Source organism: Plectropomus leopardus, chromosome 15 (assembly GCF_008729295.1).
Source record: "Plectropomus leopardus isolate mb chromosome 15, YSFRI_Pleo_2.0, whole genome shotgun sequence".
In the NCBI taxonomy this organism is placed as follows: domain Eukaryota; kingdom Metazoa; phylum Chordata; class Actinopteri; order Perciformes; family Serranidae; genus Plectropomus; species Plectropomus leopardus.
In genome coordinates, this window is record NC_056477.1 from 16,763,363 (window position 1) to 16,905,842 (window position 142,480).

General features: G+C 38.6%; 12 protein-coding genes across 14 annotated transcripts in view; 7 read left to right on the forward strand and 5 right to left on the reverse strand.

Moving 5' to 3' along the window:
• Positions 1-1,962: 1,962 nt before the first annotated feature.
• paox (polyamine oxidase) lies at positions 1,963-20,234 on the forward strand. The gene is made up of 20 exons (XM_042502604.1): positions 1,963-2,248; positions 4,132-4,308; positions 4,477-4,607; positions 4,701-4,888; positions 5,532-5,713; positions 6,603-6,772; positions 7,592-7,671; positions 7,790-7,902; positions 11,079-11,233; positions 11,317-11,456; positions 12,657-12,823; positions 13,511-13,687; positions 14,156-14,286; positions 14,447-14,634; positions 16,375-16,556; positions 17,488-17,657; positions 18,050-18,135; positions 18,245-18,357; positions 19,315-19,469; positions 19,560-20,234. Exons 1-20 carry the CDS (start codon positions 2,095-2,097, stop codon positions 19,710-19,712), a joined length of 3,012 nt encoding a protein of 1,003 aa, XP_042358538.1. The 5' UTR covers positions 1,963-2,094; the 3' UTR covers positions 19,713-20,234.
• Positions 20,235-21,448: 1,214 nt separating this feature from the next.
• mtg1 (mitochondrial ribosome-associated GTPase 1) lies at positions 21,449-26,131 on the forward strand. Its single transcript, XM_042502464.1, has 11 exons — positions 21,449-21,674; positions 21,819-21,883; positions 22,647-22,751; positions 22,837-22,923; positions 23,049-23,105; positions 23,408-23,498; positions 23,589-23,650; positions 23,784-23,880; positions 24,290-24,371; positions 24,463-24,575; positions 25,841-26,131. The coding sequence occupies exons 1-11, from the start codon at positions 21,572-21,574 to the stop codon at positions 25,936-25,938; spliced, it is 960 nt and encodes a 319-aa protein (XP_042358398.1). The 5' UTR covers positions 21,449-21,571; the 3' UTR covers positions 25,939-26,131.
• A 55-nt stretch (positions 26,132-26,186) lies between these two features.
• sprn (shadow of prion protein) lies at positions 26,187-28,586 on the reverse strand. Its single transcript, XM_042502466.1, has 2 exons — positions 28,512-28,586; positions 26,187-27,762 (listed from the first exon to the last, which is right to left on the reverse strand). Exon 2 carries the CDS (start codon positions 27,760-27,762, stop codon positions 27,295-27,297), a length of 468 nt encoding a protein of 155 aa, XP_042358400.1. The 5' UTR covers positions 28,512-28,586; the 3' UTR covers positions 26,187-27,294.
• Positions 28,587-28,637: 51 nt separating this feature from the next.
• Positions 28,638-36,092, forward strand: echs1 (enoyl CoA hydratase, short chain, 1, mitochondrial). Its single transcript, XM_042502465.1, is given in 11 exon segments — positions 28,638-28,653; positions 29,766-29,833; positions 29,938-30,056; positions 32,847-33,044; positions 33,150-33,277; positions 33,847-33,946; positions 34,062-34,099; positions 34,101-34,167; positions 35,641-35,760; positions 35,868-35,935; positions 36,027-36,092. Coding segments are annotated over 9 exon segments (876 nt in total). The 5' UTR covers positions 28,638-28,653; positions 29,766-29,833; positions 29,938-29,965.
• Positions 36,093-50,258: 14,166 nt separating this feature from the next.
• Positions 50,259-52,619, forward strand: fuom (fucose mutarotase). The gene is made up of 6 exons (XM_042502450.1): positions 50,259-50,367; positions 50,595-50,663; positions 51,194-51,264; positions 51,390-51,488; positions 51,574-51,647; positions 52,318-52,619. The coding sequence occupies exons 1-6, from the start codon at positions 50,283-50,285 to the stop codon at positions 52,382-52,384; spliced, it is 465 nt and encodes a 154-aa protein (XP_042358384.1). The 5' UTR covers positions 50,259-50,282; the 3' UTR covers positions 52,385-52,619.
• Positions 52,620-52,710: 91 nt separating this feature from the next.
• On the reverse strand, positions 52,711-54,482 carry si:ch211-217g15.3 (uncharacterized protein LOC368914 homolog). Its single transcript, XM_042502449.1, has 4 exons — positions 54,357-54,482; positions 54,161-54,224; positions 54,019-54,056; positions 52,711-53,535 (listed from the first exon to the last, which is right to left on the reverse strand). Exons 1-4 carry the CDS (start codon positions 54,362-54,364, stop codon positions 52,803-52,805), a joined length of 843 nt encoding a protein of 280 aa, XP_042358383.1. The 5' UTR covers positions 54,365-54,482; the 3' UTR covers positions 52,711-52,802.
• A 29,687-nt stretch (positions 54,483-84,169) lies between these two features.
• Positions 84,170-85,614, forward strand: msx3 (muscle segment homeobox 3). The gene is made up of 2 exons (XM_042502197.1): positions 84,170-84,622; positions 85,026-85,614. Exons 1-2 carry the CDS (start codon positions 84,262-84,264, stop codon positions 85,430-85,432), a joined length of 768 nt encoding a protein of 255 aa, XP_042358131.1. The 5' UTR covers positions 84,170-84,261; the 3' UTR covers positions 85,433-85,614.
• A 1,218-nt stretch (positions 85,615-86,832) lies between these two features.
• On the reverse strand, positions 86,833-90,338 carry znf511 (zinc finger protein 511). The gene is made up of 6 exons (XM_042502196.1): positions 90,106-90,338; positions 89,924-89,997; positions 88,257-88,458; positions 87,971-88,095; positions 87,335-87,577; positions 86,833-87,033 (listed from the first exon to the last, which is right to left on the reverse strand). The coding sequence occupies exons 1-6, from the start codon at positions 90,274-90,276 to the stop codon at positions 86,961-86,963; spliced, it is 888 nt and encodes a 295-aa protein (XP_042358130.1). The 5' UTR covers positions 90,277-90,338; the 3' UTR covers positions 86,833-86,960.
• A 9,284-nt stretch (positions 90,339-99,622) lies between these two features.
• adam8a (ADAM metallopeptidase domain 8a) lies at positions 99,623-112,284 on the forward strand. The gene is made up of 25 exons (XM_042502776.1): positions 99,623-99,687; positions 99,840-99,949; positions 100,049-100,122; positions 100,283-100,361; positions 101,857-101,933; positions 102,349-102,577; positions 103,792-103,869; positions 104,017-104,085; positions 104,772-104,941; positions 105,044-105,125; positions 105,233-105,375; positions 105,690-105,867; positions 105,959-106,048; positions 106,220-106,415; positions 106,510-106,591; positions 106,685-106,865; positions 106,951-107,037; positions 108,280-108,364; positions 108,673-108,784; positions 108,890-109,088; positions 109,965-110,012; positions 110,123-110,173; positions 110,273-110,323; positions 110,427-110,501; positions 110,763-112,284. The coding sequence occupies exons 1-25, from the start codon at positions 99,642-99,644 to the stop codon at positions 110,805-110,807; spliced, it is 2,637 nt and encodes an 878-aa protein (XP_042358710.1). The 5' UTR covers positions 99,623-99,641; the 3' UTR covers positions 110,808-112,284.
• Positions 112,285-112,424: 140 nt separating this feature from the next.
• Positions 112,425-117,110, forward strand: spef1 (sperm flagellar 1). The gene is made up of 7 exons (XM_042501554.1): positions 112,425-112,573; positions 112,762-112,873; positions 114,343-114,490; positions 114,658-114,703; positions 116,176-116,260; positions 116,355-116,460; positions 116,922-117,110. Exons 1-7 carry the CDS (start codon positions 112,465-112,467, stop codon positions 117,033-117,035), a joined length of 720 nt encoding a protein of 239 aa, XP_042357488.1. The 5' UTR covers positions 112,425-112,464; the 3' UTR covers positions 117,036-117,110.
• Positions 117,111-123,409: 6,299 nt separating this feature from the next.
• Positions 123,410-133,804, reverse strand: erlin1 (ER lipid raft associated 1). 2 transcript variants are annotated; one of them, XM_042502116.1, is made up of 12 exons: positions 133,722-133,804; positions 131,854-131,982; positions 131,114-131,195; positions 130,039-130,085; positions 129,887-129,948; positions 129,631-129,756; positions 129,409-129,482; positions 128,558-128,616; positions 128,332-128,423; positions 128,084-128,173; positions 127,891-127,970; positions 123,410-126,766 (listed from the first exon to the last, which is right to left on the reverse strand). In XM_042502116.1, exons 2-12 carry the CDS (start codon positions 131,964-131,966, stop codon positions 126,575-126,577), a joined length of 1,017 nt encoding a protein of 338 aa, XP_042358050.1. In that variant the 5' UTR covers positions 131,967-131,982; positions 133,722-133,804; the 3' UTR covers positions 123,410-126,574. The 2 variants fall into 2 exon arrangements, with proteins under 2 accessions (XP_042358050.1, XP_042358049.1); XM_042502115.1 differs by having other exon boundaries at positions 133,646-133,798.
• A 2,418-nt stretch (positions 133,805-136,222) lies between these two features.
• Positions 136,223-142,480, reverse strand: part of LOC121954423 (inhibitor of nuclear factor kappa-B kinase subunit alpha-like) — a 10,533-nt gene continuing 4,275 nt past the window's right edge. For both annotated transcript variants that reach the window (XM_042501915.1, XM_042501916.1), the window contains 11 exons: positions 141,389-141,491; positions 140,098-140,221; positions 139,873-140,024; positions 139,714-139,775; positions 139,516-139,625; positions 138,950-138,999; positions 138,548-138,656; positions 138,266-138,413; positions 138,106-138,155; positions 136,873-136,972; positions 136,223-136,591 (listed from right to left, as the gene is read on the reverse strand). In XM_042501915.1, coding sequence (XP_042357849.1) covers positions 136,532-136,591; positions 136,873-136,972; positions 138,106-138,155; positions 138,266-138,413; positions 138,548-138,656; positions 138,950-138,999; positions 139,516-139,625; positions 139,714-139,775; positions 139,873-140,024; positions 140,098-140,221; positions 141,389-141,491 — 1,068 coding nt within the window. In that variant the 3' untranslated portion in view covers positions 136,223-136,531. The remainder of the gene's footprint in view (positions 136,592-136,872; positions 136,973-138,105; positions 138,156-138,265; positions 138,414-138,547; positions 138,657-138,949; positions 139,000-139,515; positions 139,626-139,713; positions 139,776-139,872; positions 140,025-140,097; positions 140,222-141,388; positions 141,492-142,480) is intronic.

Sequence of the window (142,480 nt, forward strand, 5' to 3'; positions counted from 1 at the left end):
ATTTCATTAATTGCTGACACACACAGACACACCTCTTGTGCACACGCTCATGCAACACAAATAACAAAGCAAATGTCACATACAATAAGGTCACATTTTTTGTTGAGTGTGTCAACCAACAACATTTGTGACTGCACCAGGAACTCGAGCATAGAGTTCTCAATCTCAAACCAGGTCCCGACCGGTCCTGATGGATTCAGGCCGAAAATATGCACTAATTGGCCAGGACGTGTAGGGTTGGGGCTGTGAAAAAAAAAATTATAATTTTTTTAAAAAAATAAATAAAGGGAGTGAGAGGGAGCAACCAGGCTCCATGGGCTCTCTGTACTTGCCCCCAGCTGGGGCAGAGGGCTTTTCTGATGGAGCAATTTGGAGGAGTCAGGCTGGGCCCAAGATTTTATGTGATGATGCTGGACGGGCCGGTTTAATTCTGGTTGTAATATTTTTGACCTGCTGAGAGCTCTACTCAGGCAGCAAATAAGTCTCACTTTTAAAGTTAAAAGGCCAAATGCAGCCTAATGTGCTGGTGCGTTGGTCGCAGAGTCTGCAAAATTACATATATTGTCGTTGTATAAATTGTAAATATTATTGTGAGCACAGGGGCTCCAGGATTGCAGTTTCAGGCCACTGTGTGAGTGTTTATTTACATTACTGTGTAGCAAAATATCAGAATAACCAGGTAATCAAATTTGCAGATGACACCATCATGGATTGACACAAATGATAGAACAGTCCTGCAGGGGAGACGTGAGAGCTCTGATAACTGGTCTAAGAAGACTGACTGCATTGTAAAAGATACAGCAAAGGCTGTTTTCTTTCAGGTGGCATAAAGGCAAATTTTGCTAGTTTTCAGCTTTAACGTGTGTGCCACTCAGGGCACGGGGGCAAGTAGCTATCAATTCACCTTTTTCTGTTCTCGGCCTACTTATTAATGGGGGGGGGGGGGGGGGGTGTACTCATTTATACTGTTTTACCATGTGTTAAATGACGGTATCTTATGTACACACTGTATTGGAGAGCAGCTAGGGTGTAAGTTTTTCATTGTATGGAAATGACTGATGGCATGTTAATGCATATACTAATAAATTTCTTGAAACATTGAATTTGTTGTGGCAAGGGACAAGAATGAAAAATCTGCAAAATAACCAATATTGGTCACATGATCACCTGATAGTCACTCACAGAAATACAGCAGCTGTAAAAGTGACTGAGTTGAAACCACAAATATGAGAGGAAAAAAAAACAAAAAGAACTCTGGACATTACCAGCTTCTCCAAACTGATTCTTTATGCAGACTGTATTGTCATGTGTTTCAGTATTTGTTGAGTAGTGGTTCCATTAACAAACTTAATTTATTTGTGTTGAGTTTAATAATAATTGACAAAGCCAATTATGTTTCTTTGAGTGAAGACTTAGTGTCTTTCAATCGATTTCTGGTCAAAAGATTTGAGTTAGACAACTCACCTTTGCAAGTTCTAAAGTTGTCTGAAAATAAAAGCTAGAAATTTGAAACTGAATTGACCTGAAATTAACTAAACGTACATAAAGTTAATGATCACATTGTAGATCCATTGGGGGGGGGGGATCACAGCAGTTGAAAAACTGATTGCTGTTCGTGCTATAAATTTGATATCTTCCTGAAAGAATTAAACACGCAGGTCAGGACTAAATCTGATGAGGAAATAGTTAAATAGAGAAACAGCTGTCCATGAAAACAGCAGTTTGCCACGTCCAGCGCACATACCCCCCCGAGCAGCCCCGTCAGCTGACAGGTATTACACTGCACTCTGTGCTGTCATGGAGAACCATTTGCCAACCGAGGCGAAAGTGGAGAGGAGTGCATGCACGTTTAATTACCAAAATATCTTATTATGAGGGCATGTCTGAGATTCAGCACATGTGAGACTGAACTTTACCTACTTTATAGACAGACTGTGGTAATGCTGCAGCGCAGCCCGCCTCCTTCAAAGAAGTTTGACACAAAAAATATAATTACCCACAGAAGGGTAGGCGGAATTCACGGTACGAATAGACACGTAACGCAGTTGACACCCCACTTTGTGTTGATAGGGCTATTTTTGATTCAAGGATAATATGGCTATGAGTGCAGACCCAAAAGTAGTTATAATAGGATGCGGAATTTCAGGCATAGCAGCGGCACAGCGGCTCGTGAACGCTGGATTTCATCACGTGCGGATACTTGAAGCGACTGCAAGAAGCGGAGGAAGAATAAAAACCAGCAGACTAGGTGAGCGACTTGTGCAACATAAGAGCTGCAGTTAACGTTTAGTCTTTTGTAAAATAGAAAACACAAAAATACATATCATTTTTGATAGTAACCCTCGCTGGTTTTTATTTAGCCACACAGGTAATAGGCCCTCCTGACTCTGCAAACAGAAATACCTTGTTTCAACTATACCATATATTATTTGCCAATATTTTCTGCACTCAATTCTGAATTTAATTTTCTTATTAGGCTCAACTGCCAGAAAAAACAGCTAAACTGGATATAAACCAAAATGAAAGCCCTTTGTATTAAAAAAACAAACTATACAATCTGTAAACTAATTTTACAGATTACAACAAAACTAAAAAGCTTGAAAACAACAATAAATCCACAGACCTCTCTGTTAACAGCTTTTATTGAAAGTTGACTTTGGGGAAAACAAACTGCTTCTCCCTAAAAAAGTATTTACCAGTTAGCTAAAACATTAAAACCACTGACAGATGAAGTGAATGGCATCATCCATCTCATTATAATGCAATACTCTGCTGAGAAACCCTTGATACTTGCATTCAGTTTGGTGCATGCTCCACCCACCCAATTACTGCTGCAGATCAAGAACACCCCATGGCAACGAAATTCCCTGATGGCAGTGGCTCCCTGAGCAGCACAGTGTGCTGTTCCACACTTCAAAACCTGTTTAAGTGTGACCTGAGGAATGTGACAATGAGCTCAAAGTGTAAACCTGGCCTCCAGATTTCTAATTAAGTGTCTGTGGGACGTGCTAGTACTCAACCTCAGGACCAACAGAAGGACTCAAAGGATCTGCTGCCATCGCCCTTGTGCCAGACACCACAGGACTCCCCAGAAGTCCTGTGTCCATGGCTTGACAGGTCAGCGCCAAGCAAGATCCAAGGTGGCCCCACTGTAGGTCCAGGGTACCTCTGGATTTAAGGCATGTCCCATGAATGCTGGATCAGATAGGGTATCTGGAAGCCAGGTCGATGTCCTGAGCCCATTGTCATGTCCTCCGGGCGTTTACTGAGCATTTTTAATGGTGAGACTTGGTGCATTGTCCTGCTGGGTGGGTAATGGGGCTACCAACAGGAAGTGCCATTGCCATGAGAAGCAACAATGTTTGGGGGTTGTGCATGACAAGTGGCATTCACATGAATGAATACCACTTGGTAAATGCCAAAGTGCAGAACATTGCATCATCACAAGGTGATCAATGTCATTCACTTCACCTGTCAGTGGTTTTAATGATTTAGCCGATCGACGTAAGAAGGTATGGCAAAGTGATGGGATGAGATAACTGATAACTGAAAACTATTACAAATCATTTCTGTGTTGTACATTAAAAAAAAATCATTGTTGATTTATTCTGCTCTCCTATCATAAGGGTGCACCTCGATCCACAGTGTGAAATAAATATTTTGAATATTAGAGGTGAATTTAAAGCATGAAGATTCTGCAGGCCTGAAAACAAAAACAATAACAAAGAAATGCTGGCCTAGCGGCTGTGTTTATAGTTTGTCTGCCGCAGTTCTACAATGGGAAAAAAGTGTCACACTTATGATTATGACAGTTGTTTAATTGTGTAGCAGAATTATCATAGTTTTGTATTTGTCACTAGTTTTTATTTACATTTTTAATTTTGTTTTCAGCTCTTGTCAGTTAGTTTTTCAGAGTGAGTCTACTAGTTTCAATTTCAATAAAGTATTAATTTCAGTTTTTATTATAATATCAGGGGTATTTGGCAGGAGCAAGAATTTTAGAATAGATGTAACAATACAAACACATCACTTTGTAAAGGCACTTGATGCACAGTCTTATAAAGGAGTAAAACATGTTATCAAGCATATTTATTTTCTCTGTAACCGTACAGTCCTGGTTTCCTCCTGCAGGTGATAATATTACAGAAATAGGAGCAAGTTATATCCACGGTCCATCTGAGCAGAACCCGCTGTTTTGTTTGGCTCGTGACTATGGCCTCCTGGATCCAGCGGCCCTCACCCCAGAGAACCAGGCCACGGCCGTCGACGAACATCCTCCTTGGGCTATTAACTGGTTCAGCAGTTCAGGTCACCAGATAATGAAATGCAACATGTCACCAGCCTGTTTTAAAACATTCAAGTTATGTGGCTTTGTGTGCGTCATAATGCGTCCAGTAGTGTGGCTATTGATTGCTTTGTGCAAAAAAAAAAATAGATTGTTACTGTTACTGATATTTCTCTGTGGTTCATATGCAGGTCAGAAGCTCAGTGCTGAGCACATAAAACCTGCTCTGGATCTGTTAAATGAGCTAATGGACGATACATTCAAATTTGAGAGTCAAACAGAAATACCCTGGGCTAGTGTAGGACATTTCATACGATCAGAGGTACGTTGTCTTTTGGTGACCAAAAGTATTTTCCTGCTGCTAAGATCTGAGATGTTCTTGATGATAAACTGAAGCTTGTTTGTTTGTGTGCAGGCAAGACAGCGAGCAGCAGAGAGGTGGGCTGATAAGGATAAGAGCACCAGGGACCTGCTGCTGTGTGCGATCAGTGCCATGTTGAAGTTTGAGTGCTGCTCCAGTGCAACTGCCACCATGGATGAGGTAGACATGGCAGGATATAATACCTACAAGGCTCTAGCTGGACTGGACTGCACATTGCCAAGGTTTGTTCTGACTCATAAACATAATCATACACACCTAATCGAGAGTAAAAATAGTTGTTAACATGTATTTAAGTAATACTTTATCTGCAAAATGACCATTTGCATATCAATAACTCATTGTGTCTCATGTATTTCTGAAATAGCTTTTGAATTTGTTTTTCTCCTATGCCTCCATGTTGAAAAAATTATCGTAAAAACGTGTTTGTCAACATTATTTACAAAATTTTGCACTTCTCTCACAGTGCAGTTAGCCTCTTTTACACTACTTGGTAAAGGCAGGTATATTGCGCTGTTATGCTACCCTTGAGGAGGTAGCATAGTAGTGTGTTGTAGTGTAGTGGTGTTGTTTGGTTCTGTGTAAAAATGCAAAGGCGGCATAAAGAAGGGACTCAGTACCAGCCTTACTGTGTGATCTCTGTGTAAAAAGGGCTATGTATTTAGTCATACGTTCAGTGCTTCCCAGACAAACTGAAATGGTGGACAGTAAATGTGTAATGTTTAAACGCACTGTAGTTAAGAGGATGTCATGTGTCATTCAAAACCCCTGTTTGAGAGCGGCTGTCAGCTCTATTTTTTACTGACTCACTTCTTTTGCCTTCTTGTATGTATCTAGATAACTTTTACTTATTCCTCTTTTTTGCAGTGGCTTCGAGGGTGTAATCAATAACTTGATGTTGGAGATCCCCGCTGATTTAGTGACCTACAATCGGCCTGTTCGCTGTGTCCACTGGAACAACACGCAGAGCGGAGCAAACACTGTCACTGCTGAGTGTTATGATGGGGAGAAGATTGCTGCTGATCATGTTATTGTCACAGTGTCCCTAGGTAGACTTCAGCACACATACTGTACTATTGTTCAGTGAATGGCACTTAATGAGACATAAGGATTTCTACCAAAGTTGAGAAGTTTATTTGTTGTGGTACTATATTTTTTGGTAACATTTTTTGGCTATACAGTAGTATTAGTCAGTGTGGATAAAAGCCTTTATTACGGCATATGCAATTTTACAGTAAAAAAAAAGTAAACAATAAACATTGTGATAGATAGTATTTATCAATCAGTCGAGAAATTTCAAATGGATGAAATAATTGGTCTGATTTCTTTCATTTGATTTCTCAAATGGGGAAGAAGGCAACAAGATTATGGCTAAAAAATAATAATAGAAAATAATAATAATAATAAATATAATATAATTTGTTTGTTTTTATTTTATTTTTTTTCTGTAAACTTAAAATTTTTAGAATTATAAATGTAGTTTTCTGGACATTTTTTCAGTTTGGGATAATTTTGTCATCATCCTGCCCTCTATTAACTAAAAAAAGGTATTTAGGTAATTTTCTTGTCACCTTTTACTAATTTCTTGCAATGTTTAGGGACATTAATTTCCACGTTGGCCATTGTCTTTTTTCCCCATTTAAAAAAAAAAATCAAACCCATTTGCCCAGACGTCAAAGGTTTACATTCTTGTGATGGCGTCTGAACACAGAAAACTGATACCTATTTAGGTTTCAAAGGGTTAAAATCAAGTTAAGTTATCACACTGATGCAAAAATTATATAGAAATCCAACAGTTTCTCTTGTTGATTTGCAGCATTGCCCGCAGGCTCAGTAAAAAAGTAAAAAGGAGGCATAACCTCAGTTTAAGTGGTATGGAAATGTGTCTTATCCCACCCACCACCCAACCTAACCATAAACTTTTTATTTTCTCGTCAGGACACCTTAAGAAGCACCATTCAGAACTGTTCTCTCCTCCTTTACCGGCACACAAGCTGAGCTCCATCCAGAAAGTAGGATTTGGAACATGCAACAAAATATTCATAGAGTTCGAGTCACCATGGTGGGATGCTGACTGTGAGATCATCTACCTGGTGTGGGAAGATGAGGTCTGTAGTGCTGCCATGAAACACAAAATACATTTACAAACATGCACAGAATCAGTGTTTCAGTGTTATTTACGGGTGACAGACAACGCAGTCTCATTCCAACTCGTCAAATGACCTGTCAGCATCAGAAACCAATGCACAGAGCAGCTGTATTTTCATAGGAAATTCAACATTTCCTGTAAAAACTGAAGTTTATTTTAAAAAGTTATGATGCTTGTCCGGAGTGTAAATTGTCACACCATCTCTGAACTTCCAAAACTGAGCCGAGAGAGATACTTCCGTGACAAGCCACTGACCAGTTATCAGTTTCATCATTTGACAAGTTTAGAGTTAAAACTTGTTGCACAGAATATGTCTAACTTTTTTCAATGATGGTTTGCAACTTGGCACCCTTAAATATGAGGCCTTGTGTCAGATTTAATAGATTTCTTCAGCAGAAGAATGAGATGTTTTGATGCAAAATTTGACCTACATCTATGATTATATGATCTTAATAAACAGACCTACTGCACTTACTTGCTGAAAAGGTCCATCATGTACAATCGATGGATATGAACACTGACATGTATCTCTGAGATACTTAATCAATCCATTTTTTTTTCCTATCAAAGTAGAGGCTACTGCATAAACAACTTCCTCTGAAAACATTTAATTCTTTAAAGACACCAGTAAACAATTTTTTTTTATACATTTTTCACATCCGCACATAACTGAATAATCCATCTTTGATAAGTAGTATATCACTGATGGATAAACATAACCTGATTATAAATGGACACCTAAATGTAGTTGTTTGGTTTATGTCCTTTGTCTCTTCAGGAAGAAATTTTGGACCAGGTGTCAAACAAGGCCTGGATAAGGAAGATGTCAGCGTTCACTGTGGTGCAATCCTCTGAAAGGTCAGCAACATTTTTTTATTAGGCACCTTAAAAGTACAGGTGCTCAGTCTTATCTATTTAAAGTTTTTAGGGTAATTCATATGTGACTCCTCCTGCTCATTTTGGTTAAAACTCTCAGGTGTAGGCATGTTCTCTGTGGCTGGATTTCAGGGCACGAGGCAGAGTATATGGAGACTCTGTCTGAGCAGGAGATCAGGCTTTCAGTCACAGAGCTCATCCGTACATTCACAGGTGAGTCTCAACGTGTGGCTGCCTCCTAATTACTAGTGTGGATGACAGTGGATAGCAGTATTTTATTGTTGTTTGACTTTCTTCATAAATGCAGAGGTACAAACTGCTTAACAAAGTGGATCACACACACACACAAAAAACAGGCAATGCAGCACATCATATCATATTATATTAAAGATGTGAAGGAGATTAAAAAAAAGCCTGATGACAAATTTAAAGATGCTCCTGAGAAATGCACATATACAATAATAATAATAATAATAATAATAATAATGATAATGATAATGAATGATGAAATAAACAGGCATAACCCACAAATATAAGGGTATTAGGTAAATTGTTAAATGGGTAAACAGGAGAGGAAAGTAATAAAGAAAACATCACATTGTCACAAAATTAGAAAGAAGTGTTGTTAATATTCATATCATCAGTACTACAAATACTTGACTGTGTAATTCAACCCTCTAAAAACCTGGGCAAATTGGCTTAATTTCTTTCAAAAACATGGGAAGAAGGCAATGAGCAACTTAACAAGAACGGCCCAAAATTAGCAAGAAGTTTAGTAAAAAGATACAAGACTATTACCAGAAAATAAATAAAAAGCAAAAAGTAAAAGAAAACAAAAACAGACATGAAAATGACCTTAAGAAAATGCCAAAAAATGAAATAATTTTTTTTTTTTGTCTTTAACATAACCTTAAGTGTATATTTAGAAAATAATTATAAATACAGTTTTCAGGACCTTTTCCCCCCTTTGGATAATATCTAATGATCACTCCAAAGCTTATCTGAAAGTCTATTTCTTGTCACCCTTGCATTTTTTTCTGGCCATTTCTTGCCAAGTTTAAATACTTGTGGAAGGCATCTCAATGCAGCACAATAAAACGGATGGCTCCAGGCTCCAAAGGGTTAAATATTGAGTGCATCAGCATTTGGCCACATATTTAAAAATAGTGGGTGTTTGATACATCTACATGAAATTGGTCTATAATCATCTGAATGTTTCCAACTCCGTCAGATTTTCATAACAATACAAGATCCCCAGTTGTAAGTACTGTACTTCTAGGATGTTAGCACAAGTGGTACTCACACTGTTAAAGTTGGTTATTATCGCACTGTAACTTACTTGTAACATGATCATCAGCTAAATAATTACAGCTTAGAGTGACTACAGACACAGAGTTCAGCCTGGTAATAAAGACTCAGATTTCCTGAACCAGCCACTGTACAATGAAGCCTGACAGCAAAAACAGAAAATATTTCACACAATTATTCTTGTAAAACTGGCATGACAAGAAACCCCCTTTGATTGAAGGAACAATGTGTTTCACTTGTTGTTCAATGCCTGCCCCTGTTGACTTCTCTTCTTCAGCATTTGCCCTCGGGGGAGTCACCGTAATTATAAGTGTCGCTCCATTTGTCTAAAAAACTAAAGTGAACTTGGTGAGATCAATCCAAGGAGGTGTATATCACCCACAATGCTTTAAAGGTATCCATTTGGTGCAAGAAAATACATCAGTAGTTTGGAGGCAGTAATGTACGCAAAACTGTGGTTGCTCACCTCTGAAGAGATAGTGAGGAGCTCCTCTAGAATTGGGGGTACATTTCAGTAATGTGTGCTCTGAATAAAAAAAAAAAACCAACAGTGGTTTAAGAGATAAGAGATAAGATATTCTTTTAGTGTGATGTTTACACTAGTTGCAAAGCTTAACATTAACAGCTTCTTTAAAATTCTAAGTGAAAAGATATTTCACCAGTTTCCCAATAGGGTCATGTCAACTGTCGTACTGGGTAACTTAGTTGACAATTTGGCTGTTTTAACTCATCATTTTAATGGCAGACATAGCATGGGTGACGATGTCATCTTTGTCAGGCTAACCTTGTCACAGCTAACCTTTCAACATTTATTTGAATTAGAATAATAAAAGAATTATAATTCTATGAATAAGCCATAACAATGTACCCAACATATTCTACAGTCAATTAATATACCCCTTGACAACGCACTGTTAAAGGTAAAAAAATGAATTAAATAGATAAATATATGTAAGTGTTAGGACAGGACACACATCAGATTGTATTCAGAATGGCCAGCACTGAGAAAAATGAATGATGCTGGTTGCATGGTTTTGGGACAATCCATATTTTAATTTCTGGGGGGGTGATCTGTCAGTTGACAGAACTTAATTGAATAAATTAAGACATTTACTTAATTAAAATATGAAAGTTATGTAGAACTTTTAAATAAATAAATAGATAATGCGAATTTAATTTAATTTTATTTATTATTTTAAGGCCAAGAATTAAAAATAGGGCCAAAAACCCTATTTAAAAATGGAAATTTCAAAAAATGTCAGCTGAGGAACATCATGACAATTTAAAGTTAAATTAAGCATGGTGAGAATAAAATGTGTCCAATTTTACAATATGCTCCCCCTTATTCTGTAAAGTATGACATTTTTTGAGAACTCATTTTAAGAAATATTATCATGATCACTGGACATAAAATGTATCCCACTTTTAGTACGACTCAGAAGATGAACTTAAAGCAATAGTAGTTTAGAATCGTGATACATTTGGGCTGAAAGTACAGTAACATAATGACAAGGGTCACCACCAACCTGCCCGGGGACTACAGGCGGAAAATACATAGCAGCTCTGTTAGAACCTGGTACAATGCATCTCTCCTTGTTTTATATAAGGTTAATGTTTTATTGTGCACTGCCCCTGTCTAAATAAATTACATTACATTACAATACATTTTTACTGAAATGCAGCCGAAGTGGCCCTTCCTGTACTGCCACCTTCTGGCCAAACTGCAAGTTTTTGACTCATTCATTGTAAGAAGAGCAGAGAAGTGTTTTTAGCAGTGAGTTTTACAACCTTGAGGGGCACTTAAAAATTGTGAGTTACTGTTTGAAATTGCTTTAATCTTTGTGTTTCAAGCTTTTGCACATAAGGAGATGAAAGCCTTTATTGTCATCACATGGACGACAGCTTGCACTGTGTAATGAAATTCTTAGCACGAAAAGCTGGCTTTCTTGGCTCACTATATTGGCTTGATCAATTCAATTACAGTGTGAGCACTTTGCTTCTTATGATTTTTATATTTTCTTAAAAAGTTTCTGTGCCTACTGAGGATGGTTCTTGTCAGCATATTATCTGTGTCCATTTAGGAAACCCTACCATCACCCCTAAGGGATTTCTACGCTCTCAGTGGTTTCATGACCCCTGGACATGCGGATCATACAGTCACCCAGCAGTAGGCTGCTCAGTGCAGGACCTGGAGAACATGATGGTGCCTCTGCCCATAGAGGGATCACAGTCACAGGTACACAAATAAACCTTTATTTACTCACACATACACACATGTACACGTTACATAACTGGTTTTTAATTAGTGTTCTGTTTCAGCCCCTGCAGGTGTTATTTGCTGGAGAGGCGACTCATCCCTACTACTACTCCACCGTCCATGGAGCTCTTCTCTCTGGGTGGAGAGAAGCTGATAGACTCATCTCTCACTACTCCTCCGTCAGTCCAGATCAAAAACTTTAAAAGAAGAGCAAACAAAACCATCTTTCGTACTGAAAATGTAACAACATAGTGATTTTGCACATTAAAGCCTGTTTACAGAAGTTGGGGAGTACTACTGCATACTGTATGTGACAAAAGCCATGTAAAAGACAGTTATAATATTTATTGAGTTTTATTATATTTTTGATTAAGTTAAGTGAAAATTTTGTCACATTTTTAGGCAATTCAGGAAATTATTTCTTCAAGTGAGGTTATTTGGGGCAGTGTCAGTTGAGGCTGAAACAGGCTACAAGCTTGAGATTGCAATGCCAAATCAGAGTACTCTTTTAAAGTGAAATGGTAAAATAATTAAAACGCCAACAAAAACTGTAATGGGATACACATTCTTTCAGACTACATTTTCAGTCTGCCACAGAACGTATCACTCTCTGCAATGCACAGATGATGCCCAATATCAAGCATTAAATACTTAAGATTGGTGAGTATGGAGAAGTTTCTTCTTTTCGAGGGAAAGTTGTGCAACATTAGCTACTAGGAGAAGTTTGCCTAAAAAGGGATTTCTTGTTTAAGGTTAGGCGGGAAAGAATCGTGGTCTGGGTGTCCAAGAAAAGGCTGTCTGGCAGAGTCCCCCAAAAAAGTTTTAACCACTAAGATCATAGCATCTCAAGCAACAAGAATCCTAAATAAAGAATCTGCCTATCCCCACACCTGGCCCTCAGCCCTCAATTGACACACATTAATCATTATTACACTGTTTTAAAAGCACAAATTAGAGGAACTGACAGATTGCATTTCATGTGACAAATAAACTGATTGTTGATTGATTGAATTTATTAAAATGATAATGTAAACTTGAAAACTAAAATATAATCTCTAAATAGCATCATTATTTTTATTTTCATAGAAGGACTTTTTCTTTTAGTGTGGAATTAACAATTGAATAATAACTCCGTCACTGTATCTTTGTGACTCCAATGAGATGGCTCACAATCTGGAGCTACTGGTGTTATTTAAAAGAAGGTTTATAATTTATAAGTGAATTTTTAAACTCATTTTCTACCTTAATATTCCACCCTTGTAACGTTCAACGTTGCAGTCTTCGACTATAAAACTTTTATTTTGAAACTCTTAACCGGAAACCGTTCTTTTTTTTTTTTTTTTAAATCGCCCTCTATCTAGTGGCTTTCGAAAGTATATGCACAGTGAACCTATATCATCAGTGGAGAATCAGCCATGGCAAAGCGTGTGAACGCTAAAATAGTTATAATAGGATGCGGTATATCAGGTATAGCAGCAGCACAGCGGCTCGTGAACGCCGGATTTCATCACGTGCGGATACTTGAAGCAACTGCAAGAAGCGGAGGAAGAATAAAAACGGGCAGACTGGGTGAGCACCAGTGTGAAGCAGCTATTTACAACTTCAGTTGCAGCTGATCTTTTAGTCTGGTTCAAGTAAATCATAAAAACACATTTTCTTGCGTAGTCTCAAAGGTCACTTTGTAATTTATTTAATGGCTTTGCCATTGTGTCGCAGGAAGTTTAGCGTTATCTCCATACGCTGTGATCCACGGAGCACTGACCATATTGTTTATAAACCTTAAATTGTATTGCAACTACTATTGTAATCTCTTCTTTTGTGAATATTGGGATTCCATACTAAACAGATCTTACAGATCAAAGTGCTTTCTCACCTAATTTTAAAACTGTTTTGATCTGTCTTTTCTAAGACCATATGTCTACTTTCGAATGTGACTGACAAGTACAAGAGATTATTACGCAAGTGTTTCATATATAGGCCTAAACCTATCACAGACAAACTGTAATTAACCTTTGAACACCTGGATCAACATCAGTTTTCTCGTGCTGCATTTAGATGCCTTTAACTAGCATTTAAACCTCTGAAACCTGAGAAAACTGGTCTGGTTTCTTTCCAAAACACTGGATAAAAACAAACCAAAACAAGTTGCAAAAACAAATATAAAAGGTGACAAGGAAATGATCTGAAGTTGGAGGGAAACTATGTTACAGAAAAATGAATATATATATATAAACATACAGTATTTTCCATCTTCAGGTGATAATATTGTTGAGATAGGGGCAAACTGGATCCATGGACCGTCCGAGGAGAACCCCGTGTTTTGTCTGGCCCGAAAGTACAAGCTGCTGGATCCAGAGGCCCTCACCCCAGAGAACCAGGCCATGGATGTCGAAGGACATCCCCCTTGGGTTCCCAATGTCTTCAGCAGTTCAGGTTGCCAGATGTTTTACAAATCATAGTATATTTTAAGACTAATCACATTAAGAAAGCTTCTAATAATAATATCAGGATAATAGAAAAATGTCCTACAGAGCTGAACTAACCTTTCTCCCACTGAGTGAAAGATGAATATTCACAGTCATGTCATTGTGTACCTTAAAGAAAGAGTTCTTGCTTGATGTCAGACTGATGTTTGTACAGCAGCCTGCTAACACAAGTCACAAACTAGTCCCGCAGATCAGGTATTTTAGGGTGTGTGCTTTGTATAAATCTTGCTATGCATGTGTTTTTTAAACTGAAACTGGAAATATAAGGTATAATATGAAACCAGTATTTGAGCAGAATAGACCCAACTGAAAGTTTGATATTAAATGACATATATCGCTGATGTCATGATTATTTACTGTAGCAGGAGTGTAACCCAATGATATTTTCCTAATTAGTACTCTGGGTCGTGTTTAGGTCGAAAGCTGAGTGCAGAGGAAATCTATCCTGCTCAGGTGATGTTTATGGAGTTACTGAATGATTGTTCAGACTTTGAGAGTAAAGGAGGAGAACCCTGGACCTGTGTGGGAGATTTCATACGTGCAGAGGTATGTTTCTCTCGCTGATTAAAGTGAACAAATAAATAAATACTGGCAGTGTGTTTGTAAGCTGCAAATATCTGAGATGTTCCAGCTCAGATGTCGTTGGTAATAAATTGCATTTTGCAGGAATAAAGAGTTTGTTTTTGTTGCTTGTTGTCTTGCACAGGCTCAACAAAGAGTTGCAGAGAAGTGGAAAGATGTTGATGCAACCACCAGATCTCTGCGACTGTGCGTGATCAGCAACATGTTGAAGGTGGAGTGCTCTGTTAATGGAGCTCACAGTATGGATGAGGTGGGTCTGGGGGCCTTTGGCCTATACAAGACTCTTCCTGGACTGGACTGCACATTTCCAGGGTTCGTACTAACAATCATTTCTTCAATCAGTTTCATTAAGTCATTATTTCCTACATTAACATATGAATAATTTCACAAGTAAAAGTTGTGGCTTGGAACTGCTTGTCCGACCAGCAACCAAAGGATTCTGCAAGTATTTATTTTTGAGTGAGATGTAATAAGGGCCCCTTAATCTTCCACTTTTATGGGGCTGTGTCTTGGGGGCCGCAAGCTGAGCAAGGTAGTCCAGATGTCCCTCTCCCCAGTAACATTTCCAAGCTCCTCCTGGGGGGTTCTGAGGCATTTCCAGGCCAGATGAATTATAAAGTCCCTCCAGCTTGTTGTGGGTCTATCCTGGGGCCTCCTTCCAGTTGGATGTGCTTGGGAAACCTCCACAGGGAGGCATCCTGATCAGATGCCCAAGCCACCTCTGCAGGCTCCTGCTGATGCAAGAGCAGAGGCTCTACTCTGAACTCCCTCCTTCTGATACCAAGGACACTTATGAATCACCTCAAAAAAGGTAATGTCCAATAACAGAACACCAATCAAACACTGGAATGCTATTTTCAATAGCACGGCATTACGGAACCAACAACAACAGCTGTTAAAGCAACAGCGTCAGCCTTTTATGGTCTATATAACAAACACCTCCGCAGCTCTTTATAAACAATACAAAATGCATAACATGGCAATAACATTCATTTACCGTCTCTGTTATATAGCAGCTAATGTCATCCTCTGCTCGGAGGGTAAAGAGTTTACAGCCTGCAGCTTTACAGCCGCTGTTCATCTGCTCTTAGTTAGCCAATGACTGCCTCCACCTGCTTTTTAAATCTCCTGCCGTGGGTTCCACACGTAACAAGTCAAAATGTCTCATCCGTCCTGCCCATGGTCCCACCCTGCCAGCTGTTCTGTTTATGCAGACATTGTTTCAGCACTGTATCTACCTCCTGTGGGGGCTTAAAGGCGGCACCAGTCTTTCCCTACATTTAATTCTGCGATTGTACTTTATATGTAGAATGGCGAAGCGGCAAAATGACATAATATTCACGTCTTAAACAGGCAGTGTAAAAAGGGCTATAGAGTCCTGAGACGGTATCCTTCCAGGACGCCATCCAGAGACTCCATGAAGACAGGGTACTCCCAACTACTGTTCAGTGCATAAGCACAAACAACAGTCAGAGACATCCTCTCGGCAACTTTCTGTCATATAAAGAGTTCCCACTCACTCTTCAGGGAGAACTCAAACACAAAGACTCTTAGCCAGAGGCTCATGAGGTTTCTCAAACCCACCTGGTGCCTCTCAATCTGGGCGACTTCAGAAAAGTCCAGCCCCTCCAGGAGTTTGGTTCCAGACCCAGTGCTACGCTTAGAGGTCATCCCGACTATAACTAGTTGGTAGCACTCCACCTCCTGTACCAGCTCTGAATCTGTCCCCACCAGAGAGATGAGCTTCCATGTTCTCAGAACCAGTCTATGATGTCAGGGGTCAGCACGCCATTGTCACCGTCTTTGCCTTCCTGCTGACTTGAAATGCCCAAAAACCCCAATGCCTTTCTCTGTAGGTGGTGGACCCACCAGCTGACGGCTCCATCAGTTTTTGGGAGGGTTTTTTGTATTGCTTTTTTACTGTACCCAGATGAGTCACCAGATACTTGCAGGAGGCTCTCGTAGTTTTAATTTAGTCTGTTATTTAACTGATTGTTTCAGCACACATTTGCATGTGTGATTGACCTAAACATAGTTTTCTTTCTCATGCAGAGGCTATGAAGGTCTTATCAAAAACTTGATGTCGGAGCTCCCGAAAGGTTCAGTGACCTACAATTACCCTGTTCGCTGTGTGCACTGGAACAACACAGAGAAGACAGAAAACCCTGTGATGATCGAGTGTGAAGATGGGGAGAGGATTGCCGCTGATCATGTTATTGTCACAGTATCTCTAGGTATAATCAGACATTCAGATACTCGAACATTTCACTTTCTACTTCAAATATAAAGACTTTACTCACTAAATCCTGTCATTAATTTAAGAGTAAAGCATTAAATCTCCCTAAAAGCATTAAATCTCCCTAGATCTGCCCGTAAATCACAGTTATTTTTTGTGGCTTACGATGTAGTAAATAATAAAATATTAATTTTTGGTGTCGTTTTAATCAGATTAGATTCAAGCTAATCTCTGAGTTTCGGCATAATGATCCCTTACAGCAAGTGTGGCTGAAAGTGAAATTGCAACAGTTTAGATGTGTAATTTCTGATCAATAGTATTTTGTTGTAATATTTATATTGTATACAATTTCTGAATCTCACTATGAGTTACTGTTGCTCACAAACTAAAGAGCTGAGAGATAACTTCTGATCAGCTTTTACTGAATATTTGAAGGAAAACAACATTTATGCTGACATATGAAACTATAACACTTATTGTGTTGCAACTGCATGTTTTTGTGATTAATAATCAAATATTCTCAGTATTTTTGTCATATCCTCAAGAATATAGTTATCACAAAAATACCCCGAAATATCATGTTATGACTTTAAGTCCATATCGCACAGCCCTATTCAGTAATGAGCTAGAGCTTCAACCATTAATAGATTACTATGAAAATAATCATCAACTAATGTGATAAATCACTTCAAGTCATTTTTTAAGAAAAAAAGTAAGAACCCTTTGATTCCAGCTTTGAAATATGATTGTTATCGCTGTCTTTTTTTTTTTTTTTACTTTATCACAGTAAACTGAATATCTTTGGGTTGTGGGCAAAACAAGACATTTAATGATGTTTTTTGTTTTTCTTTTTTTTGTAGCAAACTAAATGCCCTATAGTGCATAACACATTATAACCTTACTTGTTGTGGTTTGCTCTGTTTGTTCAGGATACCTAAAGAAGCACCACTCAGCCCTGTTCTGTCCTCCTCTCCCTCTACACAAGCTGCACTCCGTCCAGAGACTGGGTTTTGGAACGAACAATAAAATATATGTGGAGTTTGATTCACCGTGGTGGGATGTTGACTGTGAGGTCATCCACCTGGTGTGGGAAGATGAGGTGAGAAGTGTGGTCAATGATTAAAAGTCTACATTTACTGAAAAGTGTATGCGTACACTCTGGACTCAGTTACACTTAAATAAAAATACTTGCTGATACTAAATAGTTTAAATTTTGATGTAAATAAGGCCTTTGTAAAGAATATTTCAGTGATTAAAGCATTAAAAGTAAGATTAATCACTGTGGCTTGTTGAAACAAATTAACCTTTAACACAAACAGAGACAAATGATTAACATTGAAAACGGTCTTAGCTTTTCCAGGTGTGGGCTTTGAGGCTGGTTTAGCTAAAGTTAGAGTCTTTGGTTGGGTCCACAAGCATATTATTTTGTCTTACTCTCCACCAACATGTATCCCAAACAGGTGAACTGGTGTGTTTGATCTCTTGATTCAGGATGTCATGGTGGATCAGGTGCCAGACATACAGAGGTCCTGGATTAAGAAGATGTTTGGCTTCACTGTGCTCAAACCCACTGAGAGGTCAACGACCACAAATGCTTTGGCCTGCCTGGCTTGATTATGTTGTATTTTATGGAAAATAACTTGTAAGTACATAGAAAGAGAGTAATGCTTTTGGTTTAACTTTCAGGTATGGCCACGTTCTGTGTGGCTGGATTGCTGGGCATGAGTCTGAGTACATGGAGACACTGTCCGAACAGGAGGTCACACACAACGTCACACAACTCATCCGCAGATTTACAGGTGAGCATAACAGTCCCCTTCCACAGGGGGATCTTTATGTTCTCAACCAGCTTTGTATCAAAACAACGTGGGTGGTATGTGTAAATGAACTGTTGCAAACGTCCCTCCCTCTAACCAGTGCCTCGATAGAGAAACACATCAAGACAAGACACACACACCTCTCTCTGTCTGTCACAAACTCGGGCCAAAATCTGAATAGGTAAAACTAGTACAGCCATGATGTGTATTTATCCTCTGTTGATTATTATTTGTTTAGGCCGTACACATTCTTTTAGTTTATTTTACTTCCTGAACTTGTAATTAACACATGGGGCGTGTGGTTTCACTTTTTTTACCTATTCTTTCACTGGTGTGGGGACACTTAAGACAAAAAGGGTGAGTTTGGCTCTGATATTTTCTGTTGAAAGTTAAAATCTTGTTTCATTTTGTTTTGCATCAGTTTTTCAAGTTTTCAGTTTTTAAATCACTATAAAATGCATTTCTGCACTTCCATATGGTTTTCTTTAAAGGAGTCAAAGTTACGAGCCTACTTAGCCTCTTAGACGCTTTTTCATTGATAGTCTTCACTGTAACTAGGTAGACCAAATCAAATACGGATTGAGATTCTGTTACTGAATTGCCTATATCTCTCCTAAAATGTTTTAGAAACGTGTTTTAGCTTCATGTTTAAGTGTAACACAGGATTGTTTGTTCCTGTGTCTCAAATGGACACATTTCGTCACCCACCAGCAGGAGTGTTTATTTGTCTTGTATGGCCGGTGCATTCTGGTAGTTGTAGGTTTTCTACCTCCTGAGCAAAAGTGAATGCCACAGCCCTTTTTTCCCTGTTTTCCCTGGTCATGTAGCACCCATTTTAAAAGTATTTGTGTCTTTCTACTGCATAGACAGTCTAGTTTTATGTTTGGAGCTTCCTTATATCCATGAAAAGCTTTTTTAAGATGAAGTATGTGTATTTAGGAAACCCTGCCATCACCCCGAGAAGAGTCCTGCGCTCTCAGTGGTTTCATGACCCCTGGACATGTGGATCATACAGTCACCCAGCAGTAGGCTGCTCAGTGCAGGACTTGGAGAACATGATGGAGCCCCTGCCTACGAAGAGATCACAGTCACGGGTACCTGCATCTTCAAACACATCTGTGTGCACTAACCGTACCCGTACATTATTTACCAGGTTGTAAGACTCTTTGTTTGTTCTGTTTCAGCCCCTGCAGGTGTTGTTTGCTGGAGAGGCGACTCATCCGTTCTACTACTCCACCGTCCATGGAGCTCTTCTCACTGGCTGGAGAGAAGCTGACAGACTCATCTCTCACTACTCCTCCGTCAGTCTACCTCCACTGCCAAAATCACAGCTGTAAAAGAACAATGCTGCTCTGACAGAATGAGATTTATCAGATTTTAAGCTTAAATGTTCATCTTTCTTGAACTATGATCTCAAGTTGATTTGGAATATTGTATGAGAGCTGCTGTTTATTTAAAGCAGCCACTTAAACGTTTAGAAAGTGCTCCAGCCAGTGACCGCTGTTCAGTGCATTGAAATACAAATGGACTTGGACAACACAAGTGATCCATGCAATACTGATACTTCAATTCAATGCTTTAAAAATACATCTTTAAATAAGTGATGAAAAGCCTCTGTATATTTTTAGGGAAGAAGAATGAAGGAATTAAACTTGAAGTTACTGTTGCATTAATCCTTTTAACACTGTCCACTGGATTGTGTTTACGCTGAATGAATTCTATGCATTTTTCAACTTTGTGATTTGCTAATTGTATTATTGTTTGTGCATTGGTTGTAATTATCAAGCAATATCAGATTCTATTGATAATCTATACATTTTTCAATAAATTATTCTCGCAGTTCTGTCTGAAATCTAAAATGAATTTCCACATTTATGTGCTGAACTTTCTATAAAGTTAAATGTCATTATTTAAAAATTTAATGTCCTAATTACTGTAACACTGATACCATTGCCCCACCTTTTGCACTTGCACAATCCTGGTTCTGACATTATTGGTAATTTTGAGGGATATTTTGACACATAATTAGCCATAGAAACAGCACTGGACCACAGACCACAAAGGATTTTTTGTTTGAATTAATATATGATCACAGGTCAAAGCTGAACACCTTCATGTTGGATTTTAAAAAAGTAAAGACATGACAAAGTAATGACATAATCATTATGTTTTTGGGTTGTCTGTCCCTACCAGTTTTGGTAGGCAATGTCTTCAAAAGGCCTTGAGGAAATTTCTTCAAACTTGGCACAAACATCCACTTGGACTTGAGGATGAACTGATTACTAATTGGTTGTCAAACATCAAGGTTACTGTGAGTCAAAGGTCAACTTCACTGAGACATCATAATGTTGCAAAAACACTTTTCTGGTCATCATTCAACATCCTAACTCAGTAACAGAAGGGAGGACACAGTGGCTCAGTGCATGTTATTATGATGGGCGCTTTTGTGTGCTAGTGGCAATATATGCTCCTACACTAACCACCAAATAATCTTATCATAACATCAATATACATAGTACAAAAAATCATCACCCCATATATTTATATGATAAAACTACCAAAGATTAAGCATATACATTGTTAATATTTCAATTTCATCTTTACAATTTAAGATTTCAGTTTGAGCATTTCCTTTTAAGCCTTTGCATTTTAAATTTCACTTTTTTATTGTAACTTTACATTTTCAAGTTAGAATTTTTAAATTTGCTTTACTTCTTCTATTTAAGTTAAATTGTGGCCTGAGTATTTCCAGTAGTGTGGTAAATTAAAAATCTTTTTGATTTTATCTCTTTTAATTTTCTTTTTGGACTTTAATTTTGCTTCTGCGGGGCAGATGTGTGTGAAGCATCATTGTTTTCAAAGACACAAGGTAAACTACCAATTCACAAAGGCTTACCTGCTTTACGCAGTCTATGAGACATACAACCCCAAGACGGTAATTCTAGTTTTGTCCTGCAGAGGACACTGACTCTCTCATTGGCGTATAGACTGTAAAAAAATAAAACATAGAAGGAGAAGAAGTCCTACCTCGGAACCAAGTGGTTTGACTGCAGATTCTACACGGCATGTAAACAGTGAAGCACATCATGAGCCAAACGTCCGGTCCAGTGTAGCAAGATGTATTTTTTAGCTTAGTTGATCTAAATAAGCCTTTTAAAAAACACAAACCAACGTTATATTTCGATAAACAGCAGGCATGAAACTGTACGAGGCGCTCCGTAATGTCAGCAAGTTCAGGACCGTTTTCGACTTTGGCGGACGGGACGTGGCTCACTGGTTCCCCGGACACATGGCTAAAGGTGAAAGTTGTCTCCAGAGTAAATCAAATGAATGCATTTAGAATAAAAATATTTGTCCCTTGTGGAAAGCAAGCAGCATTGTATGCAAAATTATTTCCTGGTCACATAACTGCTGGAATCAAAGTGCCACCTGGTCGTTTGCAGGACTGAAGCAGATGAGAGCCAGCCTCAAGAGTGTGGACTGCATCATAGAGATCCATGATGCCAGAATATCCTTTATTATTTACTGTATGATCGGTAGAATATAGTAGCTCAAAGTGCCATCATATTTGTAATTACATAGGTCAATGAACTCTGGTTATTTCCTCATATTCTTTGTAAAGGCACTTCTTTTTAGTGTGGATGCTTCCACAGCATCCACACTATTGTTATCCTTTTCTTTGTTATTAGTGTGGATGCGTTATTCGTTATTCTACATGTCTCATTTAACATTTTGCCAAAAATAAACCTTTTATACTAAATAACCAGCATGAGTGACAAGAGTGGGAAACAGAGGTGTTTTTTAACTCCAGGATTTCCTCTTTGACTTTTAACTTTCAAACATCGAAGGGTCAGTTTAAAAATCAAATTATTTATTTATGGAAACGGGAGGTCATACATCTTCTGTGAGTCAGAGAGGCTCAAGGAAAAATATTTGTAACTTTTGGGATAAAAAACAAACAAAGTCATACCACAGCCACCCTCCTCCTCTGGTAAATAATGAACAGTGCCGTCATCCTCACAGAAACATCTCTCTGTGAGGATGAGTATAGGAGTCCTGACAGCACAGAAGCATTCAGCTCGGTGAATAAATCTGACCTCGGTACAACCAAAAGGAAATCACTTTTAGTTTAAAAACCACAGCCATCATAAGGACTGTTCAATTACAGCTGTCTTTTCTTTACTTATGTTAAAAACCTGCATATTTTCCTAAAACTCAGGTAAAATGAGAACTGTTTGAGAACTGTCTGGTTTTTCTTTAACATGAGGAACATCCCCTACTCTGGAAGAAACCCTGCTTTTCAGGAAACTCTGGATGTCAGACCACACCTGCTGATTCTCAACAAGATGGACCTTGCTGATTTGACCAATGAGCAGGTCAGAAGTCTTGCAGCTATTTTTGCAGAGTCATATGTCATCACCATTTTTAAATATAAAATAATTTATTTATGTTGCCCTGCAGAGAATCATGAAGACGCTAGAAAAAAACGGGGTGAGAAATGTTCTCTTCACAGACTGTTTAAAGCAGAGAGATGAAAACATCAAAAAGGTAAAAGTCAACTTCACTGGACTTGAAACATGTGACAGTTTTCAGAAGTGTGTCCTCGGCTGATATGAAACGAGAAATTATGAGCATGAATGTACAAATTATTCCTGCTTTTCATTTTACTGCAGTTGGTGCCAATGGTGGTGGAAATTATTGAGAGCAGTCCACGCTTTAACAGAAATGAGGTATGCTCAATTTAGACTTTTTAATAATATATTTGATTACATTTAATCACTGACAGAAATAAGGTAACAATTGTAGCCCTGGTCATTGAAATTCTGCATTTTAATTTATCTCTTTTATTTATGTGCATTTTTAAGCACATTGTGAAAAATAAAAATCTAGCTTTGTAACTTACAAAAAAAATCTATTCTCATAGTACTATAACCAACTGGCAGTGCCTCTGCAGCCCACTAGAAGGCCCTCTGAGGTCCACCGCCTGCTGGTTGAGACTCGCTGCTTTAACTTTGTCATGTAAATCTTTCAGAATACTGATTATTGCCTGATGGTGATCGGAGTCCCCAACGTGGGGAAGTCATCTCTTATTAACTCTTTAAGAAGAACAAACTTAAAAAAAGGTATGTTTGATAAAGTACTTTTGGGACGTTGATTCAGTCTGATCACCTCCTCAGTCATAAATATTTGTTGCAATTATTCACCAATTTCAGGTCGTGCATCTAGAGTCGGTGGAGAGCCAGGTATAACAAGAGCAGTCCTGACTAAAATACAGGTGGGTGTGGAGGATGTTTGTCTTTGTGTATGTGTGTGTGTGTGTGTGTGTGTGTGTGTGTGTGTGTGTGTGTGTTCACGCTTTCATCGTGAGTGCCCATCTGCACAGTATTTGTAGCTGTCTTTGTCCTCAGGTATGTGAGCGACCCATGATGCACCTGTTGGACACGCCAGGAGTCTTGCCTCCTAAGATTGAGAGCGTTGAAACAGGCATGAAGCTGGCATTATGTGGTGAGCAGTACAGGATTTTTTCCCAACATAAATCATTTATTCAGGAAACACCATGTGGAAACAAAAGGTTGCACTTAGACTTTGTTTTTTTGACAAAAAGGCTTGTAAAAAATCCATTATTATCTATCATTACATGTCATTTTATCATGCATGTGAATTTAGAGACAAGACTAGATAATAAGTGATTATTATGTCCGTGCTGCCAACTGAACAGAAGTGTAAATGAAGTTGTAGTAGCTCACTCTGTGTTCTAATCCGTCAAAACGACAGTCAGCCTTCAGAGATTTTCTGTCATTATTAAAATTAATTCAGTCAGTGACGTAAAATATTCTGTTAACGCAACCTCTGGTGCAAACTTTGTCAAATTGTCCGTATTTTTCTATGTCCTTTTAATATTTTTTCTTTCCAGGAACTATTTTGGACCATTTAGTGGGCGAAGACATTATCGCTGACTACTTACTTTATTCTCTGAACAGGCTTGAGAAGTTCAGGTATGGTAGACTGAACTTTCATGTGGTCAGTGTATCATTTTTTCCACATATCTGTAATATGTTTGCCGTACCTGTGTGTGTTTATGTACAGTTATGTGGAGAGATACGACCTCCAAGAGCCGAGCGATGACATTCAGCATGTCCTCAAACGTATTGCTGTAAAACTTGGAAAGACGCAACGGGTCAAAGCCATTACTGGAGTGGGTAAGGAAGTGCTATTCCTATAGATAATCCATCTTCACGCTGTATTATTGGATAGTTTCTTTTACACAGCCTGTTCAGGGCAGGAATATTGCGCCGTTATGCCACCTGTTTCGTGAATAAGGTACGATTGTGGAATCGGGGGGCAGAGTTGTCTCACATTTAAGCTGCTACAGGAGGTCATATAAACAGGACTGTGGGTAGGATGGGTGGGATGTTTTAACAATGTGTGATCTGTGTGTCACACAGCAGGAGATTTAAAAAGCAGCTATGAGCATATGTTATATGTCACATGAGAGGCTGACGCTGTTGTTTTACATGCCACGCCCACCTCTCCTCTTTTGATTCCGCGATGTCGGTATGCTGTCTAAAATCACACACTGGAGTGGCATAGAAGAGACTTCATAGTGAACTAATAGTGTAATCTCTCTGTGTAAAAAGGGCTTAATAGAACAAATCACAACGCCTGCTTACAATAACTTTGGGGTAGAAAACCCAACCGTCACGTACATGAAAGGAAACAGCGCAGAGCAAATGCTGCCTCACTTGGTTGTTTTTTAGCCACCAAAAAAAATTTATATCAGTGTAAGTGTATGGTATATTAACAGTATTTCACAGCTTTACCTTGCCTTCAGACAGCTTTATGCAATGGGGAACTCGTACCTGTATCTCTAACCCATCAGACAAAAACAGTAATTTACTGAACAGAGCACCGGAGTCTACAGTCTGCTGCCTTGATCGGTTGATGAACTGTGTAAGGTATAGCAGAGAAAATACTTCAAATATAGCATACGCTTAAACTGATTCTAATTTTTTTTTGGTGGGTCTTTTACGGCGGTTAAAATATGCTGCGGCTCTTATATACTATAGTACACTGCTTATCTTTTGTGCCGGGAGATTTGGTTTATCAGAGACACTTGCAAAGCCAGCCAGTATATAATGTAAGCACAAGCGAAACATCAGATAGATTGGACCACCATGTTTAACTATATCTCTGTAAATGTTACAGTTAAAGCTTAAAATTATAACAGAAATAAACAAGTTTGCTAGTTTCACTTATTGCTGCACCTCAAATCGATTGTCTACCCAGAAATGATTGTTGTTGTTAGACTGATGTCACGGTGATTCAGTCTATTGAGTTGAAGGAATAATACGACATTTTGGGAAATACGGATATTTGCTTTCTTGCCAGTGTGTTGGTGTGATTACAATCATATCAACATCTTAAAGACTAGCCCCATAATGAACATATTCCTGGTCTCCCTCAGGGAACATCACCATCACTGTCCCAAACTACACAGCAGCAGCTTACGATTTCATAAGAGCCTTCAGGAGAGGAGAGCTGGGACGAGTGATGCTCGACTGAGCTGAGACATTTTAATGAAGACAATCAGAGACTGTTTCTGGACTTTACCAATGCTACCCCACAAAAGCATCATCAAGGGAAGTCCGTCTCTGTCTTCAGGCCTTTGACATTTCAGTGAAGAGATGTTTTGTTTATGGATGATGCACCAAAGCACTGTATCCCTTGTAAATAAAAGAATTAAATTGATTCAGTACCACGGCTTTTTCTTTTTGGTACACATTAGGCAGAAATCTAAAGTGGTGTAAAGAGGATATTTATTAGCATAAGGACAGTAATAACAAACTCTTAATTCATTATGTACACAAGTATTGTACAGTGTAATAGAGTGCACTTATTGATATGGAACAGTCTGTTGCTCCTGAGTATCTACTGCAGGTAAAAAAAAGTCTGCTGGGACGATGGAAAGCCCAGCAGGGACATGAATAACTGAGAGCAGCAGTTTGTTTTCTACCGTCCCTCTTGGACATGACGTGGCTAAATTTCAGGTATTATAAAAAGGTATGGATTGCACAGAGATTTGAGGTGATTGTGGAAAATGGAGTTTAGCTTTTCAGCGCACAATTCTCTCATTTGCCTCGTCTGATTGTAGAGAATCGTCTTTATGGCTGCAACAGTGACGACCTCAGTACGTTGATCTTTAAATCCAAGTTAAGTTTTTCTGAAACAGTTAAAAATTAAACAGTTAAAATGGCAGTTTTCCTTTCTGAGAACAAATGTCCAGTGAAGGATTTAAAAATAAAATTGCTCATAGTTTTAATTTAATTGTGCAAACTTGGTGCTTCAGCTTTAAGAAACTTTATGACTAAAGTGTTAAACTCTGGCAAGTCCAAGCTCTATATTTAGACCCAAGTCTGCTAATGTGTACAAATGATTTACCTCACGTTTACTCACTTTGCAGTCTTTGTCCATATTTCTGTATGAAAATAAAGAGTTTTATGATACAATTGAGATTGGCGGTCTGCAGTTTGGTAACACTCTTTATAAGGGTTTTTGGGTTTTTTTCTGATATTCTCAGTGAAATCTAGGAATTAAGCTTTAGGGAGGGTAAGTAATTATTCTCCAGTTTGGCCCCACTTTCAGTCACACACACATGTAGATGTAGATTTGGCACTCGCACTCTTTCAGAGGTGAAATATCACATTGAATTCTGTGCTGGTAATGTACATTTGTCTGTTGGTATAGAATATATGTGTAATAACATACAGTACAGTGATGTTTTTAAATTGTTCTTCTCCCACTGTTTTGCACCTTTATAACTGTTCTTCCCAGTGCAGGTCAAGCCAGTCCTGCACATGACAGTCAGAACCAGAGCAGAAGCTCGGACTGAATCAGGAATCTAAAAAATTAGCTGAACATTTACAGTATACTGTCCACAAAGAGTCCATATTTGGGCGAAAATGTTGCAATAATGATAGAAACCAGCTGAGAGAGAGAAGATCCATTTTGAGTTGAGCCTGACATTTGTGCGTCAAAGTAATTGGTCCTGTTGTAGTAGTCCAGCTCTTCTTCTGAGGTGTCGGCATTGCTGCGCCGGTAGGCAGAGGCGTACCATTTATCCGCCGTTAACGCCACCGCTGCCCCTGCTGCTGCCGCGCTTGCCACCCTCACTGGGGACGACCGCCCTACCGCCCTGAGGCGGGAGCGGGTCCCACCATAGGAGCCTGCTCCCCGGTAACTCCCAGCTGTGGAGCTGCGGGAGTGGGTGCCTCGAGAGGAGCCCCGGGACCCTCCACGACCACCCTTGGATAGCACCGGCTCACACAGAAACGCGGACAGTAGAAGGCAAGTCCAGCATGTTGCAACCACCTGATTCATTCCTGACATCTGTGCAGGAAGGAAACATCATGGAGCAAAGAGGCAAACTGTAGGAATACTTACACCTTTAATATGTGAAATGGAGAAATACCATCTATCTTGCGTGTGTGGGCGTAAAAACATGAATATGTCTTTTGATTTGGTTTGGCAGAACATTTCAGCACACAGCTGCGGCCAGTGCTTTCTAATTAGTCAGTTCTGTATAAATATTCACGATATCGCCCTAAAATGGTGTAATATAACACACATACAGCATTGGAGAGCTAATTTTAATCTACCGATCAACAATTCTGATATTGCCTTGTGTTCAGTGTTGTTTTTATAAAGACATCTCTCTGTTGCAGATTGCCCCTCTCCATTAAGTAGGTCAGTTTAAAAATAAATATGCTCACCAGAGAACATTGCTGTTGGCTTTCAGCCTTCATACACTTGAAATAAATAACATTCCGTGTATGGGTGATTGTTAAAAAAAAAAAAAAAGCAAAAGACTACATGTTTGTTAGAGGCAATTGCTTGAAATGTATTATTGAGTTCTGACAACGAATTGGGACATTGAGTAGAAATATAAAAAATGTATTCATTGTCATACGTGCGATGATATCCAACGTTTTGCAAATGCATACATGCATGATGTTGATATTATCATAAATTAGCCTGTGCGCTACAGTATCACACCTGAGGGAAACAAAAAGAAATATATTATCTCCAAACACACTCACGCCCATATTAACCAGTATATCCTAATGGTTGGCGCTTACCTTATCTCCCTGTGTTTTTATCCTTGCTGCTTGGCCCTCGGTGGAAAGATGAGAGAGGGTTGTCACGGACGATGCAGGCTCGTTCACGCAGATGACCACGAGAACGCGCCGCGCGCTCACACAGGCGCAAGGATATTGTCATGTGAGTCTTATTTCATATTCACAAGCTTCCTATAGTTGTATTATGAATTAAGAGCATTTAACGTTAGTTTTTATTTTCCAGATGTGCTGATAGATCTCCATCGCCTTTATGCAGCCTACATGGTAATCAGGTTAACTAATTAGATGATAAAATGTTGCTATGGGTATTGTATTAGAATTCTCTTAGAAATGAAAAAGGGAGGTCTGCTGTTGATGATCATATAATCAATAAATTGACATATTATTATTATTATTATTATTATTATGAACAAGGGAGTTGAATTCATTTTAAATGCTTAATTTTGTTTTCTCTTTTAAGTCCTCTGCTATGTTTTTATTGGGCAGTAAAAACCGCACATGCAACAAAATCCATATGACCTCCCTCTGCCTCCCCCTGAAATACATCTGTGTAGGCTATAACATTCTCACAAAGATATATCTTTTTTTTTGTTAATGCCCATTTTGATAATCCTTTTTTTTCTGGAAAAAATCTTATACAGCTTCACTGTATATTTATTCCAACACAATGCCATTTGCATTATCTTATTTAACATATACGTATTGTCAATTTTTACAAGAACATATATTAGACAAACAGGCTACTAGGCCTATTCTATTGAACTCCTACTAAATATGATATAAATAATAACATATATATATATATATATATATATATATATATATATATATACACATATTTGCTTTAAATCTATATTTAAACCTAATGTTATCGGTTTATATTTAAACTCTGAATAATTCACCTTGTAGTAGCCTAAACAATAAATATATAACACAGTCTCTATATAAATAAAATAAAGTTCAAATTCCATTTTATTTTAATGTATTGATATAATAATAAAATAATAATAATAATAATAATAATAATAATAATAATTCTTATCATTATTATTATTATTAAAAAGATTCACAGTCAAAAAAGAGAAAGAAATGTAAAGAAAGGAAAGAAAAAACACCCAACTTTTGATATATCGAACATGGTATGGACATTAATTTTATTTCTATTACAATTGTTATATGTTATGTTATTCTGATCTTTATTGCTGCGCACCCGTCTCCCTGTCTTTGTCTTCTCTCTGTCTCTTCTTTCTTTAGTCGATGTGAAGGTCTAAAGATCTGACTTGGCTTGACTCCGCTCAGCCCTCCGCAGACACCAGGTGGCGGTAATATGAATTTGTTAAACATGGGGGGAAAAACAACACACCAACAAAGAAACGGAGGGCGGAAATAGTTTTAGGTATCCTAAAGCAAGTTCATTTCTGTCCAGTTGTCAGCAGCTTGCTGTCTCCTCTGTCATGGCTTTCCTCTGCAGAAGTGCTGCTTCGCTCCTGAAGTCCTCCAGAGCAGCTCCGGGCCTGCTGTCCGCTGCCCGTCTCTACAGCTCAGGTGTGTGTATGTACGTGTGTGTGTGTGTGTGTGTGTGTGTGTGTGTGTGTGTGTGTGTGTAAAAACAGGTCCAGGGTCAGTTTGTTGAAGCTGCAGGTTCAGAGTGGCCCTGCTGCCACAATGTCAAAAACCTGCGTTACTGTATGTGCGACACATGTGCAGCAGACTGCCAGCTGACTGTGTTTTTCATTTATCTGTGTTCAGTGTTATTTGACCCTTTTAAACCTTTGACCGATTGTAATGGAAAATCACTTTTTAAACACGTTGTTGGCATGAGGACTTTACCGTGAGGGATATTCCACCCTAAAATGGAATTCACACTGGCTATTTCTACAACAGGTATTATTGTCAATCTGAACGTGTTTATTGTATGATTTATTTATAGATAGCATACAAATTATCCCCCAAAAATAAAATGAAAACTATCCCCAAAACAGTAAATTGTTTTAGTTTTTTAATCATTTATTTTTTTAGATAAAAAACAAAATAAAATGAAAACACTTATTTATTCAGTCCTAAGATGAGAAAGGCAGACAACTTAGAACTAAATTATAGTATAAAAACATTATTCTATCTCCTTCATAATATTCCTGTCTCTGAATAGAGATGGATCTTAGTTTAGTTATGTTTAGTTTAGTTGTTTTTACATACGAATAAAAATATATACAAAAGTAGTACAAGAGCAACAGAAATGTTCTCAATGGGCCTTGTTCAGTCAAGACAATCTCCACATTGCTGTTATGACTGTGTAGTCTACTTTTCTTTCTCTTTACCTTTCTTTTCTTTTTTTGTAGTTAGTTTGTTGTTCTTTGGGTTATTTGTGTTTTCATTGTCAATATATGTCAATATTTAAACATGTCATGTCATGTCTTGTATGTTTTGTAATAGTTGTTTTGGGACCCTTCAAAACAATATGATGCATCTCACCGGGTTTATCCGGATATAATACAGGCCCTAGTTGTATAGTATTAACGAAAAATCCGAAATTGCATCACCAAAAATTAGATAAGAAATGCACACATTAAAACACAGAAGTACAACAAAGACAAGTTGATGTCAAAAGTTAATATATAATTGAAAATGCCACTAGCAAACTGCAGTGATGATTTCAGTTAAGTAACAAATACTAAAGTTGCTGGATAAGAGAGACTTTATTGTCATCCATCTGGATATATTGCAGAACAGTACATAGAGGTTTAAAATAATGTTTGCCCTTGTCCTAAAACAGAAAGAATGACTGGCACAACATTCAGACTACTCTTAAAGTGCAAACAAAATAAGGTACAAACATAAAGCACAATACAAAGGACAACTTTACATACGTCATAAAAGTATAAAAAGCATGTTGTTTGGCAATATGCTGATATTATATCGATATCGTGATTCGAGACTACTCTTAGATTTTTGTATTATTGCAAGAGTTGTCTTTTCCTGGTTCTAAAGATTGCTTTACAGTAAAGTAATGCAATTTTCTGAACTCATGTAAACATTATTGATGATTATTTATCAAAAAATCATTGTGTAAATATTTTGCCAAAGCACTTATAGTCAACCCAACAATATTGTTGTAATATCAATATCAAGGTTTTTGAGGTATTACATTGTGATATTTTCTCCTTATCATCCAGCCTTAAAGGCAAAAATTCAGACCACACATGAGGTGCAAACAAAACAATGTACAATCATATTGTGCAATAAACTGGACAACAAGAGTTAGAAAAGTAGGAGAATATAATAAGTGCAAACGTAGCAGAGGAAGCTGTAGGTCGTATAGGATATTTACTTATACATGATGTTCATGCAGTGAGGTACAGGTAGGGTTATAGTGGTGACTAGTTGAATGAGTAGGTTATATTTTTGGGGTGGATTTCCTCTTTATGGTCTAACATACTTAACTCCTTTGTGCAAGAAACCAACCACGACTCCTTAAGACATATCAGGGGCCTCCAAGGTCTCTGTAAGGCCAAGGCCGTCAGAGTTGATCCTTCACCATTTCCTGAATAATTAACAAGCACTCGGACCACTTTGGTGACCTGTCACCTGGTTAAAAGTCTACGCCACTCCCAGTTAACAAGTCGACACAACACTGACAAGCAAATCTCAGCGTATATATAGAAAAGTATTGAATTTGTTTTCCTCACAAAATGCCTTAAAATGTATTTAAAAGGCTTCAATGTACAAAAGTATGACATGTTTTATCTTTATCTCTATTATAGGTAGTAATGTCAATTATAATATGTTTTATATTATTCCGACTGCGGGCTGTCACAAGATGTTATACAGCTATAAATCCATAGTGACACTTGCAATACTGCTAGCTACAATAGTCTCATCATCTTATAGTCTCATAATGGTCAAGTGTTGGTTTGGGACCTGAATAAACTTAACCAAACAATAACCTTTTAAAAAATAATCTATCCTTCGATTTACTGCACTTTATCTGGGTCCAGGTTGGTTAATGTAATTGCTTGTATCATTAGGCATAATTGTTATATACTGCTAGGAATTAAGGCTGCAATGATTATATCAGCTGATCAGCTTATCATTGCAGCTCTACTGGGAATAACTGAAGTAAAAAGGATACAACAATAAGCAATTCTAGGCCATAGCGTCCCTTCTGGTTTTCCACCATACCGGTACGACAGTGAAACTGTCATTAAAATGCAGTCTGTGTGTTTTTAATAAGGTCTAAAAAAGTTCATAATTTTACTCTTCACTCTGCAGAAACCAGTGATTGTGAATGCATTGAAGTCTCATCTGACCGTCAGTATTGGTGCTTTATTCATGCAGGTGGTCAGTATGAGTACATTTTGGTTGAAAAGCGAGGTGAAAAGAACAATGTGGGCTTCATCCAGTTAAACCGACCCAAGGCTCTGAACGCTTTGTGTGACGGGCTGATGAGGGAGGTGGGACAGGCCCTGGATAACTTTGAAGTTGACAGCGACGTCGGCGCTATCGTCATCACTGGGAGTGACAGAGCCTTTGCTGGTGAGCGTGTTTCTTGCACTTGTTTTTGCACTTTCTCACCTGTGAAGGGCTGAAATCAAACAATAAAATGTTCACAATTATGTGACTCAGCTTTTGGTTTTTCAGCGGGAGCGGACATTAAAGAAATGCAGAATCGAACTTTCCAGGAGTGTTATGGTGGAAACTTCCTGGCTCACTGGAACAGAGTGTCCACAGTGAAGAAGCCTGTGATTGCAGCTGTCAATGGATTTGCTGTGAGTGTCTTTTAACATTTTAGTTACATCGTTTACTTTTTAAATGAGTAGAGGTAGCAGATTATTTAACAGATAAAAAAACAACATGCAGACACTGCATTAAACCTTTCAAAGCAAGAAAATAAATATGGAAAGGCGCAAGAAGAAAAAAAAACACCAGATGTTCCAAAAATAAATCAGAATAATTAAAATCAGGCTTTTTTTATTTAAAGGTTAATTCTGCCTATAAACAAAGTCAGCTAAGAGTCTCATTTCAAGTCTGGGTCTCCAGTTACACCTACATTTAAAGAACTATTTATCTGCATTATGCCCAGATATGTTTGAACCATTTCCCTTTAACTTTTGGCCACATAGGATCACCTTCATCACTCAGAAATCTGGCTTTAGACCAAAAAAGATGAATGTCCGCACACTTTTGGCCATGTCGTGTAGCTTTTAAAACTGTATATCCAGTATTGGATCAGTTCAAGATGCACAAAAAATATACATGGGTTGTGAAAGAAAGAAGAGTGAGACTAGTCAATGCACAATAGTTTCTTTGTTTCACACTGTCCGTTCTGTCGTTTCAGCTGGGTGGAGGCTGTGAGCTGGCCATGATGTGTGACATCATCTACGCCGGAGAAAAGGCGCAGTTTGGCCAACCTGAGATCCTGTTGGGGACCATTCCTGGTAAAGACTCATCATTAGTATCAACTTTCCCACTCGTCAGACTTGACTTCTTTTTACTAAGGTTACCAGATTCCTGCTATTTGAGCAGCTACTCATGATGTCTGTGTACCTGCAGGGGCGGGTGGCACCCAGCGACTGACCCGTGCGGTTGGCAAAATCCCTGGCGATGGAAATGGTTCTTACAGGAGACAGAATTAATGCGCAAGACGCCAAGCAATCAGGTAACAGCAGTGTTGTTGGAAAGTACGGGGGTTTACTCAACCACACAAAAATAATAACTCTACTTACTCTTGAAATCAGTAAGTCGTGAAAACAACATAATCTGCAACATGTTTAATTGGCTACATTACACTGAACGGCAGCTGTGCTTGTCCATCAAAGTGTTTTTTTTTTTTTTGTAAGCTGTTTTTTTTGTTGATCTTTTTTTTTCTTTGTAATGGAACACCATGCTACAAATGGCAACAGTGTGACGAGGCGCTGAGTATCTATCCTGCACTGAGTACTGCACATAAGTTAATACCCAGCCGTCTAATCACAGTGAAGGTGGGGGCGGGACAAATACCACAAAGACCACTGGTCACATGTTAACATTTCATGTACAAGTGCTGAACAACGACAACAATGGCAGAGAAATTAATACTGCCTGCCACACAAACAGAGCACCTGGCATTTTTTATTTGGGGATAAAAACGCTTTGTTGGACATACAGCCTTATGAAAGTAACACCAGCGATTATCTGAGAATTTGGTTGGACATATCAACATCATATCAGAATACAGACATATCAACCAACTGACCTGAAGAGATCAGCTCTAAACAGTACGTTTTCACAAGTACTGCACTGAAGTATAATTTTGAGGCACTTTTACTTCAATTGAGTATTTCCATTTAATGTGGCTTTATACTTAAACTACACTAGCAGTATATGACAATCCTATAAGATACAATGCATTGTTACAGATGAAATTTACCTTCTGTCTCCTTGGGGCCCTTGTCAGATTTTAGTTATCTATGGGTTACCAGTTCCACCAAAAAGACATTTCCCCTGTAAACTTCTCAGATGGTTTAATTTAAATGATATATTCACGGTCCAAATAAGTAAAATGATTCAATACTTCACAAAACAGCTAAGATTTAAGAAAAGTTGAAAAAAAAATTGGCAAGCAGAACTTTGTTGTTTCTCCTTTCCTGATCCAACAACCATCTCATTACTCATTATATTTCTCTTGTGATTCACTGGAGGGGGCCGACCACAATGTTGGGAGTCACTGGACTAAACAACCTGACTCTCTGTATAAAAGTAATTTAACCACCTACAACAGTTCCTGAACACATCAACATCAATAACAATCCATTTATGTATATATGTAATATATATTAATATCAGTCACTGGGGACATTTTTCACAAATAGTAATTTTAATATATTTAGTAAGTTTTGCTGATAATACTACTGTACTTTGTGAATGAAGGTCTTTTGACTTGTAATGGAGTTTTTTAAATTGTTGTACATGTACTTTTACTCAAGTAAGAGGTTTGGGTAACAGAGACACTAAACTTTTTTTAGATTGCAGACATGCACTTGACTGAAGATGGGTATGCAGCTCTGAAATTAGTGTACCAGTGTACCTAATAAACGGATCAGTCTTCATATATTTATCATACTTGGTTCAGTAGTTTTCTTTCGTTTCCCAGGTTTGGTTAGTAAAATTTATCCGGTGGATCAGTTGGTGTCTGAAGCTGTAAAATGTGGAGAGAAAATTGCTGCCAACTCCAAACTGGTCTCTGCTATGGCTAAAGAGGCTGTTAATGCAGGTGTGTAAAGTTTGTTCTACTAATTCTTAAAAAAAAACAAAACTTTGAATATCATTAAACTAAAGAAATGAAATAAGTTTCTGACTTGTTCCTCCTTGTGATTACAGCTTTTGAACTGACTTTGGCTGAGGGTAATCGTTTGGAAAAGCGCTTATTCCACTCTACCTTTGCTACAGTGAGTAGAAAGCCCAGCTGAGAGCAAGTGACGGGGTTGTGTGACCCTGATTTAACAGTCCAGTCATGATGTGTGTCTGTGTTCTTTGCAGAATGATCGTAAAGAAGGCATGACAGCCTTTGTGGAGAAGAGAAAGGCCAGTTTCCAGGACAGTTAGAAAAAAGAGCAAAACCAAGAGCTCAGCCAAGAACACAAAGTCCCTGATATCAGTGGGTCATTTCCTTTTCTGCAGTAAGTTGAAAGATGCAAAAAATCCTGATTGTTGTGAAATATACAAGATGTGTAAATTAGGATTTGGCACTGAGTGATCGCACATTGCTGTTTTATCACAGTGAAACTTTACCTGCTGGTGTTTAGTATCAAAATCAAACACAATCTGAGTGCATGAGTGCAGTGGGGTTTGTCTGTGAGCACTATTTGATAACTCTGTAGTAGGAAGAATTGGTCTTGATGGCTTTTACTGACTTTGCCTTTCCATTGTACTGTCAAATGTTTGTCTGCATTTTTCTAGACAGCTTATTTCTCTGTACATTTTACAAATAAACTTCTGTGCGGTTTTCAGTACTGTGACAGAGACATGAACAGAAATGAAAAACACGTGTCTGATGCATTAATTACAGATTTCCCAAGGTCATGGAATACCTTAAAAAGTCATGGAATTCCACAATCTGGTTTTCCAGGCCTGGGGAAGTCATTGCCTTACTGAAGTCCTTGAAAGTTTTAGAAAAGTCATAGAATTTTGTTGTGTGTGAAATATAATTGTTACGGTAATCTTCTGTGGATAACGGTCCAAGTTATTTAACTTATTTAACTTATTTAACTTAAGTTATTTAACTTAACAACAAATATATTTTCTTAAGCTGTTGACATAACGTATCTCTAATATACACCAACGTATGATGTTGTGTTTACCATTTCTTCATTTTCTCCCCACGCTCTGTCCTTCGCTTCACGTTTGAATAGAGTTTGATTCCGATCTGTTTAACCCATTTAATCCCGGAAAAAATGTTTTCAGTTATGAGGCTCTAAATATGTTACTGAGTGATTTATCAATGCATTTACAGCAAATACTGAAATCATAAAGGGTCTCAATGACACATGGTCAAAATCACATGTTTAGGGTAAATTGTCACATGACCAGTGTAGTTTTTCCTCTGGTTGCACCACAAGAGGAGGATGGCACCGCCGAAGCTCTGAAACAAAAGGCTATTAAAGTATATTAACATTAAGATAGGACAGAGATCATCATCTATAACATGTCTAGTATTGATGTGTATTTGCAATAACTCAACTTTGTTCAGTGTGGTCATAAAATTAGTTGACAGCAACAACAGTGACTGGTGGGATGACTCAGTGTATCTATGTGTACACATATTTGCAGGCCTGATTCTTTAAATTCACATGATGAATTTATGCAAACAGATTATAACAGAAGCAATGCCATTGGTGATTTCCTCCCGTATGAACTCTCATCGTTGTTTGTAATACGACCATTGATGATGCTGTCGTCTGCATACTTCACAGTAGAGATCTCCTGATGTCTGGGAGTGCAGTCATGGGAGTACAGTGTGAACAGAAGGGGGCTGAGCACACAGCCCTGGGGGGCTCCGGTGTTCAGCACTAATGTAGAGGAGGTGAGACTGCCAATCCTAACTCTCTGGGGTCTTCATGTGAGGAAGTCCAGTATACAGTTGCAGAAAATTTTTTTCAGCTGTTTTAGGGATGTGTCATATTTTGAAATTTGTGCCATACTATAGCCTTGCTTTTTTTTGGTTCATTTTTCCGACATGCCAAAATATGGTGTTTTGTCCATTTTTTACAACATTCTATGCTATGGCGTGTCTTGGCACGCTACTTAATGGAGTTTCAAGGTGTTTTCAGCTGTTTTTTTGGGACCTGTCACTTTTTTTTGACATTTTTGCCATACTATAGCCTTACTTTTTGGTTCATTTTTCCGACATGCCAAAATATGGTGTTTTTGGCCTTTTGTGCATCATTCTATGCTATGGCGTGTCTTGGCACGCTATTTAATGCAGTTTTATGTAGTTTTCAGCTGTGTTGGGGACCTGTCACTTTTTGACATTTTTTGCCATACTATAGCATTGCTTTTTGGGGGATTATTTTTGGACATGCCAAAATATGGTGTTTTTGGCCTTTTTTGCATCATCATTCTATGCTATGGCGTGTCTTGGCACGGTATTTAATGGAGTTTTTAGGGTGTTTTCAGCTGTTTTTTGGGACCTGTCACTTTTTGACATTTTTGGCCATACTATAGCCTTGCTTTTTGGGGGGATTATTTTTGGACATGCCAAAATATGGTGTTTTTGTCTGTTTTAGCATTATCCTGTCCTATGGCGTGTCTTGGCACTGCTATTTAATGCAATTTCAAGGTGTTTTCAGCTGTTTTTGGACCTGTCACTTTTTGACATTTTTGCCATACTATAGCCTTGCTTTTTGGGTCATTTTTTCGACATGCCAAAATATGGTGTGTCTTTGTCTGTTTTAGCATTATCCTGTCCTATGGCGTGTCTTGGCACGCTATTTAATGCAGTTTTATGTAGTTTTCAGCTTTTTTTTGGGACCTGTCACTTTTTGACATTTTTGCCATACTATAGCCTTGCTTTTTGGTTCATTTTTCCGACATGCCAAAATATGGTGTTTTTTGTCTGTTTTAGCATTATCCTGTCCTATGGCGTGTCTTGGCACGCTATTTAATGCAGTTTTATGCAGTTTTCAGCTTTTTTTTGGACCTGTCACTTTTTGACATTTTTTGCCATACTATAGCCTTGCTTTTTGGTTCATTTTTCCGACATGCCAAAATATGGTGTTTTTGACCTTTTTTTGTGCATCATTCTATGCTATGGCGTGTCTTGGCAGGCTATTTAATGCAGTTTTATGCAGTTTTCAGCTGTTTTTTGGGACATGTCACTTTTTTGACATTTTTGCCATACTATAGCCTTGCTTTTTGGTTCATTTTTCCGACATGCCAAAATATGGTGTTTTTGTCTGTTTTAGCATTATCCTCTCCTATGGCGTGTCTTGGCACGCTATTTAATGCAGTTTTATGCAGTTTTCAGCTGTTTTTGGGACCTGTCACTTTTTGACATTTTTTGCCATACTATAGCCTTGCTTTTTGGGGGATTATTTTTGGACATGCCAAAATATGGTGTTTTTTGTCTGTTTTAGCATTATCCTGTCCTATGGCGTGTCTTGGCACTCTATTTAATGCAGTTTTAAGGTGTTTTCAGCTGTTTTTGGGACCTGTCACTTTTTGACATTTTTGCCATACTATAGCCTTGCTTTTTGGGGGGATTTTTTTGGACATGCCAAAATATGGTGTTTTTGGCCTTTTTTGCATCATTCTATGCTATGGCGTGTCTTGGCACGGTATTTAATGGAGTTTCAGGAGTTTTCAGCTGTTTTTGGGACCTGTCACTTTTTGACATTTTTGCCATACTATAGCCTTGCTTTTTGGGGGATTATTTTTGGACATGCCATAATATGGTGTTTTTGTCTGTTTTAGCATTATCCTGTCCTATATGGCGTGTCTTGGCACTGCTATTTAATGCAGTTTCAAGGTGTTTTCAGCTGTTTTTGGGACCTGTCACTTTTTGACATTTTTTGCCATACTATAGCCTTGCTTTTTGGGTCATTTTTTTCGACATGCCAAAATATGGTGTCTTTGTCTGTTTTAGCATTATCCTGTCTATGGCGTGTCTTGGCACGCTAATTTAATGCAGTTTTATGTAGTTTTCAGCTGTTTTTGGGACCTGTCATTTTTTGACATTTTTGCCATACTATAGCCTTGCTTTTTGGGGGATCATTTTTCTGACATGCCAAAATATGGAGTTTTTGGCCTTTTTTTACATCATTCTATGTTATGGCGTGTCTTGGCACGCTATTTAATGCAGTTTCAAGGTGTTTTCAGCTGTTTTGGGACCTGTCACTTTTTTGACATTTTTGCCATACTATAGCCTTGCTTTTTGGTTCATTTTTCCGACATGCCAAAATATGGTGTTTTTGTCCGTTTTTAGCATTCTATCCTGTCTATATGGCGTGTCTTGGCACGCTACTTAATGCAGTTTCAAGGTGTTTTTTCAGCTGTTTTTGGGACCTGTCACTTTTTGACATTTTTGCCATACTATAGCCTTGCTTTTTGGTTATTTTTGGACATGCCAAAATATGGTGTTTTTGTCTGTTTTTAGCATTATCCTGTCCTATGGCGTGTCTTGGCACGCTATTTAATGCAGTTTTAAGGTGTTTTCAGCTGTTTTTGGGACCTGTCACTTTTTGACATTTTTGCCATACTATAGCCTTGCTTTTTGGTGTCATTTTTTGACATGCCAAAATATGGTGTTTTTGTCTGTTTTGCATTATCCTGTCCTATGGCGTGTCTTGGCATGCTATTTAATGCAGTTTTACTGTTTTCAGCTGTTTTTGGGAAATGTGACTTTTTGACATTTTTGCCATACTATAGCCTTGCTTTTTTGGTTCATTTTTCCGACATGCCAAAATATGGTGTTTTTGTCTGTTTTTGCATTATCTATGTTCCTATGGCGTGTCTTGGCACGCTATTTAATGCAGTTTTTAAGTTTTCAGCTGTTTTTTTTGGGACCTGTCACTTTTTGACATTTTTGCCTTACTATAGCCTTGCTTTTTGGTTCATTTTTCTGAAATGCCAAAATATGGTGTTTTTGTGTCTTTTTACAATCATTCTATGCTATGGCGTGTCTTGGCACGCTATTTAATGCAGTTTTATGCAGTTTTCAGCTGTTTTTGGGACCTGTCACTTTTTGACATTTTTGCCATACTATAGCCTTGCTTTTTGGGGGATTATTTTTGGACATGCCAAAAATATGGTGTTTTTGTCTGTTTTAGCATTATCCTGTCCTATGCGTGTCTTGGCACGCTATTTAATGCAGTTTTATGCAGTTTTCAGCTGTTTTTTGGGACCTGTCACTTTTTGACATTTTTGCATACTATAGCCTTGCTTTTTGGTTCATTTTTCCGACATGCCAAAATATGGTGTTTTTGGCCTTTTTTGCATCATTCTATGCTATGGCGTGTCTTGGCGCAGGCTATTTAATGCAGTTTTATGCAGTTTTCAGCTGTTTTTGGGACCTGTCACTTTTTGACATTTTTGCCATACTATAGCCTTGCTTTTTTAGGGGATTAATTTTTGGACATGCCAAAAATATGTTGTTTTTGTCTGTTTTTAGCATTATCCTGCAACAATCTATGGCGTGTCTGTCTCTATTTAATGCACTTTCAAGCTGTTTTCAGCTTTTTTTTGGGTCACCTGCCCATACTATTAGCCTTGCTTTTTGACATTTTTGCCAAACCTTTGTATTTAGCCTTGCAATTTGAGTTTTTTTTCTTGGCACGCTACATGCAAATTGTCAGCTTGGTTTTATGTCACTGCATTTTAGCATTCTATCTTTATGGCGTGTTTTGGCACGCTATATGTTTTGTGGAGTTTTAATGCAGTCTTTTTCAGTTTTCAGCTTTTTTGGGACATGTCACTTTTTGAAGACATTTTTGACATTTTTGCCATACTATAGTTGCTTTTTGGTTCATTTTTCCGACATGCAAAATATGGTGTTTTTGGCCCTTTTTGCATACTATTTGCCTTTTTTTGCATCATTCTATGCTATGGCGTGTCTTGGCAGGCTATTTAATGCAGTTTTATGCAGTTTTCAGCTGTTTTTGGGACCTGTCACTTTTTGACATTTTTGCCATACTATAGCCTTGCTTTTTGGGGGGCTTCATTTTTGGACATGCCAAAATATGGTGTTTTTGTCCATTTTTTGCATTTCTATGCTATGGCGTGTCTTGGCACGCTATTTAATGCAGTTTTAAGGTGTTTTCAGCTGTTTTTGGGACCTGTCACTTTTTGACATTTTTGCCATACTATAGCCTTGCTTTTTGGTTCATTTTTTGGACATGCCAAAATATGGTGTTTTTGTCCTTTTTGCAACATTCTATGCTATGGCGTGTCTTGGCACGCTATTTAATGCAGTTTTAAAGGTGCTTTCAGCTGTTTTTGGGGACCTGTCACTTTTTGACATTTTTGCCATACTATAGCCTTGCTTTTTGGTCATTATTTTTGGACATGCCAAAATATGGTGTTTTTGTCCGTTTTTGCATTATCCTGTCCTATGGCGTGTCTTGGGCACGCTATTTAATGCAGTTTTATGCAGTTTTCAGCTTTTTTTGGGACCTGTCACACTTTTTGACATTTTTGCCATACTATAGCCTTGCTTTTTGGTTCATTTTTTCGACATGCCAAAATATGGTGTTTTTGGCTTTTTTTGCATCATTCTATGCTATGGCGTGTCTTCGCACGGTATTTAATGCAGTTTTAAGGTGTTTTCAGCTGTTGTTGGGACATGTTGTTTTTTGACATTTTTGCCATACTATAGCCTTGCTTTTTGGGTCATTTTTTCGACATGCCAAAATATGGTGTTTTTGTCTGTTTTAGCATTATCATGTCCTATGGCGTGTCTTGGCATGCTATTTAATGCAGTTTTATGCAGTTTTCAGCTGTTTTTGGGACATGTGACTTTTTGACATTTTTGCCATACTATTTATGGCAAAAAGCCTTGCTTTTTGGTTCATTTTTCCGACATGCCAAAATATGGTGTTTTTGTCGTTTTTTGCAACATTCTATGCTATGGCGTGTCTTGGCACGGTATTTAAGGCAGTTTTAAGGTGTTTTCAGCTGTTTTTTGGGACATGCCACTTTTTGACGTTTTTGCCATACTATAGCCTTGCTTTTTGGATCATTATTTCGACATGCCAAAATATGGTGTTTTTGTCTGTTTTTTACAACATTCTATGCTATGGCCTCTCTTGGCACGACATTTATTGCAGTTTTAACATGTTTTCGGCTGTTTTTGGAACATGTCATTTTTTGACATTTTTGCCATACTATAGCCTTGCTTTTTGCGTCATTTTTTCGACATGCCAAAATATGGTGTTTTTGTCTGTTTTAGCACTATCCTGTCCTATAGCGTGGCTTGGCACGCTATTTATTGCAGTTTTAAGGTGTTTTCAGCTGTTTTTGGGACCTTTCACTTTTTGACATTTTTGCCATACTATAGCCTTGCTTTTTGGGTCATTTTTTCGACATGCCATGATATGGTGTTTTTGTCATTTTTTGCAACATTCTATGCTATGGCGTGTCTTGGCACGGCATTTAACGCAGTTTGAAGGTGTTTTCAGCTGTTTTTGGGACATGTGACTTTTTGACATTTTTGCCATACTATAGCCTTGCTTTTCGGGTCATTTTTCCGACATACTAAAATATGGTGTTTTATGGCCTTTTTTGCATCATTCTATGCTATGGCGTGTCTTGGTAGGCTATTTAATGCCGATTTGTGCAGTTTTCAGCTGTTTTTGCGACTTGTCATTTTTTGAAATATGCCATACTATAGCCTTGCTTTTTGGGTCATTTTTTCGACATGCCAAAATATGGTGTTTTTGCCTTTTTTGCAACATTCTACGCTATGGCGTGCCTTGGAATGGTATTTAATGCAGTTTTAAGGTATGTTCAGCTGTTTTTTGGGACATGTCATTTTTGTGACATTTTTGCCATACTATAGCCTTGCTTTTTGGGTCAACTTTTCGACATGCCAAAAAATGGCATTTTTGTCCGTTTTAGCAACATGCTATGTTATAGCATGTCTTGGCACGCTATTTAATGCAGTTTTAAGGTGTTCGGCTGTTTTGGGGACCTGTCACTTTTTCACATTTTTGCCATAGTACAGCCTTGCTGTTTGGGTCATTTTTTCGACATGCCAAAATGTGGTGTTTTTGTCCATTGTTGCAATATTTGATGCTATGGCGGGTCCTGGCACGTTTTTTTTACTGCAGTTTTAAGGTGTTTTCAGCTGTTTTTCAGACATGTGATTCTTTTGACATTTTGCCATACTATAGCCTTGCTCTTTGAGTCATTTTTTCAACATGCCAAAATATGGTGTTTTTGGCCTTTTTTGCAACATTCCTTTCCATGGCGTGTATTTTATATGTTTTTCGGCTGTTTTGGGGACATTTTAGTTTTTGACTTTTTATTGCCATACTTTCACCTTTCTTTTGGGGAATATTTTTGATATGCCATTTTGTTTTGTGTTTGGACTTTTTCGGAACATTGTTTGCTATGGCATGCCTTGGCATGCTCTTTCATGTGTATTTAAGCTGTTTTTTGACATTTTTCGCCATACTATAGCCTTTTCTTTTAGGTCATTTGCCATATCATGGTGTCTTTTGCTGTTTTTGCAGAATTTTGGTAAACCAGTCAAAAACACCATAATATAGCACGTCCATAAAATTGCAGAAAAGGCAGTATTATAGTATGGCAAAAATCTCAAAATAAGACAAGTCCCAAAACAGATGAAAACCGTCTAAAATAGTGTGCCAAGACACACCATTGCATAGAATGTTGCAAAATCAGTTAAAAACACCATAATATAGTGTGTCGAATAAACAACCCAAAATGCAATACTATAGCATGGCAAAAAACGTCAAAACATGACATGTCCCCCGACAATTGAAAACAGCTTAAATCTGCCTAAAATATTGTGCCGAGACACGACATTGCATAGAATTTTGCAAAAAAGGCAAAAAACAGCATAATATAGCATGTCCAAAAAACTGCCAAAAAGGCAATACTATAATATGGCAAAAAATGTCAAACTATGACACGTCCCAAAAACAGCTGAAAACAGCTGAAAAAGGTCTAAAATAGCATGCCGAAACATGGCGTGGTATGGAATTTTGCAAAAAAAAAAACAGTCAAAAACACCATAAAATAGTTAAGTCAAAAAAACTGCCGAAAAGGCAAACAACAAATGTCAAAATATGACACGGAAAACTGCTGAAAACTGCCCAAAATAGTGTGCCAAGACACACCATTGCAAAAAGGGCAAAAAAAACCACCATAATATAGCATGTCAAAATAAAAGAACCCAAAATGCAAAACTACAGCATGGCAAAAAATGTAAAATAGGACACGTCCCAAAAAGAGCTGAAAATTGCCTAAAATAGCATGCCAAGACACGCCATAGCATAGAATATTGCAAAAAGGGCAAAAAACACCATAATATAGCATGTCCAAAAAAACATCCCAAAAACAGCTTAAGTCAGCAGAAAAACGCCTAAAAGAGCGTGCAGAGACACGCCATAACATATTATTTGTTTTTTTGGATGACATACTGTACTATGAATTTTTTATTCGTTTTTTTAAAGACATACTAAACTGCTATGTTTATCAGCTATTCAGGATGACAGTCTATACTATGATGTTTTTCTGATATTCTGAAGAAAATATTTTTGCATGATTTTTTAGTGCTGTTTTTTAATGACATACTATAGTATGACTTTTTATGCTATTTTTGATGGAATACCATGCTATGCCTTTTTATGCTCTTTTGTATGACATCCTGTGCTTTGATATTTTTATTATATTTTTTATGACATACTTTTCTATGCTTTTTTAGGATTTTTTTTTACGTTTTTATGCTTTTTTTAGATGACATACTGCAAACTGACTTTTTGTCATGCTAAACTGATTTTTTAATGACTACAAAAGTATGATTTTTTTCTACATGCAATCAAAAGAATATTTATGGAATACTATATTATCAATTTTTTGACATGCTATACTGTGCCTTTTTGATATATACTATTTACTATACGGTGACATTCTTTTTTTTCCTTTTACATATTATACTATGACTTTTTTACAAAGTTTTTTGAATAATAGTAAGTATTTTTGTGACTTCTGTATACATGCTATACTATAACTAACGAATATTTAGCCAAACGAATACTGATATTCGCCTTAACATAATTCAGTTGCAGGACTGCACAACTCAATTGCACGTCGGTAGAGATGAATGAGAAAAGCCAGGGGATCGAGTCCAACGGATCCAGTCCAGTCTTTCGTTCAAGGGTAGTTTGTTGATTAACCTTGTAACAGAAGAAATACTAAGAAATACTATAATACCCCAAATACAACATAAACTACAAAAGGTAACATAAATCAACTGAGACAAAAGGAAACTTACATTTCATATACAAAGATCAAACTTAAGGAGGGAAGAGGCATCCACATCCAGCCAGGTCTTCATTTTTTGAAAGGATCTGCCACGGGTGAGCTGAGGCTCCACCTGTCCTGTGTGCAAAGATCCAGGAGAGGAAAGTTAAAGAGGGAGAAGATTTTCTTCAATGAGTTTTGTTTTTTTGACAAACTAAGGTATTTTTATGACTTTTGACTTTTGCAGACACGTAATACTATTTTTTTGACTAAAAATGTTTTATGACTTTATGAAATGCAATACCTCATGCTTGACATGCTATATTATGACTCTATGACTTCTTTGACAGGCCATATTATGACTTTTTGATGACTTTTTGACATTATATGCTATGAATTATTTGACATGCTATACTATAACTTTTATGATTTCACTGATATGCTATATTGTGAATTTTTAATATGCTATACAACTTTATGACATACATTGCTGAGTTTTTTATGACATGCTATACTATGACTTTTTTTTGTCTATTTTTACATATGACATATGACTTTGTGTGAAATACTATGACTTTATCTGACTTTTTTCTGATATATCAACTTTTTCTGAAATATTTTTGATATACTAACACTTTACAAAAAACAAAAGTTGGCAGTGATATAGCCTACGTAAAACCTTATATTATACTGTAGGAATCCACTTTTTAATGCATTTTATAAGTAATGAAATAGAGAGACAGACTAGTGTTTGACATTGATTGTACTAACCCAGAACTGCTGGGGCACAACAACACCACTTGGATAAAGCACAGAGAGAACTGCAGTACACTGCAAAACTAGAACAAGTAGTAATAATAATGCTAATTTGTTAAGTTTATTTGTGATTATCATTCCATTTGCTGCTGAATATTTTGAATAGCTGTGTGCAGTTGCCTGTGGTAGTATAGCACTTTTTTTCTCTCTTTCTTTTTTTTAGCAGAATATTGGGGGAACATTTATTTTGAGCATATTTGAGTGGTGAATGGGGGAGGATGTTATAGTTTTAACAACAACTATAACAGTTGGCAGTGATATGGCAACACTTGATGTTATCCAATGGGGGAGCTGAATATGGGGACTTTTAGCACTCAAGGTTATGGATTTTGGATAGAGTTGTTCATATGTCCCAAAACTTCTTGAAATGTCTTAGACCATAAGAATAATATGTGTGACTTTTGAAAATGGGTGTAGTTCCTCTTTCATCAGTGAGCGTTTAACGCCACTAGGTGGGGCTCCACTCGCACACACACAGCAGTAGTCAGTAGGACTGACAGGCAGCGAGCTGTTTGCAAACGAGCCTCTAATTTGGTGACAATTACAGGGACAAGTGATTTATACAATTGAAATAAGTACATTTAAAAAAAGTTTAAATATATAAAATGAATCTAAGAAAAATATGTTATATAGATTAATATAGATTAAAAGCTTATTTGTCAGCTCTATATAATAAGATCTGAGCACGTTTTTCTCAGTCCACAAAAGGAAATAGACTTAACAACTTAAAATGATAATACATTTTGTCACAGCGCCAGCTGTACATCATCAAATAACCAAAAGGCTCGACTTTATGGTTTTATAGCCTAGTCGATATTTGTTGACAAAATTGTATTGATTACTTTTGTAACCTTTCCGCCGACTCTTAAATGATTCAGATTAAATTATTGTCTATTCTCAGCAGCAAATTAGATACTGAATGTCCATGTTTCATTTTATGATTTAGCCTTTAAAAAGCCCTACAGATCTCTCTTAAGTCTCGCGCATCACCTACTGGCTACAAGTATTCAGGAGCACATAAAACGATGATTTTTTTTTTTTTTTTTTTTTGTACTTAGAAGAAAACACCAGAACAAATTTGGTTAGTGTGCGCTTTCTTTTGCAGCTCCAATCATGGAAAGGCACGTTTTTTTCTCTCTGATCTTCACACGGCGGCGCCCCATATCTTCACAAGGCCATGGCCTAATTGATTTTTATTTTCATTCAATATTCCCCTGGAGCTCGCTTTCTTGTCAGCCCCCTGGAACAAAACTTTAAAAAGGAGGAGGGAAAAAAACTCGTCTCCTCACTCTGCAGGAAAGCACAAAAGTCTGCAGAGAGGGCCCGAAAAGAAGTTCCTCTCTTTGAGGCTACCGAAAGGTCAAAATAATAAATGTAGACTCAATTGAGGCTCTCCGCGCGGACAAAGGGGGCAAAACGTTACATTTTGGCAGCGCAGACCCTCATAGCGTGATAAACTCATTTAAAGAAGCCGAAATAAAGAGCGAGCAGCATGAGTCCGGAGAGGGAGAAAGGGGCTTTCAGTCCGGCAGACAGGCCTGGCTCCTGCAAGGGCCTTTTCTCCTGCACAGCAGCCTCCAGTCCCATCCCTCTCCAAAAATCACACTCATATTCTCTGAACCGCTCTGCCTCTGAGCCACTCAGTCAGGTTGTTGACTTTAATTCATTTTCATGTTCCCATTATATGCATACACTCTTAAAATTATTCTATCATTTGCATAGCCTCAAGGCAAAGAAGGCTCAAAAACTGACCATCTGAACAAATATGTATAATTTTCCATAATAGATTATACAAAGTTAAAATGGTTCCCTAAAAGATTTAATGTCTGTGGGTTGACAACTTTTAGTTAAGCATTATGCAAAGGGTTGCAACAGTATGAGACTTTGACTTCAAGATAATCACTTAGAGAGGTATAAAGGTAAACAGTATAACACTATTATTATTATTATTATTATTATTATAGCCAAATTATTGTCAGTTAGACTAGGCCTACAATAACGAAAGTTATGAAAAAGGAATGTTGTGTTATTGGACTGAACTAATGCTTTATTAGCCTACGATAACTGAAACTGTTTTTAAAAAAATATTTATTGATATTAACTAATAAGCTAATTAATATGAATTAAATTACTGGGTATTCCTCACTAATTAATAACAAAATAATTACGACATAGGTGAGATTCTTCACTTTCTTGCATTTGTTTCCCCGAATTCTATAGACAGGCAACTGTGCATGGTATGGTTAACATTATTTTCATACAAACCAGTAGCCTACATCTGTTTTACACACAAAAGTCCCATGGGTGAATAATACAGGGATAAAGCAGAATATAGGCTATTGTAGGTCTGCAGAAATATTAGTGTGGCTCACTAATATTTGCAGATTAAAACACGCAATAACCAGCATGTTTCTCCTGTTCATCATCAACAGCAGCTGTAAAAGGGTTGTAAATTCAGTGTATTTGCCCACAAGCCTGCAATGCTAAATGCTGTGACTTGACTTTTATGATAGCCTGTTTTATATGCAGATTTTTTTTTCCGCACAGAGCCAGAATCTGCGGTCATGGAAAGGATTCCTCAGCGTTTTTCTGCCATCCAGCTGAGCGTTTCTCTGGCTCAGATGAAACAGACCGGGAGGAGTGGTTTTCATCTGACAAATATTTTCATTATCTCACATTCTTGGCACCAGAGACCGTGTCGGAATAACACATTCATGTCTGCTTTGAGTTATGCCCACCCAAGGCTGTCAGAAACAACACAGACCGAAGATTAACCGACGCTGCAGTCTGTCGGACTAATGGCACTATTTTAAAGCGATTACAGAAGCGCTTCCACAGTGTAAGATACGTTTTTGGCAAAAGTAGCTGCACATTTTTGGAAACAATTAATTGAACATATTACATAAATAGCCATAATTCATATTTCATACCACTTGTGGTGCGCATATCAAGCCCTTTTCCACCACAGCCCAATTCAACAATGATTCACATGCAATAAACAACATAAAAATATGCCTAGATAATACTACTAAAAGATTAATTTGTTAAAATAAAAAACGATAGGCTATATCATGTTTTGTTGGTTTGTTTGTTTTTATTGCTGTTTGTTTGTTCTTATGTTTTAAGCCTATAAAATTTAATTTCAACTTTTTAAATGCCACTCGACGTAATAGTCCCTCTAACCAATTAGAGTATGATCCCTGATCACATGACGCGTTTCCGGGCGACTACAAACACAAAGAAATTCAATGTCAAGATAGTACCGTGCAAAAAGTCCGGCACACCAAAACATAAAATAGTGTGAAATTTGCCTGGCCGACCAACAGAAAATATCACAGTGACACATATGTGAGACTAGCAAGGCGCTAAATGTTTTTTGTTTTTACTTATTTTGCTATTTTTGTCGGTTATCATGCCTGGCGGACGTAAACGAAGCCGGAAGTAAACTGGAGTGACTGCTCTTGCCTCGTGTCTCTCCTCCCTGTGGCTGCCAGTATGGTCGTACTGCGAGGAATCCCCTCTGTTTTATCACCTGAACTGCTGTATGCTCTCGCTAAAATGGGCCACGGGGATGAACTGGGTATGGTTTTCAATTACATAATTTATTTATTGTAGGCTTGATGGTCTTTCACATGTGTGCAGTGACTGCGGGGCAGCAGGCTAATCCAAGTTCAAGTGTAAATAGGTGTAGTGAGAGAGCAGGACTCACAGGATCATTAACCTGTAGACTTGGAAAGGCCACAAAGATAACATGCTGTAGTTCATCAAGTCATTCACTCATGCACTGTGTTTTTCCCTTTTTTGCAGTTCTTGCTGATGCTAACTTTCCAGCATCTTCCATTTGTGCTAGCGGTCCAAAAGAGATACGAGCTGATGGTCTGTAAATATACAGAAATGAAGATATTACAAGAAAAATATATAGTCAAAGTGGAGGGGGTTGCACAAAAGGATGAGGCATGTCAAATAATTTATTAATTGCCTGGGAGGGACTTATGTATTTATTTTTGGATAAGGGGAGGGGCATACAGATTAAAATGGCTGTATTTTGTATTTATTTTACTACTAATTAGGCATGTTGTCTTTAAAAGTCACATAGCCAGAAACTGTAAAAACAGATATTATCACTGGATTTTCAAATATCCAACAGTCCTTGCACACATCATGTGCAACAAATGCTTCCATCAGAAAACAGCATAAGCAAATCTGATGGTGATATTTTTTATCAAAATCACTTTATTCTACACGTCTCACTTAAAATGCTGCCAAAATTAAACCATACACACTAACTAATCAGCATGTACAACAATTATTAACAGGGAAAGAGGGAGAACAGTATAAATGCATATATCTGTAATTTAAAATGTTGGGTGAGTTTATGTATCTATACTTGTCCTATTTGTATGTAGGTTTGGGAATCCCACAGCTTTTGGAGGCAATTTTGAAGTTGTTGCCCTTGGATACCTATGCCCCCTCTCCGGTACAGGATCTGCTACTCTGAAGTTTAAAATCATGGAGTGATGTCTTGTCGCCCACAATTTTAGCCTGCAATTCTGTTATATTTTAAATGTAATTGGTTAAATCCGTGCTAATGTGTCCCCACAGGCTGCAGTCATGGATCTGGTGGACAGTGACAAACAGAGATGTTTACCTGTCCCTGTGTGGGACACCTACACACAGCTGCTCGGTCAGGCTGGCTCTAAGGTAAAACAGATTAATGACTTTGCTTTGTAAAATATATAGCTTCCTTTGATTTTTTGATTCTTAATGTTTTGATTTTCATTTATAGACTCCTCTTGAGAAGGTGGAGAGGTTTGCTTTCTATGACCGAGCCAAGAAAGCCTACGCCGTTGTAGCAACAGGGTGAGTATTTTCTCTGCCTTCGTTTTACTATTGTAAATTTTTCAGTTGTCTTTTTTTCCTCATTTTTCCAAGGAGCAGTGTGTAGGATATAGTGGCATCTAGCAGCGCATTCAACCAGCATAAAATTCTCCCATGTGCCAAACATGAACCCCCTGTTCGGATTCCCTCTGTGTCCATTGCTGAGAAGGACTTTAGCGGGAGCTGAATTATCTGCAAAGGTCTCTTCCTCTCTAAAACAAACAGACTTGGTGATTTAAAACGGTAAAAACACCACAAAAAAGCGGTTTCACTTCAAATGCCAGTGTTTTTCTGATGCTCTTGTCGCAGAGGGGCTGCTAACTTTAATGGCTGAAGTAAAAATGCAAATGGCCCTGTCTTAAGCCAGTGTTTGATTTGTCCATTCTGGGCTACTGTAGAAACCTGTCAGTGCAACGTGGCAGACTGTGGATGAGGACCTCCCCCCTATGTAGATATTAACGGCTTATTTGGTGCCACTATGTTTCCTTAGCCTGATAATTAGACTGAACTGTCTAATTTATCACTAAATTCACTATGTGAATTTCTTAACAAATGTGAGCAATAACTAACATTTAAATGATTGGAGATTATGGTTTGTGCAACACAATGCTTTGAAATTGATTAAATATTTTCCTCTGCTCTGTTTACACAGGGAAACAGCTCTGTACGGTAACCTGATACTGAAGAAAGGGGTCATTCCTGCTGAGCTGCTACAGTGACACACAGGCGCACACACATTAAAGGGACTAAGATCTAATTATGTTATTCACAACTGCAATTCTTTATCAAGAAAATCAGGAGAAGTGGAATATTTTTGCATAAAGTGAATTTGTGAGTTATATCCTTTTTTTTATTAATGTGTAATTAATGCTGTGAATATGATCTAATCTCCAGTTGACATGGAGCAGAAATATTTTTTTGTAACTAACATCTTGTACACACATTTCAATAAATAAAACATGTGAAGTCTCTTATGAGTGTTTTAAATGATCTTTATCACCGAGATACATTTGAGTGACACTGAGATTTAGATGTGTTTACAGTTTAATGAAGTCAAATGACACTTGTGGTTTATTTACCTGTGTATTTGTTTTTGTTTGTGGATGATTTGAAATGATCCACACAGCTGTTGAAGGATCAGTGGTGGTAGAGATCGTCCAGATCTTCCTCCGGCTCGCTGTGCTTCCTCTCAGACGGCAGATAAACGGGAGCTGCAGCTTCAGTATCTTCTTGGTAAGGGATGAGCTGGAGGAGATCTTCTTCTTTGTGGTACAGATCGTCCATGTCCACCTCTGGCTGAAGATGAACTCTCACCTCACGTACACCCACAACCTCACGGCTCAGCGGCTCCATCTGCACAGGTGAATCCTGGTCGCTATGGTGATACAGCTCATCATCATCCCTCTCTGGTTCAAAGTGTGAAACGCGGATCTCTGCATCGGCTTTGTAGTCAGCCAGGAGTGGAGCCAGATATCCATCCACCTCCTCCCTCGCTTTGTTGTAGACTTCATCCAAGTTCTGCTTGTGCTCGTCTGAGGCCACCTCAATGAAATCAGGGTGGTCGATGTCATCTTTATCCTCCTCTGGTTTCTGATTGGACTTCACGCTCTCTTCCTCCCAGGGGCCCATGATGTCGGCAGCATGGAGGGTGTCCAGGTTTTGGATTTGAACTTTGAGGAGATCAGCCATTGAAGGATGGTACAGCTCATCAAAGTCTTCTTCAGCCTTCAAGGGCTGTCTGTCTCGTCCGTTGCCTGTCATACTCTTCCAAATCATCATTTTCGGGTCGATGTCATAGTCGGTCTCATCCATGTCCTCTGGAGGCTCCACTTGCACTCCCCAAGACATCTTTCCTTTGTCATCAACGGACCTGAGATAAAAATCATGCATCTCAGTCTGCACTTTCTCAATCCAAGAGACAGTAGCTCCTTTATAAAGAAATCACACTACAGGGCAGCTGCAAAGTCCTTTCTTCTTTATGCAGCCTTTGCATTGTATTATAGAGCCAAACAACAGAAGCATCACGTCAGTCCAGTGTGTGATTTTAGATAGCATGCTGGCATCCCAGAAGCAAAAGTAGTGTGACAGTTGTGACATTCAACACAACAGCATGAGCCTCTAGTGTGACATATAACATGGGCTTCGGCTTTGTAAAAATGTCACACCAGTCCAACTTACTACCTCCCTTGCCTCCTTAAAGGAGAGACAACTCTGTCCACTCCCCCATTCCACTAATGTGTGTTTTATACAGAATGGTGAGGCAGCATAAGGTTGCGATATTCCTGCTTGGACAAGCAGTGCAAAAGGGACTAAATATTCAATTTAGGTTAAGTTTAAGAAAATTACAACTTACATAACGGCATCCTGGATTCCTTCATCTGTGAGTTTATTCTGAGAAAAGGGCACAAATGTTGCATGAACACAAACATCAGGAATCATTTATCATATGATTTGAAGCTGTAGAGTCGACATAGCCAGGAGCAATATATACATACCCAGGGTTTGTATGGCTTTGCTGTTATGCCAAGTATCAGAGACACAAAGACTGCCAGAGAAAACCTACAAATGAAGAGACTCTGGATTAATGTTCACATTTCACACTACAGAACCGTGCAAAACATACACTGTTAAACATTAAAACCAGGCTTACAATCAATACAGTCATAAAGAAGAGATCTGTGGTTTCCTCACCTTAACATGTTTGCTTTCAGCTCAACGTCTGGGATCGGAACGAGAAATGCTCACTTCACGTTATGTGGAAATAAAGGACCAAAGTTCCACCAATAAACCGGTTATATTTTCTTGACCTTTGCACCCTCTGAATGCAGGAACATAAGCTGTAAGTAATTCACTGTCTTTGGCAACAGTTTGTCAACATAATCTTTGTGCCAATAGCTGATTGCAGCTAAACTCAGAGGTATGGACTCGAGTCCCAAATTTAATGACTTAAGACTCGACTTCACAAAATCAAAAAAGACTTGCGAATCGACTTGGACTTCAAAATCAATTAAAGCTGTAAGCAGCAATGAAAGGGCCCTCGCACCCCCACGTATGTCAGGGTACTGGTGAACTCCAGCTAAAGTGGACGTCCATTTCTGTGAAAGTCGGATAATTGGACCCTGGAGTGAGATATTTCACATGATGTAGTACTTCCAGCAGCCACTAGATGGCTCTGGAGGGCACGTAAATTCCACGTCATCTTGGTGTGCATCATTTGTAGACCAAATCATGTAAATTAATTAATTAGCCTTATTCAGGACAGATGACTTTGAAATTTGTTGTCTAAATGTGAAAGGTAAAGAGAATGTCCAAATTAGTAAAAATAACTGAAGTGTAGCTAAGGCGAAAAGACGGCTGGTTGGAGTCTCCTGGGTTGGAGTCTCACAAGCGAAGTGGCTATGCAACAGTACAAAGTCCATGGCTGAAATTGAATGGATAATGCCAGAATTGGCCAAACATATACAAGACGAGTGGACAATTGTGTCACAAACAAACAAAATAACATACACCTGAATATTAAAAAATATCAGTACTCTCTAATGGACAAAGTATGTTATTTAATCACAGCTGAGTCATGCCAATATTCCTTGATTTTGACAGACACATCTGCCGATACTGGTTTTACCTGCTTCGGGACAACTTCACCTGATTTATCGGCCAAAACGATATATCTTTCAACTTCACGTGCCTTAATTTGTTCTGCAATATCACAATCAGTGTATGAATCTACAGCCAAATGATATTTGGTATGGCATAAATAAAATAAAATATCGGCTGATATATCTGTCTGGTCTGCTGATATAAGGGTCATATGGTGTTGAAACGGAAAATTCAGTATTGGCAGTGACGTCTGTCGAAAAACTCAATGTTTTCTGTAGAGGTGAAGGAAAAGTGGTTAGGAGAGGAGATTATTTTAACTTTTTGACCGAACACGCTCTACCACTCTAGATACACAGCACTTGCTGTGTATTGTTATATAGATGTGTTCCCTTCTCTGCTCAGGAAAACCTCCTGATTCCCAACACGCCTTCATAGTTCCTCACTGAGACGGTAAAGGAGGACTTTATGTCCTGTGGGAGTAGAGAAGCGTTCGTCCACTTACCGTTGAAGCTGACACTGCAGATGCACTTGAGCAGTGTCTTCCCTCCTGTCAGGTCCATCTTGAGGCAGATGCCAGAGTTTTTGGGACACAGGTCCCTCTGCATGTTGTGGAGGGCGTGGGCCATGGCGTACACCGCGTCAGTCATAAGCTGGACCTGCCCCCCCTGCTCGTACTTGGAATCAATACCGATATGCTCCTGACCTGAGAGACACACACAGAGAGGACAGACCGAGGTATTATTTACAGGGAATATTTTCACTACAGTCACGCTCATTCCTTTCAAACACATTTTAAAACATTTTTTCCTCTTTCCTTTGGAGCTAGAACAGTGACAGCAAGTTCTGACATTGAAAATAAACACACCCCAACCACCGACACCCATGAAAAAACGGTGACAAAAAGTTCAAACTGAACAAAAAGTGGAAATAAACTGTCATACAAAAAAAAAAGAAACGAAAAGAGAGTGACAATGAGTTCAAAAGAGACATGTAAACTAAACTTGCTTAGTGCTTATTGTAAGTGTCACAGTGGTCAAATTATTGTACATTACGGCGATTTTGGAATTATTGATTGCACATCGTACAGAGGGCAAAATTGTCATACAAATATGACAATTATCGTACATCCGGCGATAATGAACACGGTGTTAGATCTAGAATTTGGAGCTCAAAAACATCAGCAGCTCCAAAATAAACACTTTGATTCGTTCTTTTCCTTCCTCCCATATCATATAACAGATTTGTGTGGCTGACATTAATAAAAGGATATTGGGACACAGACTGGACACAACAATTTTGAAGGCAATCAGATTAATCCTGTAGGACAAGTTTGCAAAAGTACCATGGGGGAAAAATATTGCAAAAAATGAGCACAAAATTCAAAATGGCCAACTTCCTCTTGGGTTTGGGAAGTTGGTCCAAGAGGCTTTTTTATACATCTGGACATGACAAACTGTATATTTGGTGAAGAGAACATTATGACTTGTTTACAACTCTAAACTCAAAGTTAAGGACTTGGGTCTTTAAAACTACTTGGGTGCAAAGACTTGAGACTCACTTGTGATTTGGTCCTACCTCTGGTTAAACTCCTAATTCTGTCATCATGTCTAATAATGTGAGAACGTTCTGTTTATATACATCAGTCCTAAGCAAGATTGTCACTCTTGTTGTAGGTCATCTTTGTTATTTGATCAATGTGATTAAAAGTTGTTTTGTTTGTTTAGTTTTTTTTTGATATGTTGCATACAGAGACAGTAAAAAAAAAGAACAAATGAATGATCTGTACTGATCAAATACAGGTGTTACCAGCCTTAAAACTAGATTAATCTTCCTTGTCAGCAATCAGTGATCACATGGTTATGACGCCCTTTGGTCTTAAAGCTGAGGCTGAGATATTTTATCATCAGACAAACTTTATCTTGCAGTAATAGCTTTTCTAATCTCCTTCAGGAGGCTCAATGTAAGTGCTGTCCCATATAAAAATGTTTATTATTATTTATTACAACAATAAAAATTGCTTTCCACTGTTTAGTGGCGCGAGGATCATTGACTTTAACTTGCAACTTTATTTGTCCTGAAGGGAAATTGGTCTTTGCAGCAAGACAGAGACACAAGACAATAAATTTACAAAATGCCCACGCAGGTCACATCAAGAGGGGGGTTGCGGTGGGGTCGGGCGGTTTACTGAATGTTGCGGACTTGGGGAAAACAACAGGGGTCGCAGGTTAACCTTCCCATCATGGTACATTTTACTGCAAAAATAACAATAAAGCACTGTATAGTCTGCAACTCTCAGTTCTTTTAAAACAAAATTGATGACTTGTCTGTTTGCAACTGCCTTTTATTAAATCATATAATGATTCATGTTTTACACTGCACTTTATCTGTTTTTATTGTTTTTTTTTATATTTGTACTATACTTTTTTAGTTTTGTCACGATTCCTGTTCTCTAGCTTTTTCATTACTGTTTTAATTGTAGTTAAATGGTCCTTTATAAAGTGTTTATTTTTCCCTTTGTCTTTCTGTTTTTGATGTTTTATGTAGAGCACTCTGAATTGTCTTGTTGCTGAAATATGATAAATATGTGCTATATTAAAATATGCTTGCATAAAGAACAATATGTCAATTTCAATGGGATAAACCTGCCTGAATAAAGGTTATAATAATATGGCAATAACCCTCATGACTTACTGCTTTCTATCACTGCAGGAGTTGTGATCTGACTACTGGTCATTCTTTGGAAGCTCAATGTGGGTAAATATTCATAGACAGCACAACACCATCATATTGCTTTACTGTTAATTACGAAGGGAAACAGTAATTTGTGATTTATGAAAAAGCAAACTGGTTTGATTATTCAGAGGAAGAGATGTGCATAAAAGTGTCAAATTATTGAGAACTATTTAAAAAGTCATGTCTTGAAGAAGCATTGCACATTCTCCCCATGCTTGGCTTACTTTCAAAGGAACTTTCTCAGACAGACTCCCTCCTGCATACAGCTTCAGTCATTTAAAACAACTAATTACCCCTCTCTCTCTTTCTCTCTCTCTCTCACACACACACACACACACACACACACACACACACACACACACACACACACACACACACACACTGCAGGAGGACAGATTGGAGGCAGATGATCAGTCTGTGATCTTATTGCCAGCCCCAACACTTAGTGAAGCAACTCAATGTGTTGGCTCTAATGTGCGTCCACACCAAGATCTTATCACACTGTTTCACTCACTGTTACAGGACAAAACAGCATTGTGAGTGATGTACAGAATAATAATTACAACTTAGTTTATGAATTCATTTGACTGATAAAAGACAGAAAATGTTAAGACTATGTTTAACATCTGTAGGTTGCAATAGACAGCCATAAACTTAAATTCATGTAACGTCATATATACATCCTTAAAGAATGTGATTTAATTTTAGATCAGTGTGTCAGCGTCTGGTGGCCTCTCCACAAAGCTGCTGTGATGCAGCTCATGAGAAAGTTTACTTCTTAGGAGACCGTTATGACTGTGAGAACTTTTTTTTTTGCTGTTCATACAGCAGTAGGAGAGTCATTAAGTTAACATATGGGTCCATAATGTCTCATGACAACAGGATTCAGAGCACACACACACACTGTACAGCACAACAGGAGCAGACAGACACACCACACACTTCCTGCTCTGTTCAAGGGATGGCTCCACTGCGTCTGCTGGTTATCTGCACTCTCTATCAGATCCATATGTACGAGTCCAATGTTACCCCTCAACCAGCCCCACTGCCAGGTCACCGAGTGGTCTACCAACAAAAAAGCATATTCCAGATCTTTAGGATATTCAATTGTACTTGTATTCAGACACAGCGCTTAAAGGACTGTTTAGAGAGTGCACTTTATTTATTAGAGGAGGGGAGTGTTTGGGATGTTTTATTGTTTGTTTTTTATTGTGACCCTCACCGGATATTTTTCTTTGAGTTCCCCTGAGTGACAGGGCTAAAATGCATGACCCCTCCCTCCACCACAAACAACCATATTTTATCATACTCACACCACAAGTATAGAGTTACTGTATCAGCCAAACAGCACAGACGTGAGGGTTATCACCCAAACAAACAGCTTATTTCTTAAGCAAAATACAAATCCTTCTTAAAATTACATTATCACACAAGCTGTGTGTACAATTCAGGAGAGTATGAATGCATGACATCCACACAAAACCAACAAAATTTCATAACCTTATACATCACTCACACACACATGCACACACACACACACACACACATCACACCACAGCATGCACTCATTAGGCATTAACGGCAGGGTTTCCCACACATTCACTGATTCGTGGCGTTCTGCCATGATTAAAACATCTGCCGACACAAACAGAATTTTGGTTTTTGGAGCTGGACGGTTCATTAAGAGTACTGCTGAAATACACACACACACACACAAATGTTTGCATTCACTCGCAGCAGCTGCCTGTCTCATCCATGGATCTGATCAGCTGTGAACTGATCGACAGATCAATTATCCACCCTGTAAGTCACAAACTGATGCTGAGGAGAAACAAAAGGATTCATTGAGAGCTCTGCCTGGGCTGTGTTCATGGTTCAATTTAGAGAGGAAGCAAAGAATTATACGCAGGGACACACATGCATTAAAAAAAAAGAAAAGTTTGCTCAACACACACACATACACTCTTATTCTGTGGGAAACACTGAGCTGCATGTGCATATAATGAACATTTTCCAAAATAAACATTAACATACACAACAGCAGTAGCAGTGTCCCGAGGATTAATGATCATGTATACAGGAGCACATAATTATTTTTTTACACAATCTGGTCACTGCAACTGGTTTCTTTTTGGTGACATTTTTAAAGTGATTTTGTTTCTTGATGTACGCATGAAACACACATATGTGCTGTAGGATTGTCAGAAATGTGAAAATCTGATGATAACATCTGTTTTCACAGTATCTTGCTATGATACATAGTGTAATTTTGGCATTTAAAAAAGAAAAAAAAAACAAAACATGCTTTTCAAACCTAATTGCAGATTTGGGGATTCTGAGATAAATACAATATACAACATTTGAAAATTGCATGTACCTCCCCTAAGGCAAAAAAATAGACATAACTCCTTCTCTAGGGCTTAAAAATGTATTTGAAGTGCCTTCCCTTTCACACCACCCCTGTCCCCTGTCATAATAACAAACAGTCCATTACATATTTTAGGAAACATACTTATACACTTTTTCACTAAAACTGATTCAGCTGAGTGTATTTTGGAAATGTCAATCTATTCCGTTAAATAAGTTCATGGCCAGATTCCTCCTGGTGACAAACACACTGTACTCTGGCTGTTAAACTGACATTTAGGAGTATAATGTGAGCCATTATGGAAATGCTCTGTCGGTCTCCCAGAAACCACAACCCCGGGAGAAGACATCCCGCTGCTCCCAGCCTTGAAAGTGAGGTTTGATGGATAAAGTGTGCTGAAGGTCTTACCAATCCACCCTCTGTGTCCCGCACACATCAGTGAAAGCGCTTTCATGTGAAGCCCAGCGGCCCGTCAGCTACCGACAGAAATTAACCACAGGACTCTGCTCCCCGAACATGTGATGGTCCCACAGGCTTCCAGGAAAACATACTACTCTGTGGTCTAACAAGCCTCTGGTTGGCTGAGTAAATGAGATACTCGTCATCAGCGTGAATTGTGTCTAGGTCACTTCACTGAGCTGATGAAGTGACGGAAAGTTTAAAGGCGGTAGGGCTTTTAGTAGAAAGGTTAGTTTCTCAAAGCAACACAGGTAAGAGTCTGTGTGTGAACTTTCAATTCTATGCATTCAGAGGCGTTTTAAATCTGGCGATGCCAACATGCTGAAGTCAACAATCTTTCTCCTGAATCTTTGATTCCACCACAGCCCACTGTCTACTGTCCAGACAACCTGACATCAATGGCAACAAAGGCCAACTGCTGCACTGCCTCACATCCCCCGTGTCTCGGCCATAAGGAAGTAGTTGAACACACAACACAGACTACAACTAACAAACAACTAACACGTACATTCAGGACCTGCGTGAGAGGAAACAACTCTCCACAGCAGCAGGGGGCGGTAGTTTGAATTCCTCATTCAAAAAGTGAAACCAGAAGACCAACAGAACACATTCAAGATGCTAGTTATCCAGTTTGCACATTAACAACACACAAGAACAAAGGATATTTACTGTTTGCTGGTTAAACAATAACACAAACAATTATGAAACATTTTTGCATTCGTAAGCGTCCCTCTAGTGCACGGACCTGAACTGCCAATCAGAGTGATTAAATTCACTGATGGGCTTCGCTGTCTCCAACGGCAGTTCAACATGCTGGATGTTGTCAACAAGGGCCGACTAGTGCCAACAATGCAGGACACACCGCAAGAACTAGTGCGTAAGATGCTCACAACCAGCCTGACATTGACCAAAAGCCAACAAAAAGCCAGACCCAGGCCAGCGGTTTCCACATTTCTTAAAGCTTAGACAACAAGACAATGCTGGCGTAGCATTAATTTGACCATACAGATATGAGAGTATATATGTTCTCATCCAAGTCTTAGCAAGAAAACAAGTGTTTTCCCAAAATGCTAAATCCTTGTTTCATTTTGAAGTCATTTACACATACATTTGTCTCTACAGGCTCAAAGAAAAGCAATGGTTATACAATAAAAACACCAATAAACTGCCAATAAGCCAATAAATTAACACAAAGTTTATCACTTTGACATGCTGATATGTGAAAAACTATATATAGGCTTAGGTTATTGTATCCCACTGGGATGATATATGGCCCATGTGTCACTGCAAGTTTATATTTACCTTCCTTTGGTGATGAAGACGTTAATGTAGCATAGTTATCAAGGCTTGAGGCAAAAAAAAGCATTAGATATGGTGAAGTATTTCTTAATGAGGCTCTTATAACCCCCTCAGCTTCTCTGCTTTAAAATTGGCTGCAGGTGATGTGAGAATAATTTAATCTTTATATATTGTATGTACAGATTGCGCCCTGACACCTCTAGAAGTTTGGTTTGATCTGCCAAGTGCAAAACATGTTTCCTTCTTCTTCCCATCACACTGCGTTCTCCTGCTTGTATCACGCTGTTGGTTAGGTGTGTGCGCTGGTTCGATGTGCACGTGTATCATGTGAATGATTTTAGAAAATAAAACGGCAACAATAAAGACCCAGAACGAGCTGTCAGCAGGTAATGATCGCTGCCAATAAACTGTGAAACACACACACACACACACACAGAGTCACACGCTGTTATTGCACAAAATGCGAGGAGCGAGCCAGGAATAAATTGCCTGTCTGTAACTATTTAAGTGCAGCATTAAGTTGTGATTTATGCTCGTGAATTGGGGATAGAAAACATGCTCCAAATGTTGCAGCTTGCAGCACTTTATGGTGGAAACCACTAAAATGAATATTTGACTAAATTCCCATTTTAAAATGAACAATCTTGGCTTCAGTTTGCCTCACATTTCTGTGCATGAGTTTGCACAGTATGACAGACGTACACAATATGTAGTCAAATATTGCAGATTAATATGTCATAGCTACTGGTGACAGCACTTTCTTCAAATTGTAACTTTAATTGCAGGATCTGATGTCCTGGCTCTGTCTCAAACCAATAACAGCTTATTACTGCGAAGACTGCGAGGAATGCAGCCGTCATGTTTCTACTTGACTTAAAGTGGCGTCTTTATCAAGAGTTCTCTACTGGTTAGAAGACAAATAGAAAACAATCAGCTGGAGACACCAGACTCCACACTAAACCTTAACACGTACTGCTTGAAGCGTGACAATAAACATATTGTACGCCTCATATGAAAGGAAAAAGTCATCCTTCCACACTAAAACAATCATCAGCACCAAAACCTCATCATCACTGTCACTGCTATCAGTAAATCTCATAAAGGTCGTCCCGGAGCGCAGGGCTGTATTTGAGGCTAACCGCCGCTCTGTCTTTACTCACAGTCTTCCGTCATACCCCCCCCCCCTCCCCACCCTCACAACATTTAGGAAAGCTGGGGTTTTCTAAATAACTAAAATTAACTCAATGATCTACAATTAACTTAATTGATGCTTCACCAGCACCCATTAAACACACATTAGACATCTCACTGTGGAGTTTAACCTCACCAATTACAGGGTTGGGGGAAGGACCTCCATGGAAGAGTGGAGGCGAACATGAAATGTTGCGATGACGGGGGGAAGCTGTCAGACTTATGAAGCGGCCACAGAAAGACTTAGTGAAGCCATCTGCTCCACAGTTACATGCAGGCACGTCAGATTTTGATGCTGCCTTTAACATGTTTAATAAAATGTCTCCTCAATGAACAGGTGGGACTTTAGGGGGTGAAATAAGGGGGAGCAATGAGCCAGTCAGTCTGGGGCCCGGAGCCACCTGACTATGGCTCCACAGGTAATGCCTGAGACAGTTTTCCAGCAACAATGGCTCTGATGACAGCCGAGGCAGACGAGAGGAGGCGGACCAGGAGCTGCAGAGCTACACAGGAGACAGGCAGAAAGAGGAACTTTCCCCTCCGTCTGTTATGTAACTGATGACAGGAGACTGGGAAGCTCTTTGTCTGTCTGAGAGGAGACGCACAGGAATATGGTCGACCTTTGTGCCAGGCTGAAAAGCTGATCTGAGTATCTGTGTGAAAGACGGCCATTAACGACGCTAGCTGCCTGAGCTGACACAGAGCCATTACACTGTTTTGACAGTGTATATCAGCCATGGAAATATTATATTATGGACACAATAATGAGAGGAAAAGCTCAGATGCTCTCTCTCTCTCACACACACACACACATGCACATACCGTACACCCTCATCCTGCCTCAATCACACCCCTCATAAACTCAGTAAACATGTGGGAGCTGTTAAAGTAAGTTTAATGGCTATTTACTGTGTTTTGGACGTTTCTCATTAAACACATTTTCCACTCGAGGAGAACTAATGTTTTGGAAAACTCTCTTAAATGAAACACACATCATGCCAACACTTGGCAAATGTGGCTCATTAATTAAGAGATCTGCCCTCTAAAGGATAAACAAGGTAACTGCAGAGATTATGGACACGCTCACAGTGGTTTCACAGATGCTGTTCAGTTTTCCTCCAAAACTTAAACCTGCAATGACTGATTTTTTGGCCACTTAGGGGGGCAGCTGAAACACAACATAAAATATGATCACATTTACGTTGATATGGCGAAAGATGCCTATTTAAACATGCACTTAATCAGTGCTCGAGATTGATCAAGACCACCTTTTTTAAGTCTCACTCTCAACTCTCAGACTCAACTGCAGTTTTGCTCTGTCTCAGTTCTGGACAAAGAGGACTCTGGACTTGTTTTCTGTGGGTGTTTTTATGGGAATATGGATCTTTCAGATCAATTTGAGGAGTGCCTATGGTTTGCATGTTTCACATTTTACAGTTGGTGCGTTGGGCAGAGTGAGACTCTGGTCTGGTCTTGGTATTAGCACGTGTCATGACTGATGGGATCTGGAGTGGCTGCACTCACATCATTCATTGTTAATATAAAAATCTTTATTGTAGCAGTTTTTTTTAAGAGATATACAGTGCTCCATATCGTTCGGGGTTTTTGGTGTTTTGTTTTTTTTTTAGCTTTTTCTAACATCTGAGAACAGTGTTGGTTTATGCCGGAGAGGTGGGGGGTCTGGAGGGTGGAGTACATAAAAAAAAAAAACATAAAGAGAAACAACTTCTGTCTCGCGCTCTCCCCCTCCTGCTCCAGCCACTGAATGCCTCCTCACTGGAGTCCACTGCGGCCCTGGCTGCCAGCTGGAGTACCCCTAACCTTTAACCTCTGACCCCCGCCACCAAAGAATACATCACAGAGCCATCAGCTTGATGCTCTCAGCAGGGAGCACATCCTGCGAAATACCGTCATGACGACAGAGAGGAGCAAGACTACGTACAGGTGTTAACAGTGAGTGCAGGTGTTACAGATGTTCTTAAAACTGCTGCCCCTTCCCCTCATATTCACACTGTATCCCAAACATCACAGAAATACTCACGGTGTCTGTCACGCTCTGAATTAGTGTCTCTGTGTGTGTTTGCGTGTCACCGTCTCATCTGTCCTGATGCTCCTGGGTTAAAGAGAGGATCCTGCTGTTCCTTGATGGAAAGCTGCCTGCTACAGAGAGATCCAGTTACAAGAGCGCCGCGCTTTCATCCTTATTAAAAAAACATGTGCCCGCTCTGTGCAGTTATGTCGGCAGATGAAACTTTTTACTTTCCTCCCTCTACTTTCAGCTTTTTTCTCAGTACTGATGGATATGGTCTGTTGGCAAAACTTTTGTCTTTTGAGGTTCATAAACTCCTTTATGGTTAGAATTAACAAGTCAGGCCTATAAGAATGGAGATTTTTTTAAACTGTATCTGAATGATTTCTGCCTCCTTTTTGTGCATCTTCATATTTCAGAAACAAATGGCTTCTTTGTACACAGTCAAGGAATAATTACAGACACCCTGGTGACAAAGAATGTGAAACCCAGTGGATTCAGTTAAAACAATTAGTTAATCTTTGGTCTTCATCATTTATCCACAACTAATCGGAGCACTGCAGACCTGGTATTACAGCAATGATGATTCCTGTCATAGAGGGACTAATTTTACAGCAAATCTTTTTAAAAAATGAAGATTTTTCAGCAATTTAAGATTAAAAATCTGGAGTGTCATATAAAGGAATTCCCAGCATCAACACACTGTCTCAAAGCTTTCCTAAGCTATTAAAGTTGTGGGAGAGAGGTCCAATGATAAGCAGAACCATGATGAAATTAGTGAATAAACCTAATCATGTATCCACTAAACATTATGCTAAACACCTACACAACACCAGATAAAAGACTCTAATGTAATCATTATTTTTGATTATATTAGATAACCACATTAAATTATGTAGCAATATTTATTTTAAGATATACAGTACAGTAGATGTCTCATCCATCTTATAAAATGCAGCCATTTATCAAGCAGTGCATCTGTCAATATTTAATATACCTAAAGTGTCTATATGCCCCTTTGTATAACTTTTTGTGTGTGCTTCAATTCAGTAACCGCAGTGTATTAAAATGACAAATTGCAATTGGATTTGAAGAATCCTGTTACATGCAATGCATCATTTCATCAACTGTAGCCACTATAACAACCCTCATTCATGCAAGACTGCAAAGTTGCTCTTTGCACATCATTCAGTGCCACTTAAACTATCCTGGGCACAGTCAGAGGATGTGAGTCAGACCTCTGAATCGACTCCACTGACAGACTTTCATTTGAGGACGATGACTGTCCCTAGATGTCTATCTCTGTAGTTTGTAGCTGCAGTGCGGCCACCACGCTCCCTGACCTCACATCCCAGAGACCTGCTTTGTTCCCACGCTGCCCATGGAAAGTCTGGCTCCAACCTTTTCAAACCATAATTATATACCTGCAGGACGCAGACAACAGCAGAGTAAAGACAGACACAGCATCAAGGGAAAGGGCTTGCCACCACTAATATGTGATAACTTGCTGCCGCGACTTACTGCTGTATTTAATTTGCGTTAAAGGACAAAACTAAAAATAAGTATTTTGAATGCCATGCTTATTAGTTTTCTGTCAAACTAAACTTAAATAACAGTGATGTTGATGCTTGCCTCAGTTTCTCTGAATCCTAACAGCTAACCATTAAAGTCCAGACCTCTTTATTGTGTTACTTTATTTAAAAAAAACCTCAACAATGGCTTTTGGTTTCACGTGGAACATGAACTGCTGTCTCCTGGCTGAAGGTCCGGTTTTGTTTGACCCATCCACCTCCCCTCTCTACCACCCTAAACTGACTTTCTCACTCTTTATACAACATCAGTTGCTCACGACATCAAGTATTACCACAGATGTGTTTACACTGGAGTTGGCTGAAAGCCCGCCGCGTCTCATGAAGATGCCAAAAGCTGCCTTTGGGGTTCATATCACACGCCAAGGGGTGTGAAAAAGCAGCTGTATGTTTGCGCCCTGAGAATGAGAACGTGCTGTTTACAGTTCGTTTGTGAAATTTAGATCATATTTCTTATTAAGAGAAAAAAGATTATGGAAGTTAGATTAAAGGCATTTATAGAGAGGCATTTATAAATTTAAGATTAATAGGTAGAATTTAATGTTAATGCAAGTGCTATGTCTTTACTCCCTTATACTACTTAGGCAGTGCCAAATGAAAACCACACATATTATGTTAAAAGGGATTTCTGGTTTGAAATTTCTCACAGAGGTGATTTTGCTGTTTGGTGACATAATCATTGACTTGTTGCTCTGATTACTTTTAATTTAATTAGATGTTTAAGCAACCTTTTTCAAGCTCTTAAATAATACAACATGTTAAAAAAGCATAACAAATGGAAGTTAATAACGCACGAGAATGTCAGTGGTGTTTCATCACATTTTTGTCAGTAACTGGTTCGGAGAAGAGAATTTTGATCGTGGTCTGGGTGAAGACATAAGATCTGAGACTGAGAGTAATATTTAATCTCCTCTCTTTTGGTAAAATGATGTAATGAAAGTCAGAAATCAAGTTTTGCATTGAGAGGTGCACAGACCAAAGTTAATAGTTACAGATGTGCTATATTGGCCTGCAGGCAAAAAGCTGGAGGTTTTTTTGCTGTTCACGTAAGCAATAATGTGAATTTTGCTCAATAATACAAACAGCACGCTGGTTGATCGGCAGCGCACTGTCGACTTCATGCACTGCATTGTACTGTACTTTAGCAAGTATTCAGGCATTTCAACATAGAGACAGGGAGATTAAACTCAAAAGTCACAGTGATCTTTGCAAATTAAACTAAAACAATAATGATGCCCACTATGTCCTCTCCAAACAGGCCAACAGAAGATGATTCTCACTAAAGAGGGTTACTATTACATTATGGTTTACATAGCCCTAAGAACTTATCCCTGAGGAAAGACGCTTGCCAGAATTACTAATGTTGCTAAATCACTCCCAGCTGCTCTGACTGCAGAAAATGCTTCTTCCTTCTCAAAACCTCAGAGCAAATAGTACAAGAAGAGTGGTGCATTCAAGAGCATGTCTGTCCTCGGAACTTATGTTAAACTGTCTGTCCTGGATTTCATAGCATTTTATGTCCTGCAGGGCTGTGGTCACAGTCTGTCTGTCTGCTCAGCTCTCTGCGCTGTCGTGAGAGCTCCCACTCACCACTTAACCTTTCAAAAGTGGTCGACTCACTTCAGAAGGAAAAAACTATTCCTGGTTTAAGAAGGTGAGAGAAACGTCAGATCAGCGAGCACTGATTCCATAATGATGGCAACAACTGCTGAAAGGTCAGCCGCAAAGCGACTGCGCGTCCAAAGGCTCTAATAGACATTTAAGGAGGCTTTGGTGTCATGCTTGTGAAAGCAGTTTAAAAAAGAGGTAAACAGCCCGGGGCCAGCAATAACAGAGTGGAACTGATTAGAGGGGTTGAAGGAAGGAGGGAGAGAGAAGAGAGGAAAAATGAGACAGAGACTGATAGCATCTTCTTACCCAACTTAATTCCATTAGCTAAAGGCTCCGTAATCTCTCAGACGACTGTGTAATTAAAATCTCATGTTAAATGTAAACAATAACAAAAGAATATGCCATGGAAATATTTCTGTATTTTGAAGCAGGGGTGGGTAATACGGGTAAAAATTAAAATCCCCTACATTCATTTTGATAGAAAATTGACTGAAGTATTCTTAAACACAAAAGTTCAAGCAGCGCACACATAAAAAAGTGATAAAAACTTGGTGCTGGACCAAGAAAAATAGATATGAAATAATAAATTAAGTCCACACAATAGTGCTCCCATGAAAATGTATTGGAATACCTCCACACGTGTGACGTTTTGGGCATTAGACCCTTCTTCAGACATGACAAAGTACAGAGACACACCCCATAAATAGCATGAATGGGTCACCTGACAGGTCATGTGATACCAAGAAGTTTACAACTCTACAATACAATCTAAGTTTCATAAGACAGAAACATTAAGGCTCAAACACTAATAAAATAAATAGAGGAAAGAAAAAAAAAAGAAAAAAAAAGTGAGTGGGTAAATAAATAAATAAGAATAAGTAAATGACACTGAAAAAAGAAAAACTAAATATATAGAGATTTTTTTAAAGTACATAATATGCAATATAAAACGTAATAAAATAAAATAAATAAAAATGTATTTTTTTAAAAAATTAAGAAAAGTACAGATCAATGTACAGATGAGGTCACTAGCCGCATCCTCTGACACATGCACCCATACACAAACATATACACAGGCAAAACCACAGTCATAGAATCGAGTGATGCCATCATAAATGTGTGAAATTACCGAAGAAAATGCTATAATAGAAAAAAGAAAAAGACAACTAATAATAATAATAATGGAATAAATTAAATCAAATCACTAAACAAAAATTGACGAGGGAACAAAAAAAAGATTTTATCAATGCTCATGCTATTAAGTCACAGCAATTTAGTGTTTATGTTTTAGTATTAATATTTTATTCCTAGATTGGGCTGTCACTTTCTCAAAATACAAATTTCGAAGAAAGTTAAACTATTATATAGTTGCAATTAATCGGTCGATTATTTTTTCCATGAATCGATTTTTAACAAATAAAAATAGACATAGTAATAAAACAAACTTTTTTTTCTCCCATCACTTTGCTCAAAATCAGATTGTCATTGACAACAGTGCAAAAAGTGCAGTGCATAAACAATGCGGTTGTTTGAACATCTCTAAGCCATCAAAATAATCTTACATCATAAAAATAAATAACTACAAACTCAAAAATATGGAACAATTCAAAAGCTGAATGCTGACAGCTTTTACAACATACGTTTCCTTACTTTAAAACTGAGCGTGCATCGTTTTTCGTTGAGACTTACCCTGCTATTAAGCTCTCCTCCTCCTCACTTTCGCTTTCGTTTTAGGTGCTGCATCATCCACCATCAACCGTCGTGCTCGCGTGCCATGCCGTGTCACTTTTGCATATTTCGCAGTTAACACACTTCCTTGTTTTGCATAACGTGAAGTGCTCCCAAACTTTTGAAGTTTTCGTATGAAACGTCCTCTCTGCCTCCGCCATGCCTCTTCAAAACACCGGCTTCTCCCGCCTGCATGTGACGTAAACAATCCCGCGACACAGCAAGTGACGTAATAATCACGCGACACAACCAATTGATCATTTTCACACGTTTTGCGCATGCGCAAGCAGTCAGCTCCCTACCTCTATGGCAGCCTCATTTGGACAAACAGGTGTGTCTGTGCCTGATCCGTGCCCCCAAGCCGCAATATTTTTGTGGAGAGAAATTATGCTTGAAAACTGGTGTCCATGCTAAGAGAGCTGTCTCAGGAAAAAAATGAAGAATACGAAAAAGTAAAATATGCATAGAATATAGCTAAATATTGATTATTGACAACTGATTAAAAAGATTTTTGCAAGTGAGGTGTTTCACAACAATTATTTAATAATAACACACACACACACACACATATATACTGTATATATATATATTCTAATTATTATATAATAATTATTATTATTATATTAATTATATATATTAACAGTACATCAGCAACTGCTTGGCCAATTTTTACATTTTATGCTGCTTTTGGAGGTTATTAAGGATGTTGATACCATTTCTGATATTTTCAAAATGTATGTTTTAAACCACAAGACTGCATATTCTAACTGATTTTGATCATTTTTTATTCAATTTAGACATTTTAGAGAACACATTGATTGTTCTGAAATAACTTTAAATCAGTTATAAACTGCACTAATATTTCTAAACACATGAATAGAGGATATATTAGAAGTAATATAGTCTATATATTTCAGTCTTCTTCTTACTCAGTCTACGCAACTGACAAGTTCTTTTTTTTTTCCAAAACTTTATTTACACCAAAGAGGCCGAACAATAATAATTCATGCAAAATAAACAAAAGGGTTGTACAACGTTTGAACAAGCCAGGGTCTGATGTCCATAGTTCTTCCTCATTTTGATTTTTCCCCTAAGATTTGCGTAGAGTTTTCGTGACCAAAGCACAGAGTAAATGTATAGACTGTTAAGGTCTCAGATGGGTCAAAAGAATTATAGATAACCATGATACAGGAAGAATTTACTCACCATATGATTATTGAGGCAATAAACTATAGTAAAGAATATTGAGAGATCCAGGTTGCCAAATTGTATTTCTGTTTTTGTTCTATATTTTGACAGATAGACATGGACATGCTGCACTAACAAAAAAGGGAAAGGATAAACATCCTTTCCCTTTCTTCATCGCTCCTCTCTATCCCACCCCACTTCTAAACCCCTCTCTCCCCCCCCCCCCCCCCCCCCCCCCCCCCCCCCCTTGCCTCATCTCTCCGTTGCCAACTCATCATATGTCAGTGAAAGCTGTTGCTAATAAAAGTTAAAAAGCAAACTATGAAAAGGAGGTGAGAGGGAGCAGAGGGAGGTGCATTCTTTCCTGCCTGCATGGGAAGAGTTTTACCGGAGCTAAAGGGAGTTCCAGCGGTCTAAGATGGGAGGGGGTGGGGAGAGGGGAGGTGCGGATAGGAGCCGAGTGTCACCCCTGTCACCCCAGGACATGGAAAAAACATTTTGTTTCATCAGGTCTCAAAGGCGCAGCAATTACACCAGAGACACAGGATGACAGGACATCCCTGCTCTGCAGTGGCAGAGAATTACGGAGGAAAAAGAACCACGCCTTCAAAAAACTTAACAGGGGGAACTCATCCTCTCCTCTCTTCTCTCATCACCTCTCCTCGACATGGCTATAAGCAGCACTAAAGCAGCACCCCAATAGCTCATCTCCATCTTCTCTGTGTCCAGAGAAGGCAGCCATTGTGTGCCCGTTCCTCTCTCCCCAAGTCAGTTTCCTATTGAGTCTCTGAAAGGGCCTTTGAGGGGCCCTGTTTTGGCTGTGCAGCTCACCTGCAGAGGGGAAACTATGGGTCTATTCTAAAGCCCAGCAGCTGCCAGGGCAGAGAGGCTGGCACCCAGTGGGAGAGAGAATAGTAGCCGCAGAGCCTTTCAATATGAAGCCACTTAGTAACAGAAGGCATGTGCCAAGCCTGCAAAGCCAGAATGAAGAGTCACCCTTTGCAGTTCACTAAATATCAGAAAAGAGTGAGACCCATCTCCTCTTCACTCTCGTTCTCCTTTGCATTGTATCTTTGTCAGTCTGTTCTTTGTCTGGGCGCCATGTTTATGGAATAAGAATCAGGTAACAGGACACAGAAATGTAAAAACTTTTAGGTCAGGAGGTCGCAAACGTTTTTTGGCTAATGCAGATCAACAGGTAAGATGGTAAAACGGAGTATGAACGGCAAATGAATGCCCCCAAACAGTTCCAAACACGGCCATGTTTGAAAGTAACCGCCGAACCCCTTGTCGTGCGACAGATCGCGCAATGACACCACTGTGAGGATCCCAGTGGCTGCAGGCCTGTGAAGAAGCCCTCACCACACAAAGCCTCTTTTCTGTCAGCAGGCTAGCTCCCACACTGGCGCTAATTTACGATGCCCTCACAGCAATTTCCACAGTCAGAGAAGTTCAATTGTGTTTTCCAGCTCATTAAGCATCAGCACAACAAAGCTTTCATCTTCTCCTTCATCCCCCTCTTCTCTCCCTCCACCCATCGTCCTCACTTTATCCGGCTGTCCACTAATCTGCCTCTTTTCCAAGTGTCCAATCTAAAAAAGATTAAGTAGTAAAGGTAAGATGGGCTGCCTCAGTCAAACAATTTCCCTACATTTAATTGTAATTCTTTGTGGTTTGGCATTTTGGTTTGTTTAAAGCACGGCCCCAAGTCTGAAGGTTCTCCTCATACAGGCGCAGGGAGAATTTAATGGTTGTTTATTCAGGGGCCCCTGCGGTGCCCTCCCATCTCTTTCAGAGCTTCATGAGACGACGAGGAATCTATTGTAATCTCTGGAGAATCAACGCAACGTATTTGTTCAAGTTGTCACTGTGCTGAGATCACAGGCGCACACTCACATTCTCACAGAAACCCGAAAAATATATTTAATTAAACAATATTTTTATGCATAATCTGAATTCACATGAAAGATGAACAAGACAGCTGAAATACATTTAATTTAAAGTGGCAGGCGTGTGATGGCCTGAGACATCCGTTCGAGGGTAAGCGAATGCAAAGGGATATTCCCACCATCTAGAGCTAGCACAAAAATCCCCCTGAGCAAGTCATGTGACCCTAATTTGTTCCAGTTTCGGCTCTTCTGTGGTCAACATTATCAGAGCCATGGGTATAATTAATGACTATAATTTATTGACATCGCCGTCATGCCCAGAGCATCTTTTAAAGTCTGTGTGAGTCACAAACTTTGAGGAAATATGTATCAAAAATATGGGTAAGTCCCCTCTGAAACTGAGTGAGATAAAACAAGTCACTCACTGAATAGCTATCTACAATAAAAGTGGAAGTATTACATACTGAATATGACTTGATACACACTGCAGGTTCTCCTGAATGTCAAATGAAATGTTTTTGATGGGCAGTTTTGCTCAACCCAGTCGCTAAAATAAAACATTTTGTGTTTACATAAACCACAGATATGCCACATTTGTAGGTTATTACTGTATGTTACCAACGTATTGAAGCTTTTTGTTTCTTTATGTTCCAACAATGCTGTTGTTAGGTTCAGGCACAAAAACAATTGGTTATAGGTAGGGAAAAACTGTGTTTTGGCTTGAAATACCTGTTATTGGTGGCACAATCATGGCTGGAAATGTCACCGATGTCTCTGTAAAAAAACATCCTTTCATGTCATTTGTTGATCTCTAACAGAGATCTGCAGCTTCATGCCATCCACCATCCCCTCCAACTCCCAATGATAAAGTTAGCTCATATATTTGTAATCAGAACTACATCACTTAAGAAACGTTGATATGAAAGAAATGATTGAAACATATGAATGTGGCTTATCCGTGGTTTGCAGAAATGTACATTGCCAACATTTTATTATGGTGACTGGGCTGTTTTTTGCTCGGGTGGATATTAAGATAAGCTGTCTTGTACTTAAAGTCTTATACTTGTTTAGACTGACATTTACAAAAAAGCAAAAACATCAAAAGGTGGTGTTTTTAGCTGCTGACCATTACAGGAGTAGTTTGACATCTTAGGAAAAGCATTTTTTTTCATCTTTTTTCTTAGCTTAGTGCAAAGACTGGAAACAGTGAAAACAACTAGTGTGGTTCTGTCTGAAAGCAGTTTCTCAGTGGTACGTGAAGCCAAAAAAAGTTTGAGTTCCCCGGAATAAAATTGCCCAGCATTTCCATGTCACTGGGACCCTAGAGCATGCAAGAGACTTTTATCAGTCAAGTGGTTTACTTCTGGTTTAGACCTCCACTAACTTGAATGGGGGTATAAAATTTTTTTTACGTGCTGCTCTTCTGAACTTCTGAAATTCTAAAAAAAAACGTATCAACTTATTTACAGACATGTCTTTCACAATATAAGTCAATGGGAAAAAGTCACATGACAGATCTGGAGGTTGTAATTCCACTTTTTTTTTTTTCTAAAATCTAAAATGTCCTAAGTGTTCCTTTAAATCACTGTTTTTCTTTTTTTTTCTTTTTAGTAGGATTAGTAGTCAATTCACTGTTTGATACAATACATTATACACTGTTAGACATAATCACAATATATTTAACATAGTTGGAATAACAGACAGCCAACTTCACAGTATTAATTCTTAATATTTAACATATGCAAACTAAAATGTTTGTTAGCAGTCATAACTTTTTTAGACTTTGTTAAAATTATAATCCAGTCTATGATTTTCTTTTTGATAATGATTAGTGGAATTAGAGGTCAAATCAGTGTTTGGCATAATACATGACATACGGTTTTACATAGTCACAATATCCTGAACTAAGCTGGAACAACAGACAGCATAACATTTCAGATTTTGTTAACGTTATTATACATTATACAGCTCCAGGATACATAGTGCCATATTGCAGTATTCCAGTACATTGTGCCAGGATTTTTTGTTATTTATTTCAGTTGAGTGTCTCGGTGGACCAGTCATCTCCCAACAGGTGCTGCTGTGTGATTTGTCACAGTTTAAATGATCACAGCATGTTGCAGTGCAGCTGCCATCACTTGAGTGGTTTTGGAGAAGCCAATTGTAATATTGTTGGGAAATGTTTAACCTAATTTGCACACAATCAATCGGCAGCAGCTGTCACAAACAGCTTGACACAAATCAGCGCGCCACTCTCAGCTTCCAGTGGGTTTATACACCAAACTGTATTTCCCAGTGTGCTGCGGTCTGACCTCATTCTGCAATTCATTGACAGGCAAAGTGGGAAACTGATGCTGAGACATTTGTGTGATCTAATTTAGTGTGAATCTACACACTGTGGGGGGAACAGGGGAGCTGAGACAGATAAGAAACAGAGAAGATACAGTTTAAATGTTGTGGTGACATTCTTCTGTCATTCATTTGACCACAAACTAGCGACAAAAGCTGTGAGGCCATACCAGTCCTCTGTGTCCCACTGTGAACCACTGGGATGCTGCTTTTGTTACGCTCAGACTTGTTCAGTAGTTTACAGTTAAGCTTCTCTATATCTCAAGACTCAGACACTGCATGGGTTACAGCTCAGAGTGTGTGTGTGTGAGTGTGTGAGTGTTGTTGAGTGTGTGTGTGTGTCAGGTTTCTCTTGCTTCCATTAGTCCTGTGATGTCCCTGCTCCGCTGCTGTCATCACCTTCAAACTAGCGACGCCTACATCTGCTATCATTGCCAGACAATAAAGAGCCTCTGATAATTTGACATCCCTAGCCTCTGTTAGTGGGTCATTCTTCAACACCATCATCATCATCATCATCATCATCATCGTCGTTATCATCGCAGAGTGCAGGCTACCATCTGAGTCCCCCCGTGCTGTCAGCGCCATCACTGAGCTCACCCTAACCCCCAGCTTGCTCCAGGTCCATAGAGGGTGTCCAGTTCCCTTTGTTCCCCTCCGTAACCAAACCGCGACACTACAGCAACAATATCTCTGTGTTCACCTGTTAGCACCTGGCACTGCGTGCAAGACTCACTGCAGAATCCCCGTCAGCCAACCACTCTGCTCGTCTCTGTCAGACGCCATGTGGAACGCGCCTTCCTGTCACCAAACCCAATATCCTACATACAAAACACACAGCGGCATAATAACCCGCTCCTTGCTCGCCTGTCAACGCTTTCCCCTGATGCTAACATATAAAGGATAACTGAAAAGCACTTAACCAATCAACAATCCATCACGTAATTACAAAGGTTTCAGGCATCATCTGCTGGATAAGTCTCCGGTATGTCCTCCGAAAGAAGAAAATTACTGAGATATCATCATCACGAGTGCTTCGAGCAGACAACCTCAGCTTATGCTAGTGAAAAATTTACAGTCAAACTAATGATTGTAAGTTGTAAACATGTAAATCTGAGTTTTAATTGCTGCACAAAGAAGCGCAGCACAATCAAGTCCTTTGAGGAGAGATTATGTCTATTGACACAGTATTCCCATTTGTTCAGTTATCTGGTCTCACTCCTTTTTATGACTGCAGGCTATATGACCTACTTTTAAGTGTGGCCATTTGGAAAAACTAACACTTTACAGCAACATTATACAATCTCTGGCTATTGTTTGATATGTAGTGTCGGCAAAAAACATTTTCGATCCGTCGTTACTTAGCATGCATGAGTTAGGAGAGCTACTTGGCTCATTTACTATATTACTTGAATGTCATTGTCATCCTTGAATGTCCTGCTAAACCTTGTTCCAACATTCAAACTCAGCATGGAAAAAAGAAACGAATACTTGATTCGTCTTTAACAGCCAAATCCGATTCACCTGACATAATTTATAGCATGTCGCAACTGCATGGCAATACCAACTCTAGACATATTCAAAGCACTGCTTCAATATTAACATTCATGTTTAATGCTAGTTGACTCCACTCTTCCTGACTTAATAGAGAAAGTTTTGATTCACATCTGCTGTAGTTTCTCTGTGAGTTTTTTTTTAAGTCCTCCCCTTTACTTTCAACTATTTTTAGGATGCACAAGAAACTTTTTTCCTCGATTTGATCAATTAGGACAGCAATAAACAGCATTAATCACAAGCATTCATGTAGTGTTGGTAGTCATTGCCTCTAGTTTCTGGCACTTCAGCTGGTATCAGGGCCATACAATGTGTCATCCAACCACAACTGAGTACAGAAGTGTTAAGGAAGGAAGCGTGAAAAGTGTGCTGTCGCAGAGATGTGCATAATATGATGATCAAATGAGGATAATGGTGCACATTTTGCACTTATGCACACAAAAAATGACAGCAATTGAGTGAAGATTGAAAAAAGAGAAGTTCAGATATCTAAAAAGCACTTTTGTTGAAGGGTAGTGATGATTTAAGTGTCCTGCAGTCACTCTCAGCAACACCTGTCACATTTTACTCTGCAACACACTGAGAAATGTCCAATTTGGAAGAAGGAGAAAAACATGTGAGTGTGTTATAATACTGAGCAGGTCATATCACTGACCTTCTTCATAGTTGACAAGTGAGACCCCACCTTGAATGGCAGCTGTAATGACACAATGTGCCGACTGTAGGAAAGATGAAACAACTAATCAAGGCCGACATGTCGTTGCAGTTCCCTTCAAGCTCAGATCAGATAAGGAGAAACATTACTGGGAAGACCTCAGGCCTTCCACATCCTCTGTGGCATGACTGGCGTGACTGGGCCTGAGTGAAGCAGAGCTGGAGCCAAAAGACATTTTATGCTAGAATCTATTATTTCAGTAATTAATGTAACACACGTCAGTCATGCCAATCTATAGTCTGAAGGCTGCAAGCATCGATCTGTGTATAAGTGGTAAATGGTGCGTGAGAAATAAGTTTAACAAAATAAATAGTCTTGAAAATCAACAATAAATCTCATGGAGGCAGTAGAATAACTTTATAATTTAATTTTAAGAAATATTTTTTACTGTGCTCACACTAAAGCCCACACTGTGTCCCAATTTTGCCATGTGACACAATCATCATATGATTGCAGGAAATGGACTAATCACAAATAAACTAGATAAGGTTCTGAGCTGTACCACAAAGCAAGTTCAACAGAGCCAGGCTTTCTTTGCCTTAGCTGGCATGACAAACTATAAAAACCCCACCAGAGATAACGTGTACAATAAAGATGGCTATCAACAAGCTCTTTCAACCCAGGCTTATTTCTTCAGGCTCTGTGCGCGCTTAAGCACATCACTTGACTCTTAAAAATACAGCAAAAACAATAGTGATGCTTCAGATGAGAAAAGAATAACGGCAGTAAATATCTAATTAACAAGCTATTATATATTTATTTTACTAATCTGCTCTATCTACCATGACAGCTGCACACTCTATAGCTCTGAAACTTTTAAACTTGATGCTGCAAATTTAAATGTTAATACCAAAGACCTGTCTTTAAGTATACAGACAGTGCCCATAATTAAGATACTTTAGTTTTTGGCCAAGTCAAAGTGCAGTGAATTTTATCAAATGAATATTCTCTATGATGAATATAGACTAACCAATTTCCTAATCTGTCTTCTATAGCTGTAGAGTTCAACAATTCAGGACAAAACATAAAAACATAATTCAAAGTGGTAACATTTCAATGTTTTGAAGGAATTACCATATTTCATTTTAAATAGTAATCAAACTGTTTAATACTATTGGTGAGGAAGATATGTGTACCTGACAGAATAACCTACTCCACCTATCAGAATGACCTATATAGATAAATAGATGGATGGAGATTTTTTTTTTTACTCTGATTTCTGGCATTCTTGCATTATTGATATACCATAGTTTCCTCTGGCAAAAAAACCCTGCAATATGATACATACATTTTTTGCAACAATAGTTGCATGGCTTCATTTGATGGCATTACTAATGTAACATAACAGCTCAAACAGGTTTGCATTTATAACATATTCCCTCAGCTGGGAATCTGTATAATTTATAGATTGGTTAGCGCTCCCATTTCCAAAGGAGCTGCGATTTCAAGCCAAAACCCAGAACACAGTACGCACGGTCCTGACATGGTAGGCTAAGCCACAGCAGCACAAGTCGCCATGGCAAGTTAGCAAGTTAAAAGGGAGCCACCTTTGTGACACGGAAAACTGGCTTTAGGCTTAACATTAATCTTGCTTCGAGGTACACCGCTTTGAACTGTCGAAATTAAATTACATTTGTAGAGATTTTACTTGGATAAAATGAGGTCGAGGCAGAGTAGCTTTGATTCTTTTCTCAATATGATATACCATTAAAATGTCAAGATATGTTTTGTTTCCCACATTAAAGTGGTCGTGTCACAACTGAGTATCACATTGTGCCTGGACACGAATGATATTTGGATATGAGACTTGATGTGTTACTAATGTTTCAAGACAAGAGACTGATTTGAGGACACAAGCAAAGCTGAGTTGGTCACATCTCTGCATGACATGGGCCGAATCTTAAACATGATACTCGTTCGTATGGAAATCAACACTTCATTCTGTCTGTGAGGATGAAGAGAATTCATAGAGAGTGTGATTGATTGTCAGCATGGAAAAGAGAGTTTGTGATCTCACATTGACATTTTGACATACCAGTGTTGGCAGGTCTACTCAGACACAGGATAATGTTCTGTTATGCTTCACCGGGCAGGCCTCCCATCTCTTTTAAAGACGATACACTTTCACCACAAAGTTCCCCGCTGTGTGTTTCATAAATGTTTATCCCACATGACTCTGGCCCCCCTCCCCAAAGTTTGGTTAGCATAGCTGTAAGTCGTGCCAACTCTCATGAAAGAGTGTCTTTTTTAAATGAAATATATAAAGCCTGCTTCAACATGTTTGGTTCGAAAAGGAAAACTCTTTTGGAAACCGCAATTACCTCCTTAAACACTTCTCCACTTTGGCAAGACAGCAGGGTTCAGAGAAGTGTATGTAAGTGTGTGTGTATGTGTGTGAGAGAGAGAGACAGATAGACAGGTCTGTCGCTCGACCACATTTCAAGACTGAAATATCTCTACAACTGTTGGATGGATTGCCATTCAGTTTCGTGCAGACAGTCATGCGGCCCAGAGGACAAAAACTAAAATGGCCCACTGTTTTAGTGAAATGTCTCATCAACTATTGGATGGCTTATCAAGCAATTTAGTAAAGATATTGCCTGTGTCCAGACCTTCGACCTACTCACCCCACCAAGTTCGAGCTGGCTGAATCATCTGGCACTGTGACATGTGAATGTCAATTTTCAGGAGGGTATGAAGGCATGAAAGAACAGATGCCGTCCAAGCCTGAGCAAGATAGACGTTGCTATCAAGGTTGTTCTAAATTATTTCTTCTCAATATTGCCTGACATTGTGGTTTCCTCCACTGCACCTTTTGCACATACCTTTTGTGTTCTTTGTATTCTTTTTTTCATTTTAAATTTTTTAAATGCTTTTATATTTTTATCTTATATCTTATTCTATTTAAAGGTACTGCTTTTATACTTCCTCTATGTTCACTGTTTTGCACCAAAACACCAAATTAAATTCTTTGCATGTGTAAATGTACTTGGTAATAAAACCCAATTCTGATTCTGACTTAATTCACTCCGCTACAAGTTTTAAACTCCAGAGGAAACAGGTATGTTGGCTGTTGTTATTCAGATATGTTGGTCTTTATTTGTTGTTTATGAAAAACCGTATCCCCTTCCACCATAGATCTCAGTTAGGGTGGACGCTATGTCAGACTGAGGATGGAAACGGAGGGTAAAGAGTTAACAATTCTGTCTCATATCAGGTATATCAGGCATGTACAGATATCCATATTGGTACTCAAATGTTGAATCCTAATGACTTTAGCAACAACTCAGCTCATGTCATCAACAGATCAAGTTTTTCACTTATCTGACCTGGCATAAATGTTTTGAACAAAATAAATCATGTTGTTTATATGTAATGAAATGAAGTAGAAATGACAGAGAAACTTTGTTAGAGAAAAAAAACAGCTACGGCACTATATATAGACATGCATTTTTCAAACCAAAACACTCATTGTTGGCTCTTCTGGCATGTGCGTGCTACTCAGAGAGAAGGAGGAAATATAATTTACTCATTCATTATGAAACAATGGAGGAGAAACAAAACATTACAGTCAGCCCTACATCCCTTTTCAAACAGGAGGAGAGCGAGAGTGGTAATATTCACGGTAAGTAGAGGAGAATGTAATGTTGTTAGGCACTAAATTACAGTCATTGAAAGCTTGTACGGTTACCCAGCGATCTATCACTGTCACACACAGAGCGAGAGGGGGAGCGAGAGCAGACAGGCGCCAGGCGCAGCGGGATCAAAGCAGAAATGTACCTCGGGGAGAGCAACAGTTAACTCTATTTAACCAATTGTCCTACAGACAGTCAGTCAGTGTGCTGCTGCAGGCCCTACAATAGTTCCCATAAGAGAGAGAAAATCTCAGATATTGGGTTTCACTGAAAATGATTTGACTTGATTTGAAGAGCTGCAAAACAATCCTAATTTGGATGGGCCTCTTCAGTCGGCCACTGCTACATTAGTTGGGGTTTTACTGTCTCTCAAAGGGATTACAGACAATGAACACAATAGGTTGAAATATGGGCAATACACAGCCGAAGATAATTTGATTACACGCCACAAAATGGAAATTTATAGTGATAATAACTCTTAATAGTATAAAAAGTACTGTGAATCACAGGCTGGATTGCCTTGCTGCTTTAATGAAACACAGTGATAAACTACTTTGAATTATTCTAAAGCTCAACTCCTCAGACAAAGTCCGACAACAAGTAACAGCACTGTAGTTTTGGGAGCATAACAAAAGGTTTCATACCAGTTAACTTTTGTAGACTGAGTTTTTTGGTTCATGTTTTATTAAACTTTCATTCATTCTTTTTTTGGCCACCTGAGGGCAGTGTAACAAGCTGTAAACACAACATTTATCATATCTTCTTAAAAAGTTGATATGGTGAACGTATTAAAAATCAGTTGCCAATTTAGTCTTCTGGATGACACAAAGCAACATTAGTAGTCATTTGGCCATTTTTGTGTTCACCTGATAAATGCAAGTTCAATATTCACTCTCCTTTTAACTCTATTTTGGTCTGCGCCATTTTCCAAAGTAAATTTCTGCCTTTTTGGCTGCTAAATGCTCCACATATTCACTAGCTACTTTCTTATTTTGAGCGCCAGGCAGGTAGTTTACAGCAAGGTTTTAGAGCTTATAGAATTTCGTCACCTGCAAAATGATCATCTGCATATCAATTACTTTTTCAAGTTTTACTATTACTGTTTTCTCATGTATGTCTATACTGATCAGAGAATCCAAAAAGGTGAACAGTCTTAATGAATTGAAGCATATGGAGACTGCATTGAACAAGAGCAACACTATATCAAAAAATCTGTTAACAAACTCAAACAACTCTTGCAGTATAATCCCAAATCCCATTTATCCAGTTGTATGCTCAGTACTTCCCAAACACATGGATTTCTGCTAAAACATTACGATTTCATAAATTCAGGGCTGGCTACTTATTGGCGGAAAAGGTTTTATATGGTAAGGTTTTAGCAAAAAATGCATGTTTGGGAAATACTGAACAACTGGGTAACAGACTTGATTTAGACTGCAGTTGTGAGTGTTTGTAAACGGATGTTTTAACATAGTTTTACTGCTATTAAACGTGGACCCCAATGACTTCAGTTCATGAAGAATGTTCACTTTTTGGGATTTTCCCTTTGACATGGAGGCATGTGAGAAAAAAAAAAAGTCTTCACAAATTCAAGGTAACAGGCAGTGAGCAATTGATGTACAAATGGTCATTTTGTGGCAGTAGTATTTTTTTAAGAGCAGCTGTTAAAAGAAAAAAACAAGGTGGATGAGAGTGGTGAGTGAATAAACTGAAGTTGAGTCTGTAAACCAAAACAATTAATTAAAAGATATTAAAATGCCACACAAAGCTGAGAGGAAGTACTAAGGTGGATGATAATAATGTTCTTTGTTACATGAACCTTTAATGATACAATTTGAGCCACTGTTAATGTAAATATTAATCAGTGCAGCTTTAAAGTTATAGTTAGGTATTTAGGCAAAGAGTTTTGAGAAGCTTATGGTAAGGTGTGGTCCACATATGAATTACATTTCCTAACGTAAATAACAGAACCCAACACAGCTAATTTTTCGATAATCAAACTTGGAGAAAATTACATAAATATGTAATTTAAAAAATATATATATATTGTCAATATGAAACAATATATTAAGCATTCCAGGCTGTATTCAAATCTAACAAAAACGTTTCTGCAAATTAAATATGTCCACGCAATCACTGATGTAATCATGCAATGTTTAAGTGTGCATAAATAATCCCCTCTGATGCCAGTGCATCAGCAGTGGGAGGGAAGATGGTGCTGATGCAGCGGTCCACGCCCGGAGAGGAGCCACAACAAAAACCCTGTACAAAGGGACAGAGGGGGCAGAGGGGCATGAGGGGTGAGGGGGTATATTACTGTTTGAGGACTCGGAATTCGGCGCCACGCCTCTGATCGGAGGTTTACATCTGTCAGGGCATCACAAGCGCATGAAATGGACCGCAACTCATCATTACAAGCCTGACCTATCAGAAACTGTTTCAACAGAGTCACGTGGGCACATCGACGGACTGATAGGCAGGCGGAAAGATGAGAGAGGATCTCAAGGCACTCTACTGAAGAAGAGGCAGGTCCATGCGTAAAAACTTAAGTTTACCACTCAGCTGCGCATCACTGGAGGACTCTGGGCAATAACACAGATATCCTCGAGTGAAAAACACAAAAAATAGCATCAGAGAGAGAGGCAGGAAAACTGTTTGTATGGCACCTCAGTCGTGCGTAATGAATCCTGCGCAGGGATCACCGCCCTCGGCTGCTCCGGAGGAGACCTCACCGGAGGACCGAGCCGCTGGTGGCACAGGGACTGATGAGCTGGACCTATCATCTGTCCGAAGGTGTAAAACCAAAAGTTTAGAGCTGCCTTTCAGTGTGGAATCACTCATATCAGGCAGGACGCCGGACAGGAGCATCCACTCCCCGGAGCCTGGTTCAGGATGCGTCCGCGGAGAGGAGACAGAGTGTGCGTCACTGAGGGGACTTAATCGGCCCAAAGCAGAGGCGGGGGACCTCAGCGACAAGGAGACGAGTCCCTGGTATCAGGCTACTTACGCATCCCCTCCAAGTGAGTGTACGGTAGTCTTTATTTCCAATCCAAAGCTATTTCAAACTGCCCAACTTTCTAAAAGTATATCCAAAATCTCTTTATGGGTATGCTTTTGGTTTAATTGAAGAACAGTGCAGGAAAATATAAAAAATGAAGTAATATTCTGGGTCTATTACAGTACCACAATAATGAAGAACTCGATGCAAAAAGCCACCATTTAACTTTCAGATGTGATTTGCTGCAAACGGCTGCAAATAACAGCTTCATTGTCTTAATTCTGTTTGATATTCCCCTTGTTTTTATGTTATTTTATCCATGCATATCATACAATGCAAACAAAGTCATTATAGTGAATGCAGGTAAGCAATATCGATCACATCTTTTCTATTCCAATAATGACACTCTCTAAATTTACTTCCAGGACTTCCCAGCCCGAGTGCTTGTAATCTACGGAAACACAAGAACAACAGGAAACCCAGAACTCCTTTCACAACCTCTCAGCTGCTTTCTCTGGAGAGGAAGTTCCGTCAGAAACAGTACCTCTCCATCGCAGAGAGAGCCGAGTTCTCCAGCTCCCTCAGCCTCACAGAGACCCAGGTCAAGATCTGGTTTCAGAACCGCAGGGCAAAGGCCAAGAGACTGCAGGAGGCCGAGCTGGAGAAGTTCAAGCTGGCCGCGAAGCCGCTGCTGCCGGCCTTCGCCTTCCCCTTCCCGATGAGTGCGCACATGGGCACACCGTCACTCTACGGGGCCCTGAACGGACCGCGGCCTGCCTTCCCCGTCCCAGGACTATTCAGTGGACCATATGGGATGTACTACTTGTCTTAACACACACCAACCTTGAACTGAATCGTTGGGACTGCCGCTTTTTTAAAAAAAAAAAAAAAATGCCTTTATACAGTAATAACACTGCAAAAATGTCCATCTTTTGAGCCAACCCGTCTGAAATCTTATATTAAATCTTATGTGAAATATTTTTATCATAATGAAAAAAAGTATGTTTTTCTCAGATATTTTCATAGAGTGAACTGTTTTCGTTTTGTTGTTTTTTTTATTTGAAATAGTGGCTTCAATCAAGGAAAATAGAAACATTTTAATTAAGTTTCTAAAAATAATAATCAGGTTATTTACTTTAAGGTAAATGGTGATCATGGTCATTTTTGCAGTGTATTCAGTAAAACTTTTTTTTATTTAAACGACGGACTCTCGTCAAGCTCATTTTTCGGACTAAATCTTCAAATTTCACATGTAGCTTTCTGAGCTATTACATTTCTGTAAATACTTTAGTCAAAGTTATTTTAAAGTGGTAAGAGACAATAACATGATTATTTAAAGGCCTGCAGCTTTGAGTTTAAAGCAATAACTGGTGATGACTCTCTAAAGTGACCATGTGAATGTTTTATTTCCATTCCAGAGGCCTTTGAATATTTCTCACCTTATAAGGGCACAGCTTTCATTTTGTAGTTAGAAAACTGGAGAGCATCAACATTTAATCATCCAAATCCAGTCTAAAATTTGATACTATATCTTACAGTCTGTTTTTATCAAAGGCAATAAAGAGTAAAGTCAACAACAAGAAAACTCACATTTTATGTCCAAAAGGGGTATCTGTAATAGCTTCTAATAATCATTGACAACAAACATCACGAAACAGACTGTGAAGTGCTCATCAGTGCCTTTTTATCACTGCTGTGATGAATTCAAATGTCCGTAAAAAAAATTACTAGCAGTTTCATCTTCAAAAATATGTTTACCTTTGGCATTTTAACCCGGAGCTGATATATTGCACAGTGGTGCATTCAAGGTGAATTTAAAATATCTAAACCACACAGTTTCTGTTTGTTTTTAACTTTTTAATATCTTTCCCAGTTGCAAAAGTCTAAATCAGATTAATCTGCTTTACTATTAAAATTGTATTTTTGTTACATTACCTCAAAAGGAAAACTTTTTTGCACAGATGTTAAAGAGCTCTTAAAGTCCAGTTTCATTACTAAATGTAAATAAAAGTCATCAGCTATTTTTGCAAACACTCAAAATGCTAAACATGACTGGTACTCACATCGGTCATCAGTGTATTTTATATCTGATGGGTAAAAAGGTGTTTTGTACGATTATTAAAATCTATTATGTAAATTCTGACATCTGTCATTTTTCTTTCAAAAATACACATATCACTTGTTTTTTAAGTCTTGCCTTGAGTTGCACACAGTTCACCTGAACGAATGTCTCGGCCCATCACATTTTTATTTCAAACATTTATTTTAAGTCATGGACATATATGGCATTTTTAATATCTCTTTACAAGACAGGAATATAAAGTTATTCATGTTAAAGGACTGAAAACAGAATTCTGGCTTTATTTCCTTCTTCCCCGCCCCCCTCTGAAGCCTCTTACGGAGCCGTGACCGAAGCACACAGTTGTGGGGACCCTAAGGGACAAAAACCCGGCTGTTGTTTAGTTTCTTAGATTGTTTATCTTTTAAATATGACAAACTGTAGTAAATATTACCAAGATATGAACCCACATGCATTTTAGTTTTGTAATGTTGCACATAAATGATAGAAAGAACCCTTCCTACAGTTTGATTAACCCCAAATCAACTATGCAATTGTGGAAGTTTTACCTTAAAATTCCCAGAGTTAACCTTAGAACATCTAAATGAATCAGAAATGGTTGACTTAGTCTCCTTTGGTTCAGGACTGAACTGTTTAACGTGTTTAAAGACTAACCTGTAGGAGTATCGTGGTTTTTGTGGCTCTGTGCTTGGATTCCCCGCGCTGTGAGCAGTAGAGGCCAACTTTTCCATGCGAACAGCTTCCTCCTCAGACACATGCGTCTCCATGGATTCTCCCTGCTCATGTTGGTCAGACAGCGCATCACACATAACTTCACACACACCCTCTGACTCACACACATCGTCCACTACCTCCATAGCTGCGTCTTTCTGCTGCTGTCTCTTCGTCTGCCGGGTTCTGTTAACAAAGACATGATATTAGAAATACATTTAACTGGTATTTAATGAAAGTATAATGACTGAACACTAGTTTAAGCCTTTGTATTGTTTTTTGGGCTCAGGTACAAAAATAAATATTTAAAGCAATTTCCACTGTAGCTGAGCTTTTAAACGAAATATCACTAAAGGTTACACAATGGTTTTAATGCAGCAGTAAAGAAACTCACTCTGTAACCTTAATTGTGTTCACAGGAGAATAAAATAGTGCATCAACTTTGCAAACATTTCAATTCAGAGGCTTAAATCCTGTTTACTATAACAAACACGGACTCCACTAGATTGAAAACTTGCTTGGAGAATTATTGATACTGAGGTTTTGCTACCATCTAGTGGATAAAACGTGCAGTCTCACCCTCTGTCCTTCTTGGTTTTGTCAAATCTGAAGTCTGGAGGATACTTGTGAATTCTTATCAGGTGATCCTTTCTGTGTTTACTCGTCCTGAACTTCAGTCCACAGCCCTCCACCAAACACTGGTACTGAGACATGGAAATGAACCACCGGGGGAAAACTATCAAGACTCAATAGTCATCATCAAAGCATGTCTAACATATTGGGCTTTATTTACAGCTTTGTGCTTCAAACTTAACAGCAAGACAACAGAGACGAGGAAAGGACACAACTTCAGACTCTGCCTTACCATATCTTGCTTCTCGGCGAGGATAGTGAAGAGGGAGTCGTGCCACTCCTGAATGTGAATGTCCAGGAGCCGGGCACTTGGCAGGGAGCGCCGGCAGGAGCAGCACACGTGTCTGTGAAGAGAGTTGTAGTGGTGCTCGTACTCCTCCAAAGTGCTGAAGACTGCACTGCAGCCAGAAATGTGACAGGCAAACTCGGACACACTGAGAAAAGATGAGAGGAGGATGAAGGTGACTGACAGCCTGACACACACTGAAATTACAAACGGCTACAGGTAAAGATGAAAGAATCCACACCTGCTGACTAAGGAATATCTTTACTGGGGTCTATTTTATGTTTGGTGGTTTATTTGCTCTATACTGATCAAATATGGACTAACAGACCATTTGCCACACATTTTAATGGTAATATTCAAAGAAGAATGTAGAAAGCACAGAGATATCAATTTATCAACAAACAATTGTCCCAAAAAATCAAATAACAATACATCCATTAGATATGTCTGTGTTTTGAGGTGTGTGGATGTCATATTTATTAATTTAAGAAAACAAGCATTCCATTCTTCTTTTTTAAGCAAATGAATCACTTAAATCTGTAAAATAGTAACAAACACCGTACAGAAATTAGTCAAAATGATTCAGGTGTGATATGCTGCTCAAACACTACAATATTTCTTTACTCGCTACCTCGATAGCAACAACAAAATGCTTACTTTTTTTTTGGCATTTCTGCCTTTATTAGATAGGAGAGGAAACTGCTAATGTGAAAGGGGGAGAGAAAGGGGGATAACATGCAGCAAAGGGCCACAAGCCGGAATCGAACTCGCAGCTGCTGCGGCAAGGACACTGCCTTCATATGTGGGGCACCTGCTTTATCCACTGAGCCACCCGACGCCCTTATGACGATTCAAATTAATTTTGATGTAAAATCCAGATTAGGTAGGGACTGTTCTTGATTGATACATACACACAAATAAGCATATTTCACAGTTTCAAGCTGTGATAAATATTGTAATTTTGGAGATTTTTATCAAAAAACATACCTTTTAAACCCTCTTGCAATTAAAAATGAATTATTCCCTCCCCAGTGCTTAAAAAACAATTTTCAGTGCCTCGCCCATTTTGCATCACCGCCTCCTCTCTCAAAATAAACCAAAACCAACAGAAGTCGATACTGTGGTAACACCTGTGGTTAAAGGCGTCTGCGGTACTTTTTTAATGAAACTGTCTCACAGAATTAAAACATTTTAATAAGGTAAGATAAATGTATCACGCTAGCTAAAGCTAACTGTTGTGTTGTTGTATTTGTGTTAGTTGTTGTTAGTGTGCATGTTTTTGCATGATTTTTTGTTTGTTTGTTTGTTTATTTGGATTTTGTACTTTTTACAGATTTCTTGCTAACCTCTGGGTCACTCCTTTTGTTGCTCATTTCCTTCTTCCCGTATTTTTGAATAAAATAAAGACAATTTACTCAGGTCTCAAAGAACTAAAATCATTTGTTTGTGTTTACATCTATTCTGAGTCAGTTATTTTATGAAAGCCTGTCTGTAAGCCTATTGTATTCAGCGTTTTAAGCAAATAACAGCCCGGGAAGATTTACGGTAATTCTGTACCATGACCATACAGCATTAATAAGGTCACAAAAGCTAAATTAGCTCCGTTTCCATACCTGAGTGTCGGTTTGTCTTCAGCCTCTGAGATGTAGAGGTCCTGCAGGTACATGTGTCTGAGAATGTCCCCATCCTGGACACAACATCCACATGCAGTATGTTATGCTAAACAAATGTTAGATCATTTTAGATTATGTTATATTAAGCGTTGTCCAGGCACATGTCCTTATTGCTGTGTCACCTCGAAGAGCTCGTGGTCCTTGTGCAGGTGTATGAGCTGCGGGCTGAAGCTAAACGGGTTTCCCTCCTGGTCTCCGCTCCGCCTCGGCTCCTGTGTGTCCCCTGTCGTTATGTCTTCCTCGCAGCTTAAATGTCCCTCTGTCAGGAGCTGGAGCAGCTCTGGTTGCAGCATCGTTCACAGGTTTTCATGTAAAGAAGTCAAACTGCCGCGCAGAGGTTTGTTTTGATGTTAGCTGTCGCGAAATGACTACGTCACGACGTCAGCGTTGTTTTTGTGCGTTGCTGACGCCTGTTGGCTGGTCGCGTTATTACGACTTCATGTGTTGATAGTTTTTGTTTTCCACCTGAGGTTGTTTTGAAAAAAAAAAAAACAAAAGTAAAAAAAAACACAAAAAAAAAACCTGAGGTTGTTTTGGCGCAGTGTTGATCCCATACACTGTATATAAATAAATGCCTGTTAATTTGCGACGGTGCAGTGTTTGACTTTTACTTTTTTACGTTTATTTGTTATTTCTACTTCACTGTTTAATAATATTCATAGGCTATATTTCTGTATTTTTACAGTAAATATACTGCACACTGTGTGAATTTCAGTTTTCTTGTGCAGCTATCAGTCATGTATACATACAGTATAAGAAAACGGTGTATATAGATTTCATAGTTTATATTACTTTATTTTTCATTTGATGTCATTTGTATTTTTTAATATTTCTATCATTTTTAATCATGATGTGGGATTTATAGTTTTATTTGATCTGATCAAATCTAATCTAATTTAATCTTATCTTACAGCAAAACAGAAAATGTCTTTATCCTGCCGCTGAATTTTTTGTCCAGTTTTTCATCTTATATATAATTAAATATCCACACAAAATATTATGGTATCTATACAGTAATTAAATAAGGAAGTACAAGAATATTTTATATCAAATCTAAATGTCTCCAAAGTTTTTACAGGAAACTGCTTGACTACATTAAGAGAAAATTTGTCCCCAGCTAGCAAAACTTTCTGCCAGCTTTTCTCTGCTAGTGAGGTCAATTTGGGAACTCCCCAACCTCCTCTGTGTTAAACAAACACCCTATCTAAATACACTCCTGCAGTATCTTGTGAATTTATGACCTTTCCTTCACTCAGAGGTTTTGTTTTCCTTGTCAGGTCTAGTAATGTTAGCAAGGGTGAATATTGTTCTACCTTAAGACTACCCTTCTTGATTTTTTTAACACATATCTCCAAGGCTCTATAATTCTTTATTGTTTATTTTGTCTTTTCTTCTTGTGGATGTGAAATCTTCCCAATAGTATATATATAAAAGGTACCACCTTTTTTATTCTGTTATGTCAACTCATGATGTAGAAAACATGGCCTTGTTCAGGATGCCCACTGAGTTACCAGATCATTGTAGGACTGTACCACTGCTTCATTGTAGATTTTGAATTTACATGGATTGTTTGGTTGCAAACACTCACAGACAAACTGTTGAACTCAGTTTTTGTGTGTCGCCTGACATTCAAAGATTGTGATGAAGATCTTTCAAACATGACTGCGGTCCAAAACCCAGTCAGTGTTTTATCTGTGACTTAAATTTAGTCAACATGCAAAGTAGCTTTAACTGAATAAATGCTTAAAAGCTCAGATCAAATTAAGCAAGCAGAAACACATTTACTACACTGTGAAAAACCCTTATTGTAGGCAGTTAGGATGCTTATTGCTTGATATGATTCAAAACAATTTTATTTATATTGCACCAAATCATGGCACTTTTCATGTAGAGCAGATCTAGCACCATACCCTTTAATTTCATTAACAGAGATCCAAGAATTCCTCCGTAAGCAAACACTTGGCGATGGCGGCGAGGAAGAACTTCCTTTAATCGGTCAGAAACTGCAAAAAGAACGAGGCTCTAGGAGAGAGAGGGAGACAAGAGAGAGAGAGAAACAGAACAACAACAACAGTACAAAAATACCTACGACTAATTATATGAATACCAGAAATATGTCAAAAACAAATTCTATATTGAGTAGTACAGTACAGTACAGTACAGTACATGGTAGTATGTATAAATAATAATAATAGTAGGAGTAATAATTCTAATAAACAATAATAATAGTAATAATATTAATATTTATCATATTAGAAATATGACTAATAATAGCAGCAGCAGTGGACGTGAAGCAGGACCACTGCAGCAGAAGCAACAGAGATCCATGGGAACCTGCGAAATAAAAAAGGAAAAAGACTCGACCAGGAAGAAGCCAAGTTAGTAAAACGCATTAATGAAACATGAATGTGTGCAGCAGGAGAGGAGGAGAGAGCAGCTCACTGCATCATGGGAAACATTTCAGTGGTAAAGCAGAAGCTATAATCATTTTTAATGGCTGATCAATAGATAACCTAATAAATAACCTTAGTTTTCTGAAACGTGCCTTTTAAAGCTGTTTCTTTGCAGTCTGCATGTTCTTAACAATTCATATTGATGCAACTATAGACTCATATTAATACTGACAAGATAAAATACAACCAATCAAAATCAATTTCGAATTGCAATTATTTATTTAAATGTAGTTGAATAGTAAACTGAAGTTTTTTAAGGTTTATTCTCAGTTTACTATCTTCCCCAGAGAGCAAGCCACATCACTATTCAACATCCAAGTTGAATTTATAGTTTTGTGATTTTTGGCGACAGTGGCAAGGAAAAACTCCCTCTGAGAGGAAGAAGCCTTGGGAGGAACCCGGCTCTCTGGGGGGCCCATCCTCCTGTGGGCTCAGGTGCCTGATGATACTCCTGAATGGTCTCATCGCCCATCAACTGGACGTGGTCTTATCGTCCATCCACTAGACGCACCCTGGCGATGAGTGTCAAAAGTTCTAACCATCTAGTCCTGAGAAAAGGAACACATTTATAATAAGTACAGCGTTGATGGATTTCTAAATCCTTCTTTTCAACTGTAATCAGTCTGAAGTGTTATCAGAGGAAATTTAAAAAAACATCAGTGTTTGTGTTGTGTCTCTGTCTCTTCCACATCATTTCCAGGATGTGTGTCACTTCAGTGAATGTCACTGTGTTTTCCACTTACGTGTCTTTGGTAGAACAGGATGTAGGAGGTTTTCTCCCGCAGGTTACACACACAGTCACCGCTAGTTTCTGTGACCTGTGCATCGTTGTAAGTGAACCAGCGGTCAGTTGGGTCCTCCTGTCCCACGTCTGGATCCACCCCATCACAGATGTAGTGTCCTAACAGGAGAGGAAACATTGTTGAATGGACTGTCTTAAAACTCAGTGGACGTTTTGCAGGTTAACTGACGTCATCCATTATGTAGTTTATATCAAAGTAAGGAAAGAGTAATATTTGTGTCTGACTTTTGCAGTGAAATTAAAAGCTGTGTTCAGTGTTCAGTAAGTAATCCACTGATTATCTTACCACTTCCTGCTGTCGAGCCGATGTGATTGATGATGCTGACTAGGCTGAAACAGGCACCATCCTGAGAGGAAACACAGTTAAGCAGAGTTAGTGTACACAGTCCAAACATTTACAGTCTGCAGCTTTTGTTTGCTATCAGGTTGTTAGGTTATCAGTATATCAGGTCATTTAGGTTTACTTACCTGGTTGGACGACACTACCAGATCTCTGAGGAGGGTCACCGGGTCGTGGACCTTTGTAAGCTGGAAGGACGGAGTGTACCTGAAGCGCTTCAGGTGCAAGACCAGCACTCTGCAGACGGGAGGAAAAGAACATGAGCTTGAGGTGTTTGAGGGAAATATCGCATCACAAACTCTATTTTCTATATTAAACATTTTATAACCATTCATATAACACTGGGCACTCTACAGTGCCAAGTTTAATACCATCACTGAGCACTGGTCAGTTTGGTTATTTGGGATGGATTTGGTGTCACTTACCTTGGCAGAGTGACAAATGAGGATCGCTGGCTTGATGTGGTGGCGCCGCACTCACAGTTATACTCTAACTCCGTCTCCTGTAGAACAGCACAAGAACAAAATGCTTTCAGAATCACAAGCACTTCATTGATCCCCGGGGCGAAAAGTGTCACTTCTGTACTGGATTTACATGCATGACAGCAAAACTACGACGTAACCATACAGACGGACACAAGCAGTGGCGCTGGGACAGAAATGTGCCAGCGTCTTCTACATCATGTGATGACATCGTGTCAGTCGGTTGTAATGTAAATGAATGAGGACAAGTGTTTCTTACCATCAGGTAATCCTGGAGCATCTGCTCCACACTTCCACCTCCAGGTACCAGGTCGAGGGAGAGGTTCGTAAACTCCTCCTCTCTGGTGGATCCTGCATAGCAGCTACACATTAAAAGGACAATACGGTTAGAATACAGCTGCACACTTCGTTGAAATGTTGGTAAAAAAATACGAATGTGTGTGTGTGTGTGATGTGTTTAACTGTGTCCTCGTACTTTTTGCAGGTCCTGGTGTTTGCCATTTTAAACACCATGTGTTCCTCCACTGGACAGCAGTATGACTGGCCCATTCCGGCCGCCATCGTCTGAAGCTGTGGCCTCAAACACCTCATCTGCTCCAGCATGCAGGTGAGGAACTCGTGTGCATCCTGCAGATAAAAACACAAATATGCATGTTTAATATCATAGCACTAAGTATAACTAGGTGATGAAACATCAAACCTTTCAAACCTGGAAACCAGATTACTTACCTTCTGGCTCCGATCCCGGAACTCTGGAGACCAAATCGCCCTCTTGAATGCGTCCAGGAGGCGGATTTTGTGTTTGGCATTGCTGGAACGGTGAGAACATTTTATGTCCATAAAGGATCTGGAGAGGGGATAAAAGGGGTTAGAGCCATGTTTCCAGATTATAGAGCCAGATTTTGGAATTGAGGGTGTAATTTGAGGATAAAATGAGACATTGAGTTCGTACCTCACAAGTTCAGCTTCAGGTAGAGATCTCCAGACCTGCTCCTGAGAGCTGATGGCTCTAACGAAGTCCTCTAATGTCAGAAGACTCTGCAGGCAGGAGTTCATATAGCAGATCTGGGCCGGGTTGGGGAACCTGACAAACAAACATAACAAGACAAACACGAGTGAATACCATCAGTTCTTTAATGACATGTTGTGAAGCTAGAGCTCATTTCTTGCTCTTTTCTTTTTTACTTTTCTTTGATTTGATGTGTGTGTTTGTGTGTGTGTGTGTGTGTGTGTGTGTATGTGGGTTGGTGCAGGTGTACTCACCCTAAACATCTGATCTGCTGCAGTCTGGTCTTAGCGAGGAAGACGACATCTTTGTCTAACCCCAGCAGTCGTTCCTCTTCTTTGGTCAGGCCCGTGAACTCCGTCACCATGTCCTGGTGAGGGGTGGAGGGCCTCTGACCTTTTGGAACAGGTGAGACATAAGGTGTTGTCTGTTGAAGGAAACAAATACTCTGTTGAAATCATGTGAAGACACACTCATGAAATAAATATGAATAAATAAATATCTTGTTCATGCTTATTGCTGAATTTTGTGACAAACATACATACCTTGCAACGACGCCAAAACCGAGGCTTCTTAGCCTTCTTTGACTTGGTGTTTGGCTTGGTGTCATTTTGTGTGGTAACAACACTGGTGAGAAAAAGAAACGTGTAATTGTGACTGCAGAGAAAACGTGTAGAAATAAATCAGTCCCTATGCACTGTCTATTAAAGAGCAAATACAGTGTTGTATTAACAGCAGAAGGAAAAAATAATTCCCAAATCTCGTAAAATTCTCTAAGGCACTGAATGTGCAGGCAAATAAAGGTACTGTAAAAATAAAGAAATGTGTCTTACCTTTGGTTTTTCTTCTGGAGGTGGAAACAAAAACAAACAGTTAGAATAAAGTACATCAAATATCTTTAACGACATTTATAAATTAGAATTCCTGAAAATGACTAAAATTATTTTTCATCTGATGCCTTGAAACATTCAGTCAAACATACTTTGAGATGACCGAAGAGTCGATACCACCGTGGTGTCCCCTTATCAATGTTGTTGGTGACAGCAGGAGCGTCGGGGACAGAGACACTGTTGATAAAGACAAACACAGATGGTTATTCTCTCGTGTCTGCATGCTCAGAAGATCATAATCATTTACAGGGATTATTTTAAAGAATTAATCGCTCTCTAGTCAGTTAATTCTGCAATAAGTGAGTAAAACTTAAATCTTAAGACTCTCTTGAGCCCAAGACAAATCGAAAATCTTCAAATGTAAATTTTGCAGCGATGATGCCGGTCTTTCAGGCATCTGATTAACATTGCATGGGAACAACACAATTATTTTTACTGTCAACATTGTTTCAATAGTATTTTATAGAACTGAGACCAACTTTATTTCGTAAATTGTATGACTGACTGTATTATCCAACAATTTCTTGTTATTCTTTGCTCAGTATTTCGATTAAAATGCATTAATGATGATCTTAAATAATTTGAAAGAAATCTGTTTGTCATGTTCAGTAATCTTAAGGCTCACTGGCTTATAGGACTAATAAACACACATTGGGTGTTACTACCCGCTTTGCCATCCACAATACTGCTTTAGAGTTATCGCTGAAAAATTTAAGACTGAGTCACTAATCATGTCTGACAGGAGACAGGTCCAGGACAGCTGTCCAGTCTCAGGTCTACAGCTCTTAGTACAGAAAGGCTTGTGTCTCTTGACACTGGGCACAAACAAATGATTTTCTCAAAGCAATTTGTGTAAAAACTAAGGGAAGCTAATCAACCTGACCATGGAGATGAAGAAATAGTCAGGATAAGACTGTAGTAACTGTTATAAATGTCCTCACCTTCTCTGAGAGCCGAGTGTCTGTTGGTTCTCATTTGCCCCCACATCAACAACGGATACTGATCCCTGTACAAAGTAAAAAATAAATAAAATTTAGATAAAATTCAATGCTAACATAATCTATTTACACAAATTATATAGTCAGGTTTAACATAAAATATCTCACTGTAAACTGAGATTTTGAAATGAGATCACATTACATTAACAGATGAGTAATTTCATCAAGTTAAATAGACTGAGAAAACAAACCTTTCCACAACAAAAGGAAAACAAACGAGGCATGTTTGAAAATGGTTGAAAACTTGTCTTGAAGAGAAAATAGTCTGAGACGGTCAGTTAAATGCTGCTATCATCGACGTTTGATCAAGAAATATGGTCAGATTCAGAACTACCCTTAAATTCTACAGTTCCATCCTAGAATGTTAGGATGACATCATACCTAGTGCACTAGAATTAAAAAAAAAACAAACTTAAAGGGCTCTGATCATAACTAATGACTAAATATGGATTGTGTGTGTGTGTGTGTGTGTGTGCGTGCATGCGTGCGTGCGCGCTGGAAAACTAATAACAAAAGTAGATTGCATACTTGTTCTTTAAAATAGCTGACTTTGTATCACAAATTACAGTTATAACCTGCTGCATTGGTCATTTCAATAAAAAATCTAAATTAACTAAATACATTTACAAATCATCATTATTTATGTATTTATCACATAGAAATAATACATTTTAGGCCTACAATTCCAGTGAAATGGGATCCCACCAGCTTCCTTTAATATGCACTGGGAGTTATTTATTTATTTATTCATTCATTCATTCATGTGCCTCTTCACACATCTTTGGCTGGTGCTTTTTAAATGCCCATGATGATTGCAAATGGTTTTGTTAATCCATGCATTCATCCCAAATGCATTTTGAATCAAATTATTAGGCTACTATTATTACTATTTTTGTTGTTGTTGTTGTTGTTGCTCCCCATTTGATGGTTAAAGTAGATCTAATATGTCAGCAGTGCCTAAACACGATGTAAACAATGTAAATCGTGCCATCACCAGTTAGGCTAGCTACAACTGACGCCAATGGACAAAAATAAGTTGGCTACTTCAAGGCGACTGCGGGCAAACACTGGTTTAAAGTGAACAACTTATTTATTAAAGAAATTAAAGAAAAAAGAATGAAAACCACTGAATCAAAACGCTTCAGTTAGCATGCTCAGTCAAGTTACCCCACATGCTAACAGCTAGCTTACGTTAACAAGAGGTAGAAATCGTTAACATGTTTGCTTTAGGCTACTGTCTGCTAGTTCAGTGAAACAAAATAAATGTAAAATGTGTTCACTCCAGCAAGTGAACCAAACCTTACATGAAAGTCTGTCCTCTGCCTCAGACAGCGCAGTCCCCCAGTCACATGGAAATGATGAATAGGAAAGTGTAAAAAAAAAAAAGTCCTGTACACTTATGCAGGTACTGTCGGTGGTGGAATGTAACTAAGTGCATTTACTCAAGTACTGTAGCCCAGTGAATTACAATTTTAGGCACTTATACTTGACTTGAGTATTATCATTTTTATGATAGTTCCTGCTTCTCCTCCACTACATCTCATGCAAAATATCACACCTTTTACTCCACTAAAGTTGGTATTGTGCAACAATAACAATAACAATAAACTGTCCTACAGGATTTATTTATTTATTTGTACACTAAAAAAAAAGACATCTGTTGTTTTTGCATTAAAAAAATGTAAAATTTACACTGTGTGTTTGAAAGGCAAAAATTAACTTCTGCAGTTCAATCACAAGGCACCTTATGTGGACAAATCCTCAAATTAAATGAATTGAAACTGTACACATTGAAAATTATTTTCGTTTAATTTCAAATTGCTGTTATGGGCAAGTAAAATAACTTTTTTTCAATGTCCTAATTATGTCAAAAACATTTTGCTATTTATTTTTAGCGTGAACATCAATAGGAAAGTTCAAGTTTTATGAAACATTTGAATGTGAATATTGTAAAATCCATTCATAGGCTACGGATTTGTGAAATATAGCCTACTATGGTTTCTCTCTGTGAAAGAAAAATATTAAAAATGTGCATTACAGTTTTCCTGTGTAAATTCTACAAAGAAATATCATTATTTCAGCATATTTCAGCACCACATCAACTCTGCGATTTTACCAGAAGATGGCGACAAAAGCCATGAAGGGGCTTTGCTGTTTCTGCTGTGAGCTCACGTGGAGGACTATTTGATATATTGGGCACTGGGCGTTTTATAATAATAGGGAGGTTCCTATAATATAGTACTAGGCTATTAATCTTTCCAGCATTTTTTTCTATGTGCAGCTGTACTACTTCTGTGGCAATCTGCTTTTTATTTTTTATAGAAATGCGTGTGAGACCTGTGAGTGATAAAATGTATGAGAGAGAAAATCAACAACTTCATTACGGTGGAGGGAAAGTTAAGGGAAGAGCCGGCTTTCTTTTTTTGCAATAAAGTGCCAACTTTGCTCGATTTTTAAGCGAGTTTTATCACGGCGTTTTTTATTTCTCTTAATGTTGGCACCTCAAAAAAAATCATTTTTTGTAACGAAAAAACTTTGTAAGGGCTTTGGGTTGTGACTCATGTGGTTCGCCAACCTCAAATGGTAATTTTCAGGATATTACACAGCACAGAGGGGCGGAGAGCTGAAGAGCCTATTTCCCTCAGACTGCCAAGCACACAATGACAGAGTCCGTCCGGTAGAGCAACATGCCATATTCTGGATATTGTATATGGATTTTTCTCTCCTCATGGGGTACGACTCTTTTTCTTTTTATTTCTTTCTTTCTTTCTTTCTTTCTTTCCTTTTTTTTTCTTTCTTTCTTTTTTTCTTTCTTTCTTTCTTTCTTTCTTTCTTTGTCTTACTTTTTTTTCTTTGTCTTTTATCATCCCTGATGATACTTGTAGGAATAATTGCGGGCGCTGTGAGGACTCTACCTCATGTGAAGAAGTACCAAACAGTGATACCCCAGAAGCTGAAGGACTCATCTCACATTAATGATGCTGCTACACATCAGGTAACACTCCACTGCACGGATTTATCACTCTCTTTAAAAATCATCTACAGCTTTTTGAAAAGAGCATTAAAGTGTCTTCTGCTGTGTGTTTGTGTGTAGACATACCCAGATGTACTCCAGTACTCTTTGACAATCGCAGGGCAAAACTACACACTGCACCTGGAAAAGAACAAGTGAGAAAAATGGTTTTTGTTTTTTTTTGTTTTTTTGGGGTTTTTGTGTGTGTGTGTGTGTGTGTGTGTGTTTCTGACTGTAACGTCTCAACACATACTGTACTCTCTGTCTCGATGAGTCAATATTATTGACATATTTAAAAAACTATGTTCATTTCAGAGATCTTGTCGGCAAAAACTTCTCTGTGACACATTATTCTCATCAAGGCTCCCAAGTCACAACTACTCCAGATCTGAGGGTATGTAGCTTTGTATTTTTTCACTGTTGTGTCATTAACAATAATATAATTCCTATTGCATTATAATGAGATAGATGCCTGTGTTATAAACATTTACATTGTAAGCCTTAATTGTAAGATCACAGAATATTGTAGCCTGATAATTAGACTGCATTTCCATTTTGTTTCATTTCGGGGGTTTTTTTTTAATTACTGTACAAATCAGAGATGTGGGCGATTCAGAGGTCTGGAACCAGCATAGTATGATTGTAGAAAAGATTTGTCTAACTGTACTGGAGTAAATGAATTAGGCACAGGATGTCCTGTGTCACCTGCCCTCCCACTTCCAATGCTTTTGTTACATTTAGCTCTCCTGTGCTTGGTCTTTCTGCTTCTTTTGTAAAATGCTGGTGTGAATATTTTATCATCAGTCTAAGATCAGAGTCACAACTCTGACCAGTTAAATGAAAGAAATAGGGATTGTAAAATGCAGATCTTCTTGCATGTATGGACAGTGATCACTTACTTTGGTAAAAGTGACTAATGGAGGCAGTTTTAAAACTGGTTCAGTGTTGAGCAAGAGCACCGCTGCCGACGGTGGAGAAACAGGCTACAATGTAACCACTCGGGGCATTTGTGCACCATTAATTTACATTCACTAAAAGTGACACATGTATTATCATCAAATTTTACTTAAAGTACCAAACATAAAAGTACTCATTATGCACACTGGGTCATTTCAGAAAATTTTTATTGAGTTATAATTATTGATGCAATACATTTTAACTACTTTATGTTCTGCTGGGCAGTGCAATATATAATATTTAATTTATTAGATGATTAGATTTGCTATTATTATGAATCTGAGAGGTAACGTAAGTCTTAAATAAATGCAGCGTATTAAAAGTACAATTTTTGCCTCTGAGATGTATTGGAGTAGAAGTAGGCCTACAAAGTAGCAGAAAATTGAAATACTTGAGTTAAATAAAAAGAATGTAAAAAAAAAAAAAAGTTAAGTATTGTACTTAATGTATTTAGCTACTTTCCACCCCTGCTTAAGGTTACAGTATTTCCAAAAATACAACAGGTTTTATATTCTTACCAGTCAAGTTTTTTTAAGGTTGTACAACACAATCAACAAGTCACACAAAAGTAATTAAATTCACCTAGGTTAATTTATTCTGCTGATCAGTCATCTTCATCGTTGTCATCTGCAAACGTCATGTTACAGAAATTGCATGCAATACTTACTTAGAACGTCTGATTTCAATATCAGCTGTTTCTCAATCACTGAGTTCCTCCTTATGAGAGGTGACACCACCCACTGCAATCTGTGAATCAAATGTGGAACAGGAATTGACATATAAGGTTAAAATTTCATCTGACCATGACACATCCAGTAAAATACCATCTTCTGCACTTTAGAGCATTTTTTTGCACTGTGTTTAAGAATCAAACTAATTGTAGGTGGAAATCTCCCCTTTGAGTCTGTGATGAATAATGGGTGTCTGTTCAGGTTCACTGCTACTACCATGGGCACATTGTGGGAGTGGAGGACTCGTCTGCCAGCGTGGGACTGTGCTCAGGAATAAAGTGAGTAATATTGGATGTCAAATCTGTTTCATCCTGTATCTCTAATTACAAAAAGTTATTGTTTCTCAGATTGCCAGATTTAATTAAGCCTGTGATGATTTGAGACTGCGGGTCTCCCGCTGTGACTCATGACCCATGTGTCCAATCCAAAGAGAGGATCAGTCCCTCAGCATCCATTTGCTCCATCACGAAGACCATTAAGACTGCATGTAGCTCTGCGTCTGAAAATCTGTAACCCAATCAACAAAGGCTGCTTTCTGTCTGCTGTAAAAGACATGTCTGTTATTTGTGGAAACTTAAATGTATGGTAAACAAATGCAGGTCTTATAATCAGCTAAACTGTGATTTGTTTGAGAGTTAGATATCTTAAAATGTTTTCCTGTGTCCACTCTGAAATTCTTGTGTTGCACTTCAGGGGGTTTGTGAGTCTCCAGGACGATATGTACCTGATTGAACCCCTGTCCGGCGGCCAGGGACAGCAGGAAGACAGACCGAGCTCCTTGGCTCACAGCGATGAGGGTCTTCATGCAGTTTACAATTACAAACACCTGAGGAGGAAGAGGAGCTCCTGTTCCCATGGAAACACAACCACTTTCTATGATCACGGAGCTCGTCCGTCTGGACTGTTCCAGCTCGGCAGCCTGGTAAAGACACGCAGCGTGTGGACACATACAGAAATACACCAGGGTTAGCGAGCCTGCAGCTGATATCCAATACTTTGTGCTACATTTCACAATTTTATGCAACAAAAAACAAGAACAGGAATATGCAGAAGATACACAGTTCTTTCATTATAGTTCTGAATCTGCATCAAATGTATGCTAAAAAAAAACCCCACACACGTAATCCTTGATATCTAAATAAAATCTAACAATATGAGAGATAAACAGAGAAAAGGAGTTAATATCATTTGATCATTACAGTTTTTGTTGCACTTAACATGTGCATTCAGTTCAGTAAGTCAAATTAATATTAAACAAAAGGGAACATGGACAGGACACCAAGGAAATGTCAAAGAGAGACATAATAGATGTTAATATTTTTGGAAATTATTCTCGGGTGTGACTATGTGCAAAGATATTGCATATTTTAATAGATAAAGTCATACTTTTGCATCAGACTAATTTCAAAAAATGATCCCCACTCTAAAAACATTTGAAACTATGAAACACTAAAACTTTATTTAATAATATCAAATATCATTAATCTATAGTTTTATTTTTTCTCTTGCACTCTGATTAGCTGTTCTTGCTTTTTTTCACAGTTTCTATCATATTTTATTCTGTTTCGGGTATTTTATTCTATTTTATTCACTGTACTTTTATTTGTTGGATACTATTTAATACTGTTGCAGAGTTGTTTCGTGCTTTTACTTTTTCCTGCGGGTAACACTTCATTTGGACAGTCCACCTTCAGCAGCTTATTAGTTGAGATTAAGAATTTTGACTGTTTCACTTTATTCTGTTGATATTTAACAGATTACAGATTATTTGTGGCAATTCATGAAGTTTTCTCCAAATAATAAAAGTTGAATTATTCACTCAACCTGCAATAGCTGAAGTTCAACTAAATTATTCTGAGAACATGTGGTGAATTGTCAAAAATACTTTATAGCTAAACATCTACAGACAAAGTGAAACACTTGAATTGTTGAATGTCAGCTAATAAGCTGCTGAAAAGTTGCAAATACTCTATGAACTTTCTGTAGGCCGACTGTCCAAATAAAGTGTTACTTTTCCTCATAAAGCACTTAACTGTAACACTGTTTATACTACATAAAATTTGTGTCTTGTATCACACATTCACGTGCACACACTTTTAGTATTACTAACATCCTCTGTTTTTTGGTGTTATTTAGAAAAGCAGAGCTCAGACCAAAGACCGCACAGGAAAACCCAAGACAGTGGAGTTGGTTGTGGTGGTCGACAACACAGAGGTTTGATTCCCTATTCTCTTTTCTCTGACTCAGTCTGCTGCAGATGTAGCCTATTACTCATTGATGATACAGTCTTTCCTTAATTATCTTTTATGTCTTAAATGTTGAGTGATTTTATTACTAATTCAAACAATGATTTCTTTTTAGTATAAGAAGTTTGGTAAGAGGAAGACAATAGAGGCCAGAGCGCTTGAAATCGCAAACCACGTGGACAAGGTCTGTTTGTTTCTATCAATCAATTCAGATTATTTAACCCTGTAATGTTTTTGCCCAGCAACAAACAAACTAAGCCAGGACTGTAAAATAAATTCATACAAAAGTTTAAACAAGTGTGAAAGCTTCATTTTGCATATTTGTATGCAATTTCTCCTATGGGCTGATAAAGTATTCAATCTAATTTTACCAGTAATTTAGTAATTTATTGTATCTTCATTGGCGGCAGATAAGACTTCAAACATTTTGCTCATGCAACAAACCAGCGTGTTCGCCACTTCATCAGCCTTCATTTTCATTGTGGATTTAATACAAGAAATCTGTCCCGTTACTATCTGTTCTAAACTATCTGGAATCTGACCAATAAAAAAGGAAGGGAAAGTTCTCTCACTGTGAAAATCTAACTTTAACTGTGAATCTTCACACCTAAGCTGATATGTTTCACACATATCACACACTCCTCTTTGCATACTCTGAAAGAGAAAGGCCAGCAGGAGTGCCTCAAAAGACAGCTCTAGACCCAACAGAGATTTCCTGTGACAGCATTTAAGACGAGGCCTTCGCTTCTGTGATTTGGAGTATTACGTGTTTGACTCCTTCACATTCAGAAAATACGATTTGAACTATTTACTTGACACCTCAGTTAAAGGTTAATTGCTACTATGTGCTAATGTGCTGCTCTGTTTCAGCTGTATCGCCCTGTCGGTGTCCGTGTCATGCTGGTCGGTCTGGATATCTGGTCGTACAAAGATCAGATACAGGTCAGCACCAACCCTGAGCTCACTCTCGGTCGCTTCCTGGAGTGGCGTCAGCGGAACCTGCTGCCGAGGACCAAACACGACAACGCACAGTTCATTACGTAAGCTGTTTAAACTCCAAACTAAAAAGATGATGTGATGATCAAGAGGATGTCCTGAGCTGTTAGAGCTGGTATCTAAGCATTTCCCTCTTCCTCTCTCAGAGGTGTGGATTTTGATGGGTCCACTGTCGGCTTGGCCAATACCAATGCAATGTGCACGTCTAACTCTGGAGCTGTCAATGAGGTAAAATCACATTTGTGCATGAGAATATAAAAATGAAAGGAAGAATGTGATTTTAGTGATATTAATCACATTTTTCTCTTTTCCACTTTTGTTTGCTGTACACACAGGACCATAACACTAACGCAATAGGAGTGGCCTCTACTATTGCACATGAAATGGGTCACAACCTGGGCTTGACCCATGACTCAGAGAACTGCGTCTGCGGCACCTTAACATCCAAAAGAGGCTGCATCATGGCTGAGAGTGTCGGGTAATCTCAGTTTCTCACTCGCACATTAACCCTTTGAAACCTAGAGTAACACCACTTTTCTTTGTGCTGCTTTTAGAAGTCTTTCACACATATTTAAACCTTTGAACCTTTTCTTACTTTCTTTCCCTAATTTTCAGGAAATTTTCTTGTACTTCTTAAAAATTTCTTGCTAATTTTTGGGTCATTTCTGCTACAGTTGCGCATTGTCTTCTTACCATTGTCTTCTTACCAGCAAATTCACTCAGGTTTTAGTCTGCACAAAAATCTTCAATCCAAAGTAATATATCTTTTTAATTGTTCCTTTCTTCTTCTAGCATTGTGTATCCAGAGCTGTTCAGCAGCTGCAGTCAGCAGCAGCTCAGCAGGTTCTTGGAGGAGGTCAACCCGGCCTGTCTGCTGGATACTCCCTCTACTGATCGCATCTATGGAGGGCCAGTGTGTGGAAATGCCTTCCTGGAGCCTGGGGAAGAGTGTGACTGTGGCACTGCAGAGGTTTGTGCACGCCATGTTCACACACATAAGCACACAACTTAAAGACCCCATGAAGATTGTACTATTTCGCACCCTTCTTTCTGTCTCACAGGAGTGCAAGAATCCCTGCTGCAATGCTACTACATGCAAACTGAATGCAGGAGCCGAGTGTGCAGAGGGACAGTGCTGCCACAACTGCAAAGTAAGTAATTCTCACTATGTTCTCTCTGCTGCAGATGAGTGAAGTCACACTGGTACTAACTGTGTTACCATATAGCTAGACACTGTCTGACTCCGCCGTCTGGCTTGGTTATGTGTGAGTGTTATTTCAGTAGTCGGTACATCGCCATCTGTGTCTCTCTCCACTCTACAGCTGAAAGCGACAGGCAGCGTCTGCCGACCAAAGACAGGAGACTGTGACCTGACAGAATACTGCACTGGCTTCTCTGCCTCCTGTCCGACGGACGCCTACACCCAGAATGGCCTGGCCTGCAACCGTGGAAAGGGATACTGCTACAACGGACAGTGTCCTTCACGGCAGGAACACTGCAAAAGACTTTGGGGACCAGGTAAAACACCAGAGAGCTACAGTTAGATGTTCTTCGATTCAGATACCTCAAGACTCTTAACTTCTGCAGCTCTCTTTCTTATGATCCTGTTTAGATGCTGAACTGGCTCCAGAAGCTTGTTTCTCACAGCACGGAAACTGCAGAAAGACTTTGTTTGGCCAGAGATGCTCAAATAGGTATGTAATCAAAAGCCAAAACAGCACTAAAATAGTGTAACAGTCTAGCATTGTTGGTTTTGTGGATCATTGCTTTGTTGTTTTTGGTTACAGAGAACAATCCTGTGGGACGCTTTTCTGCTCGGGAGGCTGGGAGTTTCCAGTGACATCCAGGAAGTCTTTCTACAGAGTAGGAGGTGGAGACATATGCAATGAGGCAACTATGAACCCTGAAGATAACTACCCTGCAGATCTTGGTATGGTACCAACTGGTACCAAGTGTGGCTATAACATGGTAAGAGAACGGCTTCCTGTTAGCAGTTAGCATTAATAAAACCTCTGTGGACTCTAAATCTATGAACTGTGTTGATGTCTTTTAGGTGTGCTACAATCAACGGTGTCAAGACATCAGAAACATAAAAGTGTACGGAACAAATGACTGCTCTGCCAAATGCAACAACCACGGGGTGAGAACTCTGATAACCTTTGGAGTGTTGTTCAGCCATGTTTACTAGGGTTGTGTACTGCAAAAATTTGGTGATACGATGTATCAGGATACAAGTGTTATGATTCAAAATATTATGTTTTTTTGCAATGCTGTAAGCAAGGTGTTACATTTAGATTTCATCATTGGAACCAGCAGTGTGCCCTTTACGAATCTGACTTTTTCATAGGCCAGCTTTCTATGTGTTTATGCTAGCGATGTGGATGGATTACTTAAACTGCCTACTGGGCGCAGCAGGCTCAGGAACCCAAGGCGTCCAGGGCCCTCCCTGGCTGTCATCTGCAGAATGTTACTCAAATGAATGCGTTGAAACAGAGTTTTTTTTTCGCCTTTGAGCCGGCAATAGAGGTAGTAACTGTGCTGAATCAAGGTCTGTGTAAAAGGGACAGCTGGCAGGACAGGTGTGACGTTTTCACAGCGTTCAGGAGATTTAGACAGGAGATTGTAGCAGTTAGCAGCTAACTCAATGATGAAAAACAGTGGCTATAAAAGTCCACAAATTAGTAAAACAATGAAATTCGGGTGCTCTTTACCCTCTAGGCAGAGGGCAAGATCAGCAGCCATATAACCGGGATGCTTAATGATTATTGCATGTTATGCCATTGTTATTGTTTAGAAAGAGCTGTCAACACAATATGTTATATGTTACACCAGAGGCCAAAACTGTTGTGTTCAAACCCACCCCACCTCTTTCACTTCCATGATGACAGCATGCTGTCTAAAATTACACAGTAGAGCAGCATGATGCTGCTGTTATTTGGCTCTGTTTAAAAATGGAATAGGGGACGTACAGCAGGAACCTTGTAGTGGTTCTAATGTATGATTTCTGTGTAAAAAGGGCTAAATTAACTACACTACAAACCACTACAAAGTCTGTGTCTTGCTCCTATGTAGGAGAGGTGGTGGGGCCTCTGTGCCCAGTGGCCCATTGTCTCAATATCCACCCATGACTAGAGATATGTTGTTAGATTAGATTTGAAGAGTCAAAAGGATAGATTAAAACACTGCTATCTCATGTCCAGGGATTTAAAAACAACACAAAATGAATGACTGCCACAAATCTTTGCAAGTTAGCTATAACTTTTTAAAAAATTGATACAGAATTGATATATTATCACAAAACATAATATTGTAATCCTTAAGGGTATCAATGTTTTCTTACACCCTTGATAACTGAACTGAATGTGTATTTAATCTCTGGCAGGTTTGTAACCATGAGAGTAAGTGTCACTGTGACCCCGGCTGGGCGCCACCTTTCTGCAGTGTGGAGCATTCAGAACTCCCTGAAGGTACTGTACAATTTTTAATATGCTTGAACTTGGCCAGCCACATGTGGCTGTTTGTTCTGTTCCCCTTCTGCTCTTCACCAAGATTTAATACTTGAAATAGATTTCTCATGGACTCTCAAACAACAGAGCTCTGTTCTGATGAACACTGACTTAATGTAATTCCCCAGTCAGTCGAGACAAATGCAGTAATGATGTTACAGTGCATTCTGTTTCCTGAGTGGGTGACGTACTCTGTTACGCGCTCATACTTGAGCAATATAAGGGAATATTGTCATAATCAATGTGTGTGTGTTTGTTTGTGTGTGCAGCGGCAGGTCCGGTGGTGTTTATTGTGTCACTGGTGGTTGGCTTACTGCTGCTGTCTGTCCTGGTTATCGGGAGTTTGATGTGTTGCATCAAAAAAAGGCGACCTGCAAAAAGGTGAGGAAAATATTCTTCTCATTCAGTCACTGTTAGATCACTGTGAACATTCACTGTCTATCTCATCCATCTCTAACTCGAGCTTCTCCGTGTGTTTCTCCATAGATGCTTCCAATCTACCTCAGGACAAACCAACCCGTTGTTTCGGTCAAGCAGTTCACGAGGCAGCCCTCGTCTCAGCTCCACACACATCAGCCAGCCGACATTTGTGGAGTCTTCAGCCACTCAAGCCTGTAAACCTCTGTCTTCTGCTGCTGCCAGACCAAATACTGGAGCACCGAGGCCCAGCAGAGCAGCTCCAGAGGTGAGCCTCAATTTTAAACTAACAGCTTCAGAAGCAGTGTAGTGACACACTAAAGCTGTAGGTTTACGCTTTTTCTACACAAGACACAATATTTGTGTTAATGGCAAATGTAGTTTGCACCTGAAACCATTTGTGGTGATTAGTTTTGGGTGACTGGCCCGAATTTGATGCCACAGAAAACAGCAAACGTGCGCCTGCTGAGGTGTGCCTGACAGCAGAGGTACCAAGTCATTGTTTTGCAAGTCAGTAGTAATCTCAAGTCCAGAGTTAAGACAGAAAAGTCCCAAGTGCTAAACTTTGAGTTTAGAGTCATAATTTGTTCCTCACCAAATGTAACTTTCATTTTAAAATCTGTATTTATTTCTTGAATCAATTTTTCTGGAAGATGTGTCATCTCTTTCTGTAATTTTCTTACTTGCGCATTGTGCATACTGTAATTCATTTTGTTGACCACCAAGTACTTTTTGTTTTCACAAACCAAATGATTTTTGGTAGAAGTTTTTTGCAACTGGCATTCAGTCACATTACGTTAGTTATGCAGGGTTTTCTACAAGTAACTTCACTAGATGCTGCTGGATCGGTTCAAAGCAGATCTGGGGAATTAAGTGTTCACTTACTGGGAATAAACAGTGTTGATTTAGGTAGGCTAATGAAAATAAATGAACTGAACTGCAAGTCTTTTTTGATTTGGCAAGTCAAGAATAAAATCATCAAATTTGTGACTCAAGTCCAAGTCATGTGGCTCATGTACTGTTCTAAATCATAAAAAGGCGGCTATTGTAATGAAGCTTAAGAAACCAGAAATGATTATGGATTTTTTAAAGAAAGACTAATCAAGCTTTTGCCTTTACTCATCTGTGTTTTTGTCCCTTACAGCCACCTAAGAAGTTCTCAGCTCTTCCACAGCCATCAAGGATTGCAGAGGTAATCTACTGTTTTGTCTTTAATTAAATGTATCTTTATTTATAGTGTTGTGGTCTTTGTTGTTTGTATGTCTACTTTAACCTAACCAGTGAATTAATGTTTTTCTTTAGGTTGTTAGGCCATTCTTGCCACCAGTTTCAAGCAAGCCAGTCTACACTGAGGTAAAAATTGTTAATAGATGTTTTGTTTTTAAGGACACTAATGGTAAATTCTTGTATTCATGGTTTGAATTTGTCTCTTTTTTTTTCTTTTTTTTTCAGAAAAAGCCTCAACCTCCATCCAGACCTCTGCCACCACTTTCAACAAAACCAGTAAATGACATAAAATCATTTTACCTGCAGTTTTCATATTTTTGCATTTATATATTTAACTGTTCTTGTCTTTACTTGACATGTGATCATCTGCTCTTTTAAGAAGCCAAAACCTCCGATGCCCCCAGTGAAGCCAAAGCCCTCTGCAGTCCGCTCTCCGCTGCCACACACTCAGCTGGTATGTATGCGTGTTGAACTTCCCCAAATCCAACAAATCCTGGCAGTTAGTTTTCAGACATTCCTAATGTTATTCAAGGCATTCACGTTTATAAAGACGTCTGTGGTTTTGGACATTGTCCCAACATAGCCATGTAATGAACAAGCAGTGGCTCGGTGTTAGTGAGTTAGTGAGCACATAAACTTCCCCAGCCGCCGCTGAATACCGTAACTAAGAGAGCTCATCAGTAGTGTGTTTGTTAACGGTTCTTGTTTTTTCTAGCTTGCGGGCAGAGCAGCCCTGATGCCCCCGAGCAGACCCAGATGACAGAGGAATAATTCAGCCTGTAAACACTGAGATCCTCTAACAGAGGACACTGTCCCACCTAAGAAGGACCAAGAAATCCTCTCTGGAGATGCCTGTTTGTTTTAAAGTGGAAACAAACTCCACCAAGGGATCAGCAACAATAAGTGACAGAGCTTTACTGTCACTTATGCTCTCCCTGAGGATTACCGCCGTCTGTGTCTTGCTTATATAAGCCTTCAGTATGTTGACGACAACCTGAAGCCGTGATTGACAGACTCAACTTCTGTGCTTTATAATTGACAAATGGTGATGCTGCCATGATCATGTTTTTATTTCTTTTTAAGGGAAATGTCTCTCTGCCTTGATCCTTGGATATGTGAAGACTTTAAAAGGCAACTGCACTATCGATGCTGTAACTGTTTTACTAAATGTTACGATTCCCTCACATGGGTTTTGGTACTGCTTTTCTAAGAAATAGTGTTGTTAAGGGATTTTAAAACGTGGCACCAACGTGGGCACTTTACAGATTGTTTGAATTAAGGACATAACAGTTTGGACTTTTTTGTACTAACCTAGGTATGCTTGACTTTGTGAGACTGAATCATTGCGTGCTGCTGTTTTGTTTTGTGTGTTGATTTGATAGGCGGTCAATGTACTTTTCAGTCTTTGAATTTTTCTTTCAGAAACAAAAGCGAGAAAACGAAAACCAAATAGTTTACTTAGTTTATTTCAAAATCCAAAACTGAAAAAATAAGCCATTTTTAGTTTTTCAGGGTCACAAATGGAAAAGAATAGAGAAATAGAAATGCCACTTAATATCCTTCTTCTCCTGTTTGAAAAAAAACAAAAAAAAACAAAATCAGTTGTTTTTTTTTCATTGTCTGAAACTGGAAGTTTTCCTGAGGGAAACACACTGTTCAATGCATGGGTGCCAAAATCAAATAATTAGCTCCGTGCATTTGTAGCATGAGTAGTCAAAGGTTTTTCTGCAAAGTTTGTCAGGAGATTCTGCACCTTAAATGGAAGATATTTTATTTTTTTGGAAAAGAGAAAAAGAAAATTTGCACACCTGAAAAGGTGCTAATTTTTTTTAGGAGAAAAGGAAAATTAAGGGGCATATCTATTCTGCATGTTTCAATTCTGACGCTGAAAACTAAAAATGGGTTGTTTTTTGTTGTGATCTCTGTTTTTTTTTTTTAACGATTTTGAAATAAAAATCAAATTACTGTTTTTTTCACTTCTTTTTATGAAAGGAAAAATAAAAGACCAAAAAAGCACACTAACCAAAGGCCCACATGTTGATTGTAATTGTTAAAGAGATTTTATATTATATATCCTATGCAGCAGACCTTCACTCATGATTGTGGTCTTTCCTTACAATGAGGGTTCTGCCTTGATTTGTCCTGCAAACTTTGAACTGAAAATCCATTTGAACCCTTCCTATTTATTAACTTTTTGTCTGTAAAACGGAGCTTACAATAAAAGAGAATCACCACAATCAGATTTTCTGTCATGTTTTTTCTGGGGTATTTTTCTCCGTCTTTATAAAACAGATGGAGAGATCTGTGTTGCTATTAGCGGTTGCCTAGCAACGCCTTAAACAACCTGCCGGGGAGGAAAGCTAACAAGCTAACGTTAGCTCTTAAACTCTCCAGAAACTGATGTCGCTTTAACAATAATGGACCGAGAGCTGAACGAAGAGGAACTGCAGGATTTGTACGCATGGATAGACAAAATATCTCTGTCCAGGCCCAAAAGACACATCACAAGAGACTTCAGCGACGGAGGTAGTTAACTTTAGCCTTCAGTTTTGCTAGCAAACCACACGGACAATATAAGCAGCAGGAGTAATGTAACCTCAGAGAAATGTGCCACGTAATACTTTTTCAAGCTAATCTTGTTTACGTAGTTTATCATCTCAGATGTCTGTTTATTGACATGAGCTGACTCTGCCTCTCTGGTGAACCCTCTGTAGTGATGGCTGCAGAGGTTGTCAAATATTTCTTCCCAAAGCTTGTTGACCTGCACAACTATATTCCTGCAAACTCCACACAGCAGAAGCTCAGTAACTGGAACCTTCTCAACAGGCAAGACTTCATAATATTAATCATTTTTATGTATTTATTTAAATTGCATGCATGGACATAGGTGTAGATTTCAGGGTAGGGGTTTCCAGAAACTAGAGTCCAGGTGATCACAGCAAGCAGGAGGTTATTACCCCTGGCTCAAAACTAATAGGTCTACCATGATAATAGAGTCAGGATGAACAGAAATCAGCATTCAGTTTATCAGCAAAGCAAACATGGTGGCCATCAAACCAAATTACTCACTTAGATGTGCTCTCACTAATTATTTATATAACTTATTGCTCCTACCCACCTATTTGCACTATTGTATCTTGTATATTGTATATTTGTGCATTTTTAATGGTGCATTGTGTTAGGTGTTTGTATGTACCTTTGCTGTATTTGAGCTTAGCCAAAGACAAATTTCCACTGAGGTGGAGTCCATCTAATCTATAAATATAACTTAAAAACACAAGACTGGTGGGCTAATTAAAGAGAACAAAAAAGGAAAGACACCCACACCAACCAACAAAGGGTCGTTGGATCTGGGTTTTTCCCTCTGATTTAAAACACTGAAATGACCAAACCTAATAGAAATAAAGCCACGAAAACAGGACTACAGGTCAAACTAAAAAACAGAAATATAAGAAAGGCTGAAATCTAATTCTTAGTAGTCACCATGCTGCTGCTGCTGCAGGCTGGAGGATGACAAAGAGTGAACAGAAATCCCACCCCCTCTTTTAAAGGTTCCCCTCAATCAGGGTAAGCAGCTCCACCTGTGTACAACCAAGCAGCGGGGTGGAGCACATAACAAGGATTGCTCAGTTACCCAGCTAGCTTCCAAAATAGCATGCAACAACTCTGAATAATTAATACTAATGACTTATTTTTTCAACAAAAAAAAATTCATAATTTTAGTTGAAAGCATTGGTAAAATGAAAATAATATTTCATTTTATGGTTCAAAATTTGTTTGTAGTTTCAGGAGTTTACTTTAAAAATGTCCAAAAATATCTTTAAATCTTGATGCAAATATGAATGTATTCCAACAACCTGCAAGCCGCCACAAAATGTAGTTAAACTACCAGTTTAAACATGAAGTTCACTACTCCCCAACACTGACAAGAAGCTAAAATCCCAATTGATCTGTCTTAATAAAATGAGTGTGAGTGCTTTTAATTGTTAAGTATCTTTGCTACAAACACTGAGTCAGAACTATTGTTAAGCACTACTGAGGGCCTCTGCATCTGATCGTGAGAACCAACCCAACACACACCCACTCATCCTCTCCCAGGCTGCTGATATGGCACAGAGCCAGCTACAGATTCATGGGTCTTCACTGTAAACATATTTGCCCCTGTGGTGTTTCCCCTCATCATCATTAGTTGAACAACTTTCACTCTGCTGTTCCTGTTGTTACTAGTTTAGCTGTATTTTTAATTATTTATGTTATTTATTAGAAAGAGCTATGTTTTCTTTTCCTTTTGACAGGAAGGTGTTTTCCAAGCTAAACTTCCATGTGCCTGAGGAGACAGTGAGGAGGATTGCACTGAGCACCACAGGAGTGATAGAGCCTGTACTGAGCGCCCTCAGGGAGAAGATAGACAAGAAACTGGAGCATACTACAGAAAATATACTGGTCTGCACTGTATGTTTATGCATATGTGTTTAGAAACATACAAACTTTAAGTTCGTTTTTGTTCTGATTTAATGCTAATTACTTAAGAAATTGTCTGCTCTCTTCCATATTAGCTAGAAAAATAAACACATTTTGAACATATTTTCTTTTTAACATATTTATTTCAGGATTTGGAATACTACGACACTGGAAACCAGGAGAAACTTCATACAGGTAGAGTTCCTCTGTAATTGTATTTACATAAACTGTAAGGTACTTGTTATTTCTTTACTAACAAACACAATCAGCACATTTATGAGTAAGTAAGTAATAATGCCTGACGAGGTGTCCATTATCTGGATTTAATGGCCAAGGTGGCGGCGTGAACTTTTGAGATTTTATTGCAAAAATCATGGAAATATAAATGAATTTTCTATTTTTTTCCTTTGGAAAGTGACCATGGTATAAGCGTGATAATGCCCTCTGAGGTGTCCACTATCAGGCATTAATTGCGCTGCTCTCACCCCTCCACATCAACCGTTAATTCCTGATAATCAACACCTTGTCAGGCATTATCTCGCTTATACTATGGTACTATGGTATTATATTTTATCCTTTACTTAACAGACACCCTACAACCAATCAGAACTGAGTATTCACCCAAACTTTCATCTTCTGACCGATGTGTCTGTTGTCATATTTGACCTCACATCAAATCACAGGAAATGAGATAAGAATTTCTGCAGAATTTGCAACATGAGGTCAGTGAAATAGGGAAATCAACTGGATTACAGAAACAGTGCTGAATTATCAAGAATGTGATGACTGTGTTTTGACCTCATGCCTGAGCCTGATATATCCTTATGACAGAGTCATTTGTAGACAGTAGAAGCTGACACACTCAGTCTGTAACCTTAACTGAGTCTAAAAGTCGCCTTTTTTAGCACAGGGAGGGAACTGGGTATCATTTTGGACTATTTTTAATAATGCTGTATCTACTGGTCAGCTGATCATCACAAAATCAGCATATTCAAGACAAACTGATGGGCCCAAGAGGACTGTTTGGTGACTTCTGTGAAGGCTGATTCTGCCCCTGAAATCGTATTATTTCCAGGATCCTCTCTGCTTCCTGCCCTCTCTTGCATGTCAGCATGTGTGTCCTGCTAACAACTCTCAGTTAATCTCTCCTTCAGATAGCAGCAACCACACAGAGACACAAACATACCTACATTTACCAGCATCAGGCAGCACTGATTACAGAATGCCGAGACCTTTAGGGAGTGAATCGGAGACGTGTCCCTCTTCTGTTTACCACACCTCATCTGTCCCTGAAACAACCCCATTAGGCTGACCTCAGGCCAGTGCCTCCTCCCTCTGCTCTTTCCTCTTCCATCTACACCCTGTCCGTTATCAGACACACAGCTCAGGTCTTCATATCAGCTCCCAGCATCACCAGATGGCCGTTATCGCTGGTCTGAGCTCAGCACCGCAGGCCTTAAAGGCCTCCTCATTTTTCTCTTTCTGTCTTCTAATCTTCCTGTTTCTCCTTCTTTCTGCTTACAGTCATCGTCTATCTGCCCTTCCTCTGTGTCCAAAAGATTTATTGGATCAATCCCTGCTGGTTTCTAACAACAGCAGAGTTTTTAGTCATCATATATTCACATTATTGTTGGAGAAATGTTATAGTTTTGTTTTGTTGTTTCCAGAAACTCGTCAGACTGAAGCAAAACTTGTGGCTCGGCTGGCAGGAGAAGAGATGAGAAAAGATGAAAAGAACAGACTAAAGAATGGGTATGACTAAAATGTTAACAGTAATTTGACTTAAATGGATGAAAAGAGGTTTTTATAATAATAATATGTTTCTGTTGTTGTTTTTATTGTATAGAAAACCACAGCACGCAGCGCAGTTTTACTCAGACATGGACCCTGCTTTACGACTATTTCTGCAGGAAAAAGAGCAAGCTGTGATGGCCTTGCAGGAGACCGTGGAGGTACACACATGGGCGCACACACACACACACACACGTAAATCCAGGAAACACTCGGCTGACTGGTAGAACATCTGCAAACAAAGTCATTTTCCGTTTTGATGTCCGGGAGGGGAAGAGCTTGGTCATACATATAATATTGTTGCAGATGTGCAGTGTGTGTGTGTGTGTGTGTGTGAGAGAGAGTGAATGAGTGACTGTGAGTGAGTGAGAGATGTTAAGGTGTGTGTTATACATATGCGTCATAAGCTGTGTCAGCAGTGGTTAGTGAGTCAGTATCTGCTCAGCAGCAGGATATAACATTTTTTCTTCTCCTCCTGTGGCCACATCTGCATGTTAAGACAGAATAATGCCAAACATTCGCAACATCTCCTTTTACCACTTTATCACTTGTCATCAATGAGATCATTCAAGTTTTAGAAATCAACTGAGTTTTATCATGTCCTTTGCATTTGTGTGTGTAGATCCTGCAGATGAAAGTGAACAGGTTAGAGCATCTGGTTCACTTGAAGGACATGCGGATCGAAGATCTGACACGGCATCTGGAGACATACAAAGCAAAAGGCAATGCACGCTGACATGAATATGTACATACAGAGAACTTGTTATTGTAGCTCTGAGGTTTAACCCTTTAACTCCAATAAACTCATAAAGTTTTAGTCAAGGCAAAGGATCGATCCTTTTTTAGTATAAATTGAGATTATTGTTCTACCTGCTTAAATGCATCACTGGAATTACAGATCTTATGTGTCTCAGTAGTGTGTTGTTTTCTAAGTAAAGTGAGCTTTTGTGAAGAAAAACCAGGGTTGTTTAATTCCCATTAATACTAGTTACATCTTCCACAATAGTGAAATATCAGTAAAGTTTCAGTGTCACACTTTCATAACATGAACAGTGAACATTTGCCAAGGATTTATCCAATTTCACATTGGAACATTTTTAAAAATTAACAATGGCAGCACAACAACTGTACTTTGGCCGATATTTTACATTATTTCTTTTTGTTTTAATTGTACTAATTGTATGCAATGAGATTCTGCTGTAAATGGTTTGTGAGAATTTGGGGTTTTTAATACAGGTAGTCGCCTCTTTGTGAAATGTATGTCGAATGTGATTTTTATGTGTCCATGTATCCACGGTCATCTTTGCCCCTCTGTGCCTTTTCACAGCCTCAGACTTCTGACCTCCAAGTGCTCAATAAATCAGCTAACCTCTTTAACTCTCCAAATTGTCTTTTTGAACAAGCAGAGCATAGCAAACCAGCAGTGGTACAGATATGACACACTGGAATTACCCAGCAAATGAAATGCAGTGTTAAGCTATAACTGTCACTTCCGTTTACGTCTAAATTATACAGTTTTTTTTCTATGCAACTCATGTTCCTATTTAGGTGTGAAGGTTGGTCAAAAATAAAAAGCACTTTGTAATTCATTTTCCACTGTTTCAAGTGTTGGTTTCAGATGGCGTGCATGACAAAGCTGACAGATGACTAAATATAGTTAACCACAGCTGGCACAGATCACTGCTTCTGTTTTAATGAAATAAAGTTTACTTCCTTTTCTGAGTCTCAGATGATGCCAGTGAAATGAGGGTGGGCAACTTGGTGGCCCCCTCTGTTGGTGTAAAATAACAAGAGACAGCCGACCTGCTGAGCTCTATCAGGAGCAGCTGATCACCTCCAGCTGCCTGCTGCTGTGATTGAGCTCTGTCCTGTTGATCCCCTTCATAACACCGAATCAATCACCATTATCAAGCATGCAGCATTATAACATGGAGTTACAAATCTTACAACCTTTTTACTGATACTTTAAACATCCTTCATCACTCCAAACTACATGACTAGGTAGTGAAGTACCACTGGCACTCTAGACATCCAAGACATGCTGGCACTTGTCAGTCACAGCTCTCCAAGCTCCTCACTGTTTTGTCTGTCCAGGACTACTGACTCTAACACAACTATAAGTTCAGGTCGTTCATTCAGAAGTAATATTTGCCATCGACTCATTTCTCATAACTCTCTGCAAACCATTTCTCTCTCGTTGAGTAGTTGAAACTCCTATAGATGCTAGGGGCGGGGACAAAGTCAAATGCCTCAAACAAGGAGAGGCTTATCAGATCCATCCTTTAAAGTACCAGATACCCTGGCCTAAATGAGGACTTTGACCTTTGACTTTTTTTTTTGTTTGTTTTTATATCTTCACTTTCTCCCACCACCCCAGCTCTGTTGTTTGATTTTGTTGGCTCAATGCAAATTAATTTAAACTGATTTCTCATCTTTTTGCCGACTATACATAGTCACTGTTTTTGTGTTGTTTGATTATATTGCTTATTATGATATTATATCATTTGATTGCTTTAAATGTATAGTTGGTATCTCAGTAATGATTCCCAAGTCAGTGAGACAGCCTGTTGGATTTTTGTATCTGTTGTTTTTATTGTTACACCCCTAGAGGCCAAAAAAGCTGTTGTATGTTCTCCCTAGTATACATCTGTGGTGACTGCAGTTAAAATCACTCTCTTTGTCTCAGTGTGTTACTGCACCCTGAAGACGGCGCAAGCCGATACGCATTGGTATATTTTAAATTATGAATCAAGGCCTTTTATGCTTTGCAAACCATCCTGAGTGCCTGAATCTAGATCTTTTACACCACAGTTTTTTTGTTAAAAGTTGCTTCCCCTTTTTTTTTAGAAATATTCCCCTCAATGAGCACTCGTGGTTTGAGGGACACCAGAAGCACTCCTGTTCTCTTCCTTTTTCTCCAATAGAGTATTTTCAAAAACTAGAAATTTTCTCCCTCTGCAAACCAGTCAAGCTGCACTTACAGTTTACATCCATGTCTTTGAAAACATGGATGCTGCACACACATCTGTACAATCAGTAGCGTTTCAAGGAGGACACTCCAGATTAGAGACACACCAATTCCATATCTGACCAAATGTCTCCCCTTCTGTGTTGAGATACGATGATGAATAATGGCCAGAAAAGTGTTTTTGTTGAACAACATGATGTCAAACTGAAGTTGACCTTTTACCTTTTATATATAAATATCATCACTTTATCATTTTATCCTTTTAGATATTTGTGTAAAATTTTGTCATAATTAGTGTGTGAATAAGTAATAATGACCTTTAACTCTGACCAACCGATTCTAATTAAACCATCGATGAGTCTAAGTGGACGTTAGTGACAAATGTGAGGAAATGCCCTCGAGGCCCTCTTGTGATATCCTGTTCACTAGAATGACCACCAAACTCTAATCAGACGTTTGTGCCAAAGGCATTCTTAAGATATCACGTTCACAAGGATGGGATTGATAGATGGACGGCCGTGGCTGTCACGTCACAGAGGCATAAAAAGTGGATGGTGACACACAGCTAATCAGCTACAATCCGTCCCCTCATAGGTCCGCTCTGTGAACACAGCTTGCTATTGGTTAACAGCACAAATTGTGCGTTTTAAGTCCACCAAAGTTGAAAAGTTGAGAGGTGGCAACCCTGCAAAAAACAAACTAAAGTTACCAGTTTTCATGGCATAATCTAGAAACCCACTAGGTATTGTCTAACAACAATTTAGCTCCAAAGGCAATGGCCAATATTTCTGGAGTAGCCTGCAGATATCTAGACCAAGACTTTCTTTTTGGCGCACAGGTCATTGTTAAAAAGTTTGATAAGCATCTTGAGACACAACATTCTGGCTAATTTTGTTTAAAAAGTAGAAAAAGCTAAGAAGAAGCTAAAGTGTTGTCAGAGGAGATTGCATTTCGGTCAATTTGTTCTGCGTCTTTTACTCTCCACATGGACTGTGATTGGTCGATTTTACTCAGGACTACAAACGGAAACCAGAGCGCTTCCAAAATCAAAATCATGTCCCGTTTCCTCCAGATTCTGTGTACATATTCATATATTTATTTATAAAATGTATATATGGTGTATAATGCCTTAATGCAAGGTAACATTGATGATATGAATCTTTGACATTAAAATGAGTTAACTGACCTTTATGTGTAAAATTGATCGAGTGCCCCTTTAATCAAAGGCTGTTTGATAATTCACAATATGAGAAAAAACAAGAAAACGGCACAAATAGGTTGGTTGATGAACACATTTGCAAATGACACAAATGAAACACAGAATTGAGCTTAGAGTAGACATTTTTTCAGATGACTCAAATAAAGGCAACAAAATCCATCCTGAGTGTCACCAGAGAAAATGTAGAGGAGCACAGATAAGAGCGCTGAGAAACAGCAAAGCTATTGCTCTTTGTGTGAGTGTGTGTTTTGCACAAACACACACACACAGGAAAGGAATGTGAGAGAAAACTGCCGAACAGAGCAGCTACTGATGATGGCGCTGACTGCAGCTGATGAATCATATTCTGCTGTTTGGGGCGCAGATTTACAGGCCGACACTCAGAGATGAGGGGCCACACCCTCGTGTCTCTTGGGGAGGGACGGATCCAGGGAGAAGTCAAGGCTGGAAGGATCCTGCAGGATCTGATGATGAGGGACAAGAGGAAGGAAAGAGAAGTGCTGGCTCATCCAGGAAGCAGCATGACCTTGACACAGCTTCCTGGGAGGGGAGGGCTTTGAACTCGCTGGCTGTGCACCCCTGACACCAAATCAGACCACCCATTAAAATGAGCCCAGACATCCACACACAGAGAAACCCATCCAAGAAAAACAAGATGAGTTTATTTGCACCCACAAACATGCTCTCTGATCCAATTTTCTCACAAATTCTGAGAATCTGGGTCAGACTATAACTAAACACCCTCCTTCAGAGAGCAAAAACGAATGGTTTGGCAGTTAAAGAATCTGTGAGGAGTTCATAGGAGGAAGCTATCCCTCATCTGGTCAATCCGACAGTGGTCACATGCCCTTTGAATGCTTCCTGGAAAGCCTTTGTGAAAAGCTGACTGGCCTCGCTGAGGGCAGGACTTGTGGTTTAGAGTCTGTCTCTTGGGTGGACTTTTTTCTACAGACTCGACAGACAAACACATCTCTATTTGCGATGTTTACAACACATTATGTGGGTTAGAACAAGAGCAGCTATGATAGATTGTGTATGTATGATCAGTAAATGTTCACTGATTCCTCCACGTGTCACCACAACACCACAGCCGACTAAACTCCTGACTCACCAACACATGCACATTGTATGACTTCTCACTTCTCAAAATTTAAGGTGGACTCTAAAGTCAGTGATTCTTTAAATGCTCACATTTCGAGCTTGTTAGGGGATATAACATTATGAATTCATAGGAATTAAAAAAAGAAAAGAAAAGCATTTGTTGTCCTTGTAGTCAAATTCAGGGTCTAAATCCAAACTTCAATAGGCTATGTGTGTGTAGTTTAAGGGTCCCACAAAGTATGGGAACTTTGAGTGTTACATAGTTTTCCTCTTTAAAGCAACAGCAGAGGGATTTAGTGGCATCTAGTGGTGACGATTACAGATAGCAACTAACTGAAGCTTCTCCCAGTTAGGAATCCTTCAGTGGTCATTGTTCGGGAGGTCTTTTCCTCTCCCAAACAAACTGACCCAGTGATTAAAACCAGTAAAACACTGAATAAGGCAGATTCACATTACAATTCAGTAATTCGACAATTTTGAACGTGTCAAGGATGGGCTGCTAGCCTAGCACCTGCTAACATGTGCTCATGTTTCCTCTGATAACTTGTGATGCTCAGGAGGTTTTTACCAGGAGCCGAATTATCCACAGAGGTCTTTTCCTCTGCAAAACAAACAGAACGGCTAAAACGGTAAAAACACTAAATAAAGCAGTTTCACATTAAAAGTAAGAGTTTCATTGCAGCAGGGCTGCTAACTACAGTGGCTGACGCTAAAATGTAAATGGCGAGTTTTTGTCCATTCTGGGCTACTGTAGAAACATGGTGGTGCAACATGGCAATCTCTGTCGACGAGGACTGGCTCGTCTAGATATAAATGGCTGATTCTTTTTTGCAGGTGATTTACACCAAAGATAACATACATATTATATTTCTGCCAAAATATCCCATTAAGAGCTGATTGATTCTCAATGTTAGATATATACTGTATGTGGAGCCCTCTGGCCGTTCTGCGTTCATTTCGTCTGTTTTCGTGCACGTTTTCTGAAAGCTTAAAGAACCACTGGAGGTTGTGAAGGCAGTGCTGCGTAGCTCAGGTGAGATACAACTATATGAGACTTAATGTCTTGACATATATGATTGACTCAGACTGCAAATGTCTACAATGATGTCTCTGTTAAAAAGTACATATGACCTCTTCTTGTCTCCTCCTTTGTTATTGTGTAAAGCGCCCTTTTGTGGCATATATTGGCTGTAATTATGCTATCATAAAGCATGCATGATCATATGAAGACTGATGTTTATGTCTGAAACTGTCGTGTCTATTTTCATAAGTCAAGGGAGTACAAATGTGCAAGTCTGCACACTGGACCTTTAAATTTGTGCCGATATTAGCAGTTTTTTCCTCACTCTGTGAAACCTCACAGTTGATTACATTAAGTTTTAGTTTTAGTCAACGTTGTTTTAGTCAACATGCAATTATTTTCTACGACTTCATATTTTCATTTCACATTCACAAACTTTCCCTTTCTCATACAGTTTTTACACAGCTTTACATTTTTCTAAAGACTGTATCTTATTAATCCTTATTTGAGCCCATTATATGTAGTTTCTTCTCCCTTTTTGTTTTCCAACTTTGTTAAACTAATCTTACTTGTAATTCAATCACCACCTGGAAAAATGTGGCTCAGCACTGAACCACAGTACTGTGTCAAACATGGTGTTAGTGCTCCTCCTGTTGGCATCAAGCAGCACAGCCAGAGAAGAGAGGTAGTAAAATAGGTTTTATTTTACATAAGAACATTGTCAAAACTTGAAAACATTTTTGCATATAAACCTTTTAAAACAAGGAGACAATGTTTGAATTTCACAGATTGTACAAAATATTGACAAAGAAAAAAAATCATTTTAATGAGTGATTCATACCCCTATTTTGCATCTTTATTTGAACCCACCACCAAAGCAAATGCAGAGTGCAGCCTTTAACTTTAAATTCATAGGTCAAGTAAACATCACGACATCTTCCAAACACCAGTAGTGTCCACTGCTCGTTCTGTCTTTCTCAGCTAGTCTATGATGAGGCCGTACAATTCAGTATGTACACACAAGCTCTTAAATAGTCTCACAGTTCAAATGTAGCATTTTAGCATTTTACTGAATCTTGAAGTCTGGGGTAACCCATTACTATTATTTAAGGCTTGCATTCTGAATAGTGGAAGTATTATATAGTAGAGCTGAACAAATACAAAAGCTGAAACACAATTAAAAACTAGCACCAACTTGCATCTTATTTAAGCCCAAGCTTAATCAACATTCATTCTTTTATTGAGCAAAGCTTGTTGTTGTTGTGTTGTACTGGAACTCATATTGTCACACAAAACTGATCAGAGGTTAAATTCTCACACTAGGTCACCACTGTAATTAGGATCTGTGTGCCATCAAAATGATATTATTTAGCAAAGACTGAAAAACTTTGCCATTCATTAAGTTTTGGATTACAGAAAAATGTAAACATTGACTGTGAAAGGGAGCTTCATTTTATTTTCACAAACCAACATGCTCATAATATTTAGTGTCACAGACGCCCACCGTTAATAAACGGAGCAACAAAATGGTGACAGTGCACTAAAAAAAAAAAAATCAAATATTTTCTTGTTTCACTGTGTCACCAGATTCAGTTAAGACATTTTTTCATTCTCTTTTCTTACAAAATTGTTGAATTTGACTTTAAGGGTGTTAGTTCTGTCCAACAAAGAGTAGTGCAGGGAGGACATTTATTGTAGGCCAGGTTTGAGGTTAACATCGCCCTGGTTCCCTCGACAAAAGCCTATTTTGGATTATTGCATTAAGTAAGCTCTGAGGCAAACAAAAGTTTTTGATACTAACACGTTTCATTTAACAAGGTAATCTTCACAAATTTAGACAAAATTTAGGATTTTTGAAGCACAATCGCAATGGCCAGAAGTAAAAACAAACGTTGCGCTGTAAACAAAGTACACCACGGCTGCATGGCTTTGTCACCACCACAGCGAGGCTGTAAAGCCGTGTTTGGCATTATGACGTTCTGTAGTCCCATTTAGCCAAATGTTAGCAACCGCCTTTTTTAAGACACGTTACAGCTTCAAAATTCCAGAGTGGCGTATTTACTCATGTAGATTATGTCCTAGAACAAAACGTTAAAGTCTCTTACGTTTGTGTTACAACAGACCTTATTTCGGGCATCTTACCAAAAAACTATTGGGTTTGACCTGGTATTAACATGCATTTCAATGATCAATTGGACAGCCGAGCGACCCACGCACAGTTTTTACTTCCAAACAACTGCTAGCTGCTCTATAGTGGCTCAACCACAAAGGCCAGCACTGATTACATTGTCCTTGTTGGGGACACATCAGGACACATTATCGTTTACAATACAAAAGATATGTCGGTCAAATGTATTCCAGACCACCTCGGCAAGTGGTTTAAGTGATCGGACCACAATGTGTCTAGGTGGTCGTTTACATGCTGTCCACTTGTGATTTGATCACCAAAAATGCCTGTTAATACAGGTTGTACACAGGGCCTAAGATGAGAGAACCGGAAGTGCTAAAATATTGACACATTTCCGTGTTTTAGGATGAAAGAAAAATAATCCGTGTTTTAGGACTCATTCCTGCCACCACTAAGCAGCTGTTTTATCAAAATAAAAGTAAATTTCCTGAGAATTTACATTTCACCACATCAGAATAAGCTGTATAGCAATAGAGTTGGCAGACAATCGCAGGCACTACTAATCATCGGAATCAAGCCACTCCATATTTCCACATGCCCTGATAATCAAAACAGATAAGAAAGATGCACTGACCTCTTGACAAGGACGACAAAATCACATCTTTATCCTGTGGCACTATCATTCGACTGCTTTACTGTTTAAGCCCCCTCGTTAATGAACTTCATTATTATTGATCAACTTAAATCAGCATTTAGCAGAGAAAATCTGATTTTCTATTGGCAGCATCAGAACCTTTTATTGTCACAGTAAACGCTGCAGCAGATCTCAGTGCAGCATCTCAAGTCTTCCTGAGGAAGCTGCACCCACAACCACAACTAATAACAGCAAACTATCACCAAGCTAACAGAAAATAAACTACATTACTACCAATCTGACACCACTGTATTTCAACTACAGAAACTGTGACTACGATGACAGCCCTCAAACTTCAGAGACTTGAGTATCTTTAGGATTGTATCAAACTTTATGCAAACTTGAGTGAAAATTTAACAAAGTCAGGTCACTTGTTTCTAGAACACTATCATTTTTTTAAAAAAAAAATCTCAGTTTTCATGTTTGATTACAACTGGAGATGTTGTGAACGACAAATGCTCACTATTATTTCGCCTGTCATAACTTTGCTAACATCATCCCCAAGCAGCATTTGACATGAGGCGGGATTAAGCAGTCCCCACACTGACTTACGTTGAGAAAAAGAGCCAACTAGTGATTGAGCGGAAGAGAAGACGGCACAGAGATGACCTACCCGTGTTACACACAAACCATACCGCTTTTAATAATTAGTGTCACCTGTTAGATTCCAGTTCAGCTCAACCAGACATTAAATCTTCAAAAATCTTTTTCATCACAGATCACTCCTCTTGCATACAACAAACAAAATTAATGCAGATCCAACAGCAAAGTTAAAAGATGCACTGGTTGCAAGCACATGTAAATTAAGGCGACTTCTTGCAGTCGCCATCCCAGGCAGAAGCATTATTATGCTTTTGATTTTTAACTATGGCATCTTTCTCATTCCTAAACTTCTATTTCCCCCAAAGAGCAGAAGGTAAAAAAAGTTCCCTTTAATTGTGCCTTTCATAACTCTCACTTCTGCTTGTCCTTTAATTCTCCCTCTCTGTCTTTGCCATTTAGATTTAAGACTGAAGTGCGTTATTCACCAAACTAGCTTGCAAAGCTATCCAACCAATCATCTTCAGTTCAGTGCTCTCCACCTCACTGACAAGACAAGTCCCCGTCAGACTCTCCTGTCCCGTGCAGAGGCAGAGCTACGGGCTCACTGTCCCTCTGGCTTCACTTTGAGTAAGTCCGGTTGAGCACTGGACAGGTGAGGGGAGCGCGCAGACTTAGGGGGGGTGCTGGTTCCCTCTACAAACATGTTAGGGATGTCCTGGCCAAAGTAGATCTTACTGTTAGCTGCTATGGCCTGGTACTTCATCAGCTCCAGGTACTCCGGGGTTAACTTCAACTGTTAAGATTAACAAGAAAGACAACAGCATGTTAGGATTAGATTACTGTTACTGTTCATGACAATACTGGTATGATCTTAATGTGACCTGTCGATGTGTAGGATAGCTAACTGAAGGTAACATTGCTGCTGGCTCGGCTGCAGAGGATCTGGTTCCAAAAATGGAGAAAATTCAGGAGTGTGTAGGAGGCTGATAGCATTCAGAGAAAAGACCCAAGGCGCTACAGCACACAACAATAGCTACATCCTCTGACAGAGTAACTACGCTCAGGGGACAAGGACTGATCCATCATGACATCATTGTTAAGCGTGAATATACTAAATGTGTGCATTCGGTGAACGTGTGCATTAGTGATGCGCTGATGGATATACAGTGCACAGGTCCCACAAGGTGACTTGCAGGTTGGGTCACTCAGGTGAGCTTGGTAGAAAATATTACGGGTTTCAGGCAGACTGGTCAATAAGTGTCGAAGCAATCCTCTGAGTGATGTATTTATAATTCACAGAAACATTGAGCACTATACCAATTTACACCTTCTCTTCCTCTCTACCCATCTCTCACTCTCACACACACTCACACTCACAAACACACACACACACACACACACACACACACACACACAGCATGCAGGTTTCTTATCAGTGCTGCTGCACTCAGGCTTTCTGTTTTTCAGCTTTTGATTAGAATCTTTCTGGTCATAACTAGTAGTTGACCGATGTTGTTTTTTCAGGCCCGATACGGATACTGATTATTAATAGTTATTGAGACCGATAAGCAATATTTGGGACAGCTATGCATTTACAATAAAAATAAAAATCTTTCCGTCAATACTTTGAATTTGAAATATAACCAAATATATAATCTGTCAACCCCTCGTCATAATGTCTGGTAAGTGCCTCACTGTCCACCCTGAGTCTATTAAATATGCACTTCTGAAATGTCCTGCAGCCTAAACAAAAGTACCCATCAGCTGTGCGCTCAAGTAAACAAACCATGTATGTTATCAGCTGTGCACTCGAGATCGTACTTGAGATAACTCCACTTACAATATGAGTGAGTTTTAAACTGTGAAAAAGGCTGCATGTGTATTTGTGTGTTTAATTATGTCAGCAGTATTTTGTACCATGTTTGCTTCAGCGAACTTGGCAGCAGTGTAATATTCAGCATCAGCCTTAGCCTTCTCCCTCGCCATGAAGGCAGCATCTGAAACAAAAAGACACTGTTGAATGAGACAGACACGTGACAGACGGGTTCACCAGTCGCTGCTGCGTACAGAACATGAAAAAGAGAAGAGAAATGAACGCAGTGAGGCTGACCCTCTATTTCAGAGATCCTCTTCTCTGTCTCTTTCTCCAGCACCTTCTGTTGGAACTGGATTTCTGCAACCTGCAACACTTTCTGAGCCTCTGCGGGACAGAAAAACACAGGAGCTTTAATGGCTGCAGACAAGGTGGAGGAGGATTGCAGGGTTACACATGAGTGACTGAAAAGAGGAAACAGTTAAAATTAAAATGCAAATGAAAACCTGGCTGCCTCATTTACAGTAAAACACCATCGTTTTTACCAATAATGGCCCTCTTCCTCTCAGTCTCGGCTTCCTTTTCCACCACCTTCTGAGTCTGAGCTGTTATTAACAGACGAGTCTTCTCTGCTTCCCTGCATACACAACACACATACACAAATAGGTTCTTGCAAATATTTTTCTTTCCGTGTGGTCTTACTTGAACTGAGTGGGTGGGTAAAAGGCGAGAATTTAAAACACAAGTACAAGTACAGATTTACAAACTTACATGAGTTCAAAGTTCCTCCTGATAGATTCAGGGATCTTTGGCTTGGTAACACGGACTGCCTTCATCAGGATGTTGAAACAGTGCAGAGGAAAAAAACAAAAAATCAGAGAAAAGGAAGTTGACCCTTTGCTCAGTAACATTTTACAGAGAGCTGGTCATCAGGCTAGTTTGGGCTTTCAAGTTATAATTAGTCCGCTGGTATCGTTTCAGAATTTGATTGAAAGTCACGTGATGATGTTATGGTTGTGCTTTTCATGTGTGTCCACTGAAGATATTGCACCTTAGTGTGGTCAAGATACTAGTATTTTTTTTTTAACTATGATGAAATACCTAGTAAAACATCAGTATTCAATACCATTTTAGATACCATGGGGAGAATTGACATTGAGGGCATACAATTTAATTAATTAAAAAGCATTTTATATATAAAAGATAAATATACCAAGGCTATAACTTGGCAATGAAAACTTTTCATTTCTTTGTTAGTATCAGAAAACAGCAGAATGACTGCAGTAAACATTAACAATAAGAGACAGGCACTGGTGTACTGATACTGCACAAAAAGATAACTGAAGTTGATATGTATTTTAGGTTACACCTTAGTCTACAGCAAATCTACAGCACATACATACACGCTTAGGCCCCGTTGCTGCGCCATTACCCCAGTATGTACAACTAAATCCAGCACCAGTCTTCAAAACCCTTTGCAAACATGCTTTCTAAAGATAAAATTGTAACCACTTTACTGCCACCTTGAGCAGGCCAGATTCTCCGAGCTGTCACTGTAACTTTAATGCAGTCTTTCTACCTTCTATGCTCCTCAGGTTATGTTACTGTGTGTGTTTAAATACCTGTATTGTAAGTCCAGGTGCCATAGCATTAAGATCTTTCTGCAGAGCAGTCTTCAGGTTCTCATCTATAATGTCTGCAAGACAAAAAAAGGAAGCTGTTCTAATACACAACTTGCTGTGAATTGCATTTTAGGAATTGCAAGAATGACACACTGCACAAGTTGCCTTCTATGCATTGTATTAATGAAACAGTACTCTGTTTTATCACAAAAGCGTACTCACCAAACAACTCAATGTAGACCTCCTGTAGTGTGTGTACACTGCAGAACTGGTTGAGCTCATGGTGAATCTTGTTGAAAATGAGAGTTTTGTCATAATCAGCTGTGTAGTTCCTCACAATTTCCACCACTGCAAAAAAAAAAAAAAAAGAAAAAAAGAAAAAAAAAAGGAAACCGTTATAGTGATGCCGGGCAGCTGGCAGCGGTAATTTGTCAACCAAATTAGGAACTTTTGCAATGATGGACATTAGAACATGTACCTGCTGTAGGGACCAACATGTTCACAACTTCTATTCTGTCAAAATAGATCATCACACCACCACTGTGAAGGAAAGGAAAATCTGTTAAATGCACAATAATTTTCATGTATGAATCAACTTCTTAACAGCTACACAAATCATCTCAGTCTTACCTTGTTCCACAAGGCACATTCTTGATCTCATCAGTTTGGAGAGTTGTCTAAAACAGAAGAAATCACTGATGATCATATGGGCTGAAAAATTGGAGGTTATTCTTCTACTACATTAACATGTATCTGGATTTAACATGTGATGTGATTATTTTTCCAAATTGTATGTTTTGTTTTTTTTGACCAGTAGATTAAGTAGTGCATGCTTATTTTAAGTTAACCTGTGTGAATGATATGTAAAAATACAAACTAAATATGCTGAAACTCGTGAGCGTGTGTTAACGATATAGTAAGCTGTGAACACGAAATCACAAAACTCAGATGTTGTGACCCCGTTTAAATTCAGCAAAAGATCACATACAGTACAAACTTCACCTTGTTAATTGTGAAAGTTCATTCTTGACTTAAGAACTAGAAAGTCTGAAAAAAAAAAAAATCTTAATTCAAGTTAACTGTGAATTCAATCATAACTAAAGCCATGTGATAATAGAACCCAAATGTGAGATGCAGATGAAAGTTCAAGAAAAGGGTGGTGGAGTTAAGAATATTTTACTAAACTTAACTCTTTATATTCAATCTCATACAGAGCTTGATACAACCACAAGATTTTTAAAAAATATATTTGCTTTCCATTTTTCTGGGATTTTCCCTTTTAATTTATTTATATATGTGTGTGTGTGTGTGTGTGTGTGTGTGTGTGTATGTATGTATGTATGTATGTATGTATGTATGTATATATATATAAAAACAACAGAAAAGGTTTGACATAAGCCCTAAAAAATGAATTAATTACATTTTTGCGACACCCAATGTCATGTCCTTTTTAAAATAGAAAACATCTTAAGACAAATTCAAGAGATTCTGAGTATATTTCGAAGCACAACAAACAGTGCATACATTTGCTGCAAAATAAATCCACTGCAGCTATGGTTGAATGGCAACTGTTTTAAATGCTGCAGCCGATGTATTTATAGAAGATCCCCAGCTGGTTTTCATGTATCAGCACCTTCTGGTTGACTCTTACATTGCACATGCCCCTGCTGACGGGCCGAGCCTATGGGCTGAAAGGTGTGCTTACCTGCACTGATCTGTAGGTGGTTATGAAAGGCAGCATGATGTGATATCCAGGACCGTTGGGAGAAGTCAGCAACGCCCCACCTCTGAAACAAATACAAACAAATTATTTAGTCTGATGACTCAACATCACAGTACCTGCGGTTAATAATTAAAAAGGTGCAGGTTCAGGTGTAACAGTAATTTATGAGGATGTTGTAAAATTTTCATTAAACAGTAGCAACACTGAATTTTATGGAGTTTTTATAGAGAATTGTAAGGATCCGCAGAGACCCTGCTGATTTGAATAAGCACTGGAACAGATACACTCCATGTCAAGATGGTCAGCCACATTGCAGACATATTTCATACTCTTTTTGTCTGATACCGTGTATATGTTTGTACTGATATCATTTTCTTTTTTATCCCTGGTGATATCGTTTACCTTATTTTCATCTGTTCTTCAATTTAAATTGTTTTTATCCTCTAAAAAGCATTCAGGGTGGAAGGAAAATGATTGATTTTACTGTACAGACCAGGGAAACTTGATTTAACTGAGCATATGACGATTAATGCATTGACTTGACCTTGACATGACACGTGTAAGACCATCCTGACTGGAAAATCCTGATCTGGCATGTGTGTGAGAAACAGGTTTGCAGCATGCACACCTCAAGGTATTTCTATCATTATCGAGTAATGAGCCTCTTACAAATGACAACATGCCATCCACATCCAGGCACGGATATTAAGGTGCAGTGTTACCTGTAGTACACAGCAAGGTGTCCTTCTTCTATCTTGTGAATGGAGGAGTGCAACAAGATGGCCATCACTCCTGCTATTGCGCCAAATACTGCCCCTACATGCGGCATCGTCATCCTCACTAGTACTCACCTACAGGCAGGAAAAGAAGCATAAACACATTGAAATATTAATACAACAATATGAATCAGGGCACCATTAAGCATGTGATCAGACCTTCACTATTATTTTCAGCCGCAGTGAAAACAGTCAGTTACCGATGTATTAGCTAGCTAAAACTAATACAGTCAGACTCAGCGGCCCTGTGATAAAGCTAACATGCATGAAGGCTTTAATGTTTGGCTGAGATGAAACTGTTTTAAAGAGGTGTTTAGCAATTTTATGGTCTTAGAGGCTGCAGTTTGTGGAGCTATTTTCTATCCTAAAAGGGTGTAGCCAAAAGTGTTATAAAACATACTACAACAAATGGTAGTTGTCACATCGCATGATGCAAAACTTCATTTGGACAAATCTTCTCTCTTTAAAGAGCAAAATATGAAACTGTTTACCAACTGAATAGAAAATGCAACTTGTAAACATGCAATGCAAATTGTATTGTTTACAATGGAGGTATTAAATCATGGCTAACAGAGAGACAGAACTGTTTGCACACTTAATAACACAGTAGACATGGATGTATTTCATGTGTTTACTTGTAAATGCATGTGCACATGGATGTATTTTTTGTAAGGAATTGCTGGTGTTTTTTGTTGTTTTCTGTGTATGTGTTTGTGGGTGCATTTTCTTTTCTTTTCAGGATTATATTTTTTTTAAGCTTCTTGTAGACAGGTGTTGCAAATCAGCATTTCGCTATAAATATTAAACACAGTTCATCTGTTTTTTGTGCATAACTATACATTTCTAATACAACTGCAACATCCGTCTCAAATAATCTAAACTAAATGATCACATATAGGTCTCTAAATGATCTAAAAGGCTGTGCAAGGTTTGTTGGAGAACATTTAAAAGGAGTGATGCAAAAAAAGGCATTGTAATAAAAACTTTGGTATTACAGAAGAAGCTCTTTACTGCATAGCAAAGCATGATTTAGTAAATGCTCTGAAATTGTTGCTGTTGAAAACTAACAGTTAATGAAGTAGGTGTAAATAAAACATTAACAATACATTAAAAACCTTATCATACTATATATATCTTTGCATACTTATGTGACGGTGTCATTTACTTCACCAAACTGAGGGTCAGTAACATGTATGTATGTTGACTTTGACACAGGTGCACCCAGGCTAAAAACGATAATTGAACGCAACCCATAGTTATTCAGAGTAGTCCACCTAAAACATTTAAGCGCTTCTTTATAGTAAATGTGTATGTGACTGCAAGTTTTAACCCAAAACTGACTGATTTTACAGTGAATGTGCCATACGGAGGAGTGCGTTACGGTTAGCTGACTCAATCTTACACTGCACCTCACAAATACATTAGGCAGAATGAAAATGCTAACGCTACACAATTAGCTTGTATTATCAACCCGACTAATTCTTCTGTCAACACATGAAGCAAATGCTTGCGCCGTAGCTGCGTCTCTTTCATTATAACCATCACACTGAGGTATTTAATTCCGCAACAGCAAAAGCTGACACATCATTCGCTTGCTAATGTTAGCCTAGCTAGCCGGGTTAGCTAGCCAGCTAGCTCTGGTTATCGGGTGGGTTCGGAAGTCAGCCGCTTCTTCGTTAGCTAAATGCTAACGTTAGCTTGCTAGGCTACTAGGCGGATAGCAAACGAGTTAACTCACCTGGAACAACGCTGAAATGCAATTATCAGTGTGTAAGCGTTAGAGTAAATGGCTGACTTATGATAAATAAAATTACCACTGTATCGAATCGTGTCCCTTTCTGGTCTTATCATTCAACGTCCCATCCCCCTCACCCCGCCTCCCACAGGTCCACTCTCTCTTTTAACGTTACACTGCGATGCCTTCAGGTGCTGTCGGACAATTTAGAGTTACTTTGACAACAGTCCTAATATTTTTATGGAAACAAATAAAATAATTCAGACAATAAATCGGGTAACAATTATGTCCCGAGAGCTTGTGCCTTACGTGCACGCACTCTTAAATCTATGTTGTTTATATTTATGTCTTATTTTCATTTCTACGTATGTATATATTGTTCTTTAAATTGTAGCTTATGTACATACATTTTATATTTCTAAACCATAACATTGTGCATTTAACTGCATTGTGATGTAGTTAAAGGCATACTCTTTTATATTTGCACACAATGCACATACTTGTCACATTTTAAATATTTTATATACTGGTGTGAAATTTAAGCATAATGCACATATTTTATATATAATTTTACTTACTTTCTGACTTGTTTTATATATATGCCTATGTTGTTGTGTAATGTTACGTTGCCATGTACAATTTAAAAATACCAAATAAACTACTACTAGACATGATTATAAAAGTCTATTAAAATGCTATGAGCATGTTTAATTGAAAAAGGTATCAGTGGATATGCTGCTTAAGGTAGAGCTACTCATAAACTATTTTATATACTGCTGGTAGTTTTTAACATTATAAATACATCATCATTTTAATTTAGATTTGAATTAATAAGAAATAATAACTAATAATAATAATAATCTGAATCTGCTCCAAGAAAAAAGTTCTAAGTAAGTATAAATTTGAATAAAATGTATCTCAAAGTTGTTTTCCAGTAGTTGACTCACAGAATAGAACATTTGTATAGTACCTGATAAAACAAACATTTTAAAATGCAAAAAGTAAGGCAGACTGCCACGTGCAGCGCCTCATTTGGATGTGTCTGACGCTTGGAGCTTAACTTCCCTACGTTTCTCCTACAAATGGGCCTTGAGCTTGTTTGGAGGTTCTAGCAGGGGAGCGCAGCTACTGGTACACCGATGGATGGTCGTCCGCCGAGGGGGACCTCGTCCTCTTCCACCGAGCGCGGGGCTTCGGGAGGGACACACATGGAGCGGTGAGGGAGGAAGGGGACACCCGCCTAGCCAGCCAGATCAGCCGAATCAACCCTAGCGATCAATGGGGTGACAGATGTCGCAGCCAGATCGCCCTCACATCCAAGTACTGTTTGCGCACGAGATACCTTTATAGCACAAAAAGTATGACTCGTTCCTTATCGTGGTGTTGACTCGTTACTGTTCGTTGCTACGTCTGGTTCGTTTATTATACATTTAGATCATAAAGGACGTTGACGCTTTTGTTGAAAGTATGGCGGCGACATCGCCTTCAAATACGCTCAGTTAGTCGTTTTCCCATGATGCTCAGCGATATTATGTTAAGAAGCCATGTTTCTATTTGCCAGAATCAACCAATCGCAGTCTTCACATTTCACATTTCACTTTTATACACGCTCTACCCCGGCGTTACATACTTTTAATCTTGTTTTTGTGCAATACCTGACCGTGTCTGTGAATATTTTATATCTTTTGTATTTTTGTATTTTATTTCTTATAAAACAAACAAATAAAAGTAAACATTAATGGTAAAATGTTAATAATGACACATGTTAAGATGATGTTTATAAGCTATCAAACAAACCCAAATAAGCTATTTGCATAGAGCTGAATAAATTGTAGGGATGTATGTTGACATATTTCATTTTTAGTTTTATGAGTAAATGCAACCTTAAGATACTCATAGGTAAGTAAAACCAACACTTAGGGATTCAAATATTTTTGTGGTAATATTAATTCAGTGTCACCTAATATTCACCTAAAATAGTGAATCCACTAATTATGAAAATCTTTACTAAATTGTTTAATGTACGCCTGGTTTGCCAGACATAGTTTAACTGTTAAACCTAAACCTCAAACTATGATGTGGACTTATGAAGGTCAGTATTCAACTAAAACAATAGATGGAGATGCCACATTGCTTTGCTTACAATATGAATTTCATTATTACAATGAACTCTTGCACCTGACAGCATCAATCAGTCAATCAGTCAGACTTTATTTGTATAGCACTTTTCATACAAGCAGACTATACTGATGTTTCTCTTCCTTTAATAATTCTTTCAAATATGAAAGATAATTTTCTGTTGAAATCAAAATGAGACATCCTAACTAAATGCACTTCCTTTAACCAACCCTGTTAACATTTTTTTTGTTTTCATTCATAATATTTCATGCAACTTGCTTTTGTTTTGCCTCCTTGTTGTTTGGATTTCAGCAGCTCCCAGAAGACTTTTGAACCCAGGGTCTTATAAACAAGCAATTTCCCGTCTATGTGTGCAGGCAGTCCACTGTGTAAGTGTAAAGAACCACATACTTAATAACTTCAACAGTTTAACACTTGCAGAGAAAAGACAAAAACATGATATATGTGCCATACATTTATAAAATTTATCCACATTCCACCATGCACACTTTGTCAGCAGCAATGTTTTATTCTAATCATATTACCAGTTATATAAATAAGTCTTGGTTACAGCTAAAACTCAATGATATACATTTAAATTAAAACATGAATAGCTTACCATATCAGGCTGTTTCATATGTTGTCTTACAGCAGTAAATGTCAGTAAAAGACACAGTATGAGATCACAAAGCTTTCAGATAGTGTAACTCTGATAAGGCACTTGTGTACAGTATATTATCTTTGACTCATGACAGAGTCTTTGGTCAGTTTTTACAGCTTCTGAGGTTGGGCTGTCACTGCTCCGTACTGAGTCCAGCTCCAGTCCTGATCCTGAAGAGAAACAAACACATTAATACCGTGCTACTTAACATCTACTAAACATTTTCATGCCATTCTCCCATCTCAAAACTTGACATTGAATCAGTCGACCTGCACGATACAGTACGGACTGAATTCAAACGTATGGTTTTGAGAAGACAGATGAGTGAACATATACAGTATGTGGAGACTAATAACATTTATGTATTTTAAGTTAGTCAAAAATAGCCAGCAGTAAATAGATTTAGGGATCGGTTGACATGAACACACTCCCTCACTCCTGCATATCATACCATCACACTGTGCTCCATCTCCTGGGTGGCGTCTTGCAGCAGAGAAGTTAGTTGACTCAGATAACGCTCGTTCTCATCCAGTAACTGATGCACGGTTTCACTGAAAGAGAGAAAAAAAAAACCCTCTAAATTAACTGTACGGTGCTAATATAAATAACTGCAACAGAAAAAAAACGTATTTAAAATTGGTAAAAAAATAAAAATAAAAAAAACATGACACTACTGCTGCGGGAGTGTGAGCTTGGCAACAAGGACATTGAGTTTGCATCAAACGGCTAACTTTATCTATTAGGCCAAGTTGTCTCTGCGTTGCATTGGTGAGAGTTTTCCCACTAGCTTTCCCATTGCCAGTAGACCAGAGCTATGAGCATGGCTCTCCAGCTGACGAGCATGCCTTTCTATGTGTTTTTGTTGTTTTGTTTTGTTTTTTTGGTGTGTCGCTTTTAACGCCACAGACAGGCCAGAGAACAGGTTTGTAAGCAGTAGATGGCAGCATGGAGGCTGGTGAAAATGTTATAGTAGATATTTCTTTTTATTTATCTCTTGTGTCTTTCAAATTCAGTACAGACTACTTAGGAGCGATGTTTTCAGTGCTGCTTCGGCAGAGACAGACGGCATTTTGTGACGGCGTGTCATTGCATCACGCCAGTGTTGTGTTCTCATCGATGCCGATCAGAGCTGGAGCCAATAAATACACATGACAACTGCAGAGTCATTTGATGGGGCTGTGAATGCCAATTAAACATTTTCCATTATTTATAAAAATCCAGATTTTAGCGGGTTTTTTGTGCTGCACAAAGGAGCTTTATTGTTAACAGTTTAATGGTTAGTTATTTTCATGACTAGTTTTCAAGTGTGTCCTGGGCAGTACCACCTCTGACCCACAAATCAGTAAGGATATAAAATCTTTCAGGACTTTGGGGCTCCATATTTTTGTCTTCAAGTTATAGTCATTGAGGGGAATTTAAGTCAAGTTTCTTCTACAAGCTTCTAGACTTTGAGGTGCATGGGGCGACTTCTTGTAGCAGCTTTGTGATTTGTAGAAAACCCATTAGCTGGTTTTAAGAGATCATTCAACTGGTTTTTCAAAGTGTAGATTTAAACGTATCATGACAAATGATGACAAATAGCCACATGATGTTTTAGTGTGACTGTTCCCTTTGACAATGTTTCTCAGATATAATTTTAATCAATACTGAGCTAAGTCAAACTTGTGATTTGCACAGATCTTACCTGTCAGTGGGCCGTTGCAGAAGTGACTGTGATGGAGAATTGCTCTGGGCCTAAAAACCCAAACACACACTGTATTATCTACAGTATAATTTGACTTGTACATTTATTAATCACTGATAGCTGAGAATACTTTCTGTCATGCCATTTGTTATATACTCACACAGGCTATCTTAAGTAGATACCAGAACTCTTTCTGTCTCTTCATTTGCATCTGCATAACTGCTGCCTCTGCGGTTTTTATGTTCTCTACGGCCCTCTCCAACTTCGGGAATAAATCAACAATGCGCCGCTTACACACCAGAATTGTGCTACGGAGAAAAAAAAGGAGGAAGATGAGGAAAACACAAAGGACACACAGGAACTGTACAATGAAACCTCAGTGGTGCTGAAGTTTGCAAGTTTGTGTGTGTATCTCTTTGGACTTCACTTATAAACGAATTACCTCAGGTGAGTGTACAAGTCTTTCAGCACTCTGTCCTGGTTCTGAACTGTTTGGAGTATCATCTTCACCATGTCGGAGCTGTCACTGTAGCCATGTGGAGGGTCGGGACCTGCAAAAACACACACTCCTGTGATTGTCCATACTCTCATCTTACAGTCTGTAAACCAACACTACACGCAATCCTCCTTTTCAAAATAACAGCCATGCTAAGGAATTAATTAAACAGTGACCCCTGTGACACATTTGTTCAGTGAATCCTTCTGGATATTTTGTGTCGGACAAGTACTTTGTTACACAACTAAGGCGTATCCATAGAAACAAACATAATCTTATTCCAATGTAAAGCAGGAGCCCCTATGACTCATGTCTGATATTTTAAATGTGAAAATGGGTCATACTAACTTTTGCATTTAGCTTTCAGTTGCTTGTAGAGTTCAATGGCCTTGTCCTCACTGGAAAAAAAAGGCAAAGAGAGAGAGTTAAGTTATGCATAACAGTTATTTTTAAAGAACAGGTTCATAAATACTCAAGCCTATCTTAAAACAATAGCCAGATGCCAATGTGAGCATTGAAAAAACTGCCAAGTGTATGAAATTAGATTTCAAAATCATGAAATACAGTAATCTCTACTCTGAGAAGCAAAGTATTCCAATCTAATGACAGCCCACAAACATAATAAACCAGAACGTAATACAAATCTGCCACTTTTAATGTAATAATCCCACAAACGTAACACATGTCCGTAGTCAGAGATGATCAAGTAGCAGTTGTCCACTACAACTGATAGACGTAATTTCCTGCAAATGTGATAGCTATTACATTTGCAGGGATTTGTTACGTTTGTGGCATTTTGTTTATGCAAAAAAAAAAAGTGACATCCTTTATAGCATCCTTAAAAAAAAAAAAAATATATATATATATTTATATCTTTATATATTTATTTATATATATATAAGAAAGTTACTGACAGCTGTTCCATCACATCCCCCTGTCTCCTGGCAAATGGACTCCTCTGCAACTCCACAATCTCAGAATGTAGAGCCACAATCTCTTCATCCAGATACCCCACATCTGCAACCTACAGTAGAAAGCATCCTTATAGCATGTAGTGTTTTTAAATAACTGCAAGGAAGTTCATTACTGCAGGTACATAACATCTGTCCTACCTTTGTAAAGCCATCAGCCTTCTCTTCATTTTCCTGCCAGGTCTTCAACATTTTTTCTGAAGCTTCAAAAAACACACAACAACATCAGATAGTTCACTTAAAAGCTTCGGTAAATGACTTTTAATTATTTATCACAGCAGGAGATTAACATCCACTCACAGATACCAACGTGTCTCTGCTTGGTGTACTGCTCAAGGTCATGCTGGATGCTGGTCTTAAAAAAAGCCAGTTTGGCTCGGAGCTGTTGTGACTGGGAGAACAGCAGGTTCTTGTACCGCGTTAAGTTGGTGTTGTAGCGCAGCAGGCTCAGCCTACATGCACACAAACAAAAGGTCAGGATGCTTCAGTGTGTGGGTGTGTGTGCATGTGTGTTTGTGCACTTACATGGCAGCCCTCTGTCCCTGGTACAGGCGAATGTAGTCCTCTTTCAGTCCGCAGATGTAGCTGACTGCTTCTCCCCAAACTTTTCTCAGTGCAGACAGTGGCAGCTGTGTCTTTGTTTCCCTGACTGAGACAACACATGATTCCCACATTAACCTGGAAAATAATTTTGAGTGCATTTGCTACAATGTATAAAGTATTTTGGAGGTAAAAACATCAACATAGATGTTGCACTCAAACATGTCTTAACCATGGGTGGATTGTGAGAAAATGGGCCCCACCACTTCTCTTTGGTTTTACATTTCTTTGTAGTTCTTAGGCATTTTTTTTTGTGGTTTTGTGTTTCTTAGTGTTCATTTAGTATCTTTTTTGTCATTCTTTGTCTCTTTGGGGTTGTTTGGTGTCTTTTTGTAGTTATTTAGGCCTCCTTGAGGTAATTATGTGTCTTAATGAGGCAATTTTGTGTTTCTTTGAGGTAACTGTGTCTCCTTGTGGTTCTTTTGTGTGTCTTTGTAGTCATTTTGTGTGTTGTTAAGGTTACTGTGTTTTAGATAGATAGATAGATAGATAGATAGATAGATAGATACTTTATTCATCCACCACAGGAAAGTACATTTGTTACAGCTGTTTATTCACAGCTAACAACACACAAAAAAAATCTTAAAGATGAATTACCATACTATGCTATATAAATATTAGAAATATTCACTTCAAGAAATATCCAATAATAGTAAATACTATGTACTATATCAAAAAACAACAGTGGCCCTGTACTCTACCTCACCTTCGCCGTCAACTATACCAACAACTGCTGAGCCATTGTAGTTTTTTGGGTCTCTTTAAGATAATTTTGTGTGTGTGGTTGTTTTGCCTGTTTCTGTACTAATTTTTGTGTCTGCAGTTCCCTTGCTTCTCTTTATGGTATTTTTGCGTCTCTGTCGTTATCTTGAGTCTCTTCCCGGTTGGTAAATTTGAGGGATATTTTGCAAAAAAAGGCCAGGGGGCCCCGTGACACTTTGGGCCCTGGTGCCTGTGCCTGGAAGGCCTATTCAGTAATCCATCCATGGTCTTAATGACATATTTGTTAGACCAAAAACTCACTGTTAACTGAGAAGGATGTATAAATCTTGCACACTGCCGATCACTTTTATTTACTTCATCCAATTATCAACATTTTTCATTCTTTCATCTTTCATCAGCCTCCAGGAAACCTTTCAGAGAGCAGCAGCAGACAAACAGACTGAAGAGTAACTTTTGTCATTTTTACAGCTCTGTATACAGTTAAATATCTCACCTATAAAGTTGACACTGTCTGGCAGAGGTCTGGCAGTCAGTGGTCCAGAGTACTTGGTGAGGCTCTTATCAAAAAGGAAGACTATGGAGCAGTCCCAGCCTCGCTGAAAGCAGAGAACAAATATCACTGATACATTTTCTTCCAGAGGAGACAGAAAGGCAAAAAACAAACAATCCTCATGCATTCATTCATACATGTTGCAAACAATTTGTCAGTTATTACACCTATTAACTTATTTGCCTTATTTATTTTTACTCCACAAAAGATTAGGGGTGTCACAATTCTCCAAATTCACGATTTGATTTGAATTCTGAATTTAAGTTTGTGATTCGGTTCAATTTTCAACTTAAACATTCTTTTGTCAGCACTGAAGGCTATATCTCTGTTAGAGAATCGAGTCTCAATTAGTAAAGATCAAAAGACCCTTGGTTCATAAGTACTGACTTAGGCTTCACGGTTAAATTTCAATAAATTATTTAAAATATGATGATACTTTATTTCACCAGTCAACTGGAAATAAATTGTTATACATAAAGACAAAGATCCGCTGGATGGCAGAAGGGTACTTCTTTCATGCATCACTGTCACTTCACTTGCACAGCCTACAAACTTTTTTTTGGCAATGACACATTTGTTTTTTTACATGACACATGGGTAAGGCCAAAAGGTTGCTAAACCAGCGACTTCAGGGAAGCAGGAAAAATTTCCAGTTCTGTTGTTTCTCGATCATCTCTGACTTCGGGAGTGGCCACAGTGTCTGGAAAAGTGCAGCTGCAAGCTACTGGTAAGCTATGCTGAGTTGTCTTTCATTGAAGTGTTTTTTGGGGTTGTTTTTTTGGGAGGGATCCTGTGTTTGATTTTTAATTATCTAAACTGAAAGCTCACTTTGATCAATTTTCAATTTAGAATCAAAATAATCCCTACAACACCCCTAGAAAAGACCCACTGTAAAGAAAATGTTGAGTGCACTGTTGGAATACTAAGGCATTAGTAGAGTAGTAGAGCTACCCAAAATTTCAAAACAAAAACTGTATTTTTTTAAAATGTGGAGATGAGAAGAGTAGGTCATCTGCTGCGTGTGTACTTGTGGCT

Bases quoted from the DNA above. Each gene is read 5' to 3' on its own strand.
- znf511 (XM_042502196.1), bottom strand. From the start codon at position 90,276: ATGCTGCAACCAGAGCTGCTCCAGCTCCTGACAGAGGGACATTTAAGC. The intron at 88,096-88,256 runs GTAAGGCAGAGT...TCCATGTCTCAG, and splicing joins TCGCCGAGAAGCAAGATATG to TACCAGTGTTTGGTGGAGGG. The intron at 87,578-87,970 runs GTGAGACTGCAC...CTTTGTTAACAG, and splicing joins AAAACCAAGAAGGACAGAGG to AACCCGGCAGACGAAGAGAC.
- fuom (XM_042502450.1), top strand. From the start codon at position 50,283: ATGGTCGTACTGCGAGGAATCCCCTCTGTTTTATCACCTGAACTGCTG. The intron at 50,664-51,193 runs GTCTGTAAATAT...ATTTGTATGTAG, and splicing joins AAAAGAGATACGAGCTGATG to GTTTGGGAATCCCACAGCTT. The intron at 51,648-52,317 runs GTGAGTATTTTC...CTGTTTACACAG, and splicing joins TACGCCGTTGTAGCAACAGG to GGAAACAGCTCTGTACGGTA.
- si:ch211-217g15.3 (XM_042502449.1), bottom strand. The intron at 54,057-54,160 runs GTATGTATATAT...CCCTTTTCTCAG, and splicing joins CAAAGCCATACAAACCCTGG to AATAAACTCACAGATGAAGG. The intron at 53,536-54,018 runs GTAAGTTGTAAT...TTTTTATCTCAG, and splicing joins GGAATCCAGGATGCCGTTAT to GTCCGTTGATGACAAAGGAA.
- msx3 (XM_042502197.1), top strand. From the start codon at position 84,262: ATGGCACCTCAGTCGTGCGTAATGAATCCTGCGCAGGGATCACCGCCC. The intron at 84,623-85,025 runs GTGAGTGTACGG...ATTTACTTCCAG, and splicing joins TACTTACGCATCCCCTCCAA to GACTTCCCAGCCCGAGTGCT.
- sprn (XM_042502466.1), bottom strand. From the start codon at position 27,762: ATGTCAGGAATGAATCAGGTGGTTGCAACATGCTGGACTTGCCTTCTA.
- paox (XM_042502604.1), top strand. From the start codon at position 2,095: ATGGCTATGAGTGCAGACCCAAAAGTAGTTATAATAGGATGCGGAATT. The intron at 4,309-4,476 runs GTCACCAGATAA...GTTCATATGCAG, and splicing joins TAACTGGTTCAGCAGTTCAG to GTCAGAAGCTCAGTGCTGAG. The intron at 7,903-11,078 runs GTGAGTCTCAAC...GTGTCCATTTAG, and splicing joins GCTCATCCGTACATTCACAG to GAAACCCTACCATCACCCCT.
- spef1 (XM_042501554.1), top strand. From the start codon at position 112,465: ATGGACCGAGAGCTGAACGAAGAGGAACTGCAGGATTTGTACGCATGG. The intron at 114,704-116,175 runs GTAGAGTTCCTC...TGTTGTTTCCAG, and splicing joins CCAGGAGAAACTTCATACAG to AAACTCGTCAGACTGAAGCA. The intron at 116,461-116,921 runs GTACACACATGG...TTGTGTGTGTAG, and splicing joins CCTTGCAGGAGACCGTGGAG to ATCCTGCAGATGAAAGTGAA.
- mtg1 (XM_042502464.1), top strand. From the start codon at position 21,572: ATGAAACTGTACGAGGCGCTCCGTAATGTCAGCAAGTTCAGGACCGTT. The intron at 22,752-22,836 runs GTCAGAAGTCTT...GTTGCCCTGCAG, and splicing joins CTGATTTGACCAATGAGCAG to AGAATCATGAAGACGCTAGA. The intron at 23,499-23,588 runs GTATGTTTGATA...CACCAATTTCAG, and splicing joins AAGAACAAACTTAAAAAAAG to GTCGTGCATCTAGAGTCGGT.
- adam8a (XM_042502776.1), top strand. From the start codon at position 99,642: ATGCCATATTCTGGATATTGTATATGGATTTTTCTCTCCTCATGGG. The intron at 104,086-104,771 runs GTCTGTTTGTTT...GCTCTGTTTCAG, and splicing joins TCGCAAACCACGTGGACAAG to CTGTATCGCCCTGTCGGTGT. The intron at 110,174-110,272 runs GTAAAAATTGTT...TTTTTTTTTCAG, and splicing joins GCAAGCCAGTCTACACTGAG to AAAAAGCCTCAACCTCCATC.
- erlin1 (XM_042502116.1), bottom strand. From the start codon at position 131,966: ATGACGATGCCGCATGTAGGGGCAGTATTTGGCGCAATAGCAGGAGTG. The intron at 128,617-129,408 runs GTATTTAAACAC...ATCCTGATGAAG, and splicing joins CACCTGGACTTACAATACAG to GCAGTCCGTGTTACCAAGCC. The intron at 126,767-127,890 runs GTACAAAATACT...TAATCTTAACAG, and splicing joins AGTTCGCTGAAGCAAACATG to TTGAAGTTAACCCCGGAGTA.